General features: G+C 40.8%; 1 non-coding gene across 1 annotated transcript; it reads left to right on the forward strand.

The window, feature by feature from the left end:
* Nucleotides 1-3,634: 3,634 nt before the first annotated feature.
* On the forward strand, nucleotides 3,635-3,738 carry LOC138816404 (U6 spliceosomal RNA). The gene has a single exon (XR_011368662.1). It is a non-coding gene; the product is annotated as a U6 spliceosomal RNA (small nuclear RNA).
* Nucleotides 3,739-144,179: the final 140,441 nt, after the last annotated feature.

The following is a 144,179-nucleotide window of genomic DNA, read 5'->3' on the forward strand; positions in this document are numbered from 1 at the left end:
TTGTGTATATATACCACGTTTCCTTGATCCATTCATCAACTGAAGGGTATCTGGGTTGGTTCCGTATCATAGTTATGGTAAATAATTCTGCAATAAACATAGTCTTGCTGGTAGCATTAGTATGATCTTGTTTGTGAACATTTGGGTAAATGCCCAAAAGTGGTAGTTCTGGGTCATAGGGCAGCTCTATGTGGAGTCTTCTGAGAACCTCCATAATCTTTCCAAAGTGGTTGAACACGTTTACACTCCCACAACAATACAGTAAGTTTTCCTTCTATCCACATCCCCTCTAGCATCTGTTGTTATTAGAGTTCTTGATTATAGCCATTCTAACTGTGGTGAGATGGTATTTCTGTTCTTTTTATTTGCATTTCTTTTATGGCTAGGGAGGTTGAGCATTTCTTCATGTGTCTATTGGCCATCCTTCTTTTCTCTTCAGAGAAGTTTCTTTTTGAGTCTTTAGCCCACTTATTTATGGAGAAGTGGTTTCTTTGAGGATTGGTTGTTGGGAGATTTAATTTTTTGAGTTACAGGTATATTTTAGATATGAGACCCTTGTCTGTTTAATGGCTAGTGAAGATCTTTTCCCAATCCATAGGCTTTCTATTGATCTTGTTAACTATGTCCTTTGCCATGTAGAAGCTCTGCAATTTCATGCAATCCCATTTGTCCAACCTTTCTTTGATTTGTTGTGTTTCTGGGTCTCCATTAAAAAAAAATTCGGCCTGTGCCAAGGAAACCTAGGGTTTCTCCTATTCCATCCTATTCCATCAGAGTGTCTGCTTTGACTCAGATGGCTTTGATCCATTTGGAGTTGATTCTGGTGCAGATTGATATATAAGGATCTAGCTTAATTTTCTACAAGTGATTAACCAATTTTGCCAGCACAATTTACTTAAGAGGCTTTCTTCCATTCTATTTTTTTAGCTCCCTTATCGAAGATTAGGTAGCTATATGTCTGTACGTTCATTTCTGCCTTTTCAACTCTATTCCATTGTTCCTGATGTCCGTTCTTGTGCCAGTACCAAGCTGTTTTAATTACGATGGCTTTGTAGTAGAGTTTGAAATTTGATATTGATATTCCTTCATCACTGTTCTTTATGATAAGGATATTTTTTTCTATTCTGGGTTTTTTATTGTTCTATATGAATTTTTGGATAGCCTCTTTAATTCGTTGAAGAAAGGGGTTGGAATATTTATAGGTATTGCATTAAATTGGTAGAAAGCCTTGGAAAGTATTGCCATTTTCACGATGTTGATCTTTCCAATCCAGGAACATGGGTGGTTTTACCACTTTGTAAGTTCTGTTTTGATTTCCCTTTTCAGGTTTTTAAAGTTTTCATTATAGAGGTCCTGCCCTTCTTTGGTTAAATTAATTCCTAGATATTTTTTGGGGGTGCTGTTATGAATGGAGTTGCTTTCCTGATTTCAACCACGCTTTTCTCATTATTGGCATACAGAAAAGCCATTAATTTTTGATGGTTATTTTTATACCCTGCTCCTTTGCCAAATTTTAAATCAGCTTGAGTAATTTTGGTGATTTGCTTTTCTTTTATAGCTAGAAATGTTGAGCATTTCTTCATGTGTCTATTGGCCATCTTCTTTCCTCTTCAGAGAAGTTTCTCTTTAAGTCTTTAGCCCACTTATTTATTGCGCAGTTGTTTTTTTGAGGATTTGTTGTTGGAGGATTTATTTTTGTGAGTTCCAAGCACATTTTAGATATGAGATCCTTGTCTGTTGTATTGCTAATCTTCTCCTAATCGGTGGGCTTTCTATGGATTTTGCTAGTTATGTCCTTTGCCATGCACAAGCTCTGCAGTTTCATGAAATCCCATTTGTGCAACCTTTCTATGATTTGTTGTGTTTCTGGGTCTCTATTAAGGAAATTTTGACCTGTGCCAAGGAGACCTAGTGTTTCTCCTATTCTTTCCAGTACTGTTTTCAGGGTGTCTGCTTTGACTCTGAGGTTGACAATTACTTTTGTAAACCGGAACTTGTTTGTTTTTTTCCATCTTTTGTGTTCATAGGAGTGTCTGTGTTATGTGTAAACAAGCTGTTCTACAAGGTATCTTTCAGGGTGATAGAGTAGTTATTATATGGCTATATGTATTTTATAATGACATAGAGCTTTCTCGTGACTTACCTACATAAATCTTTTAATGTTATTTAAGGGCCAAGAAGAATGCCAAACTTACATTTTTGTGCCTATCTCCATCCTATTTCTCCCTATTGTCTAGTGGTTTATATAACACTCAGCATAACTGAAACTGGCACATGGAACAGACATGGACTTGATGGATCTTGACTATGAGATGGCGCCAAATACAGGAAATATCAGAATCAATGAGATCGAAGCAGTTGTCCAAGGTGCCTAGTTGTATTAACGTCCTTGGCTTCCAATGGTCTCACCTGCCTCTGTCAGAAGCCTGTTAGTGGTCTGTCACCATCAAAGCTCATACTGAAGTTTAACTATTCAATGTAGCAGTGTCAGGAAGTAGAACCTTTAAAAGATGTTTCAGTCATAAATGGATAAATATTATCTCATCAACTCTCAAGGGACTAACGTTATCACTGTTATGAGTTGTTAAAAGCAACCTATGCCCCTTACTCCCTGTCATTCTAGCACATACCATGATGCTGAGATCCTCTGTGATATGATGCACCTACAGGGCCTTGTCCCATGTGCTACCATGCTATATAGACTATCCAGCTACTACTATTAGGCTTGAAATAGACCTTATATTCCTCATGAAGTATACAGCTTAATTGATTTTAAACAATGACAAAATGGACTGAGATTTTATTCTTTTTGTCTTTTTCATGGAAGTGAGGATTAAACTGAGGGCCTTAAACTTACTAGGCACATAAATTGCCACTTGTGCCTACATGCACCCAACTCTTTTTCTTTCTTTTTCAGTTTGCTTTTAATATAGGATCTTGTGCTAACTTCACCCAAGTCATCCTCAGTACCCCATACTCCTTCCTATACCTCTACCTCTTGATATCTGGGATTACATGACTGTGACACCACAGTTTGCCCATTAGACCATACTACTCTTTAGGGGAAAGAGATACAGATTCCTGAGACGTTTATGTGGGTTTGTGTGTCTGCTTGTGTGCTTGTGTGTGTGTGTGTGTGTGTGTGTGTGTGTATCCACGTGAACTGTTCTTGATGATTTACTTAGTACTGAGGGTGAATTTTCCTTAAGAATCTGTATTCTTAATTCATTCCACTGAAAAAGAAATATTTCTCTCTGTACTAATGGCTCATAACTATAATTCTAGCTCTTCAGAATGCTGAGATTTTGGGATAACATTATTAATATTATCCCAGGTGTTATCCCAATGTTATCCCAATGTTATGCCAGGTGAGCCAGGAAAAGTCCATGAGACTCTTATCTCCATTTCCTCACCAGAAAAGTCAGAAATGGGGCTGTGGTTTAAGTAATAGAGTAATATTCTTGAGGAAAAAAATAGGAATAGCACCTAGGCTCTTATCAATGCTCAGGACCCATATATAATATCCAGATAGCACTTGTGCTATTACAATGAGCTCTTGTGCTATTGCAAGTCACAATTAAGTCTGATGGATTCTCTCTACAGGCCAGTTGCAGTAAAAAAAATTTTTTTTGTAGTGCTCGCTTTGGCAGCACATATACTAAAATTGGAACAATACAGAGATTAGCATGGTCCCTGCACAAGGATGACATGCAAATATGTGAAGCGTTCCATATTTTTTTTTTAAATCTTGTATTACTTCATGAGGTATGTTCTTTCTGGACCATCTTTATGCCTAATTTTTCTCTCTGGAATGATATTGAAATAGAGAAAATATTCAGTGAGGAATTTGGTTTCTGGATCCCTCCCTCATTCATTATTGACATGTTCTCTCTTTTTATTTTTTGGCAGTCCTGGAGCATGAACTCAGGGCCTGCACACTGTCACTGAGCTTCTTTTTTGCACAAGTCTTGCACCCTTTGACCTGAGCCACAGGGCAACTTCTGGCTTTTTCTGTTTATGTGGTACTGAGTAATTGAACCCAGGGCTACATGCATGCTAGGCAAGCACTGTACCACTAAACTACATTCCAAGCCCCATGTTCTCCTTTTTAACATATGTCTAACATATTTAGCTCTGTCCCATCTCTGAAGCCACGGCTACTGCTCTTGAATGTATCCTCAATTTAACTCCTAATTGTGTTTCATTTCCTATAACTGCCGAAATATTTTCCACTCCACCCAAGGAACTATCTTTCATTTTCTTAAATTTCACACTTCATTGGTTAATGTCAAACAATAACTCAACATTACCAGTGTCTGAAATTGAGGACACTTAGAATAATAAATAGCTTTTTCCAATGTTTTTCTTTTTTTTTCAACTCTGGGGATTCAACTCTGGTCTCTGTGCAATCCTTTGCCGCGGACGGGGTTCTGTCGGGACGACGGAGGACACCTAGGGGAGGAACTGGAATAGGTGGGGAGATGGCAAACAGACAACTCACACACAAGAGGAGTGGATGCTGAGTGCGATTTAATGCAGAGAATAACAGACTTTTATAGCAAAAATCTCCATAAGAAAGGGCAAAAGGTTACATAATCTTGCTGCAGGGCTTCATTCTTGGGCGGTCACCAGCTGGTCGCCTGAAAGGGCAAAAGGTTACACAACCTTGCTTCAGGGCTTCATTCTTGGGTGGTCACCAGCTGGTTGCCTGATAGGCACTTGTTTCCGGCTTATCTCTAAGAAATATAATGGGTTTTGATGTTTGTCACCAACTAACCATTACCTTATTTCTATAGAGGCCTTAACTGTCCCATAAGATCTTTTCTGTTCTTTCTTTAATAGTAAACACCAAGGAGACTTAGATTTAGCAAGTATCTTAGTAAATGAAAGACAGTAATAAGAAGTTCTTTCTCCTAAGTAGTTATCTCAGCAATTGCCATACATTCTTTCTGTTCTAGCCGCACCTACAGCTTCTTGTAAATCTCTTACAAACAATTCCTTCTGCTGAGATGACATCGTGAAACCCCCAATACTTTTATATTTAATTATGACTTGTCTAATAAACTCCATAAGAGGGGTTTCAGGGTAGCACTTAACTCTGGTGAGTTAGTCATATTTTTAAGACACTCATGAGATATTTGAGTCGTCAGCACTCTTAAGAAAGAGCTTTGAATAGGGGAACGTTGACAATGAGTAAGTACAATGAACAGCAGAAACAGTAAAAGATTAATAGGCACTCCTATACAGTGAGGAAAAGAAAGGCAGAAACACATCTTTCCCAGGGGCTTGCCAGCCTTTTTCCAGGAGTAGGCCTCTTAGAAGCCCTATTCTCCTAGGTAGACTTCGGTGAAGTCCCAAAACTCAGAGATAGGTCTCTGAAGCCCCTGTCTTAGGTCTGATAGATGGTTTCCCATGCTAAGCAGACTCCACTGGAGTCGGCGTGGCAATCCTTCAGCTCTTCAGCTAAAAGTGAGTGCTCTACCAGTTGAGCTACTGTACTACTTCCATCTTTCTGAGTGGTTAATTGGATATAAACCTTTCATTCCCAGGCTGCCTTTGAACTGGGAGCCTCAGATCTCATCCTCCAGATAGCTAGGATTACAGGAATGAGCCACCAGTGCGCAGAAAATAAATAGCTTTTTTTGGGGTGGGAAGGGGTCCGGTCATGGGCCTAAATTCTGGGCCTGGGCGCTGTCCCTCATCTCTTCAGCTCAAGGCTAGCACTGTACCACTTGAGCCACAATGCCACTTCCGGCTTTTTTTCTGCTTATGTGGTGCTGAGGAATCGAACCCAGGGCCTCATGCATGCAAGGCCAGCGCTCTACCACTGAGCCACCTTCCCAGCCCCAATAAATAGCTTTTTATGTGTATCAGGTGATACACAACAACTCAGACCCTTAGGAAGTCTTTTATCTTCCAGTCTGGCAGGATGTAATCCCACTATATGCTCCGGTAAATAAAAAAATTAAACAGATTCTACAAATGTAATTAGTTCCCACAAGAGTTGGTATGAGTTACTTCCAAGGTGTGAGTGCAAATTAAGGCCTTTCTAGAAGTCAGTGATGCAAACAGAATGAAGCAAACATTAAGGAGAATATGTTTATCAAGAAAGTATGGAGGTGCCTAGGAGCTGACAACAGTGGCTGTATGATAGGAGACCAGAAAGCAGAAACCACAGTCTCACCGCCACAGAACCTAAACCCTACTAGGCATCCCGTAAGCTTGTAAGAGATCCCCACATTCTGTGAGAGACTATAGGGTAGTGGCCCCTGCTAGAAACTGAGCAGCTACTATAGACAAACCACACCCAAGTTACCAGCCCAATCTTATATCCTACAATAGTTTGTATTCAGTGGCCAAACAAATAAATTTGTGAAATTTGCCACATAACATGACAAAATAAATGCATATCTCAGAATGCTGGTGCCTTACACCTGTAATCCCAGCTACATAGGAGGCTGAAATCTGAGGATCCAGATTCAAAGGGATCCCAAGCAGCAATGTCTGTGATATTCATTTTGCCAATAAATATCTAAAACCTGGAAATGGTAATATGGCTTAAGTTGCTGTTCACTATTGAGCCATGGTTCTCCTTTTAGCTCTCTTTCAATTATTTTCATAACTTTTAATTTTCTTTACAACGAATGACATATTTTTTGTTAGATAGTTCTTAGTGTGCTTTTATTGGATTGCTTTGGTATGAACAACTCGGGATTGAACTCATACCTCATTTATGGGAAGAAAGAAATCTACCACCTAAGTCACAATTCAGTTATGGCAGTTTTTTGTTTGTTTGTTTGTTTTTCTTGGTCTTGGGGATTGACTTCTGGGCCTGGGTGCTATCCCTAAGATCTTCAGCTCAAGGCTAATGCTCTACCACTTTAGCTACAGTGCCACTTCCAGTTTTCTGTGTGGTTCCGTGGAGATAAGAGTCTCATAGACTTTTTCTTCCTGTGCTAGCTTTGAATCGTGATCCTCAGATCTCAGCCTCCTGATTAGTTAGGATTTTATGTGTGAGCCACCACCACCCGGCTATGGTAGTTTTTTTTGTTTTTCTTTTTGTTTTTTAGGAATTTGAATTTCTTATTTTTGTCCTAATTTAATTTAATACTTTATTTTTTTAATCCCAGGAATTGAGTATAGGACCCTTTATATGTATGTATGTGCATGCTTCTGTGTACATATGTGCCAATACTGAGGCTTGAATTGCTATAACTTTTTCCAAGCAAGGCTGATACTATACCACTTGAATCACACCTTCAGTATTTTTATTGCTGCTTAGTTGAAGGTAAGAATCTCTGATGTGCTACTTTGAAGGCTTAGTTTTTGGATGACAGTTAAGAGCCAAACTGTGAGGTCTCCTTACCACTTCCCTCTAATATCTACTTAGGAAAAGCTGGAAGTGTCACTGTGGCTCAAGAGGTAGAGCACTAGCCTTAATGAAAAGTAACTCATATACAGTGCCTAGGCCTGACTTAAACCCTGGGTCCTGCAGATTAAACAAATAAACTCTGAATTGTCTGACAAGTCAAGTTTTAAAACATGATCTTATAGATCTCAGCCTCTGAAATTGCTAGATTTACAGGTTTGAGCCTTTAGTAATGGTGATAGTTTTCTATTATTATTTACAGATGCTTTAAAAAACACATCATGTAGCTAACAGTGGCTCATGGTTATAGTCCTTGATATTATGGATACTGAGAACCTTGATGTGATGTTGGGCCTAATGATAGAATGTCTATGAGTCTTATCTCTAATTAACAACCAAAAGGTTGGATGTAGAACTGTGGCACAAGTTTTAAAGTCATAACCTTGAGCAGAAAAATTTTAGGGACATTGTTCAGGCAATGCATGCAAATCCCAAGATCAGCACAAAAATTAAAATAAATAGAACATAAAATAATCCTACGTATGGCTAGTGACAGTTTGCCTAGTTTTCCTAAAATTCTTAGTTTGATAGTCACCACAAAGATAACTGGACAAACCAACAAAATATGTATCCATAGCCAGATGAAACTTTTGCTTAGAAATCTGCACTAATTATATTTTAAAAAACATTTCTTACACTCTTTAATTTAGAAAATTAGCCCCAAAATAATGCCAGTTGAAGAGAAATTGTATGTGATGACTACTTCAGAAATAATATATTTTTTAGTTTTTTAAAAGGAGATGTCACGGATGTCACGGATTTATCAACATATAATATATATATATATATATATATATATATATATATATATATATATATATATATATATATTAGTAAATAAATTTCAACTAAATATAAACTTCATTGTCCTCTAAATTGAAGTGTTGACCTATATTTTATATCAGAATGAGCATTTACTCGTCTCATTTTTAAAAGTCAATTTAAATTTTCTATTCAAATTTTATACAAAAAAAATGTGTTTGTTGTTCTAGGAAAGTTCTCCAAAAGTTAATGTAGAGCAGTATGTAGGGCCATTTTGAGATTAACTAGGAATTCTGAGCCATGAAAAACTAAAGTTTTAAAAGTTGAAATAAATACATGTCAGAGAGTTAGAAACAAAACTTGGGTTTCTAGGGATAGACTTTCAAACCCTTTCAATACATTTGGCTGGGTAGATGGTGCTACAGTTGGTAATTTTGCTACACTCAAAAATTCTTGGTGAGGTTTTTGTGTGTAAGAAGAAAATCCCTTTGTTTGGTATTTATGAACTTCATGTTAAAACTTTAGCAATGGAACTTCTGTGGCCCCTTTTTAACTGGAAGTATTTCAAGATTTTTAAGACCTCAAAATCCTTTTGTACTCTCAGCCAGGCTGTTTTGAACTATTTACTTTCAAATTTATTAACATAATCCATTTATCATTGTAGGGAGGAGAATCCTATGCTAAATAAAGTCTACTTGCTAGAGTTGTTTGTAAGTAATGAAGCATTGAGTATTTTGGGGTTAGCCTGTGTAGAGTAGACTGGATTGAGATGACATTTCCATGATTTATAGGTAAAATCACCCTCTTCCACTAGAGGTGCAGGATCAAATGAGTGATGGGTATTGGTTTAAGGTTTCTTTTATTTTACTATGTATGAATCTTCCTGATATGTTGTTTTATAAACATTTGGTTTTACATGATGTGAATTATAGTTTTTTAAATTAAATAAGCAGGACATTTGGCCTTAATCATGTAATAATTTGATTAATTTTAAGAGGAAAAATATCATCAGAATTAAATTAAGTTATCATCATTCAAAAATAAATATTGAAAGGATATAAAGCAGAAGAATTTATGGGGTGCTTAATATATTCTGCCTTTCTTCTTATAAGGTTTGTTGTGACCTGATGGTAATAGATTTGCAATGGGTAAAAGTGTTGTTGGTCACTTAGAGTTGTTACTTCAGCAAATGTATGAGAATGTCTGATGATGTTGAACCCTAGGTTTCTGAGAGGAAAAACACAGATATAAGTCCTCTAAGATGCTGACTAAAATGAATGAAATTCACACTGCATTAATAGGAGGGGAGGGCACCATTTTGTTTGCTGTCTTCAACAGCCAAATGCATTTTTCTCTGTAGGTGATTATCAGCAAAGAGGAGATTGTAGACAGACTCAATTCGTAGATCCTATTCAATGAAGAGAATAAGGAGATGTCTGGATGGCTGGTGCAGACGAACAACAATTCTACATACAACAGACAGCATTATTGAAGAAAGGCTTAAGAAGTTTCAGATGGTGAGCCAGTAGTGTCCAGGCAGGTGTAGTTTGAACACCCTTCTCACTGCTGAGAATCTCATGTTACAGGCAAGTTTCCTATAAGGGTTGAAGGGAACCATTGATTCTTCTGCATTGGCAAGTCTGATAGGAGAAGGGGCTTGTGTCTCCTGAAGTATCTTGGTGTCCTCAGGCCCCTGAAGGAGTCTAGTTATTGCAAAAGAATAGAGGTCATTTATGATTAAATTGATGATTTCAGGTAGTCACTCGGCCTCAGATGTAATGTAGGTCAGTAACATATGTAACAAGAATTCATGTAGTTAAATGAAACTGAGTTATATCCACTTGTGAATTAGAAGTAAAATTAGAAGTAGATTAGAGGATATCCATGAGAGAAATCAGTGGGGGTGTTGTATCAAGAAAGTAAGAACAAACCATATTTTGAATTTGTTTAGTGAGCACTTCTTGACTTTCCAACCTTTCCCTGTGAAATTGCATTAACTCTCACATATGATAAGAATTTCTCAATGACAAAACTCTATAAGACGCATCCCATGTTTGTGGCTAAGAAATAAATGCTTTGGGGGCCAGGCACTAACGGCTCAATCCTATAATCTTAACTATTCAGAAGTCTGCAAACTGAAGATTGAAGTTCAAATCCAGTCCAGACAAAAATCTCCCTTTAGTTCTCCAAAACCATGGAAATGTAGCTTTACCTCAAGTTATAGAGTACCTGCCTTAACAGAAAAAGCTAAAACAAAGTGTCTAGGCCTTGAGTTCATATTCTCATAGTGGAACAAATAAAAAGTAGAAAAGAAAAATGGAATAATAATGGATCTTCCTATTTTCATAACTTACCAGGACCACATGGAATTAATAATCCTTTTAAGTGAAAAGAAGGCCCAGTTGAAGCAAATGAGTAAACAGTTAAAAAGGGCCAGCAGCAAGACAAGAGACTTCAAGAGGGATGACAAGCTTAGCAACAAAATCAAGAGCATTCATCTTCAAGAAAACACACCTCTGTAATCCCATATACACCTTTGATTATTCTCATCACTATGACCATCCTCTAACGTTGGCTACACTTATCCACTAGAGTCATCGAACACAGCGTATCCTTTGTGACATTTCATGGATAAAGTTGCTTGTCCTCATTGTCATCAGTCTTTCAGAAACTTTAGTGAAGAGCATGTTCTTCCATTTTGCTTGTATATGATAGCATCCTGTTCTATTTTTCAGCAAAGAAACTGTGGCTAGCAGGCTTGAGAATGGTTACATTCAGAGGTTCTTCAGTTTCACATTTTTCTTTCCTTTCTTGGTAGGTGAGCTGGAATAAGAAAAAAATTATGCAGTATGTTTTATTTAAATGAAAAGATTTATTTGAAAATACTACAAGTTATCATTCTTTAAATATATTTTAATTCAAATATAATAGGGCTAGTTTTAATGCTGCATGCCTTTAAACCTAACTGTTTAGAAGGCTGAAATCTGAGGATCGTAGTTTCACGACAGACAAGGTAAAATGGACCATGATACTCTTATCTACAACTAAAAATCAAAAAGCTAAACAAGGAGCTGTGGCTCAAATGGAAGAATGTCAACCTTGAGCAAAAAGGAAAACCAAAAGAAACTAGGCCCTGAATTTAATTCCTAGTACTAGCACATATATGTTTGTGTTTGTGTATATTATATATATATGCATATATATGCACATATATTCTATATGCATGCATATATAGGCATATATGTGTGTCAATATATATAAATTGTATATGCATATGTATGTATATATAATTTTTTAATAAATTATTAGCAAGTGTCAACTATATACAAGCAAACATTTAGTGTTGCTCTTAAAAACAGATTCATATGCAATTATGAACCCCTGTGATTTATAGGAGCCAACATAAAAAGAAACGTAAACCAACAGATTAGGATATTAATAGAATGATTTTTGTTATAGAATAGCCTGTATGCACAAGATTGGGCAAATGATATTTAGTCATTTTCCAAAACATTGAAAGCAAAAGCATAATAGTACAAGAAATCACATTTAGACATGGACTATGCCTCTCAGTGGACAGGTAGATCAGGAAAATATGATAGCAATATGCATATAGATATACATGTATGCGTATACATTCATATATATATGCATATATATACATACATACGTACACACGTACATGCACAACAGAATTTTATTTATCCATTCAAAAGAATGATAATGAATCATTTGCAAAGAAAGGAAATAAATTGGGGAAAATCATGCTAAATGAAGTAAGGGAAGAAAGCCAAACCCAGATAGACAAATGAGATATGTTTTCTGTTATATAGGAAGTTAAGCGTAATATAGATCAATACAATATGCACACTTTGTGGTGGAATGCAACTATACACCTAGGTATGAACTGAAATATGGTTAGTTCAGAGAATAATTCAAATAATGTAATTCCTTAGAATAGCTAACTCACATTCCAATAAAATAAACACTATGAATCAAGTACTCAGAGGTACGGATGGAGTCAAGGTGGGAAGAAATAGATAAATGAAGCAATAAAGTGGAGTGAAATGCAGTGCTCTAACTTAATGCATATCCTACCAAATGAAGAAACTTAAGGAAAAGGTGGGAGTGAGAGTGCTGGGGAAAATTATGAAAGAGGTGAGATTGTACTCATGTACTCATAATGAATGTCAACTCCTGTGTACAAGTTGAAATCAAAATGAAATTAAAAAATCCAATACTCAGTATGCTCATGAAAGTATTTCAGTGATGATGATTCTCTGAATAACTAACAAACAATAAAGAGTTCAAGCAAATGAGTAGCAGAAAGGGAAATGATGTTCGGCTGGAGAAGAAGTTTAAGAAAAGAGGGGGCAGATTAATGAAAAGAGGAAGGGATGTCAAATATAATCATTATATTAATGATATCAATGTAAAAATTGAACCATGTAACTTGGAAGATGGGTAGTTTGGGGAAAGATGGGTAGATTCATGGAACACTAATCAAGATGCATTGTACTTATAAACAAACTCATTGAATTGAAACCACTTTGCACAATGATAAATACAAATGAGTAAAAAAGACAAAAAATAAATTTGTGCTTCATTTTTTGTAGCACAAGTAGTAAATCGTAAGTTATAATTTGGATAAAAAGTAAAGTTAAATTAGCTACATGACAAAATAAAAAACGAAATGTCTTGTGGGTAACATTGTCTTTGGAAATATCCGTGCCTCATAATATACTTTTCAAAATATCAATATTCTGATTATTTTGATTTTTTTGAAAATAAAGTGATCTGTGAACTTTCAGACACTATTATCATAATGCCTAATGATACATAATTTAGCTAGAGTTGATAAGATAATCATTGTTACTTATCTTATATTGTAAAATATAAGGAACTTTTATGATACCACTACATTATAACACAGATACTGAAGTTTCCTTCTTTAAATTGCTCCACAGGATATGGTTACATATAACCTGATACAAGTCCCAAAATCACAAATATAAGTAAAATTACTTAGAAGGAAATGGTAGGAGGACAATTATTATCTAACACAATCAATGTCAGCCATGGACTTCCTGAAAGAGAATCATAGACAAATCTGTTTGTTTCACCAGGCTTCTAGTGCCAAACACGAAGTGTTGAAAAGACCCACATGGCAAACTACTTCTCAAACTGAGATCACTATATAGGCAGACCCTCCAAGACTTCTACATGGAAGAGACTATTTCTGACCCAATGCTTTTATTTTTTTTTTACCAAAGAAACAGTTCCTTTAGTAATTTATGTTTTTTGAATTTAGATAATGAATCAACATTTTTCACAAAATTACATTTGAAATATCTTTGATCGGTTTTTCCATGCTTAAAACTAGCAATACAATAAATAATAGTTGCCACAATTTGGAACTTTTCTGCATCAATGGAAAAACAATCTGGATAATATAGATTCTAGAAAGAACCAAAGGAATCCAAAGATATATCTATTTTCCACAGAATTGTTCAAGTGGAATGAAGGCCAACATAGTTTCTTTAAATTAAGAATTAGTCTAATGTCTGCACACCAACAGTTAACAAATGTTTATTCCAAACTTAGTGATTGTACAATAGGTAGACTTTGTAGACTTTCTTATTTTTGAAAGAAAAAATCTACTAGAGTGAGACACAGGAACCTTAAGAAGACTTGCAGATAAAGCACATAGTGTGTTAGAAGAAGACACCATGGTAGAAAAATGAAACTTCCTTTTTGTTGGTCACGAGGCATGAACTAAGGGCCTGAGTACTGTCACTCAGCCCTCTACCACTTTGGGACAGAGTACCACTTCTGTTTTTTTGTTGATTAACTAGAGACAAATCTCATAGACTTTCTTCCCAAGCTAGCTTAGAACCACAATTCTCAGATCTCAGCTTCATGACTAGCTAGGATTATAAATGTGAGCCACCAGTATCCACCACCCCACAAAATGAAACTTTTCAGCTTCTTGTGAGTTCAATTTTCAGTGGCCAGGAAAGACCTCCTAGAATGGTGCTTGCCACTAAAGAATTAAAACTACAGAATGAGCAACCAGGAAGTTGTCTGTTAGTAAAGATGCAAGTATGAAAGGGTGCTACTAATTTCAGTTTTTTTTTTCAATCTGATTGACCTTCAGTACAAATCTGATCTTGTTGTCACCTCTTGGAAGGAGCAGAGTCTGGGCCTATGCTACTTCAAATGTAAGAGACTAGAAAAAGAATACCCTATGGTACACAAGTAGTTGAATGCAGGAAAGAAGCAACATATTCCCTGCAGGGGAAGGCATGGGAGAGATAAAGGCCTAGAGAAAAAACTGGTGGTCACAACATTTAACCCCTTCTCCTCCAAGGAACTGACCTCCCACATAGTGGCAGTGACATAATTCACCTAGTGCATTATCTGATATGAAGGAAGGTGTCATGTCTCACTAAACAACACAATTGTAGTCAAAGAAAGGGAAATTCTTTTGTGTTGCTCTTAGGCCCAGTCTCAGTTAATCTCCACATTAGACTTTGTCCAGTTTCTATTCTTACTACAAGGTCCCTAATCAGGAGGAATGTGTGATCTCCTGGATTCCCATTGGCTGTTTGGGAACTGAGACCACTTTCAATTTTAAATCTGTTCCTTCTGTCAAGGCTGTGGTGGTTGGTTGGAAAGCTCATCCTCTGAAATGTGCTCTAATACAAAATCTCTTCAGAGAAAGTCAAGGAATGACAGATTCTGCCTGAATTTCTACATTCCCAAAGAGGTCAATTAATATCTGATTCTGAAGCTCAGGTGGAGGTCCTTCAATAGTTCCTCTGAGCTGGAGTGAAAGTTAGCACAGACTCCAAGTCATACTCACATTTCTCCAGCTCTTTTTCATGACCCGAAAGATCACAGGAGTTGAGTTCAGAAACAAGGAAAAATGAGACTAGCAGAAGAATCCTGGGCAGGGGGAGGAATTAGACACCGTGAAAATGAGGTCAGAAAATCTCCTAGGATCACTCATATCATTCAGGAATCACATAATAAGATTAGGGAATAAAAGTAATAAATTACTACCTAATTAGTAACTCTACTTCACTGACTACAAGTGTTCTGTAAAAAGGTAGGTGACCTGGACTATGTTGATTAGGAAAAGAGAGCACATTGTTTCATCACAAAGTTCTAGTAAATATCTTCATCCATAGCACAGATTGTTCTTACTTTCTACTTCTCTGATACTTTTCTTTGCTGGATTCTAAAAATGACCTTTGAAAGTGTTAACATCTTCAGATGTAATTACATTTTATTTTAATACATTTGTTATGAAATATAACAAATTATGGGGAAAATCTTTCTATGGGACATTTTCTTCAGTGCCCTATTTATTTGATGTTATTGTTATTTTTTATAGTTTCATTTTTAAACCTTGAGCAAAATGTTTTGTTAAATTAACACTAATTAGTTGCACATTTTTTGTATTTTTCCTTGTTTATAAATGTGAAAATATATCTTGATCAGCACCCCATATGTTTTCTTCATTTTCTTTCCTCCTTTTCCACACAAACTCAGATATATTCAATCAATCACATCAACAATTTTGGCCATACTCTCTCTTTTTCACATTTCTGATCCTTCTGTGAATTTTTACTATTACATATACAAAAGACAGATACTGATTTGTCTTCTCATAAACATTTTAAGTGTATTTTATGAATTGAAATGTGTCTTCATTGTACACCAATATGAATTTACTTCATTCAAATTGGCCATGCAGATGAATGTTTTTATAACCTTCATCCACCTTCTATCATTCAACAGTTTTTGATGAGTCTTATTTTATAACTTCTTCATTCAACTTTTCAAAATAATTTGTTATTAAACTTCTAGCATTATCTTTTTTTCTCAATTGTTGCCTTCTTAAAATTGCTTCAAATTATAAACTACATATGATGGTCCTGTATGTGTTCACTGATATATTTAACTTTTGGTCTAATATTCACCTATTACAGGATATCTTTTTTTGGGGGGGTGCGGTCGTGGGGCCTGAACTCTGGACCTGGGCGCTGTCCTTCAGCTCTTCAGCTCAAGGCTAGCGCTCTACCACTTGTGCCACAGCGCCACTTCCGGCTTTTTACTTTTTGCTTATGTGGTGCTGAGGAATCGAACCCAGGGCCTCAGGCATGTAAGACAAGCGCTCTACCACTCAGCCACCTTCCTAGCCCCTTACAGGATATCTTTAACCTGTAGTAACTACTTTGAAAATCAATATTGACGTTCCTCACAAAAGAAAAAAACACAATGCCAGAAAAGCCCATGAAAATAGTATTAGGTGCATATCCAAAAATACTTTGCAATGTAACAGTAGAAGCATTAAATTCTCTTATATTCCAGAATATGTTTATAGCTATGAATAGCCCATTCTGTTTATTCCTTTTACTGGTACACCTAGGTTGATTGCAGATCTTGGTTGTTATGAATACTGCTGCCATTAACATGGATGTTCATGTTGAATCATATTCCTTCATATGTATCCAAGTTACTGTAAGGGTCATTAAAATATGTGGGGTTGTTTTTGGTATTGTGTAAACTTCCACTCTGAGCTACATATGAGTTGTATTCGGTTACAATGCCACACAACCTCTCCAGCATTTGTGTTTATTTGTTTGAGTGGCTATAAGTATTTTAATGTGTAAGATGGGATCTCAGTGACTTTTGGGTATGTATTTCCTATGTGGATAAGAATTTCAAATATTTTATTTATTTATTAAACATTAACATTTGTACTTCATTCCTGATCAGTGTCTTTTTTGGTATTTGATCAATTTTTAAGTTTTATAATTTGTGATTTTTTTCCTATTCCAATTATTAACATTAGTTAAAAAATTTATTTCAGTGGTCCACAATTTACTAAAATCTAGTGATTGTACATTTATAACACTGGTTTTGTCTTTGTTTACACCCAGGCAATTATTTCAATAAAGATGTTGAACTTCTTTCACTAGAAATGTAGATTGAAAGGATAGTATCTCATATTAGTGCTAAGATAACCTCAAAATTAACAGTCACAGACTAAGACCAAACAGTTTGGCTAAGTAACACATTAACACAGCACAAATTGCATTTAAAGAGATCAAAGAGCTTCATAAAAGATGTTTAAAAGTCACCACTTTCATGAAGCAAATGCTGAAGTTCACACGCAGACCATAGGAATCTGATCATCAGGAAGATCAAGGGACAAAAGTATACAAAGGGACAACTTTAGAACGTTTACTAAGGTTTGGTGGAGGGGGGAAAAAACCTCTAGATACCAAAACTCAGTGCTGAAGGAAAGAAGTGTTTTATTCCTAACCTCTGCTCTGTCTGACTCTCTCACGTCACACACACACACACACACACACACACACACACACACACACACACACACACACACACACACACACACACACACACACCTCTTGTACACATAGAAACCTAGGCGCAGCTGTATCTTGGACAATGAAGATTTTTTCTTCTTCCACTGAGATAATCAAATGTGATGATGCAGTTGGCTCCACAGCCACCCCACACTTGAGCAGGATGAGGGATAGGATACCTTAGACTGCAGCATAGCCTTGTGAATCCCAGGCTTTGTGTGTAAGAATGCAGTTCATGGTCCTGTAGGCATGGGTGGTCAAGCTGAAACAGGGGTACACTTGACCTGGAGGATGGCACACCATAAGCCTTGCATGCATGGTGAACCAGGTTTGAGAAGCCATATGAGCATCTATGTAATGACCTCTCAATGGCATGGAGTTGACACTGTACTTGGATATGGCAGGAGACCAGAGGACAGCTGGAATCCAGAAGGTGTTAGAGGCACCAGAGTGAATGAGCCTTTCTGTGGAAACCCCTAGAGCAAGCTAAGGAAGTTCCCCGCCCACATGTGACAGCCACCATGCTGGTCCCCAGAGGACTCACCTGGTCTTGTCCATGGTTCAGTCCTGATCTACAGCTGGAACATCCCCGGTGGCCCTTGTCCTGAGTGGGCTGAAACAGCATTGGCAAGGCATGTTTCCTTCACCCCACTGTGCATGACCTCCCTGCTGCTGCTCCATGAGGGCAGGCTGAAGCTGGGCAGGCCGTTCCTGGTGCCCAGTGCAAAACCAGTCATAGGCTGAGCCCACAGCAGTGGAGCTGGCCCTCACAAACTGCCAGGGGCATCGAGAGAGTTATCACTGCAGCTTGAGTCCTGTGGCCTCCACCCTTCACGCCCCCAGAGTTTGCCTCCAAGTCCTCCCCTTTATTGTTGAAATTCTTCATCCACTGGTTCTCTCATTTCTCATTGTCTACTTTGGCAGGACTTGAGACTCCTTCCTCTCCTCATGAGGTTTCCAGGCCCCAGGGGATCTGCCCCAACCATCCCAATTCACAGACACTCCCGAGAAGCTAGCCAACATAGGGGTAGCTGCTGTCAGAGAAGCTGACCTTCCCCCTTCCTTCCTCCCCTCACCAGCCTCTGCCAGGGCCTACCTTCCACTCCCCACCACCCCCAGTCCCAACCCCAGTGCAGCCTCACCTGCAACCTATATTCCCCTCCCCATCACCCCCAGCTCCAACCCTAGTGCAGTATCCCCAATGTCCTACCCTCCTCTCCCAACCCCCAACCCCAACTCCAACTCCAATATGGCCAGTGCTCTGGGGAACACAACCACGTGGCCCATGTGGCATCAAGGGTGCACTCCAACTCCAATATGGCCAGTGCTCTGGGGAACACAACCACGTGGCCCATGTGGCATCAAGGGTGCCACCGTGTGCAGCTGGCTTAGAGCTGGAGGCAGCATAGGTCTCTCTGATCAGTGTCTTTCACTTTACTTACTCATGTATTCATTGTATTAATTTAGTACTTAATTTTTGGATCTTATATCATTTCATTAATCCTTTGCAGAATAGCTGTAGAAATATAGTCCCAAAATTCAGATTGTCTTTTTTTAAATTATTTCCAGATTCAGAGATGTTTTAGGTAGTTATAATAATCATGAACTCTCACTTCCATAGCAGAGTGCTATTAAGAAAATGATTGCTTATGCATCTGTTATTAATTATTTACAATACTTAAAACTTTTAAAATTTCAAATATTACAGGAAGAACTTGGTTCATGATGAGTGGATGTTTGTGAGTAGGTTGAGCTGTTACATACATTGTGTGTGTGTGTGTGTGTGTGTATGTGTAGGGAAGTGTACATGTATTATTGAAACGGATACAGATGATGAGTGCTGTTCTGAAATTGTTTCCTTTTTCTGAGATATACATTGTGGTGTTTCTTTGTTGGTGGTAGGCTCTGACTACTTGCCTTTGCCTGATGTTCACTTTCCACCTCAATTTTTCAATAAAAGTTTCTTATTTCTTATTGAGCATACAGGGCTGTGGTACTAGATTGTCTTTAGTCTGCCATCAATGATCATATTTTCCGCTTTAAAAATTAACAATCAATATACATTTTACTTCCTGGTTGATTTTCCCCTCTAACTTGCATTTATAAATAAGTATTAGAAGAGTTTTGAGCTCAGTATTCATAATGAAAAACCATTTTGAATTCTCTTGTTAGCACCAAGATCTTGAATTTCTTTTGTGGTTTTAGTATAAAATACCCTCCTTTGTGATTTTGGCATGAGGAGACAAACAATTCCAAAAGTTTTATTCGTTAAAATATCAGATAATTCATAATTTTGAATATGTCTAGTGGCAAAATGAATGTACTTGCTCAATAGATTTGCTTAATAAATCAATGCACAAAAGTACCACTCATAGCGGCTGAGAAGGTGACTCAGTGGTAGACTGCTTACCTTGCAAGCATGAGGCCCTGGGTTGGATTCCTCAGCACCATGTAAGCAGAAAAAGCCACAAGTTGTGCTGTGACTCAAGTAGTAGAGCACTAGCCTTTAGCTGAAATGCTGAGAGACAGTGACTAGGCCCAGAGTTCACCAACAAAAACAAAAAATAAATAAATAAAACTCATAATCAAGGACATTAATTTCAAAGGTTCATTATCATAATACCTAGTGGCAGGGTGCCAAGACATATTGGACCTCTGTCACAAAGCTTTAAGAAGGAATTCAACACCTGACAAGTACTGAAAACAAAAAGTAAAAAATAGCTCTGCCAACAACATAGATAATCTGCACTCAAACAGAAAGTTACTAAGAATGGAATACTTTTTATAATATTTCTTAAGAGATTCTGGCTGTATATTAATTATCATATAAAGTAACCTTTAAAAGCTCCATAGGTGGATCTGAGTCTTAAGGGCCTCTATCGAAAACTGGAGAAGAAAATTATCAACCTGGATTTTAAAAATTGTTATTGTTAAGGAAGTGTACACATGGGTCACCATTTTGTAAATCAGGTAATGAGTTCATTTCTTTTTGGACAGTCTCATCACTTCCTTTGCACTCTCTCTCTCTCTCTGTTTTTTCCCCTGTCCCTGTCCACAAGTGGTATAAGTTCATTGTCAACATAATATCTACAGAGAACCACTGCTGCATTTGCTCCCCTGTCCTCCTTGAGTTTCTGTGGCCCCCTCACTACCCATAAATGGATAAATAAGAACAGAAAAATCCCTCTTGTTTCCAATCGCTGGGATTCATTTCAATATAAACATCAGTAGTATTATGAGAGTTTCAATCTCTGTCCACACATCCCAAACACTTGTACTTCATGCAACCAGTCATAACTCCCACCAGATTCTATGTTCTACAAAGTAGTTCTTTTCACTTTCTGAGATTCAGAAAGATTAAGTAACTTACTGGAAATACTGGGCTGAGCATTGAAGCTCACTCTTATAGCTTATATACTTCAGAGAGTGAGATCTGAAAATCATACTTTGAAACCAACCTAGATTGACATATCCATTACATGTTTATCTCCATTTAACCAGCAGAATTGTGTGTTTCAAGTGGTAGAGTTAGAATGCCACGAGTCTTGAATGGGAAACCTAAAGGATAGTGCCAATATGTTGTTTTTAAAGAACCAATGCGGTCCCATATAAAATCTGACACCACAAACACACACACACACACACACACACACACACACACACACACACACACACACACACACAAACACACACACACACACTTGAAAAAAAAGTTAGTAACGAAATCCATATAGTTTTTTATATATGTTTTAGTATTGCTTTAGTGAGATTTGACTTGGTTTTCTCTACTGATGAGCCACAATTTGAAAACTGTTTAAATGACTAGCATGTCCATGCTCAGAGAAATATTCTCCAATTTGTCTTCCTCCTTTTCCAGCAATGATAAGTTGTCTCTCCTTGGCCCAGTTTCCTCTTTTGGGACTCAATATCTTAGAATTTTCAGGCTTAATAACCAGGATCAGCTTTTTCTCTCTCTGTTCATTTCTAGCTCTCTCTCTGTTCATTTCTAGCTCTCTGCTCTCTCTCCCTTTTCTAGCTCTTTCCTCTCTTTCCCAGCTCTCTCTCTTTCCCAGCCACGTGGAGTGCCAACCTTGCCTGGTCCCAGCAGGTCTACTGAATAAACCTACCCCTTACCTGAATACCACGTGCGTGCTGGTGCTGTTCTTACTCGGCTACCTCTTTTTAAAACCTTACATAAAGGTCTTCAATAACCAGGATCATAGGTGGCAACTACTGTACTGGACGGTATCTGCCTTGGGGAGTGTTCAAAGTTCACCATTCAGGTTATTAGCACTCACCCATGATCACTCTGTGCTCAGAATTGGGAACTTCTTAGGGGCAGTAATTCAGGAGAAGCACTGTGTTCTACTTCATATTTTTTATTTAAGAGAAGCTTCCATATATTGTCTACTTTAAGCATTGTGTGATGAGAAAGATTGCCTCTAGGAGACAGAAGCACTGTACTAACTGTTCCGCTCAGACCACAGGAGGAAGGAAAAGAAGTTCTGAAAAAGTCATATAGCCTAAACATTGAGCTCTTAGGAACTCAGGCTATCTGTTATCTTACTTTCAACCCAAAAAGTCAGAGCCTGAAAGGGCTTGTAAGCTCCATTTATATTCCTGATCATGGGGCTCCTTTCCCCTCAGTCCTTCTGACCCTTTGTTTAGGGTTTGACAGTGTCTCTTTCTTTCTTGTTACTTCATTGCATATTAAGCACACCCAACCATGGGTTTCCATTGTCCTAGTAGATGTTTTACATTCCAGGACCTTCCTTCCAGGGAACTCTCTTCTTGTGCCTTCATATGCATAGGTCCACAGAAGTGAGTGACTCACAGAATGTGGAACATAGTTGCTCAATGATGATCAACTCAGAGACACAGGCAGGTTGAGTTTGGAGCCTTTCTGAGAGACCTTAGCCTAGGCACTGTAGGCAACATTGACAGCAATTCCTCAGAGCAATACCACTGACAGAAAGTAAGCCCTGACTAGTCCTTAGTCCTTGACAGTTCTACTTAGGGGTGTGAACAAATGACCATGCCCTTAGGGTATTGCACAGTACACCAATCACTGAAGTCATCTTGAGCCTAGGAGAAAAATCTCCCTTTGTATAGCAGTACACATAAGAAGTAGATGATGCCCCACACTCAAATGCTCCAGGAGAACAGAGTGTATGAGTGTCTACACAATTGGGGAATCAGATTCTGAGGGGTGGGAAGGGAAGATTTCAGATATTGCACTATAAAGTAATTATAAGTTTTTGAATTGCTAACCCAACTTCCTTGCTGATCCTTACATTTTGTTTCAGGAAGTGGTGGAATATTTATGATCACAAAATGGAGTTTTTAACCCCAGGCCCAAACTCTAGGTGACCTTGTTACATCTTCCCACATGCCACTTATGCCAAATAAAGAGATGTGGTGGAGGTCAGGAAAGGACATTGATTAGATGTCAGCCATGACAAGACAACACCTTAGCGCAACTTCAGAACACTAAGCAATACTCACCTACATTTCTATTCACCCATGTCATTAGGTCTGAGTTGTATCTAGGAGTCCTCAGTACCTTCAGAAAAGGAAGATCTAGGACAGAACCCAAGATTGGTCTGGCATTTTGGACATAAACTAACTTGTTTGATGGAAACCCTGTGTACTGTCCTATAAATCTGTGCATTTACCTTACTACATTTGATTCATACCCCCTCACTAAATTATCTATGATTGGTTCGGTTGCTGCCATAGCAGCGGTCTGGTGGCTCCATTTTGATTTCACTTTATTCTACTGAACCAGTAATGGAGATGGAGAGACTGACCACAGCACATTTGCATGTTTCTCAATGAGCAGTGATTGGCTGGGGAGTATTTAAGATGCTCCCCATGTTCTTAGTTGCCTAGTAACACCTTGGATTCCAGAATCAATGTTGATAAACAGATACAGAAGTTACATGTAGCTTGCTGTGCCGGATTCACACCTAGATAGGCAGATGAGAAATTGGAAGGGTTTGGTTTGAAAGCCACAGGTTGATACAAAGCAGAAATGAAAGGATGTGGAGATGAAGTAAGCTACCTGGTAGGAAAAGGAGAGATAGTTAAAGGTGATGATTACCTAGAGGAGACAGAGAAAGTTTGAAGCAACATTTGGACCTGTAGATCAAAGTAACACATCTGAGGTAGAAAAGTCTGGCTTTCCAGAGCCACAGAAGTTGGAAGGGCAGAAGCAAGTGTTCTTGCCCATTTCAAGGGAGCTCCCAGAATGCTAGGGTAAGAACTGGTAGTTTCCCAGAGCACTGCTGCTGAGCACTATACAGATCCCTTGCTACCATGATAATTGACCTTGGAGATGAGCAGTGAGATCTGTAAAAGCTGATTGCAGCTCACAATGTGGAGCCTGTTCTGCAGCATTGTGGAGTGTGGTCTCTCAGGATGCTCAGGGAAAAGATCCAAAAACCAGTGTCAAAGATTGCAATCTATTTGGAGTAGACATTTATGGATGGAACATGCCTGAACCCAACATGCTGATAGTGAGCTGCTAGCGGTAGTTCCCTAAAGATCTAACAGCCAAACTGGAGAGGGAAACACTGAGCTCTGCACCACATCAGTCTACCATGCCAATTGCTTTATGCTAGTACTGGCTACCAAGTTTGCACACTCACGACCTTTTTAACCTGATTGTGCCACCCTAGTCCTTCACAATTTTACTCTTTCAAGTTCTCTTTTCCTCCTTGTCCCTGCTAAACTGTCTGGATATCTCAATCCTTGCAAAGCTGTTGGTGCCACTGCCACTCAGTGATTACAGTCACAATTCCCCTTTCCCTGGTATCCTATTCTCTGCTACTCTACTCTGTTACTCATAATTCATAACACCATGGTTCCAGCCACCTGGTCCCTGGCAACCTTGTTGCTGATACCCCCTTCCCTAACAAAGCAAGGGAAGAATGGGCACAGCCAGTCAACTTGGGTACTACTGTCTTCTTGCAGGCATATTGGGACAAGTTATTCCTCATGAAGGACTAACTGGAGGTGGAAATGAAAGAGGTTAATCAGAGGTGACTAAAATCTAGAGACATCAACATGTCACTGGTTGTTAGAAAAAGAAGGGCCCGAGGTGAATATTAATGGGAAAATAAAATTTTACAAAGAATTTTGGGAATGATGCAATGGATTTGGCTTATTCTCTTCTACAAGTTATCTGAATTATTTTATGACATATATATGCAATTGTTTTGCATTTTAAAAATTACATGAAATTGCACATTTATGTGGTACTTATATTAATTTATGGAATAGTTACATAAGATCACGTTAATAATATTCAATATTTTATGCTATATGATATGCTCACCAATCTGCCTTTGTCAATATGAATTGAGCTCTCTATCAATAAATGGAATCTCATTGTCAAATACTAGAAGGAGATTACTGATGCTAGTACCAAAATGAAAGCTAGAACAGGAAAATTGAATAAAGCTACATGTTTGAAGGGAGGGTTCAGTGGTAAGGGTTATGATGAAAGAGAAATTCTTCACCATGTAATCTGGGAAGAATAGAATGTGTTTTGTTGAAATACTAGTGTTTTAACCTTAGAAAGCAGAACATTATCTTTATTTTGCTTTTTGGAAACTTTTTTATGATTGGCTTACAAAAAATTATCAATATGACTGAAAATTCACTAATGTGAATGGTCAGATTATCATTATACTCAAAGCTGTCTTTAGAGACAGGCAGGTTATATTCCTTTGCTATTAAATTAATGGAGTAGTCTTACTTTGGAATGGACAGATAACCCATGACACTTGTTCCAAAACAAGAAAGATACTGGAGAAACAAAAAGAAGAAGGAGACCCAAGGCTGCTGAAATGAGCATATTTCCCATTTGGACTTAAAAGGGTTTTTTTGTACAAACAATAAGAATTTCATCTTAATATTATAATTCCAAAATCTATGTGCTACAGAATAGCTTTTAAATGTAATATTTAATGCTGTTGGATTACTTGAAGACAAAGTTATACAGAAAACCTTAAATTCCAGAAAAATTGCAATGCTCCAACAAACAACTAGATGAAATATAATTTAAAAATTCAGCCGGTTGTGGGAAGATGGTGTTGCTCTCACAGGTAACCCCATTAAGTGTCTCTGACCAAAAGAAGGTCTAGTGCTACAGCCACACTTTACCTCAAGAAATCCACTCCAATCAAACTCTAAACACCTAAAGGCTTTTTCTACTACAAGAGGACTATCCTAGCAGGCAAATAAGAAAAGGCAAAAGAGAAAGAGTGAACGGGACCACTGTGGAGCAACTGCACCACATGCCATGATGCTTTGGGACTTTCTGCAGACTTTAAGCAGAGGAGTGCAGCCTTTAAGGAGAGGAGCACCCAAAAGCTGAAGAAAGTGCTCAATACTATACCTATGGAATGTTAGGAGGGAATCTGATGAAGATCTCCGAGTTGGTGAATGCCTCCTCTAACCTGTCCCCCACCTAGAAGGGCTATGGGGAAGGAGTTAACTTAGTAATATTGCCACCATTACAATTGCCAGAAATTGGCACCATCGGGTAAGCCCCCCAAATCAGCCCAACCTGCAGCACTGGCAGGATCCCCGTGGGCCCCCTGCAACCCTGCACAAGGCCTCCAGGAAACCAGAGCTGTAGCCAATCCATCGTTCTATGCTCTAATGGCCAACTGCTCTGGCTATTGGGCTTTCTGCTGAGACCTGCTCCCTGGCTGCTGTCACCCTGCACAGACCCAAGGCTCTCAGCTGCTTCACCACCAAGCTTCTGCATGCATCTCTGCCAACACACCTAGCAGCCACAGGCAGAAATCACCAAGACTGCCCTCCAGTGTCTGCCACCTTCCACTACATCTGCCGCAGACCAGCATGGCTACCCCCGCAGTCCACATCAGCCTGCCGCAACAACCTCTACCCAGTCCTCCCAGTGCCAGGGCTCCCCACACCACCACATAGGAGAGAGACCCTTCAGCATCAGCAAAACCATCCCCCACCTGGACCTGCTAACACCCAGACCCTCTGATTGAGAACCATCTTATTCACCATACCACAGGCTCTGTGGTGCAGCACACCACCAGCTACAGATCTTGTGAGTAACACAACTGGATCCACGCTCTGTGAGTGGTAATTTTCTGAGGGATACCAAAGCCCCCTGACATAAGCCCACTTCCAAAAGGGATGGATCACATCAAAACTGAGCACAGACATAAGCTCTGTTCTTAAGGCTCCTGTGGCTACCTGGCAAAGCCTAGGAACCCAACTCCAGGCTTATGATAGCAGTCTACAACACTGAAACCCTCCAAACTCCCTGCCACCAGGCCTGAGAATGGAAATCTAGATAGCAGGCACCCTCCCCAATCAAAAAGACATCTGCGGTTCCGGGAAGATGGCGGAGGAGAAGCTGGAATCTGAACAGGCTCTCGCATAGAAAACAGTTTTAGAGTTCCAGTGAACATTGCTAAGCCAGAGAATCACACCAAGTGTGCCATCACAGGACAGAGAGTTAGACAAGAGAGGGGAAGCCAAGACAAGGAGACACATTTGAGCGCCTGCCAGCAGCGGCCGCGGTGGTGGCAGGGTTGCAGCGGCGACTGCAGCCGCGGCCATACCTGAGTACTCACAGAGAGTTTGGGACCAAGGAGCCACACGCAGCGGGCAAGAGGATTCTACTCAACACCAGCAAGAACCGACAAGGAGCGTATATCTTCATCCTGCAGTTTGCAGACCAGAGACGACCCAGGATACAAGACTCGGCGTGAGTACAAGCCTGACGTCCTCACTCCTTCTCAGGGAGCAGAGGAGGGAAGGCCACCCCTACCCCCCCAGCACCGGTGATCTCCATCTTGGATACCGACAAAGCTCGGAGGAGCTGCTAGCTCCAGCTCAGGCCTTGTAATAAAACGAGTCATTTAGCAGGTCACAAGAACTTAACGGCAAAGAGACCTGCCAGACTCAGCTCCATCCAGGGAAAAGTCACCCAGCTCAGGCACCAGCCATTGGAGTGGCTTTCTGCACTGGGTAACCAGAACCAGAGGCTGCCCCTCCCTCTATCAGCCTCCACAATCAATTGAAAAACAGAAACCCTGAGAATGGCTCCAGGCTGGGCTCTGTGAGGTTTTCACAAAATAGACCCAGGGAAAAGCTACTGTTTTTTGAAAGGCCTCAAATCTACCAGAACCTAGCCTCATCACCCCTCTTTTGTGATTCTCAAAGCAGATCACCCTTCCATTAACCTAACCTGGGAGGGGGATCTCAAAATTTTGGGTAAAGGAGAACATTTTTCTGCCTGTTCGAACAAACTGACTTAAGAAACCAATCAAGCCACAGGACCTCAAGCTGACCAGAGACTCCAACAAGAGGCTGGTTACAGACAAAAGGGAGATACAGGATTCTTCCCACCCGTCACAAAAAAAATCAAAAAAAAATCAAAGAACTTATTTTTTTTCTTCTTCTTCTTTTCTTTTTTCTTTTTTTTGTACCCTATATATATACATTTTTTTCCTTTTCTAAAACTTTTATTAATCTTTAATTTTTGTCTTTTTTGAAAAAATAATTGTTTTCCAGTAACTTTTTTTCCCTCTTATAATTTTTATTTTAGGAATACGTGAATGTGCGTTTTCCTTTCCTTTCTTGTCTTCTTTCTCTTTTTCTTTCTTTCTTAATTATCTTTTCGGTTTTGTCTAGCTCTACTGAACTTCTGATCTTTTTTTTTCTCCTTTTATTATCCTTTTCACCTTTTCCTCTTGTGTACCTCTGTAAGTGACTTAACTCTTGTCCTGCACATCCTCAGATAAACCCATAGTTAACTAGTAGACCCTATCCTCCATTGTGTACACACTTAATCCACAAATTTATTACTCAATCCAAAACCTCTGAGACTTAAATTCCTTAATAGCAGTACTACCTCTTTATACCTATATATTTTAAGCATTTTTTTAAGTTTTTCACATCTCCTCTATCTCCCTCCTGTTTTCTCAATATATTCACATTCCTCTCTAAATAGATGGTCTTTCAATCTCCATAACTATATTAATTTTTACATTTCTATTTTTTTCTGGTCTCTTTTCATTTCCCTTTCCCTTTCTTCTTTTTCTCTCTCTCTCTACTTGCATCCTACCCAACCTATTTCCTGCATTGAGATTAGGACATAGTTAACTCTCCCTGTGCCTCCCCACACCAATCTATTCCTATTTTTTACCCACATCTCTCCCTAACCTTAAAAATTTCTGGTTTTCCAAATTCTTCTCTGCGGTTCGAAGCCCATTAAAATATAGTTGTTTGATGTTGAATAGATATATCTGTTGAACTAGATTGTATCAGTGGACTATAGACTGTATAAATGCAAACGTTGGTTGATGGTTGCCTTAAGATAATGTCCTACCACAAAACTGGTGCTATTTTCATCTCAAATGGGCAGAGTAAGCCGGAAAAACACAAGAAAAATGGCAAATCCGGGTATCTCAATTCCCAATCTTGATAATCAGGGGTCAGATCAGATAATGAACAATCTAGAGGAGAGTTCCCAAATAACTCTACAAACACTGGTGGCAAACATGATAAATGAGTAGTTTGACAACTTACAAAGGACTCTGTATGAGCGTGATAGGGAGAGAGAGGAGGCAACCAACACATTTATACAGGAATATCATAAGCATGAGGAAGCTACTCAAAAACTGATACAGGATTTGCGTGAACAACTTGAGAATACTCAAAGAGAAAGGGAGGAATGGCGCGAGCAGGCTGAGAACACACAAAGAGAACTGCAGGAATCCCACGAAAGGGAGTAAAGAGAACTGCAGGAATCCCACAAACGGGAGGAAGCTAATCAAAGAGTAATTCACGAATTGAGAGACCAGGTAGAGAATACACAAAGATCACTAAAGGCATTCATGGAATCCATTAAAAAAGAGCTAAAGGAAGTCAGAGAGACCACAAAGGGAATGCTGAATGGAACCCAACAGGAGGAATGGGAGTCCAAAGAAACCATAACCAATCAACTAAGTGATTTGAGAACAAACACTGAACACCAAATTAAGGAAGTAAAGAAATTCATACAAGACCTAAAACAGAGCTTCAAGAAAGAACTTGAAGCCATCAAAGCTGACCAATTAGAAGGAAAAGAGATAAAAAACAAAGTAGAGAGCCTTGACAGCAGGTTAGACCATGCAGAAGATTGAATCTCAGGGATTGAAGAAAGCCTAGATATTATAGAGAAAGAACATACAACCATCCAAGAAAAGCCCAAGAAATATGATAGATATATCCAACACTTAGAAGACATCATAAGAAGGCCTAATCTAAGGACAATGGCTGTAGAGGAGCACCTAGAAACAGAAGTTAATGGTCTAGGAAATTTGTTTAACAGGATCCTAGCAGAGAACTTCCCAAACATACAAAAAGATAGGCCTATTCAGATACAAGAAGCTTTTAGAAACCCAAATAGACCAGACCTGAATAGGACATCCCACCGTCACATTATAATCCACACAGGATCAACTCAGACCAAGGAAAAGATCCTTAAAGCTGTCAAGGAGAAAAGGTGAATCACCTACAAAGGGAAACCAATTAGAATCACCTCAGATTTCTCAGCAGAGACAATCAAAGCAAGAAGAGGGTGGAATGATGTATGCCATGCCCTAAAAACAAACAATTATCAACCAAGAATACTGTACCCAGCTAAACTCTCCTTCATAACTGAAGGCCAAATAAAACCTTCCATAGCAAAGAAAAATTGAAACAATACATCTCCACCAAACCAGCCCTAAAAAAGATTCTTAAAGATGTCCTACACATAGAAAACCAACAAGACTGCAACAAAGGCCAAGAAACTGCACCCAAACTGAGAATCCAAGAACAATTGGAAAAACCCAGTTTTCGCAGCCTCCAAGAAGGTGGATAACATGGCAGTTACTCCCAAATACCTCTTAGTCCTATCTCTTAACGTTATCGGACTGAACTCTCCAATTAAGCGACATAGACTGTCTAGTTGGATTAAAAAACAAGACCCTTCTATCTGCTGCCTTCAGGAGTCACATCTTGCCTGTAAAAACTAAAACATTTTCAATGTTGAAGGCTGGAACAAAATGTACCCAGCAAACGGCCCCCATAAACAGGCTGGAGTTACAATCCTAATATCAGATAAAATATACTTCAAATTCAAATTCATGAGAAGAGATAAAGAGGTCTCTACACACTAATTAAAGGATCTCTCCTTCAGGAGGATATTACAATTCTAAATATCTATTCGCCAAACAATGGAGCACCCAAATTTATCAAAGAAACACTACTTTCCCTCAAATCCCATATAGATATAAAGACATTAATTGTTGGGGATTTTAACACACAACTCTCCCCACTAAATAGACCAACTCGGCAAAAACTCAACAGAGAAACCGCAGATCTAAACAGCTGCATAGATGAACTAGACTTAACAGACATCTACCGAACATTTCACCCAGCAGCATCAGAATACACGTTTTTCTCAGCAGCACATGGAACGTATTCTAAAATAGACCACATTTTAGGCCACAAAGCAAACTTGTCTAAATTCAGAAACAATGAAGTTATACCTTGCATCCTCTCTGACCACAAGGGAAAAAAATTAGAACTCAACACCAAAAACCACCAAAGAAATTCCGGTATCACATGGAGGCTGAACAACGCAATGCTGAATCATGAGTGGGTCATGGAAGAGATTAGAAAGGAAATTCAAATGTTCATGCTATTCAACAAAAAAGAACACACAAATTACCAGCTCATCTGGGACACAGCAAAGGCAGTACTCAGAGGCAAATTTATAGCTCTGAGCTCCTACATCAACAAATTGGAGAGATCTAAAACTAACAATTTAATGACACATCTAAACCTCCTTGAAAAAGAGCAGCAAGATAAACTCCAATCCAGTAGACGGAAAGAAATAATCAAAATTAAATCAGAATTAAATGAATTAGAATGCAAAAAACTATAGAAAGAATCAACAAAACAAAGAGTTGGTTCTTCGAAAAACTTAACAAAATTGACAGACCCTTAGCAAATCTCATCAGAAAAAGAAGAGAAAACACCCAAATTAATAAACTCAGAGATGAGAATGGAAACATCACCACGGAAACAACCAAGATTCAGAACATTATAAGGGAATACTTCTCAAAACTTTATGCTAATAACTTTGAGAACTTGACAGAAATGGACCTTTTCCTAGCAAATATTGACATGCCAAAACTAAACCAAGATGAGTTAAACCAGCTTAACAGGCCAATATCAAGCATTGAAATAGAAACAGCAAAAAGAAAGAGACCTCCCAGCTAAGAAAAGTCCAGGACCAGATGGTTTTACAGCGGAATTTTATAAGGCCTTCAAAGCAGAGCTTACACCAATACTCCTCCAACTCTTCAATGAAATTGAAAGAGAAAGCTCACTACCGAACACATTCTATGAAGCCATCATAACCCTCATCCCAAAACCAGGCAGGTACTCATCAAAGAAAGAGGACTATAGACCCATTTCTTTGATGAACATTGATGCAAAACTTCTCAACAAAATTTTGGCCAATCGACTTCAACAATTCATCCAAAAAATCATACACCATGATCAAACAGGATTTATTTCAGGGATGCAAAGCTGGTTCAATATACGCAAATCAATTAATATTATTCATCACATCAACAGGAGCAAGAATAAGAACCACATGGTTATCTCAATAGATGCAGAAAAAGCATTTGACAAGATCCAACACCCCTTTATGTTGAAGGTTTTGGAAAAATTAGGAATCCATGGAACATTCCTCAATACAATAAAGGCTGTATATGACAAACCTACAGCCAGCATTATACTCAATGGTGAAAAATTAAAGCCATTTCCTCTTAACTCAGGAAGAAGACAAGGATGCCCACTCTCTTCACTTCTCTTCAATCTAGTATTAGAATACCTAGCTACAGCAATAAGACAAGATGCAGACATAAAGGGGATCCAAATAGGGAAAGAAGAAATAAAACTCTTCCTCTTTGAGATGACATGATCTTGTATTTAAAGAATCCCATAGACTCCACTCCCAAATTACTCAAGCTCATTCAAAACTTTGGCAAAGTAGCAGGTTAAAAAATTAACCCCCCAAAATCAATGGATTTTCTATATGCCAACAATGAGAAAATTGTGGCTGAATTATGAAAGCAACTCCATTTGTAATAGCCCCCCAAAAATAAAATACCTAGGAATTAACTTAACTAAAGAAGTGAAGGACCTCTATGATGAAAACTTTAAAATCTTAAAACAGGAAATCAACACAGAACTTAAAAAAATGTCAAAACCGACCATGCTCCTGGATTGGAAAGATTAACATCGTGAAAATGGCAATACTTCCCAAGGCTATCTACAAATTCAAGGCAATACCTATCAAAATTCCAACCTCATTCTTCAAGGAAATAGAAGAGGCAATCCAAAAATTCCTATGGAACAATAAAAGACCGGGAATAGCCAAAACGCTCCTCAGTGGAAAGAACACTGCTGGAGGAATATCAATACCAAATTTCAAACTCTACTATAAAGCCATAGTAATCAAAAAAGCTTGGTATTGGCAGAAGAACAGACCTCAGGAACAATGGAATAGAATTGAAAACCCAGAAATGAACCTACAGACCTATAGCCATCTAATCTTCAATAAGGGAGCTAAAACAATAGAATGGAAGAAAGACAACCTCTTCATTAAATGGTGCTGGCAAAATTGGTTAACTACATGTAGAAAACTTAAGCTAGATCCTTATATATCACCCTGCACCAGAATCAACTCCAAATGGATCAAAGACCTTGAATTCAAAGCAGACATTACGGGATGGAATAGGAGAAACCCTAGGTCTCCTTGGCTCAGGCCGAAATTTTCTGAATAGAGACCCGGAAACACAACAAATCAAAGAAAAGCTGGACAAATGGGATTGCATAACGTTGCAGAGCTTCTGCATGGCAAATGACATAGCTAGCAAGATCAATAGAAAGCCCATGGATTGGGAGAAGATCTTTACTAGCCATACAACGGACAAGGGTCTCTTATCTAAAATATACTTGGAACTCAAAAATTAAACCCCCCAACAACAAATCCTCAAAGAAACAACTGCCCAATAAATAAGTGGGCGAAAGATTTAAAGAGAAACTTCTATGAAGAAGAAAAAAGGATGTCCAATAGACACATGAAGAAATGTTCAACATCCCTAGCCATAAAAGAAATGCAAATCAAAACAACATTGAGATATCACCTCACTTCAGTTAAACGGCAAAAATCAAGAACTCTAACAACAACAGTTGCTGGAGGGGATGTGGACAGAAAGGAACCTTACTTCATTGTTGGTGGGAATGTAATCTTGTTCAACCACTTTGGACAGCAGTATGGAGGTTTCTCCAAAGAGTTCACATAGAACTCCCCTATGACACAGCAATCCCACTTTTGGGCATTTACCCAAATGTTTACAAACAAGACCACATTAAAGCTACCAGCACGACTATGTTTATTGAAGCATTATTTACCATAGCTAAGATACGGAACCAACCCAGATGCCCCTCAGTAGATGAATGGATCAAGAAAATGTGGTATATATACACAATGGAATTCTATGCCTCCATCAGAAATAATTACATTGCCCCATTTGTTAGGAAATTGAAATACTTGGAAAAATTATATTAAGTGAAGTAAGCCAGGCCCAAAGAAACCTAGGTCCCATGGTTTCCCTTATTTGTAATATCTAGTATATGTATGAGTCAATCGGAAAAGGTCAGATAATGTGATGTCAGGAAAATGAACCCTTAGATGTGTATTTTAATGTTTTTTCTTTCATGCATGTGTTTCTAACGCACTTATAAGATTATCTCTTTGTTGCTTTGTATGTCCCTCTCCCACAGTATAACCCTTGCTTTCAATATATTTGATGTCAGTATAACTTGTGGAGGAGATGGGGAAAAACCAGTTGTTTAAGGATACAGGTGAACCTGTTGCAACAATGAGAAGTACAAGTTGTCATGTCCAAAACGAGCTTTACAAAGTCGGTGCGGGGGGGGGAGAAGGGGGGGCAAGGAGAAAGATTGGGATGGGGGGAGGGGGGAGGCTGGGAAGGCATGTGAAGGGTAAACAAAGGAGGAGGCTGCAATGCTTGGTAAGAAATATATGCATTATCCTGCCCATGTAATTGTAACTCCTCTGTACAATATGTTCACATATAAAATAAAATTAAATAAAAAAAAAAAAGACATCTGGTCCCAACCAAGCCACAATGAAAGTGGACTACAGCAAGGCATACGAGGTTCCATCAGGAATCTGCTCTGAGGACTACATGGAGATTAGAGCTCCCCCAAAAAACCTGAAAAATCCATTCTTTAGTATTATCTTCTTGCTTTGGTTTTGCTTTGTTAGTTGTTATGCCTGATCATTTGTTGTTCATTTGTATTTCTATGTGTTACTTATGTGTATTGTTAGTTAGGATTTGCTATTCCACTTAAAGTTTCTATTTTTCATTATTATTTGGTTTCCTCTTCAACTTTCCATCTTGCTAATTTTTAAGTTTTTTTCCTTTCTTTTCTTCTCACTCCCACTTCACCTCTTTTTCTCTACCTTATACTACTACTCCATCAAGGCTACCCTGTCTAGTTCTATACACAAATAAGGCCTCCTTCTATGAGAGTAAAAAATAATTACAGGAGTTAACTTAGATTAAGCCACTTTCCAATAATATCTGGATGATCTTTTTCTTATCTCAGCAAGTCTCCTCTATATATAAGAAAAAGAATATATACATATATATATATATATATATATATATATGTATTCTTTTTCTTATCTTCATCTTGATCTCTAAGCTAGTTGCTACATAAGCTTTCTTGGAATTATTTAAACTTTTTACACTCAGTAACAAGTATTTATTCTCCTCCTAGTACATATACCCTTCCCAAAGCTGTTCTTACCCCTCTACTATCATTATACCCAAGTTCTCTCCTGAACTTAAATTTGTATCTCTCCAATCCTAATCCTTCACTTCTCCATCTGATCCAGCCCATTGATCCCTAATGATTTATATCTGACCCAACTTACAGTTGGTTCTATATTTGAATACAAAATTGGTTCCATTTGCCAACTTTGAGTACAAGGGGCCCATTTTGTTAACTTTAAGGAGCAAACTACTTATTAGTCAAACCTATATTGTCTCAAAAGTTACAACTATATGAAATCTCGACCCCAAAGCTAAAATATCCCTCTGCAGGAAAGGAAAAAGAGTTAAACAGGAAAACATCTAACCTTACCTCTGAAACCCTAAGATCTACAAATCTACACGACACCAGGTTGCCTCTGGTCCTAAAAGACTGTCCTGTTGTACCAGTGTGGTTCTTGTCTCCAAATGGGTAGAACTAACTGCAGAAATACAAGGAAAAGAGCAAATAAACAAATCACACCACCATCTCCACATAAACAAGCTACATAGCAGTCCCAGAATGACTTAGAAGATAATGATCAAAATATATTAAATTCATGGCTGGTAAACCTGCTGAATAAAAAATTGGACACCCTACATGGGGTTATCAGTGAATGCGAAGAGGCCAAACAGAAGTTAGTAGATGACTTCATGGCCTCCACAAATAAAAAGATAGAGGAACTCCAGCAGAGGGAGAAAGAATCTAATTAAAAGGTAGGAACTCAGATTAAGGAGTGGAAAAAGAAGTCAGATAATCAACTCCAGGAGCTAAGGTAATCTATTCAAGGCTTGAAAGAAAATCTTAATTAGAAGCTGGGCACCATTAAGAAAGACCAGCAAGAAGGAAAGTAGTTAAACACCAAAGTAAAATGTCTTCAACATAGAATGGAAGAGGACAAAGAAAGAATATCAGTAGCTGAAGACAGTTTGGACTCCATAGAGAAAGAGCACACAATTATTCATAACAAAATTAAGAATCATGACAGATCACTGCAGGAAATACAGGATACATTCAGAAAGCCTAATATGATAATAATAGGATTACAAGAGGGCTTGGAGAGGCCAATGGATTAGGAAATGCATTCAGCAGTATCCTAGCAGATAACTTCCAAAATATAAAAAGGACAGGCCTGTCCACATACAAGAAGCTTTTAGAAAACCAAATAGACCAGAACAGAACAAGTCATCCCACCCCCACATTATAATCCATAACCGCTCAATAGCCACTAAAGAAAGAATTCTTAAAGCTGCCAGGGAGAAGAGAACAATCACATATAAAGGTAACCCAATCAGAATTACCTCAGATTTCACAGAAGATACTATAAAAGCAAGAATGTCCTGGAAAGAGGTCTGCCATGCGTTAAAGTCAAATAACTACCAACCAAGAATAATCTACACAGCTAACCTCTCATTCACAACAGGACAAATAAAAACCTTCCACAGCAAGGAATATCTGACGCAATATATCGCTACCAAACCAGCTCTTCAAAAATCCTCAAAGACATTCTAAATATAGAAAACCAACAAGAACAGAATATATGCAATGAAGCAGTCCACAGAGAAATATGAAATCACAACAAGACCAGCCAAGGCACAGCTTCCCCCCCACCAAATGAATAAAATGGTAAGGACAAACACCTCTCAGTCCTAACCCTCAATACTAATGAATGGTCTTAACTCTAATGAAGCAACATATATTGTCCAGTTGGATTAAAAAGCAAGATCCTTCTATCTGCTGTCTTCAAGAGACACACCTGGCCCACAAAAATAAACATATTCAGAAACTGAAAGGCTGGAATAAAATATATCAAGCAAATGGACCCCATAAACAGGCAGGACTTGCAATCCTAATATCAGATAAATAGACTTCAAATTAAAATCAATGAGAACTGATAAAGAAGGTCACTACATACTAATTAAGGGATCTCTCCTTCAGGAGGATATTATGATCCTAAATATCTACTCACCAAATAACAGAGCAACAAAACTTATCCAAGAAACACTACTTTTATTCCAATCTCACATAGATCCAAAGACATTAATTTTGGGGGACTTTATCTCTCCTCACTAGAGAGATCAACCCGTCAAAAACTCAAGAGAAGAACATCGGATCTTAAAATCTGTATAGATCAACAAGACTTAACAGATATTTAACAAATATGTCACCCAGCAGCATCAGATTAAACCTTCTTCTCAGCAGCACATGGGACATTCTCCAAAATAGACCATATTCTAGGCCAAAAAGCAAATCTGTCCAAATTTAAAAACATTGAAATTATGCCCTGCATTCTATCAGACCACAAGGGAATAAAATTAGAATTCAACATCAAAAACCACCAAAGGAAAAACAGTAAAAACTGAAGGCTGAACGACACACTCTTGAACCACCAGAGGGTATTGGAAGAGATTAGAAAGGTAACTCAACTGTTCATGATATTCAACAAAAATGAACACACATATTACCAGCTCCTCTGGGACACAGCAAAGGCAGTACTCAGAGGCAAGTTTATAACTCTGAGTTCCTGCATTAACAAATTGAAAAGATCTGAAACTAACAACGTAATGAGGCACCTAAAGCTCCTTGAAAAATAAAAACAAGAAGCTAAACCCAAATCCAGTAGATGGGAACAAATAATTAAAATTAAATCCAAATTAAATAAATTATATTTTAAAAAACTATAGAAAGAATTGGCAAAACAAATATTTGGTTCTTTGAAAAAATTAAGAGAATTGACAGACCCTTAGCAAATCTTATGAGAAAAAAGGAGCACACACCCAAATAAACAAACTCAAAGATGAGAATGGAAACACCACTACAGAAACAGCCAAGATTCAGAATATACTAAGGGCATATTTCTCAAAATTTTAGGCTAGTAAGTTTGAGAATCTGAAAGGTATGGACAAATTTCTAGCAAATATTGACATGCCCTAAATAAACCAAGATGATTTAAGCCAACATAACAGACCCATATCAAGCATCGAAATAGAAGCAGCAATAAAAGACCCCCAACCTTTGCCAGGCACCAGTGGCTCACACCTATAATCCTAGCTACTGAGGAGGCTGAGATCTGAGGATCACAGTTCAAAGTCAGCCCCTCCATAAAAGTCCGTCAGACTTTTATCTCCAATAATACACTAGAAAAAAAACAGAAGTGGCACTGTGGCTCAAGTGGTAGAACTCTTGCCTTGAGCTGAAGAGGGCAGGGACAGCGCCCAGGCCCAGAGTTCAAGCCCCATGACCGACAAGAAAAAGACCTCCCACCAAAGAAAAGTCCAGGACTGGATGTATTTACATCTGGATTCTACAAGGCCTTCAAAGGAGAACTCACACCAATACTCCTCGATCTCTTCAATGACATTAAAAGCAAAACATCCCTATCACACTCTTTTTATTAATTCAGCATCATCCTCATCCCAAAACCAGGCAGGGGCTCATCAAAGAAAGAGCACTATAGACCCCTTTCTTTGATGAATTTCAATGCAAAACTTCTCAATAAAATCTTGGCCAATCAATTTCAACAACTCATCAAAAAGTCATACACCAAGATCAAACAGAATTCATTTCAGTGATGCAAAGCTGGTTCAATATAAACAAAATAATTAATATAATTCATCATATCAACAAGAGCAAGAATAAGAACCACATGATTATCTCAATAGATAAGGAAAATACTTTGACAAGATCCAACACACATTTATGATGAAGGCTCTGGTAAAACTAGGAATTCATGGAACATTCCTCAATACAATAAAGGCTGTATTTGACAAACCTACAGCCAGAATTACACTTAATGGTGAAAGGTTAAAACCATTTCCTCTAAATTCAGGGAACAATACAAGGATGTCTACTTTCTCCAGTCCTCTTCAACCTAGTATTAGAATGCTTAGCTAGGGCAATAAGAGAAGATGCTGATATAAAGGGGATCCAAATAGGGAAAAATGAAATAAAACTCTCCCTCTTTGCAGAAGACATGATCTTCTATTTAAAGAAACTAATAGAAAAAAAAACTAATAGATTCAACTTCCAATTACTTGAGCTGATCGGAAATGTTTGCAAAAAAGCAAGGTATAAAATTAACCCTCAGAAGTCAATAGCTTTCCTGTATTACAATAATGAGAATAGCACAGCTGAAATTAGGTAAAAAACCGCTTTTGCAATAGCCCCACAAAAAAAAAATACTTAGGAGTTAAGTTAACAAAAGAGATGAAGGATCTGTATGAGAAAAACTTTAAAAACCTGAAAAAAGAAATTAAATGAGAACTAAGCAAGTGGGAAAACCTCCCATGCTCCTGGATTGGGAGGATTAACATCGTGAAAATGGCAATACTGCCAAAGGCTATCTACAAATTCAATGCGATACCTATCAATATCCCAGCTTTATTCTTCAATGAAATAGAAGAAGAAACCCAAAAATTGTTTCCCTTATTTGCAATATCTAGTATATGTATGAGTCAAGCGGAAAAGGTCAGATAATGTGATATTAGGAAAATGAACCCTTAGATATGTATTTTAATGCTTTTTTATTTCATGCATTTGTTTCTAATGCATTTATAAGATTATCTCTTTGTTGCTTTGTATGTCCCTCTCCCACAGTATAACCCCTGCTTTCACTATATTTGATGTCAGTATAACTAGTGGAGGAGATGGGGAAAAACAAGTCGTTTAAGGATACAGGTGGACCTGTTGCAACAATGAGAAGTACAAGTTGTCATGTCGAAATGAGCTTTAAAACGTTGGTGGGGGGGAGGGGAGGGGGAGGATTTTGTGGAGGGGTAGGGGGGAGGCTGGGAAGGGATGTGAAGGGTAAACAAAGGAGGCTGCAATGCTTGATAAGAAATGTACGCATTATCCTGCCCATGTAATTGTAACCCCTCTGTAAAGTATGTTAACACAAAAAAATTAAATTAAATTAAAAAAAATAAATAAATTCTAAGCTAAAAAAAAAAGACACTGAATAGCAAAAACAATCTTTAATTGAAAAAGCAGCACTGGAGGAATATCAATTCCAAATTTCAAAACTCTACTACAAAGCTATAGTAATCAAAACAGCTTGGTACTGGCACAAGAACATAACCGAGGACGTATAGTTTAGGACTAAAGTCCCAGAAATGAACCCACATACCGATGGCTACCTAATTTTTGATAAGGTGCTAAAGAAATGCAATGGAAAGAAAAAAGAGACTTCAGTAAATGGTGTTTGCAAAATTGTTTAAAAACTTGCAGAAAACTAAAGCTAGGACTGTATGTAACAACCTGCACCAGAATCAACTCCAAATGGATCAAAGACCTGGAAAGAAAAGCAGATTCCATGGAAACATGACAGGAAGGAATAGGAGAAACTCTAGGGTTCCTTGGCACAGGCCAAATGTTTCTTAATAGAGACCCAGAAGCAAAACAAATCAAAGAAAGGTTGGGAAAATGGTATTGCATGTAACAGCAGAGCTTCTGCAAAGCAAAGGACATAGCTAGCAAGATCAACAGAAAGCCCATGGATTGGGGGAAAATCTTCACTAAACAAAAAATAGACAAGGGTCTCATGTCTAAAATATACTTAGAACTAAAAAACTAAATCTCCTAATGACAAATCCTCAAACAATTAACAAATTAGCCCAATTAACAAATGGGCTAAAGACTTACAGAGAGACATCTCTGAAGAAGAAATAAGAATAGCCAATAGACACATGATGAAATGCTCAGCTTCCCTAGCCATAAATGAATTGCAAATCAAGACAAAGCTGAGATTCCACTTCACACCAGTTAGAATGGCTATAATCAGAAAATCTAGTCACAGATGCTGGAGGCAATATGGCTTGAAGCTAACCCTACTGTATAATTGGTGGGAGTGTAATCTTGTTGAACCACGCTGGAAAGCAGTATGGAGGTTCCTCAAATGACTCCACATTGCCACGAGCTGGTGGCTCACGCCTGTAATACTAGCTACTCAGGAGGCTGAGATCTGAGTATCGCGGTTCAAAGCCAGACTAGGCAGGAAAGAACATGAGACTCCTACCTCCAATAAACCATTAGAAAACTGGAAGTGGCACTGTAGCTCAAGTGGTAGAGCGCTCACCTGGAGCTGAAGAGCTGAGGGACAGCCTCCAGGCCCAGAGTTCAAGCCCCATAACCGAAAAAATAAAACAACAAAAAAAAAAAACCAAAAAAACAACTCCACCTAGAGCTCTATTATGACCCAGAAATACCACTTTTGGGCATTTACCCAAATGATCACAGACAAGATAATACCAAATCTACCAGCACAATCATGTTTATCACAGCATTATTTACCACATCTAAAATAGGGAACCAACCCAGATGCCCCTCAGTAGATGAATATATCAAGAAAATATGGTGGGCTGGGAAGGTGGCTCAGTGGTAGAGCGCTTGCCTTGCATGCATGAGGCCTTGGGTTTGATTCCTCAGCCCCACATAAGCAGAAAGAAAAAAAGCCAGAAGTGGCGCTGTGGCTCAAGTAGTAGAGCGAGCACTAGCCTGGAGCTGAAGAGCTGAGGGAGAGCACCCAGGCTCAGAGTTCAGGCCCCACGCCGGACCCAAAAAAGAAAAAAAGAAAAAGAAAATGCCGTATAAATATATATAATTGAATGCAATGCCTCCCTCAGATAGAATGACATTGTCTCAGTTGTTACGAACTGGAAAAACTTGCAAAAAATTATCTCAAGTGAAGTAAGCCAGGCCCAATGAAACATAGTTCCCATGCTTTCCTTTGTTTACAATGACTAGTACATGTCCATTAAAAGCAGAGAAGTTCAAAGGCTATGTACATAAGACCACATAAGAAAATGTTAAGCAAAATGTACCCCAAGACAGGAACACAGTGTTTTTTAAAATCTTTCTTGCTAGTGTGCCACGCCGACCCCAGTAGAGTCTGCTTAGCATGGGAAACCATCTATCAGACCATGATAGGGGCCTCGAGACCTATCTCTGAGTTTTGGGACTTCACCAAAGTCTACCTCAGAGAATGGGGCTTTACAGAAACCTATCTCCAAGTTTTGGGACTTCACCGAAGTCTACCTCGGAGAATAGGGCTTCTAAGAGGCCTACTCCTGGGAAAAGGCTGGCAAAAACCCCTGGAAAAGATGTGTTTCTGCCTATCTTTTCCTCATAAGAGTGCCTATTAATCTTTTACTGTTTCTACAGCTCATTGTACTTACTCATTGTCAATGTTCCCTTATTCAAAGCTCTTTAAGAGTGTTGACGACTCCAATATCTGATGAGTGTCTTAAAAATATGACTAACTCACCAGAGTTAAGTGCTACCCTGAAACCCCTCTTATGGAGGCTAGTAGACAAGTTATAAGTAAATATAAAAGTATTGGGGGTTTCACAAAGTCACTCCAGCAGAAGGAATTGTAAGAAATTTACAAAAAGTTGTAGGTGCGGCTAGAACAGAAAGAATGTATGGCAATTGCTGAGATAACTACTTAGGAGAAAGAACTTCCTCATTTACTAAGAGACTTGCTAAATCTAAGTCTCCTTGGTGCTTACTATTAAAGAAGGAACAGGAAAGATCTTAATGGGACAGTTAAGGCCTCTATAGAAAAAAGTAGTGGTTAATTGGTGACAATCATCGAAACCAATTGTATTTCTTAAAAATAGAGGTAAAGCTGGAAACAAGTGCCTATCAGGCGACCAGTTGGTGACCACCCAAGGACGAAGCCCTGCAGCAAGGTTGTGTAACCTTTTGCCCTTTCAGGCGACCAGCTGGTGACCGCCCAAGAATGAAGCCCTGCAGCAAGATTATGTAACCTTTTGCCCTTTCTTATGGAGACTTTTGATATAAAAGTTTGTTATCCTCTGCATTAAATCGCACTCAGCACTCAGCATCCACTCCTAATGTGTGTGAGTTGTCTGTTTGCCATCTCCCCGTCCTATTCCAGGTCCCTCCCCTAGGTATCCTCCGTCGTCCCGACAGAACCCGGTCCGCGGCACTAGTGTTTTTTAATGTACTTAAAATGCACTATGTGAAACTTTTGTTTCTTTTGTACGTTCTTGCCCCATGGCATAACCCCTTTTTTCACTGGATTTGATGCTGGTGTTCTGGGGGAGTGGAAGTGATATTGGGGAATGCGGAAATGAGGATGCAGGCTGACCCATTGTGATGACAAGTTGTACAAGACAATATGTTAAAAATGAACTTTACAATGTGTGGGGGGGGTAGGCAAGAGGTGTTGGGGAGGTGGGGAGGGAAGTGATAGTAGAGGGAAAACAAAGGAGGAGGTAACAATGCTTGCTAGGGAATGTACACATTACCCTATTTATGTAATTGTAACACCTCTGTACATTTTTACCATATATATGCATATGCATATATATTCATATATATATATATATATATATATATAATATATATATATATTAAAGAAAATGAACCTCACAACTTTGATGGGGGAGGGGGTGTAGTTGTGAAGGTTGGAGGGAAGAGGTGGTAGGGGGAAAACAAAGGATGAGACAACAATGCTCAATAGGAAATGTAGTCACTACCTTGCTCATGTAACTGTACCCCCTATGTACAACATTTTTGCAATAAAAACTTACAAAAAATAACTCATGTTCCAAAGCAAGCCCTAGCAGGGAAGTCTTTCAGACACTGATGTCCAACTAATCACCAAAAAACAGGAAAGTGGCACTGTGGCTCAAGTGGTTGAGAGCTTGGCTTGAGCTGAAGTTCAAGTCCAACGACCAATAAAAAGAAAAAAAAACTGAAAGTATCAAACAACCTGAAGATGTTGTCAAGAATAATGAGTGCAGCATTATGCAATTACATGGTTTAGTCACTTGCAGCCTAGTTTACCAGGGGAGATGGTGGGTGGTTTGTGTGTGTATCAAAAGCTGCAAAATTATTTTGTTTTTTCTCAAGGAGGGAGGAAGGTAGGAATGGAGGAGGGGAGAAAGAGTTTGGTGGCCTTTTGGTTCAGTGATTGCATTCTGGAGTCAAATTCACAGAAATTCCACTTGTAATCCTACTTGCACGGCCAACAAAGAAGTCATGCCATGCAAGTGGCCTGTGTCCTGTTTTTGGCCAGGTCACAACCACCACTGGGTAATCCAAGTGCAACTTTAGGAACAAGATGCCTTGAAGACACCTGAACCACTGGGAAGGTGGACCTAACCACAGCCAGAAAAGACAGAAAGTGCCATGCTGAGGGAAGGACTGGAGATATAGACTGGGCAGAGATGTTTTTGTGATTCTCATTTTGTAATATCACTTTGATTCTATAAAATAAACAATAGATTTTAACTTTCTTCCCTCCCTTTGGATAAAGCTTACAAAAACACTGTCTCTAGCTCCTAAGACACTTAGCTCTCAGGTCTGGCCAATCATTTCCAGGATAGTGAATTACTTAATTGAATTTTGAACACATAAAACATGCATATAAAACTAGCATATTTTGATCTTATGAGAAAACAGCCTTGTTCCTCTCTGGTGTTATGACTAGTGTGATAATGCTCACTCAGGTTTATATCACTGTGCAATTATTGTTCCATTTGTTTAGTAAACAGTTTTTCAGGACAGGAGAACTGTGAAGGGAGAATATGGGATACAAATTTTATCTGTACTTCTTGTGGCCTGGCAATAGCTTCTCAGACTGTTTGCAAGAGGAAACATGACTTCATATAGGCCAAATAATGAAAAAGATACACATCTGCCACAGAAGCAGTGCCACAGAAGGACAAATGAGAAAACTCATCCAGGCTCAGAGCAAAGCAACAGGATGGGTTCTTCAGGTGCGTGAAAATTTATGAACATTGTCTTTCTTACCATGGAGAGATCATTCAATGCTGGCATTTACAATATGTTCCAGGACTCATATCTGTTTATGTCTGTTTCCTCTGAAGCATCTTTGATAATGACAGAAAGGAGAATGTTACAATGGCACCTAGTTATTTTTTCTGCACGAGATTTCATCTCTCTCCCGAAATAAGTTAGGGTTGTAACGAATGACTTGGATTTCCTGAGAGAAATTCATGTTTATTTCTTGTTTATATTAAGGTTATTAAATGAATAGATTAAATTTGTAAGATGTTATTATAACAAATATGAAATAATGATTTTTAGGTTACTAGTAGGCACCCAGTTTCCTTTTAGATAGAAAATATTTGGCTGGCCTCCAACTAAAATCTTTACATCTCAGCCTCCAGAGTACCTAGGATTGTAGGAATCAGTCACCTTTCCTGGCTGAGACAAATATTTTTGGTAAGGAAAATCACTGTGATATGGAACATGAGTCATGAAGAATGTAGACTAAAATGGAATATTTTGAAAACATTAACAAAGCTGAACTTACAAATTTGCCGGCTTCAGTGAGGAGAAAAATGAGAAAGAAGTTATAGAGGCAGACAATCAGAGACTAAAGAGAAGTTAGTGAATATTTCTTTGTTAGCATAGCTGCGGAAGATTTCGTTTAAAAAATTCAGCTTGATGTAGTGGTACATGCCTACAATTTTAACTACTTAAGAGCTAGAAACTGGAAAATATCAGAGGTTTGCTGTTGGTATGGTAAAAATATAATACTGGGACTTCAATATTTAAAACAAACTGGTGCCACAGAAGTTGGGGGATCAAGGTTTGAGGCCAGTCTAGATAGTTAACATGAAACTATCTGAAAAGCAATCTAAAACTCAACGAAGTGCTAGGTGTATGGATCAAGAGCAATTATCCAGGAAGTTTGAGGTCCTGAGTTCAATCCCTTCTCCTGAGAAAAAGAGACAAGAAAAAGGAAAAAGATTATGATACAATTTTCAAGATATTTTCTATGCAATTTTCGGGCTACAATTTCCTTCTTCAATTGCCTTAAAGCTTTTGTGAAGTCATTTACACAAATGAATACCATCATTTGTGGAAATCACAGGAAATTCTTTGCAACGAGTTTTGTAACAGAACAACTCTCTAAATCCAAGTTCAATGACCTGAAAATGAGAGGTAATGGTTTCATGAAAATGCACTTCATAGCTGTGTCAGAATGTGAAGAAGGATTTTGTTGATTTTATATTCATTTTTAAAATTAGGGTAAAATACTTTGGTATTTGGGATATACTTTTAAGCAAGGTTTTAAGCAAATAAAATTATGGTTGAGATTTTTATAAAAGCTATAAGACAACTGTTTCATAGCTTTTTATAGAAGCTATTCAACAATTGTTGGATAAATCCCAAGAATGCCAATGTATGTTCTGTATCATCTGATGGTGTTACATATTTCATCATGTAGGGTTAGGAGAATATTATCTTCATTTTCCAAATACAGAAATGAAGGCAAGAGGAGACTTGATGTGTTTCTGAAGGCTGATGTGTAGATGACAATTAAGACTAAGCAGAAACTAGAATCCATGGCTCAAATTCAATTCATGACTTACAAAGCCCGTGACTATACTAATACCTAAAACTTTTGTGCTAACTAGGTGACATTGGACATATTTTTTAGAGTTGTCATGTGTTGCTTTTTTTCTGTGAACAGCTAATAATATTGGTGTTTTCTAGAATTAAAGAATATACCTTTTGTAAGGTGTTATTCAATAGAACATGAAACAAGAATTCCATGAATTCTGAAGTTCATTATGCATTTTTCTTAAAATTATTATTGGAAGCATCATGATAGTGAAATTATTTACATTCCTTCCATTCCAGAAAGCATTATCTGAACACATTTGAGAAGAATTTCTACAACAGTCTTTTAATGTATGAGTTTTGGATGTGCTTATTTGCCTTCTCTCTGTTTCTTCTTAATTGGGTTATTTATTGGCATATTCGTGTGTTAAAGAGTTCTTTATATATTATGAATAAAAGCTATTTCTCAAGAACTTTATATTTTTTTCATTATATTAGCAAATATGCCTGCTATATGTTTGAATACAAATGGATGACATCTTTACCTGATTTCAGAGCAACTGGGATAACTTTCATTCTTATGCAGTACTCTTTATCAGGTCGACAAAGTTCCCATATAATAATTTTGACAAATTTTTACCATTCTGCTATTTTGAAAAGGGTAGATTTATTTTAGGGTCTCAGCATGGAATTGCCCTGTGACCTGTCTCCTCTACAGCATCGAACCCCTGTTTGCAAACTGCCGATGATACTAGAAGCAAATTTTTGCTTGTTAGGACTATCAAATTTTTGGCCTAGGTACTCATGATGCTTTGCCAGGAAACAAATCCACACATAGAAATTAGATCATCACAACTCTTTGAATTGGCATTAGCAATACATAGTTGTATTCTTGATATGAAATATCTTAATATAAAATAGTTTGTCACAAAGCATAGTTTGTGACAGAATAAACATAAGTATATCACCTAGAATCTGGGTATGATTAGTAAACTCTAGAGAATTTTCTCATACTTTCAGACTTTTCATAAACATAAATAATAGAAGCCAAATGAAGTGGTTTATACCTATACTCCTAGCTACTCTGAAAATGAAAGTGTGCATAGTCACAGTTCAACGTCAAGCTGGAAATCATACAAGAGACCTCCATTTCAATCAATAAAAGCTGGGTGTGCCAATGTGTGGCTGTCATCCTACCTACGTTGGACATAAAACTATGAAGTTCACTATCCAGGTATCCTGGGAATAAACCAATGCAAAATTCTGTCTCAAAAACAATCAAAGCAAAGATTGCTGGATGTACCGTGATTCAAGTGGTAAGGTGCCTCCCTGGCAAATGCCAGGGTCTGAATTTGAATCCAAGTACTTACCAAAAAAAAATAAAAGTAAACAATCTGAAATAATTTTCAAAATAACTACTCACTTAGTGTAATTATCATATGTATTCTCCAAATAATCTTGTAGTGAAGGCAGAGAATTAAATAAGCCAGATCAATATAAAACTCGAGAATCATAGAATGGCTAAGATGTCAGCTTTCCGATCATTCAATGTCTGGATCTTACTGTTCTTAGATCCACAATCTTATGGAAAAAGAAAAAAGAATGTATAAGTACAATACATTTATTTACACCCTTCATCCAGTTTCACATATCGAAATTCTATCTCAAATGTAATGTTACAGAAGTTGTGTGTACGTGGATGGTAATTAAGTCATGGAAGCAAAACTTCATGAATGGGAATTAAATAAACAAAACCAAATAAATTTCACTCCTGATCTTTAATATAAGGCATTACTCAGAAATAAAATATCCTGACTATGCTGGCATTGTAATCTTGGACCTACAGGCTCCAGAATGCAGAAATAAATTTGTTGTTTATAAGCAATTCAGTTTCTGGAAATTTGTCAACATAGTCAAAAGGACTGACAGTAAGCCAGCTGAAAAGGACTGTTGTGGCTTCTTTCTTTTCTTTTCTTTTCTTCCTTCCTTCCTTCCTTCCTTCCTTCCTTCCTTCCTTCCTTCCTTCCTTCCTTCCTTCCTTCCTTCCTTCCTTCTTCCTTTCTTTCTTTCTTTCTTTCTTTCTTTCTTTCTTTCTTTCTTTCTTTCTTTCTTTCTTTCTTTCTTTCTTTCTTTCCTTTCTTTCTTTTGTTCTGGGGCCTAAAATCTGGACCTGGACACTGTCCCCCAGTTCTTCATCTGTAGACCAACGCTTTAACACTTGAGCCTAAGCCCCGCTTCCGGCTTTTTCTGCTTATGTTGTGCTGAGGAATCGAACCCAGGGCCTCATGCATGCAGGGCAAGCACTCTACCACTGAGCCACCTTCCCAGCGCCAGTTTTTCTATTTTATTTTTCCATCTTTCCAGAGTTTCTCTGATATTGAAAAACGTTAAAGCTCCATAGAGAAATGTTTTAAAACTGCCCTTTTGTCCAACTGTGACTTCACAAATTTTGGAGTGTAAGGAATGACATCAAGTACCCTAGAGAACTAAGACAGGATATTTCATCATCTTACACTTTGCTCATCAGCACCTAGTGCAAATTTACACTATATAAACAAATCAACTAATGGTAGTTAAAATAAATTTGAAAATGCGTAGCCAGAAAACACGTTATGAACATTCTTTCACTGTAGTCTCATGGGATGCCATGTCCAAAATAGGAAACTGAGGATAAAAGAGAGATTGCAAAACTGGTATATTGGTTCATTGAAATTCAGAGTAACCTATATCCATACTTAGGCTAACATACCATGCGCATTTATTTTTCTGCAGAAATAAAAGGGTCACAGAACTTTGTTTAAATTTCTAGACTCTTATATGCTACCATGATATCTCTATCCTGATTACTTTACTGCTGCCTGAAGTCATATCAGCTGAAGTTGATACATCTGTACCCACTCAACTAAAAACAGCTGACACTTTGGCAAATGTACTTTTAAAATATCCCATGCAGTTATAATGTGTAATTAACATTATGAAATCCTGGGCTAGAAAATAAAACTTCTAGCCGGGCACCAGTGGCTCAAGACAGTAATATTAGCTATTCAGGAGGCTGAGATCTGAGGATCATGAATCAAAGCCAGCCTGAGCAGGCAAGTCCATGAGATTCTTATCTCCAATAAGCCACTAGAAAACAGAAGTGGCACTGTGGCTCAAGCGGTACAGCACTTGCCTTGAGCTGAAGAGCTCAGGGACAGCGCCCAAGCCCAGAGTTCAACTCCATGACCGACCAAAAAAGAAAAGAGAGAGAGAGAGAATAAAACTTCTATGATGATGCTAAGACCACCTAACAAATCTTTCTTGGTCTCTTTCCTTCCTTCATTTTTAGTGCTGGGGATGAACCGAGAGCCCTATGCATATTAAGAAAGTGCCATAATACCAAGCTATATGGCCTTTTCCATCTCTTCAATTTCACTCCCCAACTCACTTCTACTTTGTTCCTGATACTTTACATTCCTTAGTCATAGTATTTCGAGATTACCGAAATTCCCAAGCTTTTCATCATTTTACAGAATATTTGTTTTCTCCCTTCCTATGTATCAAGACACTGTGCAAGAAGGATTTTTTTCAACTCCCCAGGCAAAGTTCATGGTTCATCAACAGGTTTTATTTTACCATGCATATCATTATAATATTACATTTATAATAACAATTCACTTAAATAATTGTTTCTCTTCTTCAGACTATTAGTGGATCCATGTTCAATCCTAGCTTTCATATAAACAGGAATAGACTTTTTCTTGTCTTATTTTACTCTTTTGGACTCGGTTCAAATTTTCCAGATTTTGTAGACTTGTTTTTTCTGCATGAATAATTTTCAGGACATTTCTGCATATTTTGTATAGTAAAATCAAGAGATTTCCAGCCAAAGAAAAGAACTCAGAATTCTAGAGATTAATGACTGTACTCTGGGTTCCTGTGCACTTGGTACTGCATTTGGAACCTTGGTGCTACAAAAATAGACAATCTATATTGAAAGTTGCTTTCTTTTAGGTCTCCCATTTTCAGCCCTATGAACATTTAAGGTGTATAGCAAGTTCACTGTGGTAGTGTGAGCTTGTTATCATTAAAAAATATTTTTATTGTAAAAATACTGTATAAAGGGGTTACAGTTAAATGAGGAAGGTAATTAGTACATTTCCTGTTGAGCATTGTTACCCCATCCTTGGTTTTCCTACTACATTTCCTTCCCTCCTTAATTCCCCAACTCTTTCTTCTCCATACCCAAAAGTTGTGAAGTTCATTTTCAACATAGTGTATTGTACATTTCATTGTTACAGTTGGTCAACTACTATCGTTGTTTCACCTTTTTGTTAGCCTTCCCCTCCCCAAATTAGAAAAATGTTTTTAGAAGATGCAGGAACCTGGAATCAAATACAGTAACAACAGAGGATATATGAGTTGGTAATCTTTAGTCTTCAAATTCCAAAACAAAAATAAACAATGAAAGAAAAAATTTGTTCATAAGGGTAATCGCAGCCTCCCGATTGATGCTCTGATTCTACCATTAAAATAAAATCTTGTTAGAATCAAGTTCTGATCCAGGCTAAAATGCAAATACCCATGGAAATGATGTCATTAAGTTAGTATTATTTACATATGCCTTCCTATTAATGAAATACCATGGAAAAGGTTTTTACAAAAACTGTATGATAGCAAGAGGGATTTCTGACAAAGGCATTATAGTGGGTAAGGTGTGTAAAAGTTTCACAACTGGAACTGAATGCTGGAAAAAGAATAACTTCACAGGGAGGAGTAACTTACTGTTTTAGATGAGCCACGTTAAGATGGATCATTATGTAAGAAGAAATTTTTATTTAGTTCTAACTAGCAGATACTTATCTATTTATAAAAAAAATGAATACCATAATGAAAAATCCAAAAGAACTTTGATGATACATTTAATATTTTGAAGACAACAAATATTTTCAGTGATAGAGATAGTTCAATTAATTATGGAATTTATAAGCATTGGATTCCCCTATAATCATTATAAGTGATGTTCTTAGAACAGTATGAAATTTCAAAGATGATATTGGTTAGAAAATATATGTATGATACAATGAGATGAAAAGTCAAAGTATAAAGTAGGCTCACACCTGTAATCATACCTACTCACAAGGGTGAGATTTGAGGATCATGGTTCAAAGTCAGCCCCTGGGGGAAAATCCATTTAACCACCAAAATGCCGGAAATGGAGATGTTAATAGCATTGAAGGACAAAAAGCAGAGAATAATGTGAATTCAAACTCCAATTTTGGCAATAAACAAATCAATAATCATACAAATATATGTACCCAAATTGTAGGCAAATATATATATAAATATATATATGCATATATATGCATATATGCAAGGCAGAGGGATAAAACCGTGGTGTTTCAATATTCACATTGTGGAGCTCTAGGATGGGAACTGCGCAAACATTTACTTAAAGGAAATCAAAAGTGAAAATATGTTGGAAATGATCTGTACAACTTGGGCGGCTGGATTGGGAGAGCCAGGGAAAGAAGAAGAAAAATGAGGGAGGGTGTAACAAGTTACACAAGAAATGTTATCACTGCCTTACTTATGTAACTGGAACCCCTCTGTACATAACCTGGAAAATAATATTAAAATTACAGAAAACAATGGTTTTATTTATGATGTTATATTTAAAAGTATATTTAAAAATTATAATCATGTTTTAAATTTCTAATGCATTGTCCCACTCTACTGGATTATACTGGAATATAGGAAGAATTACTTAGACATGAGTCCATGAGCAAGGACACCAATAAAAATTCCACAAATAAATGTCAACATGAACCAAAGGGTCCTAACCATAATACCTTACTTCTACAGCAAATCACACAATCCCCCAAATCCAAATAATTAATCATTTAAAGGCAAATGGTGAATCAACTTCTCCATTTGTAGAAATACATACTTGCAACAAGGATGGAAAAGGCACCGAGACCCAAAGTTCATGACACACAATTTTGAGGAAGATTCCTCACATAAAAGAATGTGTCCCACCCATTTATTTTTTTTATTTTTTTATTGTGAAAATACTGTACAGAGGGGTTGCAATTACATGGGCAACATAATGAGTACATTTCTTATCAAGCATTGTAGCCTCCTCCTTTGTTTCCCCTCTAAATGTGGTTAAGCCAGTTATCTTTGTCATACTAATAAAAAAGCACAAAAAAAGCTAACTGTGAGATTCAAAACGATTGCCTGAGAACAGGTGTTCATTGTGACAGCACAGCAACACCAGTGCGAATTACTTTGTCTCTCTTTCCTTGTCTTATTCCCACCTCATTCTTGAATTCTTAAGGTCAGACTCTGGGGAGCCAGTTCTCTTAGTTCCAGAAATTAATGAAAGGGTACAGGTGCTTGGAGATACAATTTCTTTACATAGCTCTTGGATTTTCATTCTAACTTAGTGAGTACTAATGGGACTATAAAACATGAGAACGTCATAAGTTTTCTACTAATTTTTAAAATGTCTGCTGTAAGAAGAATCAAAATTAACGAAAGAAACAACTCAGACCAAGGGTATACCCTATTCCGTCCTGTAATGTTTTCAGAATGTCTACTTTGACTCCAAGTTCTTTGATAAATTTGGAGTTGATTGAATAATATTGTCCCATTTGTTAGTAAATGGAAAGACTTGGAAAAAAATTATATTAAGTGAAGTAAGCCAGGACCAAAGAAACATAGGTCCCATGGTTTCCCTTATTTGCAATAACTAGTATAAGTCTCAGACAAGCTGAAACGCTCAAATAAGTTGATGTTAGGTGAAATGAACCCAAAATAAGTATTCAAATACTTTTTGCTTTCATGCTATTGTTTGTGACATACGTATAAGATGATTTCTTTGTTGCTTTGTATGTTCCTTCCCCATGGTATAATCCCTATTTTCATGTATTTGATGTTGGTATAATCTGTGGAGGGGAAGGGAAAAAATGTTTAATAGGCAACAATGAGATGTACAAGTCGTTATGTCGAAAAACGACTTTACAGTTTTGGCGTGGGGGGTGGCAAAGGGGCTGAGAGGGGGGAGATGAGAAAGGATCATAAGGGGAAACAAAGGAGGAGGCAGCAATGCTTGATAAGAAATGCACTCATTACCTTGCTCATATAATTTTAAACCCTCTGTACGGTATTTTCACAATAAAAAATGTAAAAAAAAAACTCAGAAACCATATAAAGGTATTTGTGGTGTATTGATACCAGGAAAAATTAAAATGTCATTTGTAAATACCAAATGACATTTACAAAGCACAAACCATAATTCTTCTGTGAGCTAATGTGATGATTACACATTTATACTTTCCAACAAAATCACCATTGAGAATACCACAGCCAGTTCCAATCACAGAAGCAAAGCTGCAAAGAATTGCTAAAATTTTCACCTATTCATTCCTAGAATTGAGAGGGTTGATTTTACTGACATTGACTGTTTGATCCTCTTTCTCCTCACAAATAAATGCGCCATGTAGAACAATTTATATCTATATCTTAACCTCATGGGTGCCTGGTCTTTCTGGTCTGATCTTCCATCTGAGTACCAACTATGGAGCATATGTAGTTTATGAACATGGACCATTCCTTAACAAGCAGAAACACACTCTAAAACAATTGTAACAAAAACATCTATGATAATGCAAATATTCTATATATGCGTTGTCTAACAGACTAGCCACTGGCTATATGTGGCTACTGAATTTCAAATGTGAATAGTATCTGAGAAATTAATCCTTCCAATTTCAGTTAAATGAAATTTGAAATAATGACATTCATCTACTGTGTTAACTAGACAGCGTAGTAGAGTAGTTTTCAAATAAGGAAGTTGAAGTTCTCACAATAGTGGTGATAAAACATAATCCAAGTGAAGAAGGTTCAATTGGATACTAACTACATGCCTGTGAATTATCTGAGCTTTTCTGTCTTATAGAATTCAGTCATCACTCACCTAGTTTGACAGCTGGGAGCAAAGGGGTAGGAGATATAAACAAGCTACTTGGGATACTGACAATTGCTCCTTGAAGATGAGGGTTGTGCATAAATCTTTTCTATATTTTGTAGGCCGCAAAGTGTGTAGAATCCTCTAGGTAGAAAAATAATGTTTGTTTTCCTTATTTCAAAGAGTTGCTCTGTTTATCAAAATGGGAGAGAAGTCAGACTGAATTCTATAAATATACAAACAATATAGAGAAAATTTGCTACATTCTATTCGTTGATATGCTCTGGAATGAACTTTGGTTCTTTGCACATACTCTGTAAATATTTACACAATAAAAAACAGAAATGTAATTCTTTACTACTGTTAAAATACATAGAATATCTTCTCTAAAATATATTCGGAGACCTATTTTTCCTTAATTTCTTCCACATCTCCATTAAGAAATGGCTCTGTGAGAAAAGCTTCCAGATGTGTAAAATTTGAACTCCATCTATTTCTTTTGTTGAGTTGTACTCTAGATAGGATTGCAAACCCTATTTCATCTTAAGGCTTAGGGCTAGAAAAAGAATAAATATTCTCAACAAATTGTCATGCCTCATTTTTAAGGAGAGCTATGTATTTATTAGGAGAAATATGTATCCGTCTTGATAGCTAGGAACCTTCAAGAAACAAAAGAAAAAGAACAATTTTATTGCATTGTCAAGTATGTGCATATCTTCAAGTGAACACCAGCTGCTCTATATTCTGTAGTATATTTGCAAGAATATTTTTACAAGTTATTTCTAAGCTACTGTCATCCTCCAGAGTAAAGTTCATGGATGCATATTTCTCATTATATAAAGTGCAGTTGCTCAAAGTCAGAACCCATTTTTTGTGTAGGTTTCACATGGCTATCTTTGCTTCACTCAGTGGCACTGAGGCCTGGAAGATTCACTTCAAATATATAAATACACACACACACACACACATACACACACACACACACACACACACACACACACACACACAAATATCTCACTGGCTTTCACTATTGCTTTAAAAATTAAGTCTTTTTTGTCTCTAACCCAAGAGCATCATAAATCGTCTAGCATCCATGAAAATGATAAGTTCATTATTAACTTGCAAGTAGGTTATATCTCTAGCTTCACACAATTCTAAATACTCATATGAAGAAAAATATACATCTAGAGTTTGGGTGAGCTTTTATATTATGAAGCTCTCAATTTTCATCTTATTTGCATGGAATAGGCAGCAATGCTCAATAGGTAATGTACTCATTATCTTGCTCACGTAACTGAATCACCTTTACAGTATTCTTACAATCAAAAACAAACAAAAAGGAAAAAAAAGAAAGTGGATGTCATCTGTTTCCATTAGAACTAACTAAATTTAGTGGCTGTAATTTTCTACAGGTATTAGGGACCTAATAAGTTGTGGATATGCTCCAAGACCTTTACTAAAAGCTGAGGGATAGAGATCCAAAAGTGGAAGTAGATAGGTGACCAGAGCATAATTATGTAGCTTTAGTTCACTGTTACAATAACAGGAGTGCAAATCAATATGATTTGTAGTTACAGGACCAGAAGACATATTGGAAACTGACATCAGGAAGGGTCATTAATTGTAGGAAAACAAATCAGGATGCACCAAAGAATGCAATCAACAGTGTCCAAAAAACAACACAGAATGGGATAAAGTCATTGCAAGCAAATATTTAACAAGTGGTTCACATAAAGAATATATAAAGAACATCATCCCAACAACAAAACACAACCTGATTTTACAATGTGCAAAGAACTCAGATGTTTCTCCAAAGAAGAAAAAAGTTTTAACAAGCCCACGAAGGTGTTTAACATCACTAATCACCAGGAAAGTGTAAGTCAAAATAATGAAGAAAATTACCACTTAATATGAATTAGGTAGGATAACTACAAGAAAATAAAGTAACAATGTTGACAATAGTGTGATAAAATTGAAACTTCTCTATGGGAAACAGTAGAGCATCTTTTCAAACAATTTAAAACAGGATTATTCATACCTGTCATCCTAACCACTCAGGACAGGAGGCTGAAATCCAAGGATCTCGGTTCAAAGCCAATCTGGGCAGAAAACTGGAAGTGGGTCTGTGGTTTAAATTGGTAAAACGCTACCCTTGAGGAAAAGTTCAGGGACAGTGACCCTGCTATGAGTTCAATGCATATGAAAGAAAATCCATAAAGAAAGAAAAGAGAATTGTCATATGATCCAATGACTCCATTTCTGGGCATATACTCCAAAGATCTAGAAACAAGGTCTGGAAGAGATCTTTGTACACTCACATTCATTTTGTACAATACTCAAAACATGAAGGCAATCCAAGTGGCCATCAACCAATGAATAGCTAAAGCAAATGTGGTTTATACATACAGTGGTATATCATTTCAGCTTTAAAAAGAATTATGTTGTGACAGATGCTATATTATGGATGAATCCCTGGGACACTGTCCTAAGTGAAATAAACCAGTCATAAAAAGATAAAATATTACATGATTCTACTTATGTCAGTTACATAGAACAGTTAAATTGATAGAGAGGAAGCAAAATCGAATTTAATGCATATCTTGAAGCAGAGGAGGGTTGAAAATTGTTTTAATTAATATAGAATTTGAATCGTGAAGGATGAAAAGAGTGTGGTCATTGATCTTATAAAATATTGTAAATGTACTTACTACGATTATGTTGTATTCTTAAAATGATTAAGATAATAAAACCTGGGAGAGGAGAAGGAGAATGATGAAGGGTAAGTAAAATGAAGGTACATTGTATGCCTATGTGGATAAATATACCAAAATGAAATTGTGCTAATACACAGTTTAAAAAAGATAAAACTTTTAATTGTTTGCATTTGACCACAATTATTGAAAAAAAAACAACTACAACAGTCTGCGAAACAATTTAAATTTCCAGCATTCAATAAACCTGGGTTCAAAACTATATCTCACTTATGTGTGGGAGGTTGTTTTATTAAACATGTTCTTATTATTATCTTTAAGTAGTTGTACAAACAAGTTCGCATTCTATAAAACAGTATATGAATACAAGGTGTCTGACAATATTATCACACATCCCTCCCAACCCAACCCCTCTGCCACTTTTAAAAAATTGAAATAAGTGATTACATAATATTCATATATTTCACAGTATTGTGGAATCATGATTCTTAAAGTCAGAAATATATTTTAACCATCACAAGGAAAATTATCATTATCATAGTCTATAAAGTTTGTGAATTCTATGAGCTTTGACAATACCAAGTACTTCTTCCATATTAGGTGATGTTTACATTTCTTGCCTTTTGCTTAGTGTAGACGATTCCCTCTTTCCCTCTTGTTCCTCCCTTCCTATCACTGTCTTTGTATTGTGTAGTTCTTTTCCTTCTATGACCAGTGGAGCTCATGAGCCTCTCTGTTGTGTGTTGTTCTGTTTCCCACTCATTGGGTTCCTCCTCCTGGCTTCTCTCCATTGAGTGCAGATTCTTTTCTAATGTAATGAGAGCACATTCAGAGAAACCACCCCTTTTGTAGAAAATAGATCGTCAATTTTCCGTAATTTGTATGTTATCATACATATTTTCAATATATAATAGCATTTGTAGCATATGAGATATATTTCTTCTTTTTCATATGCTTAAAAGTAGTTTCTAGTTGCACATAAAATGCATCAACTATTCCCTATAGAAAATAGTAAAACATTACACATGAGGTCTAGAGCCCTTGATGTACATAGAAAAAACATCTCAGGTGCCTACCATAATATGCACCATTCCCTTCCAAATCAATAGATTTAACTGAAGTCCAGGCTAAGTAAAATAGTGATAACATTTCACAACAGTGATAGTATTTAGATAATACATATAAAAATGTTATCTGATAGCATCTAGGATATTGCTTTAAGGACAGTCCACACATATTCTGTATTTCTTTATTTCCTTATTTCTGTTCCTTCACCTCACTTCTTGGAACTTGGAAGTGATTACTGGCAATTTAGGGGTCACTTTGGGCCAAGACAGTGAGGGCTATATCCTAATGCTGGAGTATGCCTGTATCTTCGTGGAATCTTCATGCCTGTACTGTCTTCCCCTGGAATTTTAACAGATAAGAAACTAAGCCATTACTAGTTACATTGTGATGATCATTTGAGTTCTCCTGACCTTAAGATACTTACATTGTGGATTGATATGCACTCACAGAAAATACATAGTATTGCATACACACACACACACACACACACACACACACACACACACACAATCCTTTAAGTAGTTGTACAAAGGGTCATCATTCAACAAGTCATTTAATAAATACAATGCAGCTTGATCGATATCACTTCTTGTATCAGTTTTCTTTCATTTATTCATTAAAATGTCATTACCAGTTATATACTGACCATACTGTTCTGCTACTAAGAACTTGCTTCATCTGGAGTTTAGATTCCTAAGTACCTGCTTTCAGATGGACAAATATGATCTTCGCCCTGAATGCAGGTCAGAATGTACCTTCACGAGAAATTACTTCCCACAACAAAATATAGGTCTCTGAAGATAATACGAGCACTCGGGGAATGGGGACTCCTACTTCAACTGACTTTAGAAATACAGTACAGTTATTTCTCTGCCCTAGATTTGCTAAAGGTATCTTACCATGTTGGCTCAAAGCAGAACTGAATTTGCCTTCTGTAAGTAGAAATCAAATTGCATTCAAGGTAAGTGTGCAAGTTTAACTCAATGGGCTTTGCTGCTTTAAACAGCAATTTAGACATCCAATCTCTTTGTCAGCATAGTGTTTCATGGGACCCCATAAAGTACAGTGCCCTGTGAGTAACAAATGGAGATGTGCTACTCAGAGGGAGTTAAACCTCTTCAGTTGGGTAGTTATGGATAAAATGTGATGATTGGAACTGGTTCCAACATGGCAGGCATGAATGACACAGCAAAAAATACACAACTTTTTCCCATCAATCTTTAGGTGCTAACACATGCGCTGTTACTGACTATGGTCTGGGGAGTGTCCCTCTACCTCCCATCCAATCAACAGTGTTTTCTGCACTTGTGCTCTGAGTTGGGGTATCCAATAAGGAAAATTCCACAGTCATGATTTATGCTCTAATACTGGGAAACCAATTATGAGACCCAATGTAGCACAAGCCCATCCATAGACCAATCAATCCAGGAACATGCCCTCAGGGGCAGAGACAAAGTGTTCTACATATACCTGAGGGATGTGGTTCCCTTCTGACCAGCTCTTGTTCCCCCTTTTTGCTAAGGAGTCTGTCTCACTGCTCTGTTTTCATTTTGATGAAGAATCTGTTTCATTGCTTTGTTATTGCTATGAAGGAAACGTGCTTTAAAAACATTTCTGCTCTTGAATTCTTAAAAGAAAACATACCTGAGACATAGACAATACTGCTGTTCTGAAGATGCTGGGGAGAGGGAAGCCTTGGCCTTCAGCTTTGAGACTTGATTTAGAATTCGATAATTTAGGTGCTGTGGTTTCAAATTAATCTGAACCAGGCTAATGACTGTATTTTCTCGTCTTCTTACTAGAAGCGCTAAAGGAATTAGAAATGAGATGTATGAGACATTATGTCAAAAAAAAAGAACTTTACAAATGTGGCTCAGGAGGAAGAGTGGTGGTGGGAGGAGGGAGATGGGAAGGGACGGTAAGGGGAAACAAAAGAGGGGCAAAAAAAAAAAGAATTAGGAAAAAACAAAACAAAAACCACAAGAACCCAGTATTAGTCTAGCAAAGGGTCAAGAAATTATCAGCTTTCCTTTTGTTCATGCATGAAGCTAACAATGAAAATTTAATGTAGCCAACTAGCATCATTAAGGTATTAAATTCTGTAGAATGTGGTTTCTTCTCTTATATTTATTCCGAGAGGATATGCTTTCTTCACTAACTAGATCTTGTTCACTGACTTTTGCTTTGTTAAAAACTGTTTAAGTCTTTAAAAGGGAATTGAAGACTGCCAGGCAGGAGGGATTTAGTGTAAGATGTGGGAAGTGTTCGCATACTATGCATCTAGAGGGCTAGAAAACAGGTTGATCTGCTCACTGCCTCAAGCAATTCATAAAGTGTCTTGCATTTTCTAAAACCTAAATCCAAAGTTTCACCTTCTCCTTCCCACCAAGAATTCTCCCTCAGGCCTCTTCCTACCATAGTGTCTTGGCAGCTTATAACTGCTTTGCCTCAGAAATGTGGCATCAGAAGTGTGCCCTGTGGTCAGGCAAGCAGCTGGGATCTGGCTGATTCATCTATGGCTCTGTAAATGCTGCAGCCTAATCTGTGCCCTGTGCTCAGGGTTCAATATGTGTGATTAAGTCCATAGCTAGGTGCCTCTAGAGAGAGTAGGCTTTCCTCTTTCTATTAGCGGTAGGAGCAAAAGTACCAGACAGGTTCTTTATAATGAACCAGCCACACACAGCTGTTGGTTTCATTACAACTTGTTGAGGTGAGTTAGCCTAAGGGAGCCAAGGCAATATGTGAATAAGGTGTTTTCAACTGGAAGCTCATAAGCCTCTGTTCCAAAGAGGAAGCTGCTGATAATAAATTCTGTCTGGGAATGGACTGTGTAGGAGTTAGAATCTTTTTCTCTGCAAGTGATTGCTTGAGGGAGAGCATTAACTAAGCATAGCCATCATCTTATAAAAAGCTATTTTAACTAAAGTATATCCTGTAACTAAAATCTTTCTAGGTACATAGTTTAGCACATAGGCATAGTTTAACTCATAGAACACAAGCTTAGAAAGACTTTTCTAACTATTTCTGGCCTGGTTGTCTTGGTTTAGTGAATTTCTCTGAAACTGCTATTCCCTTTCAAACTAGCCAGCTGAGCTTCCAAAGAGCCAATTGAGCAAGATTGTGAACACAAGTTCTGATCAATACCAGAAGTAGAAACTCATTAGGGGTAAAACATACATCCTACTCAGACTTCCTACTCAGAGTGGTTGCTTAATTGGCTTCCTGCCATTAACATGTCCTTTAACAGAACTAAACTTTGCTGTGCTAAGTTCCTTTCAACTTACTGGTCTTTCTTGGGGTATTGGCTTATGCTATGGGAGTATTCCCAATATCTGGAATATTGTCCAGGATCCTTGTTATACAAGGGGGATGGGGGGAGCCCTTCAGGAGGAGACACAACTGCCTTGTTGACATAGCTCAAGGTTGGGTTAAACAGCACTCGTTGTGGTTAATGATGGAAAGTGTATCAGCAATATTAGGAAAGGGCGCAAGGAACACTCCAATAAAAAGTAACCTCATGAATTGGCCATGAGTGGAAAAATTGGACTAGAGCATATTACCTTGTTGGTTTGGAAATTTCATGGGCTGAGTGAGCCTTAGGCACAAGGAGAACTTCAGTCTTGATGTTTATTTTCATTCTCTGGCCCAAGAATAAAAATCTGAGAATTGGAGGAAGTCATCTTTGAGAAATCTCCAGTAAAGGGAGAATTGAATATGAGAGGGGTGCACAAGAAACTTACAATAGGGAGGATTAACTGCACCAAAAACTGAAATCACAAGAGACCTGCTAAAATGGAGAAAAAGAATTATAGCCCTAAGGAGCCAAAGAAAAATGATCCAGGGACCTACTTCTGATAATCCACTGGGAGAATGGTGAAAAAGATCTGAGAACACTATTAAATAATGGATTATTTTTGTTATTGAGCTCCATAATGTGCACTTGTCCAAAAAATTTGTTATGCATATGTACTTGCAAGTGTGTGTTTTAAATCTTATATCCTGAAAGGGGAACTCAAAAAAGTCCTACTCACTAAAGAACTTCAGCTGCCCACTTTGACTCTGAAGCCTGGATTGTTCCTCTAGCTGATCCAAGGGTGTATGGTATTGGAACCTGTTTCTGAAGCAGACTCTCTGGGTAAACTTAAAATTCAAATTCAAATCTGGGTGCCAGTGGCATGCACCTACATTCCTAGCTACTCAGGATCTGAGGATTGTGGTTCAAATCCAGCCAGAGCAGGAAAGTCCTTGATAGTCTTATCTCCAATTAACCACCAGAAAGCTGAAATTGGCGCTAGGCTCAAGTAGTAAGGCTTTCTTTCACCTTGAGCTGAAGAGCTCAGGGACAGCACCCAGTCCCAGATTTCAAGTCCTATGACCAACAAAAAACAATGCTTGGGTGAAATGGATTAAATATTCTGCCCACCATTACAGTTAAGATTGTGTGGGACAGAAACCAGAAAAACAAGTGGTCCACTTTCCACTGTGATGAACCTCAGACCCCCAAGGCATGGAATGCATTATCTATCGGTCAAACACAGCCTGGGGAAACTTGTAAGACTGTGCTGTTGCTGTTCACAAAAGTAAGGATCTGAGACAAAAACCCTATCTTCCCAAGGCCAACAATACCTCTTGCCTTTCTATGTAGGGGGACAACTGGCATTTGTGGGAAACTTATCAAGATGCAGTGAAGGCCGAATCTGTGAAGAGATGAGTAGTAAGCACTAAGCATAGCCAGAGGAAATGTCCAATGGTATTGTGGAAGACCAGTGTTGATGATGTTCCTGGCCAACTAGAGTAATACCTGTGCTTTGGTTCAATTGGCCTTCCCTTTCACCATAACACTTCATCCACCTGTCCATTCTCAAACATTTTATATTAGTTAGGAGAGACCCCTTCCCTAGAAGGTCATTCATATTTCATATTTAAAAGGTACTATTCAGGATCCTCCCAAAATTTCCAAAAAGTTAAAAGCCAGAACTGAGATAGCAGCTTATGAATCAGTTTTATTCTGATAATTAGTATAAATAAAATATAGTTTGGGGGCTGAGAATATGGCTTAGTTTTTAAATTGTTTGCCTCACATGTATAAAGCCCTGGGTTTTATTCCTCAGCACCACATAAACAGAATAGGGTGGAAGTGGCACTGTGGCTCAACTGTAGAGTGCTAGCCTTGAGTAAAAGAAGCTCCGGGAGCTCCAGGATTGACAAAAATAAAATGTAAAGTAGAATAAGATCAACAGAGGTTTGTTAATTATACCTAAAGATTTTTTATGATTTTTATTGTGAAAATATTGTACAGAGGAGTTACAATTACATGGGCAAGATAATGAGTACATTTCTTATCAACCATTGTTGCTTCCTCCTTCGTTTCCCCTTCCTATCCCTTCTCATCTTCCCCCACGTCAGCCCCCATAGTGCCCCCTTTCACCCCTCCCCCCACCAAAGTTGTAAAGTTTGTTTTCGACATAACGACTTGTACATCTCATTGGGGCAATGGGTCCACCTGTATCCCTATTTAAACGGTTTTGTTGCCTTACCCTCCACAAATTATAACAACATCAAATACAGTGAAAGCACGGGTTATATCATGGGGGAGGGACATACAAAGCAACAAAGAAATCATATTATAAATATGTTAAAACAATCACATGAATGAAAAAAACATTTGAATCCTTATTTTGGGGTTCATTTCACCTAACATCAACTTATCTGACCCTTTTGTTTGTCTCAGACATATATTAGTTATTGCAAATAAGGGAAACCATGGGGGCTATGGTTCTTTGGGACTGACTCACTTCACTTAAAAGATTTTTTTAAATCCATAAACTAAATGCTCTAGTAGGGTTGGAAAATTAATTTTAGAAACATTATCTGAAAAAAAATCAGATGAAGGACTGAGAAGGTCGCTCAGCGTTAGAGTGCTTGCCTTGCATGCATGAGTCCCTGGGTTCGATTCCTCTGCAGCACGTATGCAGAAAAAGCCAGAATTGGTGCTGTGGCTCATGTGGTAGAGTGCTACCCTTGAGTTGAAGAGATGAGGAACACTGTCCAGGCCCAGATTTCAGGCCTCACAACCCCCAAAACAAAGAAAAAAGAAAAAGAAAAAAACAAGGGCAAGTGTGACTCATGCCTCTAATCCTAGCTACTCAGGAGGCTAAGATCTGAGGATGGAAGTTCAAAGCTATGCCAGGCAGGTAAAGTCCATGAGACTCTTACTGCCAATAAACCAATCAGAAAACCAGAAATGTTGCTCTGGCTCAAGTGATAGAGCACTCTCTTTGAGCTGAAAGCTGTGGGACAGCACTCACGCTTAGAGTTCAGCCCCAAGACCAACCGAAAAAAATGCAAGCTATTCCTAAAGGGTTTCCTACCAAGAGGGACAGAGGGTTTCCTACTAAGTGGGAGGGAGTTTTTGGGGTTTCTGTCTAGCAGAAATGCAAGTTTCCCTTCTAGTGGGGAGGGGGATTGCCTTCTAGTAATGAGGGTGTTAATGATCAAATTGGTCAAAAACATTATCCAGTCTCATAATGTCCAGATAAGTGTTTAATATTTGTCAGGTATTGACTTGTGAAAACATCCGGCTTGGGCAACTCCAGTGTTAATGCCCTAAAAGTGAACTTGCTTAGTTCCAGGGCCTCAATGGACCCTCAAGTTAATCCTACGGTATGATTGCAACTTCAGTCATGGAGTAGACACTCTATGTATGCCTTCCAATTTTGAGTCTACCCAGATTGAAATTATTACTGGATAAGCGAGGTAAATACCGTGATCATTCTGTCCACATACTGAGTACTGCTATGACTATGTGGCAGGGAGGCCACACAAGAGGTCCTCTTTGTGCTGTCATGGAGCTCAGACCCCATGGGCATGAAATTCATGATAGGTCAGCAAAATGTGATTTGAGACAACTTGGAATATGCTGTTGCTCTTCTCAAAAGCAAAAGTCTTTTTCAAAAACCCCTGAAACTGAATGCCTCCATTCTTTCAAGGTCAATCTATACCTCGGGAAAATTTGACATTTCTGGAAAACTTACCTGGATGTAGTGAAGGCCAACCCTTTGAGATGAGCAGTAAGTACTAAGCATAGACAAGGTAATGTATGGTGGCATTGAAGAAGACAACTATTGGAGATGTTACTGGCCAACTGTAGTGGAATCTGTGCTTTGGTTCAGTTGGCCAACCCACACTTGAGCATTCTCAAACACCTTACATTAAGTAAGGAGAGACTTCATAATTAGGGGGTCATTCAAACTTTATATTTACAACTATGCTATTTAGGGGCCCCTGAAAATCTCCCAAAGAGCTTAAAGCTAGAAACCAGACACAGCAATTCAAATTAGTTGTATTCTGTTAATCTCCACAATGTATGTTCTCCACAATCGAATTATTCCAATATGTGCTTTTATTCATCTTCAGGGTTTGTTAATTGGAAATGCCACCAAGGAAAAATAAGTAGGAGCCACTGGTAGGATTATATTGGAAAAAATTGGTCTAAATAAAATACTTGACCAGATAAGATGAAGATAAGTGAAACGAACCTCAAGATAGGGATACAAGTGATTTTTTCTTACTTCCTCTTGTTTCTAACATATTATAATGTTCCATATGATTTTTGTTTCTTTGTATCCCCCACCCCATGGTATAAGCCCTGTTTCCACTGTGTTTGAGGTTGGTGCCCTACATCTTGTATATACAGTTCTCTAATTTGGGGAGGGAAAGGGGAAAAAACAAAATGCTTAAATAGGGATAGAGTTTGACCCATTCTAACAATGAGATGCACAAGACAATATTGAAAAACAAACTTTACAATTTAGGCAGGGGTGGGAGGGAGTGTTTAGTGTAGTTGTGGAGCTGGAAGGTTAAGGATGGTACAGGCAAAACAAAGGACGTTGAAACAATGCTTCATTGGAAAAGTACACTTTACCTTGCTCATGTAAATAACCCCTCTGTACAGTATTTTTACAAAAAAAACCTGTTAAAAATAATAAATATACTTGAAAGGGAATCTGTGTGGTGGTTGGAGGCCAGTGCTACAGAACATCTTACAAGTATTGAATTCTGGCAAACAAGTTACCAAAAAAACTGAGATGAAGCTGAGTGTAATCCTAGATGCTCAGGTAGCTGAGTTCTGAGGAGCTGTGTTTGAAGCCAAACAAAGCAGGAAATATGAGACTTTATTTCCAATTACCTTGCAAAAAGATACTACTGGAGTTGTGGCTAAAATGGTAGCCTTGAGAAAAAATGCTTTGGGACAATGCTCAGAGCATGAGACCAAACACAAGACCAGCCCACAGTCAGTTAAAAAAAAAAGTTTGTGTGTCTCTGTGTTGTGGCAGACCTGTTACTAGTTTCATGATGGAACAAACATTTTAAAAATGAGTCATGGTGTCAATATTTACCTCTTTAGTAATTGTTTTCAGAATAATGTGTGGATGTGTGCTTTATCTCTTGTTTAAGTTTTGTTGTGATTGAAAAACTGCCTTAACCAAACACCAACCAAACACTTTTTAACTGAAAATATCATATTTGATACTGCTGAACAGGAAAGTTAGTGCTTTCTAGGTCAGAAGAAAAGAAAGTAAAATCACATAGGATAATTGTAGAAGTTAAATCATGAAGTGCTTTACTAATATAAGCACTGCCCTAGTAAAGATAGTCACAACCTTATCAATGCTATATTAGAGAAGTGCTAGAGGCAAGAGACATGGAACTATTCGTAGAACACCAGCTTGGTAAAAGTTGGTTATTTTTTTTTTTTTACTATGGACAGGTTTTCTGGATTTGGTTGATTATTAAAGCTTTTGACTAGTTTGAAAGGGGTCAAAAGTTTGAGCCATCATGAAAGATGATCTCAAATTTCAAATTCGTGGGAACCAGTGGTGGGCTGCGTATCCAGTGTGCTTTTTCAACTTGGGCATGCGAAAGACAGGATGCCTTCTGCAGGAGTAAATTTTGCCTTGCTAAGTTGGTGTTCGTAGGATACATTAATTTCCCCCGGTATTTCCAACACAGATCTTCCATGCCATTCATGAAGGATCCTAGGAGCCCTCCAGAGGAGAGACATCCAGTTGCCCTGTTAAGCCAACCTCCAGGATGGGCTAAACCTGCCAACCTTTGTTGCTGACAATGGGCCTAAGATGTAGAGTTAATCCACAACATCAGGAAGAGGCCCAAACATGTACCCTCAGAGCAAGCAATCTAATGCATTGGTCATAGTAGAAAAAAATGAAACTATTAATATTGCTTTGGTAGTTGTGTGTTTGCAGGGACTGTGTATGAGAGAAGTGTCTTAGATTCAAGATCTTCAATCCTTTGTTTTTAAGAGTCTTGATCTACAACTTCATTTGTCCAGCTGAGAAGAATGAAAAGTTGGAGATGGAGTCAGCTCTGAGAAAATTCTCTAGTAGGGAGTTGAGAAAAGCAGTGAATAAGAAACTCAGTCTGAAGGGCAAAACGCACCAAAAATTTTTATTCCCATTACAGCATGTCTCTGTGAATTAAGAATTCTAAACCTAAGAATTCTAAACCTAGGAAGCCCAAGAAAATTGAAGCTAAGTATGCTCCATCAGACATTCTTAATATTCTCGTCTTTTAGGGAGAATGTGGAGAAAGATATGAAAATATGCGTTAAGCCTGATTTTTATTTTTGTGCTCTAATTTTAATGTGCATTTGGTAAACTAAATCCTCTATATGCCTGTTTCTGTGTAAATATCTTCAGAAGGATCTGTTACAGACATTCAGTAATTAACCGACTTAGTAGCAAAAGGCTCTTGAAATTTGGTTATTTACAATGTTCCAGCTCTAAAAAGTTCTTTTTATGACTATTGATAAAAAAACTTCATATAGGATTACTTTTTCCTGAATATTTTATTTAAAAGGATGTTATTTAAGTTTGAAGTTTTTAAAGACCAGCAAATAGGGGAAACATAGGAATGATGAGTACATGCTTTTGGAATAGTTATGTAATAATAATTATGTAATAAACAATCTTTTTTTTTAATTTAATTTTATTTTATTTGAGAAGATACTGTACAGAGGGGTTACAATTACAGTGGCAGGATAATGCATACATTTCTTACCAAGCATTGCAGCCTCCTCCTTTGTTTACCCTTCACCTCCCTTCCCAGCCTCCCCCCTCCCCCCCACCCAAAAGCAGTATGGAGGTTCCTCAAAAGACTTCACATAGATCTCCCCTATGATCCAGCAATCCCACTTTTGGGCATATACCCAAATGTATACAAACAAGACCACACTAAAGCTACCAGCACAACTATGTTTATTGCAGCATTATTTACCATAGCTAAGATATGGAACCAACCCAGATGCCCCTCAGTAGATGAATGGATCAAGAAAACGTGGTATATACAAACAATCTTATATAAACAATATAAGATTGTTTCAAGGGCTGGGAAATTAGCTCAGTGGTAGTGTTTGTCATGCAAACATAACGTCCTGGGTCCGATTCCTCAACACCACATGAGCAGAAAAAGCAGAAATGGTGTTGTGGCTCAAGTGGTAGAGCACTAATCTTGAGCTGAAGGGCTGAGGGGTAGTGACCAGGCCCAGAATTCAGGCCCCACGACTGAAAAAAAATGTTTCAAACAGCCTTGGGTGAGGAATGTGGGTGGTGGGAGGGATGGTTTACCATCTAAGCAATTGTGTAAAGCCAACAAAAATTTTAATGTGAGGGCTGATGTCATATTTTATCAAGCATGACTGTCAAACTTAGAGAGCGAGAAAAGTTCAGCCTGGACATGTGAGAACCTTCCTTTTTATAAAGATAAACTCTCTGTTTATACCCTGGACCTTCCAGGGTAATTGAAGAGGTGAGAACCACATGACCTCAGTTGAGCCGGTCCCACTACTTAATCAGTGAGCTCAAAACCACCAACTATTATGAGCAATGTTTGGTCATTAAAGGACAAATAGAATCCAAAAGCAACTTTATTATTTAAGTCCTAGAAAGATGCCTGGTATTGCAGAGGACTAGTGTTGAAGACATTACTGGCCAACTGGGTTGGAAACTGCACTTTGGTTCAATGTACACCCATTGCATTCAAGCTGTTTGGACTGGCCAGGTTAATAAAATCCTAACACTAGGTAAGGAGAAAGATCTTATCCCCAGAGGGTTTCCAACCCTCATATTTACATAGATGCTATTGGGGTCTCCCAAAGAGTTCCTAATCAAAACCTGCTATTTGATTTCTAGCTTTAAATTGGTAATACCTATAAAATGTAGGTTTTGTTACACATAAATAGATTGGACTCGATTACTTATCACCAGAGCCTTATATTTATACACAATCAAGGCAATAACAGAACAACTAAATGCCACTAGTAGGATGGCATGGAAAGGATAGATCTAGGTATACTAGCTGGAAAGGGAATTGTGTCTGTGGTGATAAGAAACCAATATTGCACAAAGGCTTTACAAAGATTGAAGACTGGCAATAGGTAAAACATTTACTAGCTTGTTGATTAATACTTTGAAAGACAAAGGAATGCTGCAGTCCATATTTGCCTCTAGTACTTGTTTTCATAGTAATGCCTGTGTTTGTTTTGTAAACTGCCCTCATTCATACAGCAAACAACACCCATTTCTTAAATATTCTCCCTTTGGATACTGCTGAATCGGAATGTCTATTAAAGCTGACTAGGTTTGAAGAAAAGTTAAAAGAAGGGAGAACTGTAGGAGTTAGAATCTGCCAAAATGCTTGACATATAAACTGCCTTTTAAAGGATAGCTGCTCTCTTACCAGAAGTTAAGATTGCTTTTCTGACAAACGTTGGCCAGATGTACTGGTTTTGTCTAGTTTGAAAGTTTGAGCAAGAAAGATTATGATCCCGAGGTTGTGATCAGTGAGAACCAATGGTTGACTGCCTAATCAACATGCTTGTTTGGGTTCCAGCCAGTAGCACTGTCTTCTCCAGAAGTAAATTATGCCTTGCTGGGTATCTTTCGAGTTGGGATATGAGATGCCATATAGGAGAAAACACCAAGATATTTCCAACAACTGCTCTGGTGCACTTAACTCCTTATTTGGGATAGCTTTGGAAAAGCACAAGCTAATACTATACAAAGTGTACTTTTAAAATAGAATTTGTTCACTCTTCCCATTCTTTATGGCCACTCTCACACTTTTTTTTAATTTTATTTTATTTGTGAACATACTATACAGTGGAGTTACAATTACATGGGCAAGATAATGCATACATTTCTTACCAAGCATTGCAGCCTCCTCCTTTGTTTACCATTCACCTCACTTCCCAGCCTCCCCACTCCCCCCAATCCTTCCCCCTCCCTCCCCGCCCACCGACATTGTAAAGCTCCTTTTTGCCATTACAATTTGTATTTCTCATTGTTGCAACAGGTCCACCTGAATCCTTAAATGACTTGTTTTTCCCCATCTCCTCCATAAGTTATACTGACATCAAATATATTGAAAGCGGGGGTTATACTGTGGGGGAGGGACATAAAAAGCAACAAAGAAATAAACTTATAAATGTGTTAGAAACACATGCATGAAAGAAAAAAAATCATTAAAATACCTACCTGAGGATTAATTTTCCTAACATCACAATATCTGACTTTTTCCGCTTGACTCATACATATACTAGATATTGCAAATAAGGGAAACCATGGGACCTGTGTTTCTTTGTGTCTGGCTTACTTCACTTAATATAATTTTTTCAAAGTTTTTCCATTTCCAAACAAATAGGGCAATGTCATTCTTTCGGATGGAGGCATAGAATTCCATTGTGTATATATACCACATTTTCTTAATCCATTCATCTACTGAAGGGCATCTGGGTTGGTTCCATATCTTAGCTATGGTAAATAATGCTGCAATAAACATAGTTGTGCTGGGAGCTTTAGTGTGGTCTTGTTTGTAAACATTTGGGTAAATGCCTAAAAGTGGGATTGCTGGGTCATAGGGGAGCTCTATGTGAAGTCTTTTGAGGAACCTCCATACTGCTTTCCAAAGTGGTTGAACAAGTTTACATTCCCACCAACAATGAAGTAAGGTTCCCTTCTGTCCACATCCCCTCCAGCATCTGTTGTTGTTAGAGTTCTTGATTTTTGCCGTTCTAACTGGAGTGAGGTGATATCTCAATGTTGTTTTGATTTGCATTTCTTTTATGGCTAGGGATGTTGAACATTTCTTCAGGTGTCTATTGGCCATCCTTCTTTCTTCTTCAGAGAAGCTTCTCTTTAAGTCTTTCGCCCACTTATTTATTGGGCAGTTGTTTCTTTGAGGATTTGTTGTTGGGTGGTTTAATTTTTTGAGTTCCAAGTATATTTTAGATATGAGACACTTGTCCGTTGTATGGCTAGTAAAGATCTTCTCCCAATCGGTGTGCTTTCTATTGATCTTGCTAGATATGTCATTTGCCCTGCAGAAGCTCTGCAACCGTATGCAATCCCATTTGTCCAACCTTTCTTTGATTTGTTGTGCTTCCGGGTCTCTATTCAGAAAATTTCGGCCTGAGCCAAGGAGACCTAGGGTTTCTCCTATTCCATCCTGTAATATTTTCAGAGTGTCTGCTTTGAGTTCAAGGTCTTTGATCCATTTGGAGTTGATTCTGGTGCAGGGTGATATATAAGGATCTAGCTTAAGTTTTCTACATGTAGTTAACCAATTTTGCCAGCACCATTTACTGAAGAGGCTGTCTTCCTTCCATTTTATTGTTTTAGCTCCCTTATCGAAGATTAGATGGCGCTGGGTCTGTAGGTTCATTTCTGGGTTTTCAATTCTATTCCATTGTTCCTGAGGTCTGTTCTTATGCCAATACCAAGCTTTTTTGATAACTATGGCTTTATAGTAGAGTTTGAAATTTGGTATTGGTATTCCTCCAGCAGTGTGCTTTCTGTTGAGGAGCGTTTTTGCTATTCGGGGTCCTTTGTTGTTCCATATGAATTTTTGGATTGCCTCTTCTATTTCCTTGAAGAATGAGGTTGGAATATTGATATATATCACATTAAATTATTTGTAGATAGCCTTGGGAAGTATTGCCATTTTCACGATGTTAATCTTTCCAATCCAGGAGCATGGGAGGTTTTGCCATTTTTTAAGTTCTGAGTTGATTTTCTTTTACAAGATTTTAAAGTTTTCATCATAGAGGTCCTTCCCTTCTTTGGTTAAGTTAATACCTAGGTATGTTATTTTTTGTGGGGCTATTACAAATGGAGTTGCTTTCCTAATTTCAGCCACTCTTTCCTCATTGTTGGCATACAGAAAATCCATTGATTTTGGGGGGTTAATTTTATAACCTGCTACTTTGCCAAAGTTTTGAATCAGCTTGAGTAATTTGGGAGTGGAGTCTATGGGATTCTTTAAATATAAGATCATGTCATCTGCAAAGAGGGAGAGCTTTATTTCTTCTTTCCCTATTTGGATCCCCTTTATGTCTGCATCTTGTCTTATTGCTGTAACTAGATATTCTAATACTAGATTGAAGAGAAGTGGAGAGAGTGGACATCCTTGTCTTGTTCCTGAATTCACAGGAAATGGCTTTAGTTTTTCACCATTAAGTATAATACTGGCTGTAGGTTTGTCATATACAGCGTTTATTGTATTGAGGAATGTTCCATGGATTCCTAATTTTTCCAAAACCTTCATCATAAAGGGGTGTTGGATCTTGTCGAATGCTTCTTCTGCATCTATTGAGATAACCATGTGGTTCTTATTCTTGCTCCTGTTGATGTGATGAATAATATTAATTGATTTGCATATATTGAACCAGCTTTTCATCCCTGAAATGAATCCTGTTTGATCGTGGTGTATGATTTTTTTGGATGAATTGTTGAAGTCTATTCGCCAAAATTTTGTTGAGAAGTTTTGCATCAATGTTCATCAAAGAATGGGTCTATAGTTCTCTTTCTTTGATGAGTCCCTGCCTGGTTTTGGGATGAGCATTATGATGGCTTCATAGAATGTGTTAGGTAGTGAACTTTCTCTTACAATTTCATTGAAGAGTTGGAGGAGTATTGGTGTAAGCTATGCTTTGAAGGCCTTGTAAAATTCCGCTGTAAAACCATCTGGTCCTGGACTTTTCTTAGCTGGGAGGTCTCTTTCTTATTGCTCTTTTTATTTCAATACTTGATATGGGCCTGTTAAGCTGGTTTAACTCATCTTGGTTTAGTTTTGGCATGTCAATATTTGCTAGGAAAAGGTCCATTTCTGTCAAGTTCTCAAAGTTATTAGCATAAAGTTTTGAGAAGTATTCCCTTATAATGTTCTGAATCTTGGTTGTTTCCGTGGTGATCTTTCCATTCTTATCTCTGAGTTTATTAATTTGGGTGTGTTCTCTTCTTTTTCTGGTAAGATTTGCTAAGGGTCTGTCAATTTTGTTGAGTTTTTCGAAGAACCAACTCTTTGTTTTGTTGATACTTTCTATAGTTTTTTTGGATTCTAATTCATTTAATTCTGATTTAATTTTAATTATTTCTTTCTGTCTACTGGATTGGGGTTTATCTTGCTGCTCTTTTGCAAGGAGGATTCACTGTGTCCTTAAATTTTCAGTTTCAGAACTCTCCAATTTGTTGATGCAGGAGCTCAGAGATATAAACTTGCCTCTGAGTACTGCCTTTGCTGTGTCCCAGAGGAGGTGGTAATTTGTGTGTTCATTTTTGTTGAATAGCATGAACATTTGAATTTCCTTTCTAATCTCTTCCATGACCCACTCATGATTCAGCATTGTGTTGCTCAGCCTCCATGTGATACCGGACTTTCTTTGGTGGCTTTTGGTGTTGAGTTCTAAATTTATTCCCTTGTGGTCCGAGAGAATGCAAGGTATAAATTCAATGTTTCTGAACTTAGACAAGTTTGCTTTGTGGCCTAAAATGTGGTCTATTTTAGAAAATGTTCCATGTGCTGCTGAGAAAAATGTGTATTCTGATGTTGTTGGGTGAAATATTCGGTAGATGTCTGTTAAGTCTAGTTCATCTATGCAGCTGTTTAGATCTGCGGTCTCTCTGTTGAGTTTTTGCCGAGTTCATCTATCTACTTGGGTGAGTGGTGTGTTAAAAACCCCAAAAATAATGTCTTTGGATCTATATGGGATTTGAAGGAAAGTAGTGTTTCTTTGATGAATTTGGTTTCTCCATTGTTTGGCGAATAGATATTTAGAATTGTAATATCCTCCTGAAGGAGAGATCCTTTAATTAGTATGTAGCGACCTTCTTTATCTCTTCTCACGAATTTGAATTTGAAGTCTATTTTATCTGATATTAGGATTGCAACTCCCGCCTGTTTATGAGAGCAGTTTGCTTGGTAGATTTTGTTCCAGCCTTTAATATGGAAAATCTCTTTGTTTTTACGGGCAAGATGTGACTCCTGAAGGCAGCAGATAGAAAGGTTTTTTTTTTTTAATCCAACTACACAGTCTATGTCACTTAATTGGAGAGTTCACTCCGTTAACGTTAAGAGATAAGACTGAGAGGTATTAGGGAGTTCCTGCCATGTTATCCACCTTCTTGAGGGCTGGGAAAACTGGGTTCTTCTTTTGGTTTTGGGTTCTCAGTTTGGGTGCGGTTTCTTGGCCTTTATTGTGGTCTTGTTGGTTTTCTATGTGTGGGACATCTTTAAGAATCTTTTGTAGGGCTGGTTTGGTGGAGATGTATTGTTTCAATTTTTCTTTGCTATGGAAGGTTTTTATTTGGCCTTCAGTTATGAAGGAGAGTTTAGCTGGTTACAGTATTCTTGGTTGATAGTTGTTTGTTTGTAGGTCGTGGCATACATCATTCCACCCTCTTCTTGCTTTGATTGTCTCTGCTGAGAAATCTGAGGTGATTCTAATTGGTTTCCCATTGTAGGTGATTCACCTTTTCTCCCTGACAGCTTTAAGGATCTTTTCCTTGGTCTGAGTTGATCCTGTGTGGATTATAATGTGATGGTGGGATGTCCTATTCTGGTCTGATCTATTTGTGGTTCTAAAAGCTTCTTGTATCTGAATAGGCCTATCTTTTTGTATGTTTGGGAAGTTCTCTGCTAGGATCCTGTTAAACAAATTTCCTATACCATTAACTTCTGTTTCTAGGTGCTCCTCTACAGCCATTATCCTTAGATTAGGCTGTCTGATGGTGTCTTCCAAGTTTTGGATATATCTATCATATTTCTTGGACTTGTCTTGGATGGTTGTATGTTCTTTCTCTATAATATCTAGGCTTTCTTCAATCCCTGAGTTTCGATCTTCTGCATGGTCTAACCTGCTGTCAAGACTCTCTACTTTGTTTTTTATCCCATTTCCTTCTAATTGGTCAGCTTTGATGGCTTCAAATTCTTTGTTGAATTTCTGTTTTAGGTCTTGTATGAATTTCTTTATTTCCTTAATTTGATGTTCAGTGTTTATTCTTAAATCACTTAGTTGATTGGTTATGGTTTCTTTGGACTCCCATTCCTTCTGTTGGGTTCCATTCAGCATTCCCTTTGTGGTCTCCCTGACTTCCTTTAGCTCTTTGTTAATGGATTCCATGAATGCCTTAAGTGATCTTTTTGTATTGTCATCCTGCTCTCTCAATTCCTGTATTACTCTTTGATTAGCTTCCTCCCGTTCGAGGGATTCCTGCAGTTCTCTTTGAGTGTTCTCAGCCTGCTCACCCAAATCCTGTATCAGTTTTTGAGTAGCTCCCTCACGCTGATGATATTCCTGTATATGTTTTCGGGGTGCCTCCTCTCTCTCCCTATCACTCTCATACAGAGTCTTTTGTATGTTTTCAAACTTTTCATTTATCATGTTTGCCAGCAGTATTTGTAGAGCTATTTGGGAACTCTCCTCTGGATTATTCATTATCTGTTCTGTCCCCTGGATTTGCCATTTTTCTTGTGTTTTGCAGGCTTACTCTGCCCATTTGAGATGAAAATAGCACCAGTTTTGTGCTAGAACACTATCTTAAGGCTACCATCAACCAACGTATGAATTTGTACAGTCAATAGTTTACAGATACAATCTAGTTCAACAGATACATCTATTCAACATCAAACAACTATATGTTAATGGGCTTCGAACAGCAGAGAAGAATTTGGAAAACCAGAAATTATTAGGGTTAGGGAGAGATGTGAGTAAAAAATAGGAATAGATTGGTGTGGGGAAGCACAGGGAGAGTTAACTATGTCCTAATCTCAAAGCAGGAAATAGGTTGGGTAGGATGCAAGTAGAGAGAGAGTGGAAAAAGAAGAAAGGGAAAGGGAAATGAAAAGAGACCAGAAAAAATAGACAAGTAAAAATTACTGATATTATGGAGATTAAAGAACATCTATTTAGAGAGGAACATGAGTATATTGAGAGATTGGGGGGACATAGAGGAGATGTGAAAGACTTAAAAAATGCTTAAATTGTAATATAGGTATAAAGAGGTAGTACTTCTATTAAGGAATTTAAGTCTCAGAGGTTTTGAATTGAGTAATAAATTTGTGGATTAAGTGTGTACACAATGGGGGATAGGGTCTACTAGTTAACTACGGTTTGTCTGAGGATGTGCAGGACAAGAGTTAAGTCATATAAAGAAGAACAAAGAGAGGAAAAGGTGAAAAGTCTAAGGAAGGGAGAATAAAAAGATCAGAAGTTCAGTAGAGCTAAACCAAAAACAAAAAGATATTAAAAAAGAAGAAAAAAAAGAGAAAGAAGACAAGAAAAGAAAGAAAAACGCACCTTCACGTACCCCAAAAATAAAAATTATAAGAGGAAAAAAAAGTTACTGGAAAACAATTATTTTTTCAAAAAAGTCAAAAATTAAAGATTAATAAAAGTTTTAGAAAAGCAAAAAAATTTTTTTCTTACATATTAGGAACCAAAAAAAAAAAAAAAAAAGAAAGAAAAAGAAGAGGAAAGAAAAAAAATGTTCTTTGATTTTTTGGGGAGGGGTGGGAAAAATCTTGTATCTCCCTTGTGTCTGTAGCCAGCCTCTTGTTGGCGTCTCTGGTCAGCTTGAGGTCCTGTGGCTTGATTGGTTTCTTAAGTCAGATTGTTCTAACAGGCAGAAAAATGCTCTGCTTTACCCAAAATTTTGAGATCCCCTTCCCAGATTAGTTTAATGGGAGGGTGATCTGGTTTGAGAATCACAAATGAGGGGAATGCAGTGATGAGACTAGGTTCTGGGTAGAGTTGAGGCCTTTCAACAAACAGTAGCTTTTCCCTGGGGCTATTTTGTGAAAACCTCACAGAGCCCAGCCTGGAGCCATTCTCAGCGTTTCTGTTTTTCAATAAATTGTGGAGGCTGATAGAGGGAGGGGCAGCCTCTGGCTCTGGTTACCCAGTGCGGAAAGCCACTCCTATGGTTGGCACCCGAGCTGGGTGACTTTTCCCTGGATGGAGCTGATTCTGGCAGGTCACGCCGCCGTTAAGTTCTTATGACATGCTAAATGACTCGTTTTATTCCAAGCCTGAGCTGGAGCTCACAGCTCCGCCAAGCTTTGTCGGTATCCAAGATGGAGATCACCGGTGCTGGGGGGGTAGGGGTGGCCTTCCCTCCTCTGCTCCCTGAGAGCCTTCCCTCCTCTGCTCCCTGAGAAGGAGTGAGGACGTCGGGCTTGTACTCACGCCAAGTCTTGTATCCTGAGTCCTCTCTGGTCTGCAAACTGCAGGATGAAGATGTCCGCTCCTTGTCGATTCTTGCTGGTGTTGAGTAGAATCCACTCACCTGCTGCATCTGGCTCCTTCGTCCCGGACTCTGTGTCTCAGTTATGGTGCCCTGCAGTCACCGCCGCGACTGCTGCTGCCACCGCAGCGACTGCTGGCAAGCGCTCAGATGTGTCTCTTTGCCTTGATTTCCCCTCCCTTGCCTAACCCTCTGTCCTGTGATGGCACACTTGGTGTGGTTCTCTGGCTTAGGGCTGTTCACTGGAACTCTAAAACTGCTTTCTATGTGAGAGCTTGTTCAGATTTCAGATTCTCCTCCGCCATCTTCCTGGAAATCCCCACTCTCACACTTTATATAATGCATCTTCATCTCCATCACTTTCACTTTTCCTGTTCTCCATCTAGCTGCTTCTTGCTCCAGTCTCAGAGTGTTCTTGTTTGCCTTTTTCTTTTGCATAAATGATCGTAAGCAAAATACCTTCACAAAATAGAATATAGACTGTGCTAACATGGTTCAAAAGTCTTAAAAAGCAAGAAGCACCATGTTAACTCAGTGCCTATCTTCTAACTTTTCTGTTTTCATTCTTTTCCATGATGAGCCTGCTTTTAATTCTCAAGTGTTTTTGTTTTTGTTTTTGTTTTTTAATTTTCTGTATAAGCTTTGAATCATAAGCATCTCCCATTACTTATTCTGAAAATGTAGGCACCCATTGGTGATGAGCCTGCTGGTTAGTGAGCAAGGTCAGGATTTTTTTTGTTTGTTTGTTTTTGGTTTATTTTGTTCATTGGTGGGGCTTGAACTCTGGGCCTGGGCGATGTCCTTCAGTTCTTCATCTCAAGGCTAGAACTCTACCACTTGTGTCACAGAACTACTTTTGGTTTTCTTGTGGTTTTTTTTATTGGAGATAAGGAAGGGTCAGTCTCATGGAGTTTCCTGCCTTGGCTGGCTTTGAACCCGGTCCTCAAAATCTCAGCCTCCTGAGTAACTAGGATTACCCGTTTGAGCCACCAGTATTCAGAGGTAGTTTTTATTTCATTGGAGCTTTCATTCAGGTTATCAGATTTTTATCTGATTCTCCCTCTGCAATCTGCTTTTCCCTCTGCAATCCTTCCTGGAATACAGCTAAGCAGTGGCAGAGAAAATAGTCAAATGCCATGTTCACTCAGTCGGGCAGATGGATTTGCTGCACTTAACCCCTTTGATGCACTTAATTCTGGCTCAAATCCTAGCCTATTTCCTAGCTTGGTGTGCTTAATCCTAGCTACTCAGGAGCTGGACCTCTGCTTCTGGACCTCTGCTTCTGGACCTCTTCCTTTAGTTCAAGGTACCATGCACTGGCCATCCTCAGCCGTGCCAGTGTATTGGCATAGGTGACATCGCCAAGATTTGTCATAGGCCTGTCCAGTCCTTATGTCAGAGGTCTACATAAGCACACATTTTCCACTATTTACTTTTTTTTTACTTTGATCTCTGTTTTGTTTTGCTTTGTGCCACTGCAGGAGCTTGAACTCAGAGCACAGTCCTTTCCCTTTCTCCTAAAAGCCAGTACTCTACTATTGAACCACAGCTTCACTTCAGGCCTTTTGGTAGTTCATGGAGGTAAGTGTCTCACGAACTATCCTAAGCTCTCCTACCCCACCTCTGAAGAGCTAAAATGACAGGTAAAAGCCCCTGGAGCCAGGCACTGGTGGTTCACACCTGTAATCCTAGATACTCAGGAGGCTGAGTTCTGAGGATCGCGGTTCAAAGCCAGCCCGGACAAGAAAGTCTGCGGGATTCTCATCTCCAGGTCACCACCAGAAAACCGGAAGTGGGTCAAGTGGTTGAGCACTAGCCTGGAGCTGAAGAGCTGAGGGACACCACCCAGGCCCAGGGTTCAAGCCTCATGCCCGACAAAAAGAAAAAAAAGCCCCTGAGGCCTGGCTATCTTTTCTATGTTCATCAATATGTCTGTCTCTTCACATAACCATTAACCCAGGTAACTTTCAAATTCATCTTTACAAATTTCATTTCATAAATATTTGGTAGAATTCATCAAGAAGTCAAATGTGTGCCACAGTTCTTCTGTTTTTAAAAGGATGTCATGCATTAGTAATTAAAGCCACCCAGATGTTCTGAAATTTCTGAAGTCAGTTTTTGTAACCTCTAGATATTTTTCCATGGTGTTTAATATTTGGAGCTATTGGTGTTGTTTGTAGGATACTCAATGCTGGTATGTCGTTCTTCATTCCCGTTCTTCGTACTAGTTTTTCTTAATCTCTTTCTCGTTTTTGATAATGAGCTTATCTTGGGCCTTGCTAACTATTTACACCACCTTTTGATCCCTACCACCTGCCTAACTAGGGCTTGAACTTATGAACTGAGTGCTGTCCCTCAGCTTCTTCATTCAAGGATAGCACTCTACCACTTGGTCCAGAGCTCCACTTCATGCTTTCTGTGGTTAATTAGATATGAGTCATTGATTTTCCTGCTAAGTCTGGTGTCAAACATGTCATATCTTAGCCTCCTGAGTATCTAGGATTGCAGGCACAAGCCACTGCCACCCAGCTACAAAGTCCTATTCATGACAGTGCCCATATAGAGATGTTGTTTAAACAAAGGAGGAGGCTGCAATGCTTGGTAAGAAATGTATGCATTATCCTGCCCATGTAATTGTAGCCCCTCTGTACAGTATGTTCTCAAATAAAATAAAATTAAATTAAAAAAAAAACAACAACCGCAGATGGGGGCCTTTAAGTCTGAAACTTCAGGTGTTCATTGGGAATCATCCCTCATGCAGTGGGCATAGGGGTCTAGCCCTACTCATTGCCTCCAATCCCAGACCCAATAGGCAGCGAGAGGCTTCGGAGGTTACCACTGAAGTCAAAAGTGTCTGTGTGAGAGGCCCTATGTATTCCTGGTTTGTGCAGTTCCTGAGGAGTGAAGGGGAAGTAGACCCAGAATGTGGAAAGTAGTTGACCGTGCTGTGATCAGGCATGTGTTCCTAGGATGGACACAGGATCACTAGGTCCAGCAGACACAACCTGAATGTCCTTAGCATGGCTGATGTGCATGGTCTGTGGTACCAAACTGACAGCTGACAGCACTGTCCCCTCAGAAGGGTGGCCCAAGGAATACAACACAGGAAGAGTGGGGATGGAATGGAGCTATTTCCAGGAAGCCAGGTGGTATCTTGGAGGCTGAGGTGTGTCCATGAATCATGGGTGGCCACTCAGTTGCACACAGGCATGCCTCAGAAAAGCACTTGCCACTATCCCTCCCACCACTATTACTTCCTCTTTCCCTTTCCCACTTGAAGGTGTTATACCCAAGTCCCAGAGACCCTCCGACGACTACCGAGAGAAAAGGCAACCCGAACTGCAAAATGCAAGGTTTATTCAACAAGCCAAGGCTCAGGCCACGTCCTGTACCCCCAGACGCAGCAGAGGAAGGAAGGGGGCCCCCGAGCAACAGTACAGCTGGGCCTATAAAGGCAAAAAACACAAAATTACAGCAATGCTATGGTTTAGGGACAAGTTCTATTCTGATTGGTCAGGACCAGGTGTCTGCTTGAGCCATCAAGGCAGACAACACTTGTGGTTAATCTTCTGCTGACTGGGTCGCGAAACCATCCTGTTCTCGGGTGTTCTGTAATCTTTAAATAACAGTTCTCAAAAATTTTGCACAAACATATTATTGTTCATCTCATTTTTGCAACCTTTGCAACATTAACTAGGAACAGGAATTAAAGACTGAAACTAGTCAACTTTTGAAGCTATCACAATATGGCCTTAGTTTGGTTCTGACATTCCCCCCTTGAGTTTTGGCACAGTTATCAATCTTGATGACATTACATCTCAGTTTCAACATCAGATGTGTTTACAGGAGTATAGGTGTGTTGTACCATTAATTCAATAGTCTCCAATCTTTCCCTTATATATTGTAACAATCTATTTAGCAAGCAAGGCCCAACAGTATGCAATAGCAGTAATATAAGCAAGGGTCCAATTAACGTAGAAATTAAGGTAGTTACCCAAGGAGAAAAATTAAACCATGATTCAAACTATCTCTGTCAAGACTCTCATTTTTTCTTTCGTTCTTCTAATCCTTCCTTAACTTTTGTTATGTTATTTTACACTACCCCTGACTGATTTACATAAAACAGCATTCTTCTCCTAATGCAGCTCATAGTCCACCTTGTTGTAAAACTAGTAAGTCTAGTCCTCTTCTATTCTGTAAGGCCACCTCTGTTAAAGAAGTTAAGGAATCTTGCAAGCGGGAAATCGAGCTTTCTATTCTTTTAATATCTTCATCTATTGATTCCCTCAAGGCTAAATAATGCTGTTCCTGTCTTGTTAATGCCGCTATTCCTGTTCCTAACCTTCCAATGCTTGCACCTAACAGCAGTCTAATTGTAATAGCTGTGAAAGGCTCTTTTTTATATCTATCTTCCTTAAATTTGGAACTTCATACAAATCTTAAAATTCCTCATTACATTATAATATTTATATGCACACAACTAGTTAGTCCAGATTGATTACACACCCAGCATGTGTTGCTAGGAGGGATCAAATATTTCATCTGTTCGTTCCCCTTCTCAGGCAGTTTTATGGTTTTGTTGCAAATCCAATTCATATCCTGAGGTACTTCACCTATGCAGATCCCTTGACCTGTAACTCGGCCCATTGTTAATCCAACTTGACTAGTCCATCTGCACTCGTTTTTGTTCACAGTCCTGGTTACATTACCTACCACTGCTATCCCCTCATAATAAGATGGTACAGTGTCATAGCATAGCCAACAAGAGATAGTTAATTCTGAGTTAGAGGCATTTAATAATGCAAAGGAACCTATAACCAATTCTATTAGTGGATTTTTACTCAATGCTAGTACTATGTTCACTGGTTCTACTTTTCTGGGGGTTGCTGCCCTACTAATGTAGGGTGTTACTCTGTAACTATAGGGCTAGTTAGTTTTCAGGTTGGGGTGGTACACGTGGGGCTTTCTTGGGCCAAATAAGCTGAATAACCTGGTTAGGGCCCACCGGGGCTATTCTAATGACTTCTTGTCTAAGGTTTATTCTAAAAATTAATCCATGGTCATAATCATCCTTTTGTAGCCTCAGTCCCCATGTCCTCCCTTGGGCCCAAACATAAAATTGTTTCCCTTTCTCAGTAAACATAATAGTTAGAGGATTACACCAGAATTGTTTGCACGGTCCATCTAGAATTGCTCCACAAATTTTTTCACCCTGATAAGTCCCTTTTCTAGCCATAGTAATAAGGTCTCAGTTAGAGTATGGCTTCCAATGTCCATCTCCTGGGGCTTCACAACCCCATTCTTTGCAAAAATAGTCTTGTTCATATCCGCACCTTTTGCAAGATCTGGGCTCCTCCCATACCTATGACACACATAGATAGGCCATCTCCCTAAGTAATATCTTCTCGCTGAGGTGGCACATCCTTCTGGCCTATTGTCTAGCCCATGTGAGTTACAATGTCTTTTTGTTGCTGTAAAAGTTGTTTGGCCATTGTATTCAGGCAGTTTGCTAGGGTCATAATGGTGGGAATATCCCAACTCCCAATTGCTAAATCACATGTCTGTTGTTAAGTCTGGCCACCAGGTATTAAGTGGGGCTTCTGTTGTTGCCACAGGGATAGGTTTGCCCCGTTTAGGATTCACCAGCCAAGTTAGTTGGTAAGGGGCATGAGGGTTAATTCCCTTTACCACAGTACTTATCAATAGTAGAAACAGTCCTTGGACAATCTTCTGATCTTGTTGTTGGGTGATCTGATCTTGTTGTTGTTGGTTGTTTGGGTGAGGCACACCTTCCCATGCTGACACTGAAGATGCTGCTGGCTCCTCCTCCTCAGGATTGAAGAGATCAGCTAGATTGGCATGGGTGTGGTGGATCCACGCAGTTACTCCGTGTACCTTTAAAGCTGTGGGAGTGGTCAGAATCACCATATATGGCCCTTTCCAACTAGGCTCCAGTGCCTTGGGTGATGCCTCCTGACCAGGACCCAATCCCCAGGCCTGAAAGAGTGAGGATTGGGTATAGAAGCAGATTCGTAAATGGCTTTTATCTTAGGCCAGATTTCTTCATGCACCTTCTGCAAGAATGGAACAGTTGTTAAGTCTCCATCACACAGCTCCTACAATAATTCCTATTGGAGGCTAAGGATCATTGGGGGTGCATTGCCATACATGATCTCAAAGGGAGTCAATCCTAACTGGTAAGGAGAGTTCCTAACTCTGAACAGGGCCAAGGGAAGAAGGGTCACCCAATCTGCGCCAGTCTCCAAGGCTAATTTAGTCAAGGTGTCTTTTAGTGTCCGATTCATTCTTTCAACCTGTCCTGAACTCTGGGGTCTATAAGCACAGTGCAATTCCAATCTGTCCCCAGTGCAGTGGCTATTCCCTGACTTACCTTGGATACAAAGGCTGGTCCATTGTCCAACCCTATTACTGCTGGAAACCCATACCTTGGGAGAATTTCCTGTACAATCTTCTTGGCCACTATTCCTGCAGTCTCTTGCTTGGTTGGGAAAGCCTCAGTCCATCCTGAAAAGATGTCTACAAACACTAGTAAATACTTGTAACCAAACTTTCCTTTCTTAAGTTCAGTGAAAGCCACCTCCCAGTACGTTCCCGGCCTAGTCACCCTTATTCAACTTCCATTAACTTTTTTTCCCCTTCTGGCATTAGTAAGCTGACATGCTCTACATTTTTTAACAATGTCTTCTATTAGTCCATTTCCTTCTCTTATCTTGATCTTCCAGCCTCTTAGCAAGTCCTGCATCCTCCTGATTCCCATGTGTGAGGCACGGTGAATTCTTTTTAACATCTGTAGTCTTAGAACTCGAGGAATTAACATTTTTTAGTTAGCTATGCACCACCATCCATCTAGGTTTTGGGCCATAGGAAGTTTTGATGCCCATTCCTCTTCTTCTTTAGTGTAGCATTCTAGGTCCAGGATGTATGTGTCTGTCCTCCAAGGTGATTAATTTCCCAGCTGCTGCTTGTCTAGAAGTCTGATCGGCCAGTCTGTTGCCTTTCACTGTCTTGGTGTCCCCTTTTTGATGTCCTGGACAGTGCATGATGGCCAACCGTGCCGGGTCCCACACAACTCTAAGCAGTCCCAAAAATCTGTTCCTTATTTTTAATAGTTTTTCCCTCTGCTGTTAGCAGGACTCTTTCTTCATATATAGCTTCATGTATATGGGCTGTTGCAAAAGCGTAACTACTGTCTGTATAGACATTCAGTCTTTTCCCTCCAGCCATGTTTAAGGCTTTTGTTAATGCCACTAGCTCTGCTCGCTGGGCTGAGGTCCATCTGGGCAATGCTTCTTCCCAAACTGCCTGATCTTCCTGGTCACTGCAGCTCCCACACACTTGTGTCTATCCCTGATGAAACTGCTTCCATCGGTGTACAGTGTCAGGTCAGGATTCTGCAGTGGTTGGTCTTGCAGGTCTGCTCTGGTCTCAAGAACATGAGCTAGTATTTCCTCACACTGATGTAGCAGCTTCTCATAGTCAGGATCTGGCAGTAGAGTAGCTGGGTTGAGGAAAGTTGGCATGCAAAAGGTTACATGTCCTGGGTTGAGCTGGAGAGCCTGATAATGGGTCATCCTGGCATTGCTCATCCAACTATCAGGTGGTTGCTTAAGAACTCCTTCCAGAGCATGGGGAGTGGCCACAGTCAGGGGCTATCTCAGCATTATCTTAGTGGCATCTTTAACCAGGAGAGCCACTGCTGTTATTATTCATAAGCACAGTGGCCATCCGGTTGCCACAGAGTCCAGCCTTTTTGATAAATAGGCTACAGGTCTTTTCCATGGTCCTAGCTTCTGGGTTAGCACCGCCTTAGCCACTCCCTCCTTTTCATCCACAAAAAAGGGTAAAAGGTTTAGATACACCTGGCAAGGCCAATGCTGGAGCCTGCAAGAGGAGTCACTACAGAAGTTCAAAGGCCTGCTATTGTGTTAGTTTTGTGGCCTCATACAGGGGAGGGCTATTTCTGCAAAGCGTGGTATCCACACTCTGCAGAATCCTGCAGTCGCCATAAACAACTTCACTTGCTTTGGAGTTTTTGTAGTTGGTATCTTTAACACAGTCTCTTTTCTTGCCTCAGTCAGCCACCTCTGCCCATGTCTGAGGATATATCCCAAATACTGTACTTCTGGTTTACAAAGCTGGGCTTTTTTGGCCGATGCCCGATACCCAAGCTCTCCCAGAGTTTGTAACAGATTGGCAGTTCATTCTCTGCATTCTAATTCGGTCTTAGTGGCTATCAGTAGATCATCAACATACTGCAACAGACTCACCCCTGGGTTCCTTTCCTGATATTCACGTAGGTCTTCGTGAAGTGCTTCATAAAACAGAGTAGGGAAAGTTTTGAATCTCTGGAGAAGTCTAGTCTACGTTAACTGTCCGCTGACGCCTCCCTCAGGATCATACCACTCAAATGCAAACAATACCTGACTTTTAAGGGCCAGGGGAAGGCTGAAAAAAAGCTTCTTTTAAGTCCAAGACTGAATACCATTTCCTGTCCAGAGGTAAGGAACTCAGCAAAGCATAAGGGTTTGGCATGGTTAAATGAATGTCCATTACTCTTTTATTTACTTCTCTCAGATCCTGAACTGGCCTATAATCGAAGCTGTTGGGCTTCTGAATGCGCAGTAAAGGTGTGTTCCAGGCTGATTGAGTCTGTATGAGGAGTCCTTTTATCAACCTCCGTATATGTGGAATTATGCCTTTTCAGGCATCAATGGACATAGGATATTGCTTTATTTAAACTGCATCTGCTACTGATTTCAGCTCCACAAAAATAGGAGGCATATGCTGTGCCCACCCCATTCCTCCTGTTTCTGTCCTGGCTTTCAGGTATTCTTTCAACCATAATTCAACCTCAGACTCAATTTTCTTGGGGGATTCAGTCTGATGAATTCTATATTCCTCTGTTTGGGCACAAGTCACTAACACTTTCATTGGTTCTCCTGCTTCATTTAGAACCTTCATTCCTCCTCGAGTAAATTGGATTTGGGCTGTCACTTTTGACAAGAGGTCTTTACCTAGAAGAGGATATGGGCAGTCTGGAATAACTAGGAAGGAATGTGTCACTCTGCCATTTCCTAAGTCCACTGTCCTGTTTGTAGTCCAATCATAAGTTTTGATACCAGTGGCACCTTATATTATAGCTTTCTTATTTTTTATTTTTCCCTTGTCAGCCCATAATACTGAGTTTTAAGCCCCTGTATCAACCAGGAACGTCACAAGTTTCCCTTCCACTCTTAAGGTTATCCTAGGCTCAGGCAAGGGTTCCAAGCCCCGTCCCCCTCAGTCGCTGTCTTCGTCTAATTCTCTGGCTGCTAGGACTTGGGGACGTTTGGGTGGAAAGTACTTTTCGTTCCTGGTTTTCTTGTCTTCCTGTTTCTTAAAGGGACACTCATGGGCCCAATGCCCTTATTCTTTACAATATGCACACTGGTTTTGCCCCAGTCTCAGCCTGGGTTTTGGAAATCATTTCCATTCCTTCTGGGTCTCCAGGGTCCCCTTGCCACGACATGAGTCACAGCCAGAATCTCCTTCAATTCCTTCCTATGTACTGCCTGTTGTTGTTGCAGGACCCAGGTGAGATTCTTTTCTTGTTCTTTTTCTCTCTCTTTTCTTTCCACTTCTCTTTCCCTTTCCTTCCTTTCCTCTTTCTGCTCTGGAGTTTCTCTCTTATTGTACACCTTATCTGCCATGGCAACTAATTCCCTCACATTTCTTTCTCCTAATCTCTGTAATGACTGTAATTTTCTCTTTATGTCCAGGGCAGCCTGATTTATGTATGAAAACATAAGCATTTGAGCAGAATCGGGAGTGTTCAAATCATAAAGGTTATATTGTGAAAAAGCTCCCTGTAATCTCTCTGGGTATGCCGCCGGACTTTCTTCTAGTCCTTGTCTTAACATCATAGACTTTAGCCATATTAGTAGGTCGGTGTGCAGCTGCCTTGAGACCCGCCAACAGAACCTGGCGATAGACTAGGAGACGCTCCCTACCTTTGGCTACATTAAAAAAAAACTAACAGAAGTATAACATCAGGGAATAAAATAGCTCAATATCTAGTTCAAAAATACATACTATGTTGTCCTCCATCAGCTATTGAAATAACCAAACTTCTGCTATTACTAACCAATAGCACTTGTACAGTTTATAAAGTCATAGAATGAGATGCTTTCAGAGATGGAAGGGATTTTTTGTTTGATTTTGTTTTGGATATGTGTTCATGAGATAACTTACTAGGGGCAACAATAAACACATAACCTCAGAAGAAAAGTTATAGCTGTTAGTCTCTGCATCTACCCCATGCATCTACCTTCACCTCTTCCTCCTCCTCCCTGAAATATCTGAGTACTGTTCTAGATACTGGCCATACAAGTGATGAAAGTAGGCAAAGTCTTGACATTTTGATGGAAAGTTAGGCAAATATAAAGAAGAAATTTGCTGTTTGGGGTGTACAGTTCCTGTCATGTGCACTCAATCTGAGCCCACGCTACTAGGTCCCTTTTCAGAGAAACCACAACAAAAGCTCCCCTAATTGGTCTGGATTTACTGTTTCCATCCATACTATGAGTTTCTAGAGGGCAGAAATATTGCTAAGCTTTCTACAATGCTTATCAGGCTATATAACCACAGGAGAAAGCACAAAATCTCTAAGGCTCATGGCTACTTGTTTGGTCCTGAAACTCCTATTATCATCAAAAGCCATTCTGCAGGTATGTTTGATGATATAAACATTAGTTAATTGATATGCAGGAAAAACTTGTTGCAGGGAGGGTATGAAATAGTAAATGTCTATAATCCCAATCAGCAGAAAGTCATGAGTTCAAGGACACTCTGGACTGCTTAGAAGTCAACCTTGGCTTATACAGGGAGACCTTATGCTCAAGAACCCAAAGGAAAGAAAAAATAGAATAAAACAAGAGCTATTGCAGCCGGGATTTCTTGGGGAAAGGGCAGTCACACAAATAGAATTTGGAGCCAGACATTTGAGATCAATGCGAGGATAAAGAAGATTGATAATTGATAATAACAGAGTACAAGAGGGTAGAGTCAATGCCTGACTTCATTTTTAAAAATGTTTAGACCTCAGGTATGACACAGACTAAAAGGCCCTTTCAACTTGGCAACTTAATGATTAAAGGATTGACCATTTGATTAATAGGACTTGAGTGATTTATGGCAATCCTTCAACAAATAACTGAAGACCCTACTAAATATCGGGCACTCTGAGGGACTCTGTATGACATCTGGTTGAGGACTAAATCTAGAACTCATTTGAGCAAACCTGTTCTGATTCTGATGGTGTCCAGAGGTCAGAAAACAGATGAATGCCCGCCATTATGAATATCATCTGTGTTAACCCTATTATCATTGGACTGCAAATGTAATATCCAGTGCCTCAGGCAAATAGAAATCTCTTGGAGTAGTGGTCAGTTGGAGCCTCCTATTTTCCTCCCAAAACTCATTAGTTTTGTCAGACATAGCCACATTTTCTCAGCAAGATATGAGAAATTGTTTTCTACAGAACCCAAACATCTCACGGAGAAAAGACCTCAAGAAGTAAATACCCCTCACATTTCTCCTAAGTCAGCACAACCAATCTTCTTAAAATGCAAACATACATGCACACAAAAAGCTCTGGATGAACCCTCTCAGTGGTATCCATGCTTAAATATAAACAGATAACCAAAGAAGATTGATGTAAGAGAAAAGACTTGCACAACAACAGAAAAAGACAAGACAGGAAAAATATACTTTGGAGGGGACAGAGGTGAGAGGAGAGAGGAACATACACTATTCAGGAAGATGAAAAACTGAAAGAGAAAAACAAAATTTGTCCTTATTAGCCTGTGAGAGAGAGCAGCCAGAGACCCTGAATCCATAAAATTTAAATATGATTCTATTAAAGGAGTCATAACAAAGCTGAAAGAACTCTTGGAAAATAAGGATGTGATTGGAGAAATAAAAACCTAAGGATCATAAGACAGAGTAGAAGATAATCAAGCAAATATAAATACATAAAAGACTAAACAATGGATAACAAGGAAGAAAATACTAGAAAGACAGATAATTCATCCATAAATTCCAGCACCTGTGTAATAGGAAGTCTAATAAAGAAATGGGGAAGAATAGAAAGGCAGTAATCACAGAATACTTTCTAATCTTTCCTATAAGGAAATAACCTGAGTTTCCATAGTGAGAGGCTCAGCCCAAGCTAAGTTGTAATTACAAGCTCACGCCTGTAATACTAGGTACCCAGGAGACTGAGGTGTGAGGATCATTGTTCAAAGCCAACCTGGTCAGCAAAGTCCCTGTGAGCCTTTTATCTCTAAAACTCAAAAACTCAGAAGTGGTGCTGTGGCCCAAGTGGTAGAGCAGTAGCTGTGAACACAAAAACGTTCTGGGACAGTGTCCAGGCCCTGAGCTCAAGCCCCACAACAGACAACAACAACAAAAAGACCAGTACAGGATAAAACAGACTTAAGTCAAGACTAGTGCTCAACAATGAATGATCAAAGAAATTTCCGATTTCTCCAGATGAAGAGCAAAATATACAAATGTTGTTTTTGGTGGTGATGGTATTTTTGATTTTTTCTTCTTCTGTGAGCTGAGTAAAGAAAGGGCCCAAAAAGGGAGGAAGGGAGAATAAACAAATGAACTCATGTTATTCAGTAGAAACTATGTGGAAAATGACTTATATAACTTGTGGGCAGGGAAGGCAGGGGGAAACAGAGAAAGTAAAGGAAGGGGTGACAGTTTCCAAAAGAAGAAATGTACTCATTACTTGTCTTATGAAATGGTAGGCCCTCTGTACAACACATTAAAATTATTTTAAAATATGTCAACAATAAATTACATTAAAATTATATTTAAATTTTTGTATTAAAATTTAAATTATATTAAAATTAAAATAATATTTAAAAAGTTAAAAATTCCCCTATAGAAAAAAAAACCACGTGAATACATACCAATGCTCACTCAATAGAACTTCATGAAACTTTGAAGAAAATGAAACCAGGTCTTTTAAATGAGAAGAGAAAATAATTTCTAACCCAGAGTCCTCTTCCCAAGTCAAAGGTCAATGAAGTGCAGAGATTAAACCAGTAATATTTCAGAAAATAGTTTTCCTTTCAATGTTTGTTCCTGTGTGTCTATTCTGAGAAAACTCCCCAAAGAAGCTCTTCACTATGGTCAATAGACACATGAAGAAATGCTCAATTTCTCTAGCATTCAAAGAAGAGCTAATAAAAACAACATTGAGATTCCACCTCACCCCACTTAGAATGGCTAGAATCAAGAAAGCTAATAACAACAGATGCTGGAGGGGATGTGGACAGAAGGAAAGCCTACTGCATTATTGGTGAGAGTGGAAACTTGTTCAACGACTTATGGAGGTTCCTCAAAAGACTCCACATAGAGCTCCCCTATGACCCATTAATCCCACTTTTGGGGCCCAAATGATCACAAACAAGACTACACTAAAGCTACCAGCACAATTATGTTTATCTCAGCTAAGGTATGGAACCAACTCAGATGCCCTCGGTAGATGGATGGATCAAGAAAACGTGGTATATATATATACAATGAAATTCTATGCCTCAATCAGAAAGAATGATATTGCCCCATTTGTTAGGAAATGGAAAGACTTGTAAAAAATTATTAAGTGAAGTAAGCCAGGCCTAAAGAAACATAGGTCCCATGCTTTCTCTTATTTGCAATAACTGGTATGTGTCTAGGACATGCAGCAAAGGTTAAAAGCTCTGTACATATGACCATAAGATGATGTTAAGCAAAATGAACACCAAGATAGACAGTGTTTTTTTTTTCTTTCTAGCAATTGTTTTTAACATATTTATAATGTAGTATGTGGGTATTTTTGATTCTTTGGTATGTTCCTTTCCCATGGTATAACCCCTGTTTTCACTGTATTTGATTCTAGTGTCCTGATTCTTGTATATACATTTTTCTAATTTGGGGAGGGGAAGGGAAAAAACAAGATGCTTAAATAGGGATAGAGGTTGGCTCATTGTAACAATGACATGTACAAGACACTATGTTGAAAACAAACTTTACAACTTCAGGCACGGAGGAGGGGAGTGGGGAGAGGAGTTGGGGAGGTGGGGAGCAAAAAAACCATAGGGGAAAAACAAAGGGGGGATAACAACGCTCGATAAGAAATATACTCATTACCTTACTCAAGCAACTGTAACCTCTGTACAATAACCCCTCTGTACAGTATCTTTACAATAAAAAAATATATTTTATAAAAACAAGCTCTTCACCAAGATGAAAAGAGCAAAAAAGCAAGGTGATGGACATGAGGTTCAGTTGGGGAAAAGAAGAGAAGGAATTCACAAAGATGACAACAGGAGAGACCCCAATAGGAGAGCAGACAGAAAACACAGAGAGAAACAGGGACATATACAGGTTCAAACAAGTCAGAAACTGAACAGGTCATAGCTCCAAAAAAATGTTCTAGAACATTTCCAGAAAGTATGCTCTTGAATGGGTTCAAGAATAGGCACTGGAATAGTCTCCAGGATTGGGTCTGGAACATATTCTAGAATCTATTGTACAATGTTTTCTACAATCAGTTGTACACTCAATATGTCTGAAAATAGTGAAGAGAAATTAGAACACATAAGGACAGTATGGCTGATGGAGGCATATTTTCATATTTAATTTAAATTTCTTAATTATATTCAATTTTAAATTACATATGTATATAATTTATACATAAATTTTATGTATACATTTACTTATATATTTATATAAATATAATTTATGTATGCATATACATGAGCATATATTATATCATACATTATATTATACATATATTGCATTATAATTACATTAAATTATATAAATATATATGTATTTATACACAAATTATATACATATATGTAGAGGCAAGTCCACAGAAAATCAAGTTAGAATCATGTCTTTGTGGCTTAGCAAAGAATGACATTCACCTAAAGTAAGCTTCCAATATTCATGCAATCACCTATGTAATACTCACAGGAATGATTCAAATGATGAAGATGGGATTTGTGCATTAAAGGGGAATTGGGGATGACCAATAACCCCTATTTCTCTTTAGTGGAGCATGTGTGCCAGAACTGGGACTTGAACTCGGGGCCTGGACCCTGACCCTGAGCTTTTGTGCTCAAGGCTAGCACTCTACGATGTGAGTCACAGCTCCACTTCTAGCTTTTTGGTGTTTAACAGGAGATAAGAGTTTCACGGACTTCTTTTCTGCCTGAGTTGGCATTGAACCATGATCCTCAGATCTCCAGCCTCCTGAGTATCAAGGACTTACAGGTGTGAGTCACCAGTGCCCAGCTGACACACCCTTTTAAAGGTACAAAATTGAAATTATTGATTACTATATATACTCAATTATCCTTGAAAGAAGTATTTGATTCTGTAAACTTTTATTCAAAATGAAAAACTATCCAGGCACCGGTGGCTCATATATTTAATCCTAGAGACTCAGAAGGCTGAGATCTGAGGATCTTAATCTGAAGCAAGAAGAAGCTGGAAGCGGAGCTGCGTCTCAAGTGGTCAAACTAGGCTTGAGCAAAAGAAGCTCAGGGACAGCACCCAGGCCCTAAATTCAACCTCCAGGACAGGCACAAAAATATTTAAAACCATATTTAGATGCATGGAACTGAATGTCCTAAATTTAAGCCCAAGGAAAGGCACAAAATATATTTAAAAATACATTTAGGTGCATGGAACTGAATATGAAGCTTATATATAAACCCCACCATCTAGAGCCAAGTGATTTTTGACCATGCCCAGAAAAGACAGGCAGGTACTGGAAAAGTTACAATCTTTTCAATACATGAGACTGGAGAAATTAGATATCTTGCATGCAGATGAATAAAATCAGATCCCTACCTCTAGCAGTTTTAAAAGAAGAAATCAACTCAAATGGATCCATGATTTAAATAAAGATTTGAAACTGTGTGATTATGATGTTTATATGTATTTCAATCAGGTAATACTTTATTTTCCTCACACATTTTCTTTTGAGACTAGGACTCAAATTTGGTATCTGATGTTTTTGCTCATTGGCTGGTGCTCTATCACCTGAGCCATGCCTCCAACCCCAAACACCATTGCTCTATGACAATTGCAAATTAGGGACAAGTACTGGGAAAAGCAGATTAGCACATTACTTACAGGAACTCACAAAGGATCAAGGCCATCACAGGCCAAGTCCCTATAGAATAATGAGATGGGATTGTTTTTACAAACAAATGACTCTCACACTCTTACCTTTCCTTCTGGCCTCCTCAATTAGAGCCAAGCAGCTTTTGGTTACATTCATATAGGTGGACTTTCTTCTCTAAAACCTTTTTCTTATTAGACAACTTAAAAAATAAAAATAATCCAGCTGCTGGTAGCTCACACCTGTAATCCTAGCTATTCAGGAGGCTGAGATATGAGGATTGAGGTACAAAGCCAGCCCACGAAGGAATGTTTCCGAGACTCTTATCTCCAATAGACCATCAGAAAACTGGAAGTGGTATTGTGGCTCAAAGTGATAGATAGCTAACCTTGAGCTGAATAGCTCAGGGACAGTGCCCAGGCTCTGAGTTCAAGCTCCACGACTCACAAAAAAAACAAAAAGCAAAAATACCTTTATGAGTACACAGATGAACAATAACACTTTCACTAAGCTCCCTTCAAAAAAAGGACAGAATACAAACATATATAGTAGCACAAAAGAATTTTTTAAATGAAGTTGTAAGTCATTTTTAGAGATAACAGGATATTCCTTCCACATACTAGAAAATGGGTTTTGCAAGATTGGCCAAAAGAAGGAAAATTGTAAGGAAAAAATAGTCTCATACAGTAGGATACTTCAGAAGACAATATGGAAACAGCTATAACAAATTAAATCACATTTCTGAATCAGCAGTTTCTTCACTAAGCATTTAGCCTAAAGTATGCCAAGGAAATTGTAGAGCTGAATATAAAGCAACCAGAAAAGAAAAAAAAAACCCACAAGCATCTGTCAATATCAAACGGGGCTAGACACCTGTGGCTCACACCTGTAATTCCAGCTACTCTGGAAGCTGAGATCAGAAGATCAAAATTTGAAGCCAACCCAGTCAGGAATGTCTGTGAGATCTTATCTCCAATTAACCAACAAAAAGTAGAAGTGGAGCTATGGCTCAAGTGGTAGTGCTAGACCCCAGTACTGACACACACACACAGAGCCATTGGGTTGCATCATTAAGTATTGCACATCCCTACAATATTATCCTGAACAATCTTTAAAAAGAATAAATTCAACATATCGCACTGGCACAGAAAGGCTTCTAAGATAAATGGTTTAGCTAAGAAAATCAAGTTTCTACAAAGAACACCCTCATATTTTTTTACGTGTCCCCAAACTGCTTTCCAGAAAGGAAAAGCTGTCACTTTGGAGAGAGGCTAGAGCTCAGGAGGAAGAACTTTGGTTGGCTGCTATTTGTTTTGTGCTGTTGGATGAACTCCGGGCCTCATATATATTAGACAAATGCTTTACCATAAAGCTATACTTCCAGCCTTTGCTTGGTTTCTAAGCCTTTTGAAATGTATTTTTTTTGCGGGGGGGGGGGGGTCCGGTCTGGAGCCTGAACTCTGGGCCTGGGCGCTGTCCCTCAGCTCTTCAGCTCAAGGCTAGCACTCTACCACTTGAGCCACAGCACCACTTCCGGCTTTTTTCTTTTTGCTTATGTGGTGCTGAGGAATCAAACCCAGGGCCTCATGCATGCAAGGCAAGCGCTCTACCACTGAGCCACATTCCCAGTCCCCTTCTAAGCCTTCTGAAAGGTTTAGTGGCCCACCATAACTAAGGATCATTTCTTTATTTTTTTATTTTTTGGGGGGTGGGGTCCAGTCATGGGGCCTGAACTCTGGGGCCTGGGTGCTGTCCCTCAGCTCTTCAGCTCAAGGCTAGCACTCTACCACTTGAGCCATAGCGCCACTTCCTACTTTTTTCTTTTTGCTTATGTGGTGCTGAGGAATAGAACCCAGGGCTTCAGTCATGCAAGGCAAGCGTTCTACCACTGAGCCAACTTCCAAGCCCTCATTTATTTATTTTTAAATCACCAATTGTAAAGAGAGAGATCATGCATGAAAAGCAATGGATTAGTTCTGGCTCCAAGGATGAAAATGGCTTTCTGAACTTTTATTCAAAAATTAGCAAGAAGCTGTGTGCCGAGTCATGCCTATAATCCTAGCTACTCAGGAGGCTCAGATCTGAGAATCCTGGGCACACAAATCTGGGAGGCTGTTATTTCCAATTAAGCAGCACAAGAAAGTACAGGTATGGATAAAGTGGTAGAACACCAGCCTGGAGCAACAAAGTTGAACAAGAGCAAGCAGAAGGTTCTAAGTTCAAGTTTCAGTACTGGCATGCGAGTGCGTGCGGGCGTGCATGTGGGCATGCATGCGCACACACACACAGACCCACAGACACACAGACACACAGACACACACACACACATGGTTAGCAGCAATCTCGAAACTAAACTTTCAGACTCTTGCTGATTACCCTGGAGGAATGGTAGCACTTGTTTCTTCTCATCTTTTAGAAGAGGTCAAGGACTATTGGCTGCTACCAGTAGCTAGGCATCAGCAACTTGCTCAATACATGCATTAACAAATGGGAGTTGAATGAGGAAATGCCTGCCAAACGTGCCAGAAGGAGGTGACCGCCCTTCCCTGAGGGAGCTAAGGCCCTCTGTCCCCCAGAGAAGTGACACCTCACCCCTGAATCCTCATCTGGGACGAAGGTGACTGTCGCACTGACTCCATTATCTGGCATGATGGATGAGGAGGGTCGGAACATAAACAGAAGGCTTCTGCAGTGGTGGCTTCTATTGTCTTTCTGAACACATCGTGCAGCTGGCTGGCTGTCAGGTGCAGGGCCCAGGAATTTGTGATAATCCCTAAGCAGAAGCAGCCTCTACAAGGCTGGTTTGGCAATAGCCCAGGGACCAGAGCCAAATTCTCACTCTCCTTGAAGCTGTAGCTCCTCCTGCACCAAAGCAGAAGAAGGAAGAGGCCCTAGAGTCTCTTTCTCTCATGGGACCTGAATATATCACTGTTGTTGAGACAATGTCCACCTGGGCGACCCAGATAGCTTCACCAGGCTCAGCCCTGCCAAGAGATACACAAGGATTTGCCACCCATCTCAAGATGCCAAAATTCATGTTTCCAACAACCAGGCAGAGCTCTGCAGCTGATATGGCAGTCCAGGAAGAACAAGTATGACTGATGGAGCCCATGAGGCATGAGTCTATTCCCCAGCTTTGCTGTTTGTCAGTGAGTTAATCTTGGACAAGCTGCTTAATCTGTGTCTCCATTTCTTAACAATAAATTGACAAGTGTGTGTATGTGTATGTGTGTGTGTGTGTGTAAGTGCATGTGTGTGTATGTGTGTGTGCATCTGACAGTCTTAGAGCTTGAACTCTGGACCTAGGCACTGCTCCTGAGTTTTCTTGCAGATCAAGGTTGGTGCTGTACATAAAGCTCTTTATTTTTGGTGGTTAATTGGAGATAAGAGGCTCTCAGATTTGTCTGCCCAAGCTGGCTTCAAACCATGATCCTCAGATCTCAGCTAGAATTGTAAGTATAAGCCACTGGCCCACAGTTTGGCAATTTTTATAAAAGACAACTGCTTTCATCATAGGCTTGTTGTGAGAAAGGAAGGAGATAGGCCATTTGTTGAGGCCACTGTGTAACAGGCAGTTCAGGAAGTAAAATGGGATCCTATTTATGATCAAAGAGATTGCATCTGGTGATCATATCACACATGGCTTCTTGAAAGGGGAAGGGATTGGGAAGAAGATGGCTAAAACATTCTTCACCAAATGGAGGTGGCCAGGAATGAACAAAAGGAACCACAGAAACAGGAGAAAAGGAAGAAGTGGTAACCATAGTCTGGCACCAGTGGCACATGTCTGTAATCCTAGCTACATGGGAGGCTGAGATCTGAGGAGAGATCTGAGATCTGAGATCTCATCATTCAAGCTCAGCCTGGGCAGGAAAATGTATGAAACTCTTTTTGTCATTTAAGCACCAAACACATACACACACACACTCACACACACTCACACACACACACACACACACACACACACACACACACACACACACACAAACACACACACACACCAGAGGTAGAGCTGTGGCTCAAGTTATAGACAGCACTCTGAGACAACACTCAGGCCCTGAGTTCAAGCCCCAAAACCAGCACCAAGAAGAAAAAAGAGAGAGAGAGAAACAGAACCATGCCCAGAGATGATGTGTGGTTTATGGGTCAGCAGGAAAACTATTGAACAGAGAACTGAAGAAGATGCTTGTCTTAGAGTCTCTGAGTACCAGCAGAGCAATCCAACACTGCACTTCTGAAAAAGTCACTTGACAATACCTTGCTTAGCACAGGGGACAGAAGACGCTAACAGAGCTAAAAACAAGAAATCAACATCCCTGGCTCTTTCTCCCTCCTTTCTTCTCCAACCCTGCACTTCTTAGCTAAACCACCAGCTGCCCACAGAGGCTGATTCTCTAGAGAGATGTATGCATTCTATGGCTGTATCTAAAAAAATGTCCCCGGGTGTATTCATTTCACCTGTCTCTGCATGGTGAGTGGGGAGCCAGACAGTTCTTTGCTTCCCAAATTAACATGCGCTGCTACACTGGATTTGGCCACCAGGGGCGCTGTTCGCTGAGAGCCCTGCCCACAGAATTTCCACAGGCCACTCAAGTACCTTCCCTGGGCCTTTGCCTTCCCTACCCCAAAAACTCAGCATGAAGGAATGATTGTCAGTCCACATTCTCTACAACCAGATGCTTTCACCATTATTGACCATATTCCAACCACCTCATCTATTAGGATCCCGTCCATCTTTCTACCATTTCTCTCACATTTCTTTTTTTCCTTTTTTGGCCCGGTCGTGGGGCCTGAACTCTGGGCCTGGGCGCTGTCCCTCAGCTCTTCAGCTCAAGGCTAGCACTCTACCACTTGAGCCACAGTGCCACTTCCGGCTTTTTCATTTGGCTTATGTGGTGCTGAGGAATCAAACCCAGGGCCTCAGGTATGCAAGGCAAGCACTCTACCACTGAGTCACCTTCCCAGCCCCTCACATTTCTATGACCTTTTTAATTACAAAGAAATCAATAGAAGAAAAATAAAGCCAAAACAAAGCATTACGAAACTCTGAATCCTTTCCATCTCTTTTCCACTTGGAGGAGAAACTGGTGGTGTTCAGGAGAAAGGAATTGAGGTTCTCATGAAACTACAAGAAGGAAAGAGGGCTGACAAGAGAAAGAAAACCATTCTCAAACATGAATGCAGGGCTTGAAATGCAGGGCTTAGTGGTAGAGTGCTTGCCTAGCATTCATGAATCCCTGAGTTTGATTCCTCAGGACCATATACACAGAAAAAGCTAGATATGGGGCTGTGGCTCAAGTGGTAGAGTGCTAGCCTTTAGCAAAAGGATCTCAGGGACAGTGCCCAGGTCTTGAGTTCAACACCCAGGTCTGACAAAAAAAAAAAAAAAAAGAATCCAGCTAGGTGTCAGTGATACACACCTTGTAATCCTAGCTCCTCAGGAGGCTGAGATCTGAGAATCGCTGTGCAAAGTTTTATTCCTTTTGCCCAGAGAAACTGACACCCATTTATCTCAAGGAAAAGCAACAAAGACCTTTCAGTGATGCTGTAGGTCTCTAAGATTGAAGCCTCCCCACCCCTACTTCTGAGGGACATGAAGGAGACACAAAGCTACTGTGCAGATGGCATTATCTCTGAAGAATATCCGGCTATTGTGGGAAGGAGAGGCACAGGGGATCAGGGATGGAGATGCTCTACAAAGCGCATTCTGTTGGAGATCAAAGAAGGATCGCTTCAGAGCAATTTCACATGTGGAGAATCCAAAAAGGAACTTATGTCAAGAAGGAGGAAACCCAGACTTCCCCTTTGTGGCCATCAAAGAGATGCCAGGATCTCTGCTGTGTGCTTTTCCATTTTATCACATACTGCCTGGGTCCTATAATAGCCCATGCTATGTAACCTTCACCACTAAATGCCCATGAGAATTCACCTCATGTGAAGGTAAACTCTACTTTGTACTGTGTGGGTTATGGGCCTAAGCAGGATATAAATCCATCCAAGACATGCTTACAATCTGAATCAGAAGCAAAAACAAAAACAAAAAACAAAACAAAAAAACATGGCATGAATCTGAATGCTGGTGGCTCGTGCCTATAATCCTAGCTCTTCAGAAGGCTAAGATCTAAGTACCTCGGTTTGAAGCCAGTCTAGGCAGGAAAGTCTGTGAGAGCCTGATCACCAATCAACCAGCAAAGAATTGGGAACAGGGGCTGGGAAGGTGGCTTAGTGGTAGAGTGTTTGCCTAGCATGGCTAAAGCCCTGGGTTCAATTCCTCAGTGCCACATACACAGAAAAACCAGAAATAGCACTGTAGCTCAAGTGGGAGAACCCTAGCCTTGAGCAAAAGAAGCTTAGGAACAGTGCCCAGGCCCTGAGATCAAGCCCCACGAGTGGCAAAAAAGGGTTGGAAATGGAGCTGTGGTCGATATGGTAAAGTACAGTCTTAAGCAATAAAAGCCAAATGAGAGCTCCAGGCCCTGAGTCTAAGCCCTAGTACTAGCACAATTATAAATGTGCGTGCGTGCGTGCGTGCGCACGCGCGCGCGCGCTCGCACACACACACACACACACACAAACACAAAGTTTAGAGGGAGGAAGAAATGAATTAGAAAAGGTTGAGAGACGGTTGAGATGATATGAATTCCTGCTGCTCTTGTCACCCCAGTGAGTCAGGCAAAAATTCTATTTCCTTTCCAGCTATGCTGACTCACTTCTCTAGAGGTAGAGATAGGAGAACCATAGTTGAACGCTAGCCAAGGCAAAATTTAGTGAGAACGAGAAGAGGTGCAAGAGGAAGAAAAGGAGGAGGAGGAGGAAAAGGAGGAGGAGGAGGAGGAGGAGAAGGAGGAGGAGGAGGAGGAGGAGGAGGAGGAGGAGGAGGAGGAGGAGGAGGAGGAGGAAGGAAGGAAAAGACACTGGTGGCTCACATCTGCACTCCTAGCTATTCAGGAGGCTGAGATATGAAGATCAAATTCCCAGCCAGCCCAAACAGAAAATCCTCTGGGTCTTATATCCAACCGCCCAGCAAAAGGCAAGAAGTAGAGGTGTGGCTCAAGGGGTAGAACGCCAGCCTTGAGCCTCAAAGCCCTGAATTCAAACTTTAATACAAATTCTTAAAAAAAAATCAAGACATGATAATGCATGACTATAATCCCAGCTACTCTGGAGGCAAAAGTAGAATGACTGTGGTCCAAGGTCAGTAGGAGTAAAAACATGAGACCCCTATCTGAGGGAAACAAAGAAAGAAAGAAAGAAACCCTAAAAGTAAACAGGACTGAGGGTATAGCTAACATAGTAGAATACTTGCCTGGTAAATGTGAGACTTTAAATTCAATCCCAAGGGCCACAAAATAATCAAGTTCTGTTTCTGGTTTCTTAGGTATCTTTGGGAAGGTATGTGGAAAAGAGATTTCCCTAATAGAAAAGAGAACCCTCTGGACACTGGTGGCTCATGCCTGTAATCCTAGCTACTCAGAAGGCTGAGATCTGAGGATCACAGTTCAAAGCCAGCCAATGCAGGAATATCTGTAAGACTCATCTCCAATTAACCACCAGAAAACCAGAAGTGTGTTGTAACTCAAGTGGTAGGGCACTGAAGAGCTCAAGATCAGTACCCAGGCCCAGAGCTCAATCCCATGACTGAAAAATAAAAAGAAAGAAAAAGAAAGAAAAGGGAACCCTACCAGATTCTCCATGCCCCACTGTGACCCCTGAGGAACTCAGATTAATAATACAAGCTTGAAGTCATCCACAAAACCTCACACAAGTTAGCTGACAGTATCTTGCCAGTTGCCAGGAGTGGGAAAATTTGACGGCTTCTTACAGAGAATTAGGGCTTTCGTAGGTGACCTTCATGCCTCTATGTGGGTTGGAGCCCCTTATTCACAAACCGGTCACCTGGATGAAGGGTTACCTAACAACTTCTCAATTATCCTTTGGTTGTTTTTCTTCATTTTGCTACTATTATGCAAGACTGGCACAGTGGATCTGGATTGGCAAAGGGGTTTTGTGACATGGAAGTCTGCTCCTCATGATCGTATTTAAGATAATCATTCTGGTCATAGATTTACCAAAAAAAGGCACTTTTTATTCCCACACCTATTTACTTCTCTGGAGCAGAAATCTTTACTCTACATGTGGAAAAAAGAAAAAACGAAAGTGTTAGAAAGAAAGGTCTGTGGGTTCTTGAAACAGTTTTTGATTCAACTTCTTGTGGTTATAATGATTTTTCCACCAATTATTATTATTTGTTGTTGTTGTTGATGTGGGGCTTGAACTCTGGTCCTGGGCGCTGTCCCTCAGCTCTTCAGCTCAAGGCGAGCACTCTACCAGTTGAGCCATTGTGCCACTTCCAGTTTTGGTTTATTGGAGATAAGAGTCTCATGCACTTTCCTGCCCAGGCTGGCTTTGAACCAGGATCCTCAGATCTCAAGCCTCCTGAGTAGCTAGGTTGACAGGCGTGAGCCAGTAGCTAGGACTGTTTATTTTTTTTTTAGCCTGATTATACCCTCACTCCTAATTCCAGCTTAATTTTTTGAATCTATTTTCTAGCTTCCCTATCACCTTACCCTGCCTATATTATCCCAACTATGGATTCTTTTTTATTGTAATAGATGGAATAAAATGACAACCATTTAGTAGAAATCATATCTTGAATTTGTGGGTAAGGGGTTTGGAGGGTATGTTCATGCACAAGTTTGCCAGTCCTGGGGCTTGAACTCAGGACTAAGCACTGTCTCTTGATGAAGGATAACACTCTACCACTTGAGTCATAGCTTCCCTTCTGGCTTTTTGGTGGTTCATTGGAGATAAAAGTTTCATGGGCTTTCCTGCCTGGGTTGGCTTTGAACCACAATCCTCATATCTCAACCTCCTGAGTAGCTAGGTTGACAGGCGTGAGCCACCAGTACTTGGCTCATATCTTGAATTTTCAATGTGAATCTTTTCTCAGGCTGATGAATGGGATTTTCTCCTGCAAAGCTGAACAGAGATGGTACCTACAGTTCAGATCAGCCCAGCAATTCTGAGAGTTAATAACTAACCACTCTAGCACATTGTTGCTAGCCAAAGATATCCAGTAGCCAGGGTGAATTAAACACATTTTCCAACACACAATATTTTTTGCTTATAATCATCTTTTCACATACAACTCCATTTCACATTAGGGAGCACCTGAGAAAACTCAAACAGGGCTGGGGAAAAGAATAAATTTAAAAACAATTACAATTCGGGCACTGATGGCTCACAACAGTAGTCCTAGCTACTCAGGAGATTAAGATTGAGGATCATGGTTCAAAGCCAGCCTAGTCTGGAGTGTTCCTATGACTTTTATCTCCAATGAACCACCAAAAAGCCAGAAGTGGAAGTGTGGCACAAGTGGTAGAATATTAGCTTGAGTAGGAAAATTCAGAAACAGTGCCCAGGTCCTGAGTTCAAGCCTCAGGACCAGAACATGCACCCGTGTGTGCACACACACGTGTACACACACACACGCACACACACACACACACACACATAATGGCTCACCATTTCCTTCCCAAGATATCTGGCTCCAGAAAGCACCACAGCATCACTGTTTGCAGTGCCTATGAGACAATCGGCATCCTATAAAAGACAAGCGATGTGTTTTGATCAAATGTTTGCTCTAGTATGTAAAGCATGGTTAGCTTGACAATGAAGGCCACCCGTATGAAGCACTAAGCACTGTCCTGTATGAAAAGTTTGCCATGTATGTCAATTCACTTCATCCTAGCAGTAATTAGCTTGAAAGGAATGCCATGATACTCTTATTTAAGAGCAGAAAGTTGAGAATGAAGGAATACAGTAGCTCACTCATAAACAGTCCTTAAGATGGTGGCAAGCCTGTAACCTGGGTAACCTAGTTCTGAAATCATGTTCCAAAAGTAATGACCTCATCATAATGACCTCACATTTCTAGTTGACCACGAATTCAGGGAGGAGCAATGATATGTACCAGGGGCAGGCAGCCAATGTGATGATCTTGGTGATGGGCTGGACGTAATTGGTTGTGAAATAACCAAAAAACAACTTGGAACACATAGGAGTGAATTCACCAGGAGCATCTGCTCCATGTCTCAGCAGGAAACAAAATGCCCCATGGAAAGCCCAGTATTAGTAGCTCATGCCTGTCATCCTAGCTATTCAGGCAGCTGAGGTTTGAAGAACAAGATTTGAAGCCAGCCTGGGCAGAAATGTCTGTGAGACTCTGATCTCCAATTGACCAAAAAGCAGGAAGTAGAGCTGTGGCTCAAGGGGTAGAACACAATTCTTGAGTGGACTCAAAACAGGCAAAGAGACCCAAATCTAAGTACTTGCATACACACACACACACACACACACACACACACACACACACACACACACACACACACACACACACACACAAATTCCAACTGGAAGAAAGAAGTGATGGGTAGGAGGTTAAAGAATAAACAAGGGCCACTGAGCCACATGGAGATTGGCAGCAAAAGAGAGCTGTGGATTCCCCAAGGCCAAAGGAGATGAAAGCTCAGAAGTGTTATCAGAGTCCACAGAGATTTGTGCACAAGGGACCGTCCATCAGGGACCACACAGATGGAAGCCATGATGATCACCAATGTCACACTGAATCAAGAAAGCAATAGAGAATGGCCTAGGCCTCCTTTCTGCCTCCCACTGACCCAGCCCATCAAAACACATCTAAGTGTGATATTTAACTGGCCCCTTTCCATGTGAGACCAACCAGCAAAACTCATCCAGGTGAAGTGTCCTAGAAGGACCAATCTCCCAGGAGAGAAAATGGGTCAGAAGAGCTTCAAAATAGTTGGAGAGAGCTGAAAACTCAATCACATAGAACAGCTTTGGCTGAGGAATGGTAACCAGTCGGAATAGAATAGAACCTTCAACGTACAACGTGAATGGTTGACACCCGCAGAGAAAGGAGAGGTTCCCCTCTGCTCCACTGAGCAGCATAAAGCAGAGTTCTCGTCATTTGAATGAAGGTCAAGCACATCTCTACCAAATCTGTAGAAGAGTGTGCTGTAGCATACTGCTTTATTTTGTTTTTGTCTTCTCTGGAGGCTGGCACTGGGACATCAACTCAGGGTCTGGGAGTTGTCCCTGAATCTTTTTTGCTTTTTTTTTGTTGTTGTTGTTTTGTTTTGCTCAGGGCTACCACTTTCCCACTTGGGCTACAGCTCCATTTCTAGCTTTCTGGGGAGATTAATTGGAGATAAAAATCTCATGATGGGCCTGGGGAGGTGGCTCAGTAGTAGAGGGCTTGTCTTGCATGCCTGAGGCCCTGGGTTCAATTCCTCAGCACCACATAAGCTAAAAGAAAAGATCCAGAACTGGCACTGTGGCTCAAGTGGTAGAGTGCTAGCCTTGAGCTGAAGAGCTGATTGACAGCGCCCAGGCCCAGAGTTCAGGCCCCACAACCGCTCCCTCCCCCCAAAAAAATCTCATGATGGACTTTCCTCCTAGGCTAGCTTCGAACCATGATCCTCAGATCTCAGTTTCTTAAATACTAGGATGACAGGTGTGAGTCACCAGTGCCCAGCTACAGGTGGAGGTTTTTGCAGGGGTAATTAAAGTTAACGGTATCATGGACCTTCTTTTGCAGGTTGGCTTTGAACTTAGATCCTCAGATCACAGTCTTCTGATTAGCCAGGATTACAGGTGTGAGCCACCAGCACCAGGCTATGCTGAGTTTCTCAGCCCACTGCTGAACTTTTATAAGAAAATCTTCCCTATAGCTATGGGTCCAACATTTCCTAGTTTTGTAACTGTGCAATGTTTGCACAGGTCCAGCTGGTCTAATCTCACCAGAGATTGCTGAGCGAAATGTTGCCCAGAGCACCAGCCTCAGGTCTCTGCCAGTGTCATGGAGCTGAGCTCTTTTCTCACCTCTCCCTGACTTTGGAAGCAATGATTTACTTCCTGGCTACATTCAGCCTGACAGCTAGTATCTCATCACAATGCCAAACTTTGACCTCTCTGGAGGACACTGTCTCCTCCCAAGCCCAAAGATGGTATATTCAGAGGTCTGAGGATTCCTTCCTATGACATGTGAAATGAGAAATCTATCCCAGATGGAAACTTCCTGCTTTGAAAACTCGCCTTATTGGTGTTATTTAATTGGATGAGCAGTTGGCCCTATCTCTGCTGTTGGATGATTCTAGTGGTTCCAGGACAGGGGGTTGTGTTTTATCAGTCAATCTGCATCAGAGGTTGGCCCGGTAAATTCCTTAGCTTCTTGGAACCTCTGTTTCCTCTTCTACCAAGTGGGAGACGTTAATGCCAACAACTCAAAAGAATCCATTGAGAGAAGTTGTTGAAATCATCCTAAATTCTACTAAATAATGGCTGTTATGATCAATAAAGTTAAAATGATACACATTCTTTCTGGGAGAGGGGGTGAAATATCAGACAGACAGGAAAATATCAATCTGCTTTTATTTCCCCTTTTGGCTGGAAGAATGGAGCAAGGCTTGCTGTAGTTAGAACCCTCAGGAGAATCTGGATCATAATAAGCAGATGATCTGCTCAGGGATGCAGGCAGCAAACTCCACTGAGCCATTTGGGTGAGTGGAGATGAAGTTCCAGGAAATGTAGCACCCCCTTTCCCCTCCCCCCCCCCAAAATCACCTTTTTGGCCTTTCAAATGTTGCGAAGTTGGAGGCATAGAAATGGAGGGACAAAGGGTGAACCAATGCTGTAACAGTACTCAATGGACACTTTTAAATGAACTAGCCAACTTACTGGTGGAGATGGGAAGGTAGGGAACACTGCAAAAGACCATGGGAAGGGGTGACCACTGGCCAAGAAGAACTGTCCTCATGACTTTATTTATGGAACTGTAACCCCTCTGTGCATCATCTTTATAATAACAAGGAATTTTTCTTTTTCTGGCAGTCATGGGACTTGAACTCCTGGCCTGGGCGCTGTCCCTCAACTCTTCAGCTCAAGTCTAGCGCTCTACCACTTGAGCTACAGCGCCACTTCTGAATTTCTGGTGGTTTATTGGAGATAGGAGTCTCACAGACTTTTCTGCCTGGGCTTTCTTTGAACCGAGATCCTCATATCTCAGCCCCCTGAGTAACTAGTATTACCAGAGTGAGCCACCAGCCCCCGGCTACAATGACATTTTTTAATGGTAGCAATTTTCAACTCCAGCTATCTGTTCCTCCAGATGCAGAATGAAACCATCTACTCTTTAAATGATGACAACTAATTTGTGTGTGGTAGTGGGCACTGAAACTTGAACTCAGGGTTTCATGCTCTGCTTTAGCTTTTTCTTAAAAAAATCAACATTGGTGCTCTACCAACTTGAGCCACACCTCTTCCTCTGGCATTTTTGCTGATAAATTGGAGATAAGAGCCTCTCCAATTGGTCTGCTCAGGCTGGCTTTGAACCTTGATCCTCAGATCTCAGCCTCTTGAGTAGCTGGGATGACATGTGTGAACCAGAGGCACCAGACCTGACAAACTAATTTGAAAGTCTAAAATCTTCTGAGTCAAGCAAAACCATCGGTGGGTAACAATCTGGGGGATCTATAGCACAATATAATTTCATCATAATATTGTCTCTTTTAAACACACACACACACACACACACACACACACACACACACACACACACACACATAAACACAAGCAAAGGCAGAGATACCCATGTACCCAAATTTCCACAACCAGTTGGTATTTCTGTGGATGAAATAATCATGGAATTTTCTCCTTGATCTCTTTTCTACTCTACATTTGGCAATGGTCAAGGCTCCTACTCTAGTTGCCTATGTTCTGCATTTGTGTATTTTCTGTCCCGCTGAACTCATCAAGAATCATTTCCAATGCAGTCTTCTGCCCAGTGTTTACTGGCAGTAATCATAGTTCAAAGTGATACATGCAGCTCAATTCTAACACGTTGAGGGAGCGACAGGCATGGGGTGACCAAACAACTCCAGCCCCCAGGCAGGACAGAAACCCAGTCTGAGCAACAACCTTTTGCTGATGACCTCTTTCTAAACAGCAAAAGCATATGATCATGCTTCTCTGCTTATGAAAATAGTACTGTTTGGGACTAAAATACACTTTCAGGTAGTTAAATGAATACACTGTATTGAGCACTGTTAGAGGCAGGGCCTAGACGAGAGACTTCCCATGAGATATCTTTGCAATCACCAAGTGAGTTAAACATTATCTTTGTTCCCCTTAAGTAGACCAGAAAACTGAAGAACAGGAGTCGAGACAGAAGGAATAAGTCAGCCTGATGCAGAAACCAATGTGGTTCCCCATCCCACGTGTCTTCCATCTTTGGAGCAGCGAAAGAGACGTGTGGTCACACGATCACATGATCTTCTGGTCATGTAATCATGTGGTCTCCTTCCTGAAGATGTGGAGGAGAGATCAACAGAAAGCATCAGCTGACCTGTGCCATTTTTGTCTGTGAAACAAGATTAGGCAGGTGACCTATTCCAGGATTCAGGCAGCATGGATCCTGGAGCAAAATTCCATGGAAAGAATTTGGGGACTATATTTCTCAGTACTTGCCTCAGTCCTTGGTATTTCTTCATTTGACTCTCCTGGGAGTCTGGCCTCAAAGGGCATACCCAAATCCCCCCTATGGCAAGAAAGAAGGGCCAGCATTGGACTTGTGCTTATGATATTACAGGATTAGGAAAGAATGAATGCATTAGGGGATGAATGAAATGATATAAACACTTGGTAAATTGGTTCCAACTCTCCAGTGACATTTGATATACATAAGCAAAGATTTCAAAGAGAAGCTTTTCCATTTTAAGCTTAAAATAAAATCAGCAGAGCCAGGTGCCTGTGGCTCACCTCTGTCATTCTAATTACTCAGTAGGCTGAGATCTGAGGATCGCAGTTCAAAAACAGCTTGGGTAGGGCAGCCTATGAGACCCTTCTTTTTAATTAACTACCAAAAGAATCCACCAGGGCTGGGAAGGTGGCTCAGTGGAAGAGTGCTTGCCTTGAATGCCTGAGGCCTTGGGTTCAATTCCTAAGGACAACATAAGCAAAAAGAAAAAAGCCAGAAAGTGGGGCTGTGGCTCAAGTGGTAGAGCGCTAGCTTTGAGCTGAGGGACATCACCCAGGCCCAGAGTTCAGGCCCCACGACCAGACCCTCCAAAAAAAATTAAACAAAAGAAACCACCAGATGTGGAGATGTGACTCAAGTGGTAGAGTACAGGCTTGAGCAAAAAATAATTCAGGGGCAATGTCCAGGACTGGTACAAAAAGAAAAAGCAAGAAAACAAACAAAAAAATAACCAATAATAAGCAGAAAGCCCACAAGGGTGAAAACAAAGGTGGGGTGAATAAATCTTTTCAATGCTAACAAAGCAAATGTTCCCAGAGAAGGATAAATGAGTAGATAAACCTATTGGGAGCTTCTATTCTGGATGCTTGGGTCTCTGCAGAGAACAGAAATTTTAGAAAAAGAAAAAGCAAAGAAAGATGGAAAAGGAAGTAGGAGGCGGGCTTCTCTCTGTAGCTTCACCTCTTCCTCTTCCTCCCTGTCACTCTAATGCCTTCCTCCAAGTCCATTAATCCCCAGGACCTAGGTTTGCTCAGATAAGGGATTTGCAGAGAAAGAACTCTCCCTATCTCTCCCCTGAAGAAGAAAAGTTCTTCCCACTTAACTCTCTGCCAGTGTTCCATATGTGATCTGCTTGACAAACAAAAATACACTGAATTTTTAAAAAGGGCAGTGGCAGCCCAAACAGCTATCTGTTCAACCCCAGAGAATTTTTCTCAGCCAGGGCTGGTTTTCTAAATCCCTCTTATCAATGATTGGCTCAGCAATTGGCCAGGTGACCCATTTCTGGCCAATGAGGGAATGCATGGCATGTCAAGGGTGTAAAGGTGGAGGGGAGAAGTTTTCCGTCTCTGTGAAGCAGCGGCAGGCAATGTCTCCTAGAGGAAGGCCACCCATCTTATTCCCAAAGATGGACTTAATATGTTGAATAGATATGCCAAAATAAACCATGATGCATCCCCACTCTCTGCATCTTACCTTGACACATCCCTCCTTCTGTACCTGCACATGGTATATACCTGATGTGGTATATGTTGTTTATTTAAATTCATTTGTGCCAGGGGGTTCTGTTCATGGTAGCCAGAAGCCTCCAAAGTGATGAAACAACTCCTTTCCCCTCCTGACCACATGGATTCACTCACTGGCCCTAAAAGTTTGGGCAGCTTGGCTATCACCAAAGACTGTGAACAACAGAAGTGGGACCCAAAAAAAAGGAGGAAAGAGATAAAGCAGCCTTGGGGGGAGGGGTGTGGCTATGCTCTGAGCCTCCCTCTCAAATTGAGAAAAAGGTGAGTCTTTCCAATTCTGTATTCCAAGACAAGTTCCACGTAAGCCTCTAGCAGGGGACAAATCTTCAGCACAATGGACAGAGCTCTCTGAAGGAATGACTGAAGAGCTTCCAGCAGCTCTGCTGTACCCACTGAGTAGCCCCGGAGTCTGTGAATCACTGTCTCCACATGATTTCTTCTCTTACTCAGAGATGCAAAGGTTGAGGCAAGACTGGTCACGATTTTGCTTGAAATGTGTTCCCAAAGTGTCTGGTAGATACATTTTGTTTTTTCTACCTTAGGCCTGAGTAAATGAGCTGTGATTCGAGACCAGAGGTAGTAGCCGCATCAGACTGTTGGTGTGAGCTAGTGATAACCCTTGCATTGTTAAAGCAGCGTTCAAAAGAAGAGGAAGGAAGAAGAGTGGGTACAGAGATCCTAGGATCCACAAAGTCTAAGATGTTTCTTGTCTGTGCTTTTTGGTGGATTAACTTTGTTTGTCCTGAGTAATAGCCTAAAGTTCATCTGTCATAAGCAGCCATCAAAGATAAATAAAGCCAGGAGCCAGTGCCTCACATCTGTAATCCTAGCTACTCAGGAAGCTGAGATCTGAGGGTCGCAGAGCCAGCCTAGGCAGGAAAGTCCAAGAGATTCTTATATTCCATAAACCACCAGAAAACCAGAAGTGGCGCTATGGTTCAAGTGGTAGAGCACTTGTCGTGAGCTGAAATGCTGAGGGACAGTGTTCAGGCCCAGAGTTCAAGCCCCACAACCGGCCAAAAAAAGAGATAAATAAAAGAGTCCTGTGTGCTGAAATGAAAACAAAAATGTTCAGCAAAAATGGAGGAAGTCTACACACACCATGAGTGGCCTAATTACTGTTGTGTTAAAATACTGGGGGAGAAAGAATTTATTAGATTCCTGCAAATAAAATGTTGAAGTAAGCACTCAGGAATCTTAACAATGATCATCTCTGAGGTAAATGAGACGCCATGACATAGAGATTCAGAGAAAGCCTTGTTTTTTGTGCCAGTACTAGGATTTGAACTCAGGACCTTGCACTTGATCTTGGCTTTTTTGTTTCCTTCACTCAAAGTTGGCACTCTACCACTTGAGCCACAGGGCAACTTCATATTATGTAAACAATGCCTACTCTGTCTGTGGTGGAGGCTGTGTGACTCTGATAAATTCACACACCTTATCTGGGCCTCATGTACTTACTTGTAAGGTAAAATGATTGCCTGGATCAGGTGTCATAAATGATTGGGCCATCAAGTATTAAAATGGCTAGACATGTCAAGAGGTCTGGAACTAGAGAGCTCTGGGCAAGTGCAAAGCAAGGTGTATACTCATTCATATGTATACACACATATGCACACACATGCATGCATGCACACACACACACACACACACACACACACACACACACAAACCAATTTCTCATAGTATACTACTGAAGACGTATAAGGATCAATATTGTCTGGAAATGTGACTTAATGGTAGAGTGCTTCCCTATCATGCATGAAGTCCTGGGTTCAATTCCTCAGTACCACATAAATAGAAAAAGCTGGAAGTGGTGCCATGGCTCAAGTGATAGCATGCTTGATCAAAAGAAGCTCAGGGACAGTGTCCTAAGTTCAAGCCCCAAGACTGGTAAAAAAAGACCAATGTTATCAAAAAAAACTGGTGTCCCAGAGGAGCCAGAAACACATATGAATTGTATGTGAAAATAGCTCATTTTATAGTCAGGCACCAGTTGCTCATGCCTGTAATCCTAGCTACTCAGGAGGCTGAGATCTGAGGATCATGATTCAAAACCATCCTGAAAACTCATGAGACTCTCATCTCCAATTAACCTAAAGGCTTGAAGTGGACTTGAGGCTAAAGTGATAGAGCAGCATCCCTGAGCACAAAAACTCAGGGACAGCACCCAAGCTCCAAGCTTAAGTTCCAGGAACAATTTGCTGGTACTAAATCAAACCCATCTAACAAGTCATCTACCTACAGGCTGCCTACCTACTTACCTCTTGCTAAAAAGTCATGGTAAGCTGGGCACTGGTGGCTCAGGCCTGTAATCCAAGCTACTCAGTAAACTGAGATCTGAGGCTCAAGGTTCAAAGCTAGCCTAGGCAAGAATATCTATGAGACTCTTATCTGCAATTTACACCAAAATGATGGGAGTGTAGCTATGGCTCATGTAGTAGAGTGCTAGCCTAAAGATCAACATCCAGGCCCTGAGTTCAAGCCCCACTTATAGCACAAAAAAAAGTGATTGTGGATACTGGAAGTCCAAAGCATTGAAGCCCTGATGGAGATACACAACTCCATCTTCCAGAAAGTTCTACTGAGCTTCCACTAGCCCCCTCCACCAAAAGCTCACATTTCCTTTTCCCACTGGTGTCTCTTCCTCCCCCAGCCAAATGAGAGCTGGCAGAAGACCCTTGGGATAAAAATTCTGAGCAAAGCCAAGCATGGGTGGATCACACCTTTAATCTGAGCTGAGATCTGATGATCATAGTTCAAAGCCCAGGTAAAAAAAAAAGCCTGTTGGGGCTGGGAAGGTGGCTTAGTGGTAGAGCGCTTGCCTTGCATGCCTGAGGCCCTGGGTTCGATTCCTCAGCACCACATAAGCAAAAGGAAAAAAGCCGGAAGTGGCGCTGCAGCTCAAGTGGTAGAGCGTTCGCCTTGAGCTGAAGAGCTGAGGGACAGCGCCCAGGCCCAGAGTTCAAGCCCTACGACCGGACCCCCCCTCAAAAAAAAGCCTGTCATATGACCATATAAGATGATGCTAAGTGAAATGAACTCCCCCACCCCAAGATAGGGAAACAAGAGGTTTTATCTTTCTTGCTGTTATTTTAATGTATGTATAATGTACTATGTGATTTTTTTGTTTCTTTTGTCTGTTCTTTCCCCATGGTATAACCCCTGGTTCACTGATTGTAGTGCCCTGCATCTTGTATATACAATTTTCTAATTTGGGGAAGGGAAGAGAAATAACAAAATGCTGAAAGAAAGATACAGGTTGACACATTGTAACAATGAGATGTACAAGAAATTTGTTGAAAATGAAGTTTACAACTTCTGGTGGAGAGTGGGGAGGGAGGAGTGGGGAGGTAGGGAGGGAAGGGATGGTATGGGAAAAACAGAGGAGGAGATAACAATGCTTCCATGGGAAATGTACTCATTACCTTACTCATGTAACTGTAACCCTCTGTACAGTATCTTTACAAAACATATATTAAATAAAAAAAGGTTTCATAATATATATTTGAAGATATATCTGTAGATATACATAGCATATATATACATACATACATATATATATATATATATATCTGAAAGTGGAGCATTGGCTCAAATGGTAATGCACCAGCTGCAGATTTCCACCATTGAGGAGCTGTGAAAGGTGCAGGCCCTCTGTCTCACTGCTTCAGACTTAGCCTGTGTGTTTTTACTTCCCATATGTTTACCTTACCATAGGGTCAATGTGCTGGTGGAAGTGGTTTTGCAGGGCTGTGGAAACACCATTTCTACTTCACATGATTATAGAGATGAGGAGACCTCCTAAGAGCATGCACACTACCATTATTACCTGAAGAACTCAATGAATGCTTTGCACCCCTGAGAGGGAAGGCAAGGACTATAAAACTCACCCCACAGCTCAGCCATCAAGGTTATGGAACTGAGTGTTGGGTCACACAAAAACATTGAGAATGGCCTGACTTCTTTACTCCTCACCTCCTCTCAGTATCTCCTAATAGCTAGATTCCTTCATAAAGAGAATTCCAACAAGTAAGAGCTAATTCAGACGTTAGAACCATGATTGCATCTATTTTTATTATTATTTTGTGCTTGTCCTGGGGCTTGAACTAGTATCCTGGGGCCTGGCTAGTATCCTTGGTCTTGTTTTCTTTTTGGTCTATTGTGGACCTTGAACTCAGGGACTGGATGCTGTCTCTGAGCTCTTTTTGCTCAAGGCTAGCACTCCACCACTTTGTGCCACAGCACCACTTCCAGTTTTGTGGTGGTTCATGAGTCTCATTGACTTTCTTACCAGGGCTGGCTTTGAACTGCAATCCTCAGATCTCAGACTTCTCAGTAGCTAGAATTACAAGCATAAGCCCCCAGGGCCTGGCTGACCAACAGAATTTTGAAGTCTCGAGTTCTGTCCATTTCATTTCCATATAGCTCACCTTAGTCTGGTGTCTAATTCCATGTGATTCCTGAGTGAAATACAAATTAGAATTCATAAACAAGCTTATGCTGTTTGAATGGGCATCACCAAATATAGCTCCATGCTATATATTTGGAAAGCTGCCCTCATGAATCTTTTTATCCTAGTACTCAGAAATCACAATGGTGGCCTGGAAATAATACCAAGATACAGAGGACAAACTGACACTTTTGTTCACAGTGTCTTTAATTCTATTCAGGAGAAAGGGATAAAAATCCTAGAAAAAGCGGTTGCTTGTGGCTCACTTCTGTAACCCTAGCTACTCAGGAGGCTGAGATCTGAGGATCACGATTCAAAACCAGCCCAGGCTGGAAAGTCTGTGAGACTCTTGTCTCCAATAAACTACTAGAGAAACAGGAAGTGGTGCTGTGGCTCAAGTGGTAGAGCGCTAGCCTTGAGCTGAAAAGTACAAGGACAGCGCCCAAGCCCAGAGTTCAGGCCCCATGACTGCCAAAAAAAATCCTAGCCATCATCCCTTTTCCCTCTATCTAAAGTTCCTGGCATGTTTCCTGTTGCTCATATGATTTCACATGGAACTCCTTAATATACCTGTTTAGCACACAGAATGTTTTATATCAGAGATGCGGAAAGTGAGATCACTGTGATCTGAGCGCGCGCGCACACACACACACACACACACACACACACACACACACACGCACACACACACACACACACGAGTTCACAGTTGAACACTTAATCCCTATTCTCTCAGTGTTAGAATGTGGTGACTTGGGGAGGTGTTTAGGCCAGGAGGGCTCTGATCTTGTGGAGAGATTAATGCTATCAGAAAGGAATCTAAGGGGAGTCTGACTGCCGGTGTCCATGTTCAGCAAGTGTCTGTCCCCATCCAAAGATTCTGTGTTCCAAGCACCATGTTGGAAGCCAACTGTAGCATCATCTGACAATTGAGCCTTTGACAGCTGGGCCATGAACTTGTCTCCATTTTCAAGGCAGTAAAACACAAGTTTCTCTTGTTAATAAAGTGTCTAGCCTCTGGTATTTTGTTATAGTCATACCAATGGACTAAGATGACAAAGATGGGTCCCAGAGCCATGTGGTACACTGTGGTGGCTCTCCTAAATATCTAACAATGTGGAAGTGGGTTTGGAGCTGGATACAGGGCCCAAGCAAGAAGGGTTTAGAGATGAATGCCATGAGGAGTCTTGCTTTTTTGTAAAGGAAGCATTAGGCAATAGGTTTTGTGAGGATAAAATGGTAGGGAGGGAAAACAACTGTGTTCTCAGCAGTTGCAGTCAGGACTTAGAATCAGCTGAAATGGAGCCTCAGTTAGACATGCTGAGCAAAGTGTGAGAAAGAAACAAGAGGAAAGGCCAGCCTTGCTGTGACCTTGCAAAGATGCTGGGTGAATTCTGTCCCTCTCCTCAGATGCTATAGAAGGCAGAATGTGTGGGGTGATGCTCTGGAATTAGGCAGGAGAAATCTCTCCAGGCTGCAAAGGTTCAGGAACCTATGAGGCTTCTCTGAACAGCTTCTTGTAAAATGCAAGAAGAGACAAATTATCAAATGATCTGAAGCCCAGAATTTACACTCAGGAGGGACTGAGCATGGAAAGATCTGGAAAGTTCTGAGACTGTCCATGTAAAGAGTCAAAATAGCATGTTCAAGCTGAGCACTAGTGGCTCATACCTGTAATCCTAGTTACTCAGGGAGGCTGAGGTCTGAGGATCACGGTTCACTAGTGGCTCATACCTGTAATCCTAGCTACTCAGGGAGCCTGAGATATGATGATCATGGTTCAAAGCAAGACTGGATATACAACTGGGTATACAACAAATGAGACTTTTATCTTCATCTAACCAGCCAAAAAGCAAAGCCAGAAATGGAGATGTGGCCCAAGTGTTAGAGCACCAGCCCTGAGCAAAAAGCTAAGCAAGAGCTCAAAGTCCTCAGTTCAAGTCCTAGTACCCATGCAAAGAGCCAAAAATGGAGGTGTGGCTCCAGTGGCAGAGCACCAGCCTTGAGCAAAATAGCTAAGTGAGAGCACAAAGTCTTGAGTTCAAACCCCAAGACCAGCATGCACACATGCATGCATACAAGTGTGCACATACACACACACATACACACACATAAACAAAGTGTGCTGAGGACAGAAAAGCAAAGTTGTGACCAAGTAATCATATGGAGATTAGCAAAGGATAGAAAGAAGCTTCCAGAAGGCATTTCAGAGATTTCTAGGGTTACCCATCCCCTCACAGGTCCAGAGTACCTGTGGGACCTACGGGGATCCTTGCCCAGAATTGTTCTAATTTCTGATCCCTACATTCTGCCGCAGCACTCCTCTGCCACACCCCCCAGCTGTGGCTCTGAGGGCCAAGATGTGCCTCAGGCCACCACAATGCAACCCTTGTTTGTGTACTGTCCACATACAGTGAATTCCACAGGCAATCTGAAGGTGGGAGCTATGGGGGCATGGCTTCCTCCGGCCAGATTTCAAAGGATGCTTGCAAAAGCCTTGAAGACCAGTCAGGGTCCTACTTCAGGGACAGAACTGCTATAGAGAGCAAGCTGTTGACACTGGAGTCTTATCAAGATCTCTGCTAGGACAATATTGAGAGGACTGATGGAAGACCTGGCTCCACACACACACACACACACACACACACACACACACACACACACACACACACACACACACACACATACACACACACACAAGCACAGAGCTACAATGTACAGTCTCAGCCTAAAAAAGTCATAGGCATGAAATTTCAGCATGAGCGGAACCTTGAGCATCACCTAGGAAAGTCTTCCTGAGGCCTTGAGTGTCCACAAAATGGAATCTCATTAAGATGACCCATCTCCAGCCTTGAGATTTAATGTTGCTTACTCTGTTGGATTTTGGAGACTTAATGGCTATTCCATTCTTCTGTTCTATGTAGTCCTCTAGAAATGAGGATGTGCATTTTTGGGGGGGGGGGTCCAGTCATGGGGCCTGAACTCTGGGCTTGTGTTCTGTCCCTCAGCTCTTCAGCTCAAGGCTAGTGCTCTACCACTTGAGCCACAGTGCAACTTCTGGGTTTTTTTCTTTTTGCTTAGGTGGTGCTGAGGAATCAAATCCAGGACCTCAGGCATGCAAGGCAAGCGCTCTACCACTAAGCCACCTTCCCAGCCCGAGGATGTTCATTCTATGTCAGTCTGCCATTGTATTTAAAACTATACATTAGGTTCTGCTGGCCTACAGCCTCAGAAGGAAGCGTGATTTAAAGCTGGTCTGTATGTGACTTAGGTCATACTGGGGATTTTAGACAAAGTTGATGCTGTAATAAGTGGCAAAGTTTACATTTTTGTGGGTGCAGCGATGGGGAATACTAGGATGAAGTTAATGTGTCTATTTTGTTTCTTGGGGGGTTTTTTGGTCATGGGGCTTGAACTCTAGGTCCAGACACTGTCCCTCAGCTCTTCAGCTCAAGGCAAGCGCTTTATCCAAGAGCTACTATAGAGAGCAGGCTGTGACAATGGAGTCTTATCAAGATCTCTGCTAGGACAATATTGAGAGGACTGAGAGGACTGATTGAAGACCAGGCTACACACACACACACACACACACACACACACACACACACACACACACACACACACACACACACACACACACACACATACACACAAGCACAAAGCTACAATGTACAGCCCCAACCTAAAGAAATCATAGGCATGAAATTTTAGCATGAGCAGAAACTTGAGCATCACCTAGGAAAGTCTTCCTGAGGCCTTAAGTGTCCACGAAATGGAATTTCATTAAGATGACCCATCTCCATCCTTGAGATTTAATGTTGCTTACTCTTTTGGATTTGGGAGACTTAATGGCTATTCCTTTCTTTTGTTCTATGTAGCCCTCTAGAAATGGGGATGTCCATTCTATGCCAATCCACCGTAGTGTTTTAGAACTATACATTGGGTTACACTGGCGTACAAACTCAGAAGGAAGCGTGATTTAAAGCTGGTCTATATTTGACTTAGGTCATACCGGGGATTTTAGACTTTAAAGTTAATGCTGGAATAAGTGACGAAGTTTACTTTTTTGTGGATGGAGGGATGGGGAATAGTAGGATGAAGTTAATGTGTCTATTTTGTTTTCTTGGGGTTTTTTTGGTCATGGGACATGAACTCTAGGTCCAGACACTGTCCCTCAGCTCTTCAGCTCAAGGTAAGCACTTTATCACTTAAGCCACAGCAGCACTTCTGGTTTTCTGGTGGTTAATTGGAGATAAGAGTCTCATGGACTTTCCTGCCTGGGCTGGCTTTGAACCATGAACCTCAGATCTCATTCTGAGCAGCTAGGATTACAAGTGTGAGCCACTGGTGCCAGGTGAGTTAATGTGTTTTGCAAGTAGAAAAGACATGAGTTTAGGGGCATGAATGAGTGCCATTGTCTGAATGTCTGTCTTACAAAATATGTGTCTCCCTCGAATCCCTCCCTGGTGTGGGGGGAGGGGACTCTCACCTGTTAGGAACCATTTGGCCATAAAGGCTGCCATTTTTAAGGGACTTGACAGAGTAGAAAGTTATATGCTTGACAAAGAGACAGTCTAAGATGGAGGATTCGTTATAGCACTTTATTGTCCAACATTGAAATTAGTATTTTATGTATGTTTCACTTCATTTAGAGATATAATTGATTGCTGGGCACTAATATCTCATATATGTTATCCTAGCTACTCAAGAAGCTGAGACCTGAGGCTTGCTATCCAAAGCCAGTCTGGACAGAAAAGACTGTGCAATTCTTATCTCCAATTAATGAGTAAAAAAAAGGCCAGAAGTGAGGCTGTGGCTCAAGTGGTAGAGCACCAGCTTTATGAGTAAAAGATAAACGACAGTGCCCAGGTCCTGAGTTCAAGTCCCATAACTGGCACCAGGAATAAACAAATTTTAAAAATGTCTTAAATATATAGGAGAGAAGAAGGAGCCTGGGAAAAGCAAGAGGACAAGGCCAACGGGACTGGAGAAGAATATAGAGATTGATAAGCATGAACTCCATTATTTGAATGGGCAAATGAACAGCCAGGAGATAGAGACAAGGTCACAGAGCTGATGGAGATTCTAGCCTAGCCCATGCTGTCTCCTGTCTCAGTACAAGTGCATTATGGTCAGTTATAGAGCAACCTTGCTGTGCTAAGGACAGGCAGCAAGCCCTACCTCTTCTGTGTACATGCAGACTTCCAGGTTGTGTAGGTTAAGAATCTGGACAGTAAAGTGGATTTTTAGTTCCTGGGTATCTCAAAAGGAACTCACCAAGGCTAAGTTTATTCCTACAGAAGAATGCACCATCAGTCAAAAAGTTGGCAAGCAACCACACAGAGCAGGCAGGCTGGCTGTTCCCTTTCTGTCCCTGATCCAGCAGGCACCACCCCTCTGCTCCCATTGTCTGAGCTCAGGCTCACAATGTGGAAAGGGATGCAGATGTAATTAAAATTCAAGGAGCTTCTCAGGTGCTCAGGAAAAGGAAGTTTGTAAGTAAAGTGTACTTAACAAGGGCCAAGCCACCTGGCCAAAGCAGGAACCCTTCAGAAAAACAATTCTCACCAGGCACTGGTGGCTCACACCTGTAATCCTAGCTACTCAGGAGGCTGAGATGTGAGGATCACAGTTCAAAGCCAGCCTGGGCAGGAAAGTACATGAGACTCTTTGTCTCCAATAAACCACCAGAAAACCAGAAGTGGCGCTGTGGCTCAAGTGGTAGAGCTCTCACCTTGAACTGAAAAGCTCAGAGACAGTGCCCAGGCTCAGAGTAAAAGACCCATAGTGGACAAAATGGAAAAAGAAAAGAAAATCTCTCAATATTAACAGGAATGAAGAAAACTCCTTTGATAGAAAAGACTTTTTCTCACATTAGTGCTAATAGCTCATGTCTCTAATCCTAGCCACTCAAGAGGCTGAGACTTGAGGATCAAGGTTGAAAACCAGCCAGGGCACACAAATCCATGGAAAATTTCTCGCCAATTAAACAGAAAAAGGTCAAAATTGGAGGGGTCAGTCGAATGGCGGGTAAAGCACTAGTCTGGAGCAAAACAAGCTAAGCAAGTGCATGAGGTCCAGAGTTCAAGCCTCATTGCCAGCATAAGCATATTTCTGTGTCTGCACATTTAATAGATCTTTGGAGGAGAGAAGGGTGAAGGGCAAAGTCTGACTTGCAAGTTGCCTGCTTCATGCTTTAACAAAGCCTGATCCTTGGTCCTATGTGTGTGGATATCCTTGAGCTGCAGGATGACGTGGGCCACAGTGGTGACCTGTGTGTACAGACATGTGGTGCATGCCATAGGAACTGCATTGTTTCTGCCCTTCTATGTGATGCCTCTGCATTTCCAAAGATCAGAAACAAAGGGAAGATGACTAGGAGCAGAGAGAGAGAGAGACAGAGAGACAGAGAAAGGGGGGAGTGGGAGATGGAGAAGGAGAGAGAGAAAGAGAAAGAGCGAGCACTGCAGAAACAATGCCTGAGATGCAGAACATTAAAAGGCAAGTCATATAAACTGGCAAACCTGTACCACCACAGCCATAAAACACCCACGCCTGCGATCATCCACAGCCATGTGCCCTGCCTGGCCGCATTGCTCCAAATTCTGCATCAGGCTGTTCTAGAGCCCATGTTATAATTCCTGGAGAGTGTGAACCCATCCTTAGCCAGAACCTGATTGCCTTCCTCCTCCTCCTCCTCCTCCCCTCTCTCCCCTGGCCACCCAGAGTGGGCCCCAACTGCTGAGATGAGAAGGAAAGAGGAAAGCAGCCTTGGTCTGTCACCTATATGGGTGACAACAGCACTTGGAATTCCCTACCATCCATTTATCCTCTCTACCAACCCCCACCTCCCACCAGGGCCACATCCCATGTCACATGGCCCATGAGCTGCTCCTCCCAGGTGCACTGCTATTTCTTCGGTCCTGACCCTCCTACAGCTCCTTTCCCCAGCAGCTGCCACAACCAAGAAGCACCCAGAAGACCTGGTTTTACTTATCACTTAGTGACTCTTGTGAGCACCTTGCTGAGGGCTACATCTGCACTGCCTTCAGTAGGGTATGACAGGTACTATGGCTTCAGTGCATTGACAATCAGGAAACCAAGACAGCTAGAAGGAGATCGAGGTGTGTAAGCGAATGGTCAGACTCTGTGCCCTTTTGTGCAGGTTTGCATTTTAAGCAGAATCACAATGATCTTCTTTGGGGAAAAATAAATAAATCAGTAAATAAATCTTATGGTGGAATTTTTAACTTATACTAGTGAACTGACAAGGATCTATTGACCAAAGGGCATTCTCTGGGCTCCATGAAAGCAATGCTAGGACCATCTGAGCCCCAGAAATTATCTACTTCATGCTGAATGGAGCCCCTGAACATCATCCTACAAAAGTAAATTGGCCAAGATCCACTTGCTCTTACAGAAACCGTTCTGGCTCCATTCATGGGGGTTGCAAATCAGCCATCCATTGTGGATCTAGAAGGGTCTAGAAGGTCTCTATCACAGGAATGTTATGAAGTGAGGAGTGGACATGAGGTGGTGGAATGGAGGAGTGTGGAACAGGTGACATGAAGGGCAGGCAGGCTCAGAAACTGGCTGGATGTGTGTGTCACACTAAGTGAATGGCTTCACTCAATGAAACCTCTTTGCTCTCTCTGAAAAGTTGGGATTCATAATGGTCTCCTCCCTCTGGAGGAGTCATGAGCATTGAATGAACTAGTGACTGAGAGTATGAGAACACACTTTTGAAATTGTAAGTGATATGTATATATGTGTGTTTCTGAAGAGTATAGAATTATTAATTTTTTTGTCGGTCATTGGGCTTGAACTCTAGGCCTGGGTGCTGTCCCTCAGCTCTTCAGTTCAAGGCTAGCACTCTACCACTTGAGCCACAGCGCCACTCCGGGTTTTCTGGTGGTTAATTGGGGACAAGAGTCACAGACATTCTTGCTTTGGCTGGCTTCAAACTGTGATCCTCAGATCTCAGCCTCCTGAGTAGCTAGGATTATAGTGGTGCCTGGCAGAAAATAAGTTTGTTTGTTTAAGAAAAGCATTTGCTCCTTTAACCTAGAAATTCTACCACTAAGAAATCACCCTATAGAAAGAATCGCATGAACTTTCATTACTGAGTTACAACTGTGCTATTTCAGATCCTTTTTAAAAGGCAAAAAAATAAAACAACAAAAACTAACCTGGAAACATCATAAACTGTCCAACTAGATAAATATATCATGGAGCTAGCTGGGTGCCTGTGGCTCATGCCTGTTTTCTGAGCTACTCAGGAGGGTAAGAAGTAAGACTCGTAGCTCCAAGCTAGCCATGGCAGAAAAGTCCTTGAGACTTTTATCTCCAATTAATCACCAAAAAGCCAGAAGTAGAGCATGGGCTTGAGTTGTGCTATGCCAGCCTTGAGCAGAAAAGTCAAAGCAAAAACTCATTCTCTTAGTTCAAGTCCTATTACCATCACACACACACATGCACACACATACATGAAAGAAAGACTCATGACCAGCAAAAAAAAAAAAAAAAAAAAAAAAAAGAAGAAGAAGAAGAATCTCAGATTTGTCTGCCAGGGCTGGTTTTGAACCTTGATCCTCAGACCTCAGCTTCCTAAGTAACTGGGATTACAGGTGTGAGCCAGCAGCACCTGGCCTAAACATCAATCTTTCTTTTTCTTTCTTTTTTGTCAGCCATAGTTCCACTTCCAGTTTTCTAGTGGTTAACTGGAGATAAGAGTCTCATAGATTTTCCTGCCTGGGCTGGTTTCTAACCACAATCCTCAGATTCTTAGTCTTCTGAGTAACTAGGATTATAGGTGGGAGCCACCATTGCCTAGCCTAAACTTGTTTTTGTTGTTGGTGGTGGTCATAGGGCTTGAACTCTGGGCCTGCACTCTGTCCCTGAGCTCTTCAGCTCAAGGCAAATTCTCTACCACTTGGGCAAGAGTGCCACTTCTAGCTTTTTGCTGATTAATTGGAGATAAGTGTCTCTTGGACTTTCCTTGCCTGGGGTGGCTTTGAATCATGATCCTCAGATCTCAGCCTCCTGAGCAACTAAGATTACAGGTGTGTGCCCTTCCTAACCATTTCTTAATATGGGTCTTGGTAAAAAAATATTCAAAGCCAAGTATGGTGGTATGTGCTGGCAATCAGGAGAATCAGAAGTTCCAGGCCAGTCTGGGTTATATAGTGAGACACTGTTTCAAAATCAAAACAAACTAAGGAAAAGTATATAGGTGAAACTATTCTTGTAGCCATCTTTGGAAAATAAACCCAGCCACTTAGCAATGTGGGTTTCAGAGAAAGCACTAGTGATGGCAGCTTCAATTTGCTGTCTGAAGTGTCTGCCTGGCAAGGGGCTTGGATGGTGGTGGTCATGGTGGTGGTGGAGGTGGTGGTGGTGGTGGTGGTTGTGTGTGTGTGTGTGTGTATGTGTGCGTGCATGTGTACATGCGCACACTCATGCCTGTCCTGGGGCTTGAACAGAGTCTGGGTGCTGTCCCTGAGTTTTTTCACTCAAGGCTGTTACTCTACCACTTGAGCTCCATTTTGGCTTTTTAGTTAATTGGAAATGAGTGTCACAGACTTTTCTTCCTTGGCTGGCTTTGAACTTTGATCCTCAGATCTCAGTCTCCTGAGTAGCAAGGATTATAGATGGGAGCCATCAGGACTTGGCTTCCTCTCCTGTTCTTTGAAACAGGGTTTTGCTATGGAGTTCCAGGTGGCCTGGAACTTGTAATTCTCTTGCCTCTGCCTTCTGATTGCTGGGATTACAGACACACACCACCTTGCCTGGCTCTCTGTTCAGGAAGACATTTGATAAGCCTTCCTTCCTTCCTTCCTTCCTTCCTTCCTTCCTTCCTTCCTTCCTTCCTTCCATCCTTCCATTCCTTCCTTCCTTCCTTCCTTCCTTCCTTCCTTCCTTCCTTCCTTCCTTCCTTCCTTCCTGCCGTCCTTCCTTCCTACCTTTCTTCCTTCCTAACTTTCTTCCTTCCCTCCATCTCCTTTAACTTGGGGCCTTGTGCTCTTACTGAGCCTTTTTTCTCAAGGCTGGTGCTCTATCACTTGATCCACAGCTCTGCTTCCAGTAGTTTGCTGATTAATTGTGGAAAAGTGTCTTTCAGTTTTTTTCTGCCTAAGCTGGCTTTGAACTGCGATCCTCAGATCTCAACCTCCTGATTAGTTAGGATTACAGGTGTGAGCCACCAGCATCTAGCCAATATTTTTCAATAATTCTCCAAGGACTTGGTTTGGAGGGCATTTCTTGATTAATGTCCTATCTCCGTCCCATGACCACAATAGCATAATGGTTGAAATACGTGGATTTTAAAAATTATTATTCTTTTTTATTCTTTTGCTTTTTTTATATGCCCTCAGGCTTCGAGACAAGTACTGAGTGCTGTCTCCTCCAGGTGTCTTTTGTTCAAGGTGAGCATTCTACCACTTGAGCCACAGTGCCACTTCTGGCTTTTTTGTTGTTGTTGTTCAGTTTTAGGGCCCGAACTCTGGGTCTAGGCACTGTCCTTTGAGCTCTTCAGCTCAAGACTGGCACTCTACCACTTGAACCATAGCATTTTCTGCTTATGTGGTGCTGAAGAATTGAACCCAGGGCCTCAAGCACGCAAGGCAAAGCACTCTATCACTGAGCCACCGTCTCAGCCCCATAAGGAGTCTAGAAGTGGATTTTTTGTTGTTGGTGGTGGTGGTTGTGGGGCTTGAACTCTGGGCCTGGGCACTATGGCTCAGCTCAAGCTCAAGGCTAGCGCTCTTCCACTTCTAGCTTTTTTTGAGTAGTTTATCAGAGATAAGGTTCTCACAGATTTTCCTGCCCAGGCTGCTTCAAACTGCAATCCTGAGATCTTAGCCTCCTGAATAGCTAGGATTGCAGGTATGAGCCATGGTGCCTATAAATTGTTTTATTATTATAAAGGTGATGTACAGTGGGGTCACAGTTATGTAAGTCAGGTAATGACTATATTTCTTTTTGGACACTGGCACCCAAGGAATATTTGTTTAAAAAATTCAACAATTTTCTGAATCTAAATTCTCCTTCCTTTCTTCTTAGCAGGCAAATCTTTGTCCTGCTCTTCATGCATTAGAAGTTAGTAAATTAGAAATAAATGCACAGCTGTGTGGCAGTAGGGACAGAGGAAGTTCAGAAGACAAGATAAACACGTCATCGAAACATCTGCTTAATCATCATCAACAACAACAGTAACCAAGCCTACACAATTGGATCAATGATCTTAAAATGGATCACAGAATTAAAGGCAAACTAAAAATAAAATATAATCGAGTGCTGGTAGCTCACTCCTGTAATCCTAGCCACTGAGGAGGCTGAGAGCTGAGGATTGCAGTTCAAAGACAGCCTGGATTTTGGAGAGAAGACTCTTATCTCCAATTTATCATAGTAAATGCTGGAGGTGGCACTGTGGCTCAAGTGTAGAGTGTTAGCCTTGCACAAAAGGAACTCATGGACAGCATTCAGGTCCAGTTCAAACCCTAGGATGAAATACATATTTCCAGAGACAAACATAAGGGAAAATCCTTGTAACTCTAGGAAAAACTTTTTTTTTATGATTCTTTTATTAATCTTATGTGGTACCAAGGAATCGAACCTAGGGCCTCATGCATGCTAGGCAAGCAATTTACCACTGAGCCACATTCCCTGACCCTAGGAAAAACTTTTTGTTTTGCGGAGGTGGTCTTCGTGGGCTTGAACTCTGGGCCTGGGTGCTGTCCCTCAGATCTTCAGCTCAAGGCAAGTGCTCTACCACTTGAGCCACAGTGCCACTTTGGGTTTCTGGTGAATAATTGGAGATAGGAGCCTCACAGACTTTCCTGCCCAGGCTGACTTTGAACCATGATCATCAGATCTCAGCCTCCTGAGTAGCTAGGATTACAGGCATGAGGCACCAGTGCCCAGCTTGTGGTTATTTTTTTCAGTTATTAAGGTGTTATACAAAGGGGTTACTATTTCATAAGTCAGGCAATGAATACATTTCACTCCTTTCTTTGCTTTTCCTCAGTTTCTCCCTCCCAGCCGGCCTGCAAGTTACACAGTTCATTTTCCACAGTGTATACTGACTTTTGATATAGTTATTTTTGAGATAGGATCATGATTTTCGCTAGCCTAGACCACATTTTTTTAATATATACTGGTGCTTGAACTCAGGGCCTGTAACTCTGTTTTTTCTGCTTAAGGATGGAGCTCTACTGTTAAGATAATGGGACATAAGAAACTCCTACGTTTCCTGCCTCAGCTGGCTTCCAAACTCTATCCTTAGATTTCAGTCTCCGGAGTAGCTGGAATTACAGATGAAACCCACAACCCTGGAGCCTGAGATTTCATTAAGAAGGGCTCAGTGATGGGGTAGACAGATGGAGATATTGATCAAGATGCGCTGTAGACCTGTGGAAATGTCACAACGAAACTTGCAGTGATGTACGTGCTAATTTGAAAAGTCATTGGTTAAGAGGAGCAGGGGCGGGGCTTAAACCTGGGGGTAGGGCTTGATTCCCAGGGCCCTGCACCTTTGTGTTCCAGGGGGCTAGAAGACTGGATCAAGACCCTAGGAAAACATCTGCCACTTGATAGACTAGTGCCTCTCTGGAATGGCAGCTCAAGTCCCCTTCAGCCCAGCCCAGCACTTGTGGCTAAGCCCAGACTATGGCCCAGCCTGCTGGCACAGCTGGTGGCCCCCAAAACGCTGAAGAGGGATTGCCAGAGCCCTCCATATGTAAAGAAGATGCGAGCTGGTGTTGGACTGTGATCTGCCTTTGCTTTGCACTCCCCTAGCTCTGGGTTCCTGCTCATGTGGCTTCCTGGTGCTAAATGCTGAGGAGGGAGCCAGGCAGGTGCTGGTGGCTCATGCCTGCCCATAATCCTAGCTACTCAGGTGGCTGAGATCTGAGGGTTTCCAAGAGACTCTTATCTCCAAGTAACCCCCAGAGAGTCAAAGTGGAACAGCACATCGCCTGGAAAATTGAATTGTCTTAAAGTGGTAGAGTGCTAGCCTTGCGCAAAAAGACCTCAGGGACAGTGGCCTGGCCTTGGGTTCAAGACCCAGGATGGACCAAAACAAAAAACCCCTCCCCCCAAAAATAAACTGATGAGTGACAATGTCAAGCAGATTTGCAATCCCTAACCATGGGTGTGTTTGGCACATAGGAGCCTTTGACCCTCCACCGCAGGCACAGGGAGAGCCTGTCCCAAAGTGGCAGCCCTGGAGGGCAGCCTGGCCTTGTCTGCTTCCCACTCCAGGGTCTGCTGCTCTTGAGGGCCCAGGTCACTTTTGGAGCTCTTGTGACAGATTCTTTTATTCTCTTTTCTTGGTGGGGCAAGTCTTGGAGCTTGAACTCAGGGCCTGAGTGCTGTCCTTGAGCTTGTTTGCTCAAAGCTGGTGCTCTACCACTTGAGCCACAGCTCTACTTCTGGCTTTTTGCTGGTTGATTGAAGATAAGAAGAGCCCATAGCTCTGTTTCCCCCCTCACTGTGAGATCCTTCTGGGTCATGTAACCCTCTGCCTGCCCTCCCCCCCAATGGATTCTGGGAGAAGCACTACCCCATGTGATGGCGTCTCTTAGCTGGGGCTCCTGTCAGAAGGTCAGAGGTTGGCTCAGCACAGAACACATTAGCTTCTCATGGCTCCTCACTCTGTGGAGTCCAGGGTCAACACAGCTGCCAGTGGAACATCCTTGAACCAAGCCCTCTTCCCCTCAGCCATGGCTTTAACAAGGTTTTGTTTCTCTTTCTTTCTTTCTTTCTTTCTTTCTTTCTTTCTTTCTTTCTTTCTTTCTTTCTTTCTTTCTTTCTTTCTTTCTTTCTTTCTTTCTTTCTTTTCTTTCTTTCTTTCTTTCTTTCTTTCTTTCTTTCTTTCTTTCTTTCTTTCTTTCTTTCTTTCTTTCTTTCTTTCTTTCTTTCTTCCTTTTGTCTGTCTGTCTGTCTGTCTGTCTGTCTGTCTGTCTTTCTTCCTTCCTTCCTTCCTTCCTTCCTTCCTTCCTTCCTTCCTTCCTTCTTTCCTTTCTTACTTTCTTTCTGATAGGGTTTCACCCTTCTGCTTGACTGAGATCATCCAAACCTACACTTCTCACACAGCTGTGATTACAGATACTAGCCACCATGCCTGAACTGTGTCTCTTCTTCTAAGGTCACTGACCCCACCATTGCAGCCCCACCCTCTCCTTCCTCCTATCAGCTCCCTTCATGCAACTCAGTCCTTCTGTTCTACCTTCTTTTCTTCTCTCCCTTTTGCTCCCCCTTTACACTCTTCCCTTCTTTTCCTCCCTTCTCCTCTCCTATAAACCTTCTTTCTCCCCTTCCCTTTTCTTCCTTCTTCCCCTTCTTTCCTCCCCCTCTCTCTTTTCCTTTCTTCTCCCCTCTCCTCCTCTCCCTTCTTTCCCCTCCTCTCCTTTCTCCCTCCCTTCCCCTCCCTCCCCTCACCTCTCCTTCCCTCCTGGGACAGGCTTCACAGAGTTCTCTGGCTGCCTCTGGCCTCCAAGGCCTGCCCTTTGTGGTCAGCATGATGCATTTGCCTTTCCCGCAGAGCTGCAGCTTCCCTTCCCTTCCCTTCTCTTCCTTCCCCCCTCTTCCCCTCCCTCTTCCCCTCCACTCCCCTCCCCTTCCCTTTCTTCTCCTTCTTCCTTTTACACCTTCTTGTCAGTCCTAGAGCTTGAACTAAGGGCCTGGGCACTGTCTCTTAGCTTTTTCACTGGTATTCTATTGGTATTCTACCACTTCAGTCACATCCCTTACTTCCATTTTTTTGTTGATTCATTGGAGATAAGAGTCTCATGGACTTTCCTGCCTTGGCTGGCTTCAGACTTTGATCCTCAGATCTTAGCCTCCTGAGTTGCAGCTAGTATGACAGGCATGAGCCACTAGTGCCTGGCTCTTCTTTTTATTCTCTTTGTGTTTAACTGGTTCTCTCTCTCTCTCTCTCTCTCTCTCTCTCTCTCTCTCTCTCTCTCTCTCTCTCTCTCTCTCTCTCTCTCTCTCTCTCTCTCTCTCTCTCTCTCTCTCTCTGAGTCACATGATCCCATGATCCATAATGATATAAAAGGTTCTAGAATTTTCCAGAGGCAAACTTCTGCCTTGCTTGTGACCTGAGAAGGTCAAGTTGAAATTTTAATTACTGAGGGAACTCAAAGAGAGCATCATTGCTCCCATAGATTAGCCCCAAAATTGAGCGGTGTCACCCCAATGTACTTGTGTGGGCCAGGATCCCAGAGGTGCTTATTCACGTAGTTTTGCCACATGCTTCAGGCCCCAAGGGGCTGGAACTGGCTGGGGGTGGAGGTGGAGGTGGAACCGCTGGAGCCATCTGCCATGCTGTGCTGGCTCAGGTCATATGCAGGGTGTGTTTGTGTGTGTGTGTGTGTGTGTGTGTGCGTGTGTGTGTGTGCTTCTTTCCAGCACGTGGTCTTCAAGGCAGCATGGGACTACAGTACATATGTTCTGAGGAGAATTGGAGTTAGCAGTGCATTGCAGCATGGCTGTGCCCTGCACAGACCTGGTGCTGCAGCTAGCCTAGGATCAAAAGGATGGGACATAGCTGGGTATGGGTGGCTCACACATGTAATCCTCAGAAGTCTGAGATCTGAAGATCACAGTTCAAAGCCAGACTGGACAAGAAAGTCCCTTTGTATCTTATCTCCCATAAACCACCAGAAAAGTGTAAGTGGAGCTGGTGGCTCAAAATGTCTGAGTGCTAGCCTTGAGCAAGAGGTCAGGGTCAGTGCCCAGGCCCTGAGTTCAAGCCAAATGACCAACGAGAGAGAGAGAGAGAGTGAGAGAGAGACAGAGACAGAGACAGAGACAGAGACAGAGACAGAGAGAGAGAAGAGGAGGGACCTTGTCTCACTACATGTTGATGGGAGAGGAACACCAAAGGATTTATAGCCCTCCCAGGCCATTTTGTGTTCCTCAAGTCTTAGGTGCCTGGTGCAGTAAACAGAGTAGACATTCCTTGTCTTGGGGTGAAGGAGTACACGGGGCCTCTGCCTCTTGCACAGGCTCATCTCTGCAGTGGAAAAGGATCCATTTATGTGTGGCCTGGTAGGTTGCCTGTGAGCCTGGGGTGGTCCAATTGCTACAATGCCAGCCTTGAGCAAGAAAGCCAAGCAGCTGAGTGGGTCCCTGAGTTCAAGCTTCTGGAACCAGTGTGTGTGCATGTACCAATCACACACACACACACACACACACACACACACACACACACACACACACACACACACACACACATACACACATACACATACACACACCAATAATAAAAGCACAGGTCTTCGGCTATAAGCTGTCCCTCAAATACAAACAGCAAGTAGCTCTAGGACACCTCCATCCAGCCCTGCCTTCCTGGTGTCTGCAGATCCACATTGACCTCAGTGTTCAGAGCCACCGGCTAGTGTGACAGGCACAGGCAAGGGCTCCACATGCTCTTTCCCCCAATTTATCAGTTGACATTGAATCCAAAATGGTGATATTAGGGAGTGAGCCACTGGGAGGACCTTAAGGAATGGCATGGGCCTCTGTTCCAGGGGCCTACAAGTCCTCATTTGCCTTTGCCCTCATGACCTGGCTCAGCCACAGCCATCCTCCAGGGGAGCAGAGAAGTCCCTCTCCCTGCTGGAACAGTTGTGTTTGTTGTTTAGATGAGATCTATGTCATCTTCCTTGGTGGTGCAAGGGATGGATCTGTAGGTGAGTGGACAGTCCTTGATTTATGATGGCTGAACTCTCAATGGCAGTATCCCACCATGGGACAAAGACAAGAGCAGTTCACTTTCACCAGGTCTTGCTTGGTCCCCTGGCTAGTGATGTCCAGGACATTGCATGGTGACAGTGAGCTTACACATCCCCGGGGAAATCAGTGGACCCTCTGTGGTGTGCTGTGTTGCTAAGCAACAATGCCTGGGAGGAGGTGGATGAAAGGCATCTTTGACTTACACTCTGTCAAAATGTTTGACAGGAGACTTGGGATGTAACCATATGGGAAGGTGGGGTGTAGGCTGTGCATGGAGCATCTTTATATAGTAAGAGTTATCGTCAGCAATTTGTTCCTGAGTTATGGAAATCTAGTCTGCTATCTGTCAGTTGGAGACCTGGGAAAGGCAGAGGGTGAATTCCAGCCGGAGTTCAGATTCTCTGAGACTTGGAAGAGCCAAAGGTAACAGTCCCAGTCCAAGGGGAGAAGAGCAAGATGTCAGCTCCAGCTGGCAGGTTGAGAGAATAAAGCTTCTTCCACCTTTGTGCTCTATTTTTGGGTTGGATGACGTCCACCTGCACAGCCCAACCTGGCTGGACTCTGCCCACCAAGTTAAATGCCAATGCCATCCAGAAACTCACAGGGAGGCCAGAAACCACATATCTGGGCACCCTGTGGTCCAGTCAAGGTGAAACAGAGAATCAACCAAGGCATGACACCTGAGGAGAGAGAGACGGTAAGGGATGGTAGTACTTTTCTAACCTGCCACAGCCAATTCTCATGGGCTTGGTAACTTTAAATAACAGAGATTTATTCTTTGTTCAAACCAGGTGTCAGCAGGCCTTGCTTGCTCTGAAGGCTTACCTCTTTCTAGAGGCAGGATCTTACTAGGTTACCCAATACTTCCTTAGTCTCCTGAGTGCTGGGATTACAGGTGTACAACAACAAACTAGCTCTGTGGCTTCTTAATTTGATGCAATCCCAATTGTTAGTCCTTGCTTTTTTGGGGGGAGGGTGTGTGTGTAGGTAGTGGGGCTTGAACACTGGGCCTGAGCGCAGTCCCTGAGCTCTTCAGCTTAAGGCAAGCGTTCTACCACTTGAGCCACAACACCACTTCTGGTTTTCTGGTGATTAGTTGGAGGTAAGAGTCTCATGGACTTTCCTGCCTGGGCTGGCTTTGAACCGTTATCCTCAGATCTCAGCCTCCTGAGTAGCTAGGATTACAGATTTGAGCCACCGGGTACCCGGCTAGTTCTTGCTTTTATTTCCTGAGCTATTAGAGTCCTTAGTAAATTATTGCCGGTGCCTACATCTGCCCCCTCCTCTGTGCTTGTGTTTGAGCTCAGAGCTCCATACTTACTAAGCTGGCATAATAGTGCTGAGCTACACCTTCCATTCCCCATGTCCTGGATGCTTTAGGGGCTCTGTTGTTGTTGGAACCACAGGAACAGGCTGCCCCATTCCAATTCCCTCTGTACAGATGGAGTTTTGAGGGCATTTATTTATTTATTTATTTATTTATTTATTTATTTATTTATTTATTTATTTATTTATTTATGCCTTGGCCTGGAACCATGATCCTCCCAATCTCAGCCTTTCATGTAGCTTGAGATGACAGGCATATGCCACTGTACCCAGCTCTGGGTTAAGGTAGGGTATCTTGAACTTTTCTGTCTAGTCCTCCTCTTCTTAGCCTCCAAGTAGCCAGGATTCCAGGCAGAAGCCACCACACCTACCTGGTGGTCTTGAAGTGTTTCCTCTAATATTTTCAAAGCTTCAGGTCAGACCAATTTTTGAGGAAGAGATGGGAAGAGACTGAATTCCCAGCCTGGGAATTGGGTCCTGGTTAAGGTAAATAAAAAGCAGTGCCAGGTGCCAGCAAGTCCTGAAGGGAAAGCAGTGGTCTGTGTCTTAAGTGTGGCATGGGTCTGTTCAGCTGCAGACAGTTCTGAGCGGACAGCAACCCCACAGCCACTTTTGGAGAGGAACGATGGCTGTGGTCATCTTTCCAAAGTGTGGATTTAGATGACCACATGGCAGCTGGCCTTGAACACAGCCAGTGTCTTTGTGTCTGCTCTGGGTGCTGAAGCAGTGTTCTTGAACTGCAGGACTATATGGGTGCATCAGGGAAGGGTTGGCAGTGTAAGAAGAGGGTGGAACCAGGAGAGCATGTGTGCCAGACTGTTTTTTTTGTTTTGCTGGTTTGAACTCAGGATGTCTTGCTTGTTAGGCAGGTGCTCTGCCACTTGAGCCATGCTTCCAGCCCTTTTTTATTTGAGATTCTTTCTCAGATAGGGTCTCATGCTTTTTCCTGGGGAGCATTAGTACCCTTTTTCTCAATGGTAACTGGGATTAAAGGCATGTGCTACCAAGCTTGGCCCAGGAATTCCAACCCCCCCACACACACACTTCTAATAGCAGATAACCACCTAGTTGTCTGGGACTAGGAGAAGTGTCTCATGCTGAGCTCCCACCCTTCCTTCCAACATGCCCTTGGCTTGATGAGAAGAGGTGGTCAAGAGGGGCTTTGACGTGGACCTTCTTTCTCCACTGCCCCTGTTCCGGTGGTCCTGGTTCTGCTTGTCACTGCCTCACTTGCTCCTCCCAGGTCGAGGGCATGGTGGGAGTCCAGGCTCCCGACTTCTGCCTCTGGAACCCCAGCAAAGTCCCCCTCTCCTTCCTCTCCCCTGCCCGGCCTTCCTGGCCGAGCCTCCCAGCTGGGCCTCCCAAACAGCTTCACTCCAACCTGGGCCCAGTGAGACTGGAGGCGCCTCCCTCCCCCCACATCCAGACCCTTGCTCCACCAAAAGGAGGTGCTGCATCATGTGGAATTGGCAGGATTCTTGGTGATTGCATCCAGGACCCTGGGGCAGGGCTGGGCCTCCCAGCTTCATTGTCAGTCACCCTTATGAGCCCTGCCCTAGGGGAGGGGCTGGCGGTGGGCAGACAGACAGGGCTGGGGACAATCAGAGACCTTTGCTAGGAAACTGGAGACCTATGCAAATTACAGCAAGAGGGGCAGGGTTCCCAGCTGGCCTGCCTCAGAGCTCAGCTTTCCAGGGACTCAAGTCCTCTTCCTCTCTCTTCCTCCCTCTCTCCTCTCCCTCTCCCTCTCTCCCTCTCTCCCTCTCTCATCCTCTTCTCCCTCCCTCTTTCCTTCCCTACCTCCCTTGCTCCCTCTCTCTTCCTCTCTTCTCTCCCTTTGTCCCTCCCCCCTCCTCCTCTCCCTCCATCTCCCTTTCTCTCCCTCCCTCCCTCTCCTTCCCTCCCTCCCTTTTCCTCCCTCCCTCTCTCTCTCCCTTCCTATCTCCCTCCCTCCCCCTTCCTTCCTCTCTCCCCCTCTTCTTTCTTCCTCTCTCCCTCTCTTTTTCCCCTTCTCTCTTCTTTCTCCCTCCCTCCCTCTTTCCCTCTCTCTTCTCTAACTCTCCTCTATCTCCCACTCCCTCTCTCTGTTTCTCTTTTATCTCCCTCCCTCTTGTCTTTCTCACTCCCTCTTTTTCCCTCTCCCTCCTCTGCCTCTCTCCCCTGTCTCCCTCTCCCCCTTTTCCCCTCTTCCTCTCCCTCTTTTCCTCTCTTACTTTCCTCTCCCTTCCCTTCCTCCTCCTATCTCCTCCTTCCTTCCACTTCTCCAACTTTCTCCTCCCTCTTCTCTCTCCCTCTCCCTCCCCTTCCCTGTAGATACATCTGACATGAAGTTCCATATGCATGGGGGGAAGGGATGTGTGCCAGCACGAGTTTATGCCAGAAAGGAAACAAGGCAGACTTTTATGACTCAAACCCCACTGGGGGTGAACTCGCCTTCACCCATCTTACGTGGGAAGCTTGCTCAGTACAGCTTGTCCAGAACTTTTGCCAGGGCTGCGTGCCAGCCATCTGAGGGCCAGATGCCAGCAGCCCATTAGCCACGAGCCACCAGCCTGTGTGTACCTGTTCAGCCTGTCCCCTGGGCTCGGCAGCCCTGCCTCCTGAACCAAGGATGCCTGCTCTGTTCTTGCAATTGCAACATCTTCCATTAATAAAACCAGGATGGAGGTTAATTGCCTACATCGTTCATGAACAGCTCCATAAAATATTTATGAGGAGCATACAGGGGGAGGAATGGGAGTTGCTTGCTTGGTTTGGGGCTACAGCTAACATATGGCGAGGGAGTCCGCAGGAGAGGAAGTGTCTTAAGAATTGCTGATGTTCAGTCTGGAGCTGGCGGCTCATTCCTGGAATTCCAGCTACTTTGGAGGCTGAGATCTGAGGATCATGGCCTGAAGCCAGCTGGAGCACCAAAGTGAGACTCTTCTCTTCAATCAACCACCAAAAAGCCAGAAGTGGTAGAGCACCAGCAAAAAAAAGAAAAAAAATAGAAAAAAAAAAGTTCAGAGACAGCACTCAGGCCCTGAGTTCAAGCCCCAAGATTGGCACAAAAAAGGACTTTCTGATGTTGAGCATTTGGAACTCCTCTTTGGGTGCTGTCCTAAAGTATTTAGGAGTCTGAGTTGGTCCCTTGCTGCTAGACATGTTGCTAGTGACGTCAGGAGCATTTGAGTTTAGCTACTGCATTCCAGGATGAAATGAAGGGGAAGGGGCACTGAGTCTAGAAGAGCAGACTTACACCATCCATGCAGCTCACCAGTCTGGCTCATTCCACACGCAGTGTCAGACATGGGTACACCCTGCACAAGCTCTTTCTTTTGAGAAGGGGTCTTCCTATAATGTCTAGGCTAGGCCGTAGAATTCTTGAGTTTAAATATGACTATACCTTGGTCTCCTGAGTTGCTGATACTACAGGCATGTACTACCACTCTTGATATTATGCAATCTCATTGAACAAAACAAAAAATCTTTGAAGCCAAGTGCCAGTTGCTCACGCCTGTAATCAAAGCTACTCTAGGAGGCTGAGATCTGAGGATCATGTTTGGAAGCCAGTGTGAGCAGGAAAGTCCTTGAGAGTCTTATCTCTAATAAGCCACTCAGAAAAAGCCAGAAGTGGTGCTGTGGCTCAAGTGGTAGAGTGCTAGCCTTGAGCACAGAGAGGCTCATGGACAGAACCCAGGTCCAGAGTTCTAGCCCCAGGACTGGTAAAGACAAACAAACAAAGAAAACAAACAAAAACAACAAACCTTTTGGTCCCAACTGGGGTATAGAAACTGGATTGAAATGTTCAGTTAGTCCAAGCTGGCTTGATTTGTTTTTATTTATTTTTTAGTCAGTTGTGGGGCTTGAACTTGGGTCCTGGTGCTATCCCGGAGCTTTTGTGCTCAAGGCTATCACTTTACAACTTTAAGACACATTCTACTTGCAAACACTTAGATCTCTTTTTCATCTTTTTTTTTTTTGTGGTGCTGGAAATTGAACCCAGAACTCCAGGCATGCTAGGCATGTGCTCTCCTACTGAGTTACATTACCATCCCCCAGGCTGGCTTTAAATTCCTCCCGCCACCTCTGGGTTCCTGGGATTATAGGCATGCACCACCATGCCTGGCTTCATATTTTGTGAAACCACCAAACAAACCCAAATCAAGAGACCTCCTTCTAAACAATGGGCTTGTCCTGCCTAGGAATATCTGGGGAGCTGGATGTGGGCACATCTGAAATTCTAATACTTGGGAGGTTGAGGCAGGAGGATCATGAGTTTGAGGTCTGCCTGGGCTACATAACAAAACATCCTCTCAAAATACAAAATGAAAATAAGAACAAGGTATGCATTTTTAAAAGACTTTTGCTTGGGTCTTTAAATAAATGTAACAGATTAGGACTTACAGGTACAACAGAAACTTCCTGGATAAAGTCCCAGGGGCACAGCAGAGAGGAGAGAGACTTAATAAGTGGGACTACATCAAAATAAAAAAGTTTTGCACATAGTTATTCACCTAGAAAGACAGCTAGCAGACTGAGAGAAGATCTTAACCAGAAATACATCAGACAAAGGCTTAATAGCCAAAAAAATACAAGGAGCTCAAGAAACCAACCTCTGTTAAACCTAATATACCAATCACTAAATGGGCAAGGAAGCAAAAGAGGGAATTTCAGAAGAGGTAAGAATAGCAAAGTAATACAGGAAGAAATGCTCATCATCCCTGTCCATAGATAAAATGCTCATCATCTCCCGACATAAAGGAAATGCAAATCAAAACAACCCTAAGGGCTTGGAAGGTGAATCAGTGGCAGAGTTCTTGCCTTGCATGCATGAGGCCCTAGGTTCGATTCCTCAGCACCACATAAGCAGAAAAAGCCAGAAGGGGCGCTGTGGCTTGAACTGAAGAGCTGAGGTACAGTGCTCAGGCCCAGAGTTCGAGCCCATGACTGGCCAAAAAAAAAAAAAAAAAAAAAACAACAACAAGATACCATCTCACCCCTGGTTATACTGGCCAGTATTCTGAATTTGGACAACAAATAATGCTGGGGCAGGGGTGGGGGGAATGTGGGAAAAAAGGAACCTTACAGTACTTCTGGTGGGAATGTAAATTAATACAACCACTCTGGAAAGCAATCTGGAGGTTCCTCAAAAAACTAAATGTAGACCTTCCATATGACCCAGACATACCCAGCATCTACCCTGAACATCATGATTAGGACACCTGCACATCCATGTTTATTGCCACATTATTCACAATAGCTAAGATATGGGAACAGCCCAGATGCTCCACAATAGATGAATGGATCAAAAAAAATGTGGTGCTGGGTGCCGGTGGCTCATGCTTGTAATCCTAGCTATGCAGGTGGCTGAAATCTGAGGATCACAGTTCAAAGCCAGCCCAGGCAGTAAAGTCCATGAGACTCTTATCTCAAATAAACCACCAGAAAGCTGGAAGTAGCTCAAGTGGTAAGAGTGCTAGCTTTGAGCTGAAGAGCGTCTAGGCCCAGAGTTCAAGCCCCATGACCACCACCACCACCAACAACAACAACAACAAGGAAAGTGGTACTTGTGTACAATGGAATTTTACATAACCATCAGAAAGAAGAAAATAATATCATTTGCAGGGAAATGGATGGAACTAGAACAAATTATGTTAAGTGAGGTAAGCCAAGATTACAAAGACAAATAGCGCATATTCTCCCTGATAGGTGGATTAGATCTGAAACACACTGGTATATGACAAATTATACAGAATTCTAGATACTCACATACAGTGAGACCAAAAGAGGATCGCCTTAGGAGAGAATCACCAAGGTATATTACCCAAGCACCTCTTTTTATTTATTTAATACACATACTGAAATGAACTCCAAAGATATGGAAATAACTAACTTTTTTCTTAGTTTTTTTTATTTATATGATGACGCTATGTTCTTTACCTTATAGATAGTGTATTCACATGAACATCTGTGGAAGGGGAGGGGAGGCCATAGAATCTGAGGGAAAAGGGTGAAAAAGTGCAGCAGTGAGTGTACTAAACATGGATGAAACAAACTATGCAACTCGTCTGTGCAGATAGAAGGGAGGGAATGGGAGAGGATGAAGGAAACATGATACTCTGTGAAAGGAAATGCACTTATTACCTGGCGTATGTAAATGTAATCCCACTGTATATCACCTCTAAATTAACAAAGTAAATAAAAAATGTAACCAGTTCCAAAAAGTGGCAAAATCAAGGCACGGATGGTTCATTCCTGTCTTCTTTGCTACTCAGGATGCCGAGATCTGAGGATCACGGTTCAAAGCCAGCCTGGGCAGGAACGTCTGTGAGACTCTTGTCCAATTAGCCACTCACAGAAGCTGAAAGTGGAACTGTGGCCCGTGTAATAGAGCACTAGTCTTGAACACAAAATCTCAGGAAGAGCACCCATGCCCTGAGTTCAAGGCTCAGAACACACACACACACACACACACACACACACACACACACACACACACACACACACACCAAAAACATGGCAAGAAGTGTTTCATTGGATTTTTTTGGCAACTACCCTGCTTTGACCATTTCATGGTCTCTTCAGGCTCCTGCTATTCACCTCTGTGGACACTAGGTGGCAGTGCTCCCCCGATAATAACCCAATGGCACCAAAGTTTAGGGGCTTTTCTGAAGACTCTCCAGGTTGCTAGCTCATCCTTACATCACCTAGATTGAGCAAGAATTCTGTCAAGATGGCTTAGCAAGAATCGCATCCTCAAAACATGATTCTCTTTAATATCTTCTTGAAGATTTTTGAAGCTCTGTGCTAGGAGGAGCAAAGACTAAATATATTTCCATCTACCTGCGGTCAATTTATCTATTATCCATATATCTACCCATCCATCCCTCATCCATCTCTCCACCATCTGTCCATCCGCCCATCCATTCATCATTATTCCAATCCCATTTACTCATCAGTCATCCATAATCCATTCACCCATCCACTATCTACACATCATCCATCCACCCACCCATAATCTATCCATCTATCATCCATGCTCATCCATCCAAAATCCACCCATCCATCCATTCACCCACTCACCAATTCATCTATCATCCATCTTTCTACCCTCCATCCCTTATGCCCCTCTTTACCATCTGTTTATCCATCCATTCATTCTCCATCTGTCCACAATCCATCCATCCATCTATCAATCGATCCAAACTTGGAGCATTTCTTTTTCACAGAAAAGTGCTATATGACTTTGTTTTTTAGGTATAATCTGTTAAACATTCATGTCATTGAGGAGAGAGCATGTTGAATATTTCACATCCTCCCTGGGAGATAATTGGTATCTCTCTAGGAACTGGTGGGGTGAAGACGGGGGATGGTGGCAGGAAGCACTGACACACCAGCAACAGTTTTCATTAAGTTTTTTTTTTGTCAGTTGTGGGGCTTGAACTCTGGGCCTGGGGACTGTCCCTCAGCTATTCAGCTCAAGGTGAGCACTCTACCAATTGAGCCACAGCACCACTTCTGTCTTGCTGGTGGTTCATTGGAGTTAAGAGCTCATGGACTTTCCTGCCCGGGCTAGCTTTGAAACATGATCCTCAGATCTCAGCTTCCTGATTAGCTAGAATGAAAAGCTTGAACCACCAGTGCCCAGCTGCTATAGATACTTTTTCAAAAAGTCCTTGCAATTTTGCCCAGTGTCAGCCTCCGACTAAGATCCTTCTACCTATGTCTTCTCTGTAAACAGGATGACAGGTGTGCCCTGATGTGCTCAGCCCATTTCCCCTTTTGCAGATGGGTTTCAGGAAGGAATCTAGACTCACATCAGTCATGTCCTTGGCATGACCTTAACTAAGCTCTGCTTATCTTGCAACTCTGAAATTAGGTTCAACATCCAGCCTTCTCTTCCCAGAGAGGTCGTTCTGTGAGGCTAGGTGAACCCTTAGGGGTTTGTTCATCCATGTGGACTGCTGAGCTCCAGGTCACAGCACTGATCTCTAGGTACATAGGTCCTTGCTGAAGTTGGAGTAATGCCATCTTGTAGCAATCCATTACTTAGCTGTTGGACCAGGTGAACGGCAGCACACAAGACCTCCTTCCCTTGGCTGGATCCTGGGTGACAGCAAGCAGGGTGCAAGCAGAACATCCCATATTTCGCCTGCAGCTTCTCTGCGGGCTTGACACTAGGTGGTGCTCTGACCTAGATTTCTGTTAAAGACAGTCACAGGAGAATTTCAGGGTGGTGGTATATGGGTGTCTGTCTTCCAGGGTCCTGGTAATGACTCTCTGGATGGCACAGGCCAGGGGCTCATAGCTGTCTCCTGCTCTGTAAGTAACCCCTACTAAGACGTCCAGTCTGCCCCTTTCAAACCAGTTCACAGGCCCCCAGCTCTGTGTAGAGCTTCCAAGGAAGTTCACACCACAGTCTGCCTTTCCACTGGCAATAAATGCAGAGCCTCGGGGTTAACTGGATGGCCTTCCACATAGCTCTGTCCCAGGGCATCCTGGGGATCTGCTGAAGGTTAGAGACCCCTGCCCAAGCTCAGGGCTACTTTCTGGCTCACCAGGATCCCTGCGAGAGAGGCTGGCTGTCTCAGACCAGGCAGGCCCAAGGTTGTGGCCATGGCAGGGGGAAGGAACCTGCGACAGGGCAGAGGCCTGTGCTTCCTTCTTCACTGATGCCCCAAGCACCTGGGTTGGCCGTTGCCTCAGGACCAGCCCCATTTCCTCTGAGTGTGGTTCTGTCCCCTTTTTTCACCTTTGTGGTGGCACAAAACCATTCTTCCCATCACCCACCAGCATCACCAGTGAGGGGCTTGTGACCTAAGCCCAGCCAATCACAGCAATCCAGTCTCTCTCAAGAGTGATTGGGGTGATGGACATTGATGCAAAACTTCTCAACAAAATTTTGGCCAATCGACTTCAACAATTCATCCAAAAGATCATAAACCACGATCAAACAGGATTCATTTCAGGGATGCAAAGCTGGTTCAATATACGCAAACCAATTAATATTATTCATCACATCAACAGGAGCAAGAATAAGAACCACATGGTTATCTCAATAGATGCAGAAAAAGCATTCGACAAGATCCAACACCCCTTTATGATGAAGGTTTTGGAAAAATTAGGAATGCATGGAACATTCCTCAATACAATAAAGGCTGTATATGACAAACCTACAGCCAGCATTATATTTAATGGTGAAAATTAACACCATTTCCTCTTAACTCAGTAAAAAGACAAGGATGTCCCCTCTCTCCACTTCTCTTCAATCTAGTATTAGAATGCCTAGTTACAGCAATAAGACAAGATGCAGACATGAAGGGGATCCAAATATGGAAAGAAGAAATAAAACTCTCCCTGTTTGCAGAGGACATGATCTTGTATTTAAAGAATCCCATAGACTCCATTCCCAAATTACTCAAGCTGATTCAAAACTTTGGCAAAGTAGTAGGGTATAAAATTAACTCCTAAAAATCAATGGCTTTTCTCTATGCCAACAATGAGAAAATTGTGGCAGAAATTAGGATAGCAACTCCATTTGTAATAGCCCCACAAAAAATAACATACCTAGGATTTAACTTAACCAAAGAAGGGAAGGACCTCTATGATGAAAACTTTAAAATCTTGAAAAAGGAAATTAAAACAGAACTTAGAAAATGGCAAAACCTCCCATGCTCCTGGATTGGAAAGATTAATATCGTAAAAATGGCAATACTTCCCAAGGCTATCTACAAATAATTTAATGTGATATCTATCAATATTCCAACCTCATTCTTCAACGAAATAGAAGAGGCAATCCAAAAATTCATATGGAACAATAAAAGACCCCGAATAGCAAAAAAGCTCCTCAACGGAAAGATCACTGCTGGAGGAATATCAATACCAAATTTCAAACTCTACTATAAAGCCATAGCAATCAAAACAGCTTGTTATTGACATAAGAACAGACCTCAGGACCAATGGAATAGAATTGAAAACCCAGAAATGAACCTACAGACCTATAGCCATCTAATCTTCGATAAAGGAGCTAAAACAATAGAATGGAAAAAATACAGCCTCTCCAGTACATGGTAATGGCAAAATTGGTTAATTACTTGTAGAAAACTAAAGCTAGATCCTTATATATCACCTTGCACCAGAATCAGCTCCAAATGGATAAAAGACCTTGAAGTCAAAGCAGACACTCTGAAAATATTACAGGAAGGAATAGGAGAAACCCGGTCTCCTTGGCTCAGGCCGAAATTTTCTGAATAGAGACCCGGAACACAACAAATAAAGAAAGGTTGGACAAATGGGATTGCATGAAGTTGCAGAGCTTCTGCATGGCAAAGGACATAGTTGGCAAGATCAATAGAAAGCCCACGGACTGGGAGAAGATCTTCACTAGCCATACAACAGACAAGGGTCTCATATCTAAAATATACTTGGAACTGAAAAAATTAAATCCCCCAACAACAAATCCTCAAATAAACAACTGCCCAATAAGTAAGTGGGCTAAAGACTTAAAGCGAAACTTCTCTGAAGAAGAAAGATGGCCAATAGACACATGAAGAAATGCTCAACATCCCTAGCCATAAAAGAAATGCAAATCAAAACAACATTGAGATATCACCTCACTCCATTTAGAATGGCAAAAAACAAGAACTCTAACAACAACAGATGCTGGAGGGGATGTGGACAAAAGGGAACCTTACTTCATTGTTGGTGGGCGTGTAAACTTGTTCAACCACTTTGGAAAGCAGTATGGAGGTTCCTCAAAAGACTGCACATAGATCTCCCCTAATGACCCAGCAATCCCACTTTTGGGCATTTACCCAAATGTTTACAAACAAGACCACACTAAAGCTACCAGCACAACTATGTTTATTGCAGTATTATTTACCATAGCTAAGATATGGAACCAACCCAGATGCCCCTCAGTAGATGAATGGATTAAGAAAATGTGCTATATATACCCAATGGAATTCTATGCCTCCATCAGAAAGAATTACATTGCCCCATTTGTTAGAAAAGGGAAAACCTTGGAAAAAATTATATATATTTTTTAATTGTATTTTATTTTATTTGAGAACATACTGTACAGAGGGGCTACAATTACATGGGCAGGATAATGCATACATTTCTTACCAAGCATTGCAGCCTCCTCCTTTGTTTACCCTTCACTTCCCTTCCCCGCCTCCCCCCTCCCCCCACC

Source organism: Dipodomys merriami, unplaced genomic scaffold (genome assembly GCF_024711535.1).
Source record: "Dipodomys merriami isolate MVZ:Mamm:240054 unplaced genomic scaffold, mDipMer1.0.p SCAF_697, whole genome shotgun sequence".
NCBI classification, from domain to species: domain Eukaryota; kingdom Metazoa; phylum Chordata; class Mammalia; order Rodentia; family Heteromyidae; genus Dipodomys; species Dipodomys merriami.